This window comes from Mauremys mutica, chromosome 26, assembly GCF_020497125.1.
Source record: "Mauremys mutica isolate MM-2020 ecotype Southern chromosome 26, ASM2049712v1, whole genome shotgun sequence".
NCBI lineage: Eukaryota > Metazoa > Chordata > Testudines > Geoemydidae > Mauremys > Mauremys mutica.
In genome coordinates this window covers 12684950-12808061 of record NC_059097.1, presented here as the reverse complement: position 1 = coordinate 12808061, position 123112 = coordinate 12684950, and the positions used below count along the sequence as shown (strand labels likewise).

The 123112-nt window shown below is 66.6% G+C and overlaps 5 protein-coding genes across 7 annotated transcripts; 3 read left to right on the top strand and 2 right to left on the bottom strand.

Moving 5' to 3' along the window:
• The first annotated feature begins 13516 nt into the window (after positions 1–13516).
• Positions 13517–36022, top strand: ARHGEF15 (Rho guanine nucleotide exchange factor 15). Its single transcript, XM_044999985.1, has 17 exons — positions 13517–13643; positions 22759–23026; positions 23113–23500; positions 23714–23796; positions 24210–24255; positions 24788–24837; positions 25199–25422; positions 26123–26283; positions 28217–28369; positions 29323–29452; positions 30433–30507; positions 30592–30684; positions 31502–31656; positions 33987–34151; positions 34728–34813; positions 35418–35522; positions 35796–36022. The coding sequence occupies exons 2-17, from the start codon at positions 22765–22767 to the stop codon at positions 35975–35977; spliced, it is 2358 nt and encodes a 785-aa protein (XP_044855920.1). The 5' UTR covers positions 13517–13643; positions 22759–22764; the 3' UTR covers positions 35978–36022.
• Positions 36023–38739: 2717 nt separating this feature from the next.
• On the bottom strand, positions 38740–64432 carry PLOD3 (procollagen-lysine,2-oxoglutarate 5-dioxygenase 3). 2 transcript variants are annotated; one of them, XM_045000011.1, is made up of 19 exons: positions 64273–64432; positions 58977–59068; positions 57990–58126; positions 57138–57301; positions 56613–56725; positions 52704–52767; positions 52229–52326; positions 50943–51044; positions 49851–49982; positions 49136–49257; positions 48710–48814; positions 47212–47337; positions 46259–46400; positions 44276–44449; positions 43231–43296; positions 42793–42897; positions 42534–42680; positions 40837–40962; positions 38740–39151 (listed from the first exon to the last, which is right to left on the bottom strand). In XM_045000011.1, exons 1-19 carry the CDS (start codon positions 64364–64366, stop codon positions 38996–38998), a joined length of 2265 nt encoding a protein of 754 aa, XP_044855946.1. In that variant the 5' UTR covers positions 64367–64432; the 3' UTR covers positions 38740–38995. The 2 variants fall into 2 exon arrangements, with proteins under 2 accessions (XP_044855946.1, XP_044855947.1); XM_045000012.1 differs by having other exon boundaries at positions 44336–44449; positions 64273–64430.
• A 2279-nt stretch (positions 64433–66711) lies between these two features.
• On the top strand, positions 66712–70972 carry ZNHIT1 (zinc finger HIT-type containing 1). Its single transcript, XM_045000093.1, has 5 exons — positions 66712–66820; positions 67669–67839; positions 68473–68552; positions 69305–69474; positions 70847–70972. Exons 1-5 carry the CDS (start codon positions 66799–66801, stop codon positions 70866–70868), a joined length of 465 nt encoding a protein of 154 aa, XP_044856028.1. The 5' UTR covers positions 66712–66798; the 3' UTR covers positions 70869–70972.
• A 10559-nt stretch (positions 70973–81531) lies between these two features.
• Positions 81532–91201, bottom strand: LOC123356674 (alpha-2,8-sialyltransferase 8F-like). Its single transcript, XM_045000072.1, has 7 exons — positions 91069–91201; positions 89227–89304; positions 87724–87810; positions 87200–87344; positions 85677–85789; positions 85378–85464; positions 81532–82027 (listed from the first exon to the last, which is right to left on the bottom strand). The coding sequence occupies exons 1-7, from the start codon at positions 91152–91154 to the stop codon at positions 81532–81534; spliced, it is 1092 nt and encodes a 363-aa protein (XP_044856007.1). The 5' UTR covers positions 91155–91201.
• Positions 91202–110276: 19075 nt separating this feature from the next.
• Positions 110277–117349, top strand: LOC123356671 (alpha-2,8-sialyltransferase 8E-like). 2 transcript variants are annotated; one of them, XM_045000065.1, is made up of 9 exons: positions 110277–110315; positions 111032–111140; positions 111519–111617; positions 111835–111912; positions 112139–112225; positions 112321–112465; positions 115025–115137; positions 115348–115434; positions 116244–117349. In XM_045000065.1, exons 2-9 carry the CDS (start codon positions 111055–111057, stop codon positions 116737–116739), a joined length of 1191 nt encoding a protein of 396 aa, XP_044856000.1. In that variant the 5' UTR covers positions 110277–110315; positions 111032–111054; the 3' UTR covers positions 116740–117349. The 2 variants fall into 2 exon arrangements, with proteins under 2 accessions (XP_044856000.1, XP_044856002.1); XM_045000067.1 differs by lacking the exons at positions 110277–110315; positions 112139–112225 and having other exon boundaries at positions 110972–111140.
• Positions 117350–123112: the final 5763 nt, after the last annotated feature.

Here is a 123112-nt window from a genome sequence, read left to right as displayed (position 1 = left end):
TAAGGAACCCAAAGCAGATCGGAGATGAAGCAGGATCGTGTCCCAGGTTCTCATACGTTTCCAGCAGCCTCTCCCCCGGCTTAACTCCTTCTCCCAAACAGCCTGGCCATTAGCACAGGGGAATTTAGCCATTCAACAGTTCAGATCCAGGTGACCCCAACCTTCCGAGAGACACAGAGACAATAATACTATTGCACTCAGGTATCATTAGAAATGTTAATGTTCCTTTTTCCATCTTTGAATCAGAGCTCTAGCAACAGCCAAGCCTTGTTTGCTGCCATCCCAAGCCCTGAGCAAACGTCCCCCCTTCCACCTCTACCAATGCGGCTGCATTTCACAGCTCTTCATTTACAGATCTTCCTAACCAGCCCTTAAGGTTCACCCCGGCAGTCGGTGAGGTGATTAACTTTCTGGCCCCGTCTCTCACACTCAGCACGGCACAGAGGGGGAGTCCTGACAGCGGAGCCTGGGCGCCAGCCGGGGCTCAGAGCCGAAGGCTTCTCCCCGGGCCGGCACCGGCACCTGCTTGTATCCCGTGTCGCGGGGGGGAGCACGGGACCTCGCGCGCACCGGGCAGGTGAGGTCACGCTAGTCGGGGAGTCAGGGGCCTGCACCCCCCTTCCTGGGATTCACGGCTCGTTTCCATGGGGCGCCATGGGCCCGGCTCCCTGGCCTCGCTCTGCGCCCGTCCCCAGCGCACGGACCAAGGCCGAGGGGCAGACGGGCGAGAAGCAGGGCCAGAGCCGCCGGGAAAGTGCCTCCTGCGGGGCCGCGGCAGCAGAGCCTCTGGCGGTGCCGGCTGGGGCACCGGGAGCGGCCCCCAGCCGAGCACCCGGGGACCTCACCAAGGACACTCAGCCCAGGGGAGAGGGTCGCTTGCCATAGAAATAAAAAGAAACCCCGCAAGGAAGCTGCGGGATTTGCGAACCCCTCGCGGGGCTGCCCACTTAGCCCTTTTGTCTCCAGATTTCGGGGCGTTTTGGTTTCCCTGGCAAAGAAATGTCAGAGGGACGTGTGTAAATGGGGCTCGGCTCCGGTTCCTTGGGGCCGGGGAGGGGGTGAAAATCCAGCTCCAGGGGGCGGGGCGGAGACGCTCTGATCTGCTTGGTAATAACCAGCCGGCCCCACTCCCTGGCTGGGGGCGGTGCAGGGAAAACCGTTTCTCACTGGATCCCGGAGGCGGCGGCCACGGCCCTGGTACCTGTCAGAACCCCCCTCCCCGTGTACATATCCTGGCCCCCCCCCCCAGCCCGGGTGCCGAAGAGCAGGGGGGAGAACGGCTGCAACCCGCCACATGGGGGCGGCTGGGAACTGTCCCAGTGGTTCCAGGCACGGGGCTGGCCGGGCGTCCCTGCCACGGGGTGGGGGGCTGCAGCCCATGGGGCGCTGGCGGTGGGGGGGGCAGTGCTTGGAGGGGGAGCAGGGTCGGGAGCTCCTTCCCCCTGGTGCGTTGGGCCGGGAAATTCCCGGTGCTCAGAGCAATGGGGGCCCTGGGGCCTATCCCTGCCCCCCAGTGACACGGGCCGGAGTGGGCACAGCCGGGGCACGGGAAGGGCTGGGCGCCAACCCAGGGTAGCTGCTGCCCCTGGCACAGGGTGGCACCGTCCCCGGGTGTGGGGGGAGATCCCCTGGGAGTGCTGCTCTCCCTGGCCAGAGTCTTTCCAAGCGGGGGGGACACGCGCCGCCTGCGACAGTGGCCGTTTGTCCTCAGTTCGGCGAGATTCTTGCGCTTCCCCGCCCCCGCGTGCGGCTGACGAGTCAGGGTGCTCGGAGACGGACCCCACCCCAGAGCTGGGTGCAGGATCTGAATGAAGGCAGAAAAGGAGGCTGCTGGGAGGGGAGGGTCGCGCTGCCGGAGTTGGACGTTTCTAAATCAGCTCCGTTACCGTGTCTGGGATTGATGTCAGACTGACCGGCCGCTGCCTACCTAGGGCCTCCTGTTTATCCTTTGTAAAAACTGGCACGACACCCGCGTTGTCCCGGGACCCCCCCCCCCCCCGCGAGCTGATGACAGGCAGCGTTAACCCCCCGCCGGCGCCTCGGCCAGCTCTTTGAAACTCCTGGCTGCACGTTGTGGGGGGGCTGCCGGTTTGAAAACGGCTCCGTGGTAACGTTTAGCCTGCAGAGATCCCAGCGGGATGGAAAGTGCGCTGAGACTCCATCAGCTGGTTGTAACCCCTTGCCCCTGAAATGCTGCTGATTCTGGGGAGTCGCGCGGCCTGCCAAGGGAGAGCCCCCCCTGCTGCCTGCAGAACAGGCCCCCTCCCTCTCCCGCTGATCCCCAGGACACACCGTGGGCCGATCTCTGGGCTTGAAATGTCATTTCTGTCCCAGAATTGGTACGTGAGGTCGCTGCTCCAAGCCCAAGGAGTTTTACTCTCTCTCCGGGGTTGCGCCGTGTGACCGGCGAATAGCGAACGTCCTTCCTGTGTTCAATGGCGGTTAAAGTTCAGCGCTTCGGAGGCCGGAGGGGGCCACTGTCCATGTCCTGTGTCACGCAGGGCGGAGAATGGCCCGTTGGCCCCAACCCCTTCCCAGAGCAGAGCTGTCAGAACCGCATCCAATCTCGCTTGGAAAAGGGGCCAGTGCCGGAGAACCCACCCCGACGGCCGGGAAATTGTTCCCACTCCCCCTGTTCTTCCCGGTCTGAATTTGTCCAGCCGCAACTGCCAGCCGTTGGGTGGTGCCAGACCCTTCCCTGCGAGACTGACAAGCCCGTTATTAAATCTCTCTTCCCCGGTGTGCCGGAGTGCGGATTTCCCGTAATATTTTGTATGAATAGCGTGTGTGCCTCAGTTTCCCCTGTGTGGTGCATGGCTGGCAAGGGGGCGGGGAACGGTGGTTTACTCTCTGCCGAGACACGGGGGTAACAGGCGACTGGCCCTGTGGGGTCTGGGCCCCATGGCCACGGGAGTCCGAGAAGACCAGGGTCACTGTGCCGGGATGCTCGATCCCTAACAGCTACCCCCAGGGCTGGCCCACCCCTGGGCAGGATGCCGGCCGGATTTGAGCAGCGGGGGCTGGAGGCTCGGAGGTTTGGTCCAGGAGGCGGTGAAGCCAAGGGGCTTCCCCTGGTGCCAGCGAGCGACCCTAGGGGGGCAGCTGGCACCCGGAAGGGGTCCCCCGGGACTGGCCCAGAGCACCAGACCCCTGCACCCATGTAGGTACTTAGGGACGGCGATCGGCTCACTCCTGGGGACTCTCTCTCAGGCAGGGTTTCGGATCCTTTCGTCGTTCCCGGGGCTCTCCGACCCCTCTGCCACTTGCCAACGCCCGTGTGGGGTGGCCCCAGGACGGCCCGGGGGATCCCAGCAGCGGTCGCACCAGGGCCAGACGCGGAGGCAAAATCACCCCTCACGCACCTTACAGAAACCTCCTGCTATTGCCTTTAGCAACGCTGTAGACGTGCAGAGTCGCCCCTGCGGTGCGTCCTGCGGGTGACTCCTGGGAATTAGCTCGTTCCGGCTCCGGAGCGCTCACCGGCTCCGGTGATCCGCCCGTCCTCTGGCCCCCGTGTCCCTCCCTGGACCCGGTGCCCTGGTTCCTGGGGTGCTGCCCCCTGGCAGTAACCCCTCAGGCTTAGGGTCTCCCCTCCCCGGGGAACCCCCCACCCGCTATCCCCACCTCGCCTCAGTGTACGGCTACTGCCAGGCAGGGCCGGCTTGAGGAAGTGCGGGGCCCCGGCAGGGATGACTTAAAAAAAGGAACAAAATCTTTTCATTTCTTCGCAACCGGTTCCCTATAAAAAGTTCTGCTTTAAGGGATGTGCCACAGTCTGTCTGTTTTGTACCAATAGCATCACCATACGGCCGTATTTTCCTCCTGGATGGCGATTTAAGACCCCAAAAGCCGGACGTGTCTGGGAAAATACAGCTGTATGTTAACCCCCCCTGAAGTTCTGTTTGTAACAGATGGGCCTGAACTAGAACCGAGCTCCGCTTCACACGTGTGGGTCCCTGCCACTCTCCGGGGGTGTTTGCACATGTGTGGGTCCCTGCCCCCCTCATTGAAGGTGTGGGAACTGCAGGGCACCAGTGGACATGGGGCTGGCTGGAGGCAGGGCAGGGGGTGCGGGGCTGGCTGCAGACGGGCTGATGCGGGGCTGGAGGCAGGGCAGGGGGTGCGGGGCTGGCTGCAGACGGGCTGATGCGGGGCTGGAGGCAGGGCAGGGGGTGCGGGGCTGGCTGCAGACGGGGGCTGATGTGGGGCTGGAGGCAGGGCAGGGGGTGTGGGGCTGGCTGCAGACGGGCTGATGTGGGGCTGGAGGCAGGGCAGGGGGTGCAGGGCTGGCTGCAGACGGGCTGGGTGCAGGGAGGGCAGGGGGTGCTGCCCACCCTGTATGGTGAGTGCCCCCCCTCCTGCCTCCCCCACCCACTCCCCAGTACCAGGCTACTGCCAGTCATTGTCCAGCCCCGCGCCCTGGGGCAGGCTGCAGTATCAGCCACTCATCACTGGCAAGGAGGGTTTGGACCTGCTGCCTCGGCCGACCCCTGGGCTGCCCCCAGTACCTGTTAGCCCAATGCTAGGCCGCAGCCTGGGGCTTTCCAGGCTGGAGCTCCCCAGCTCCTCTGCCTTTCCCCAGCCCTGCTCCACTCAGGTACCCTGTGTCCAGCTCCCTGCAGCCAGGCCCGTCTCCCTGTACAGCCAGAGGGAGACTCCCAGGGCTCCTGGCTCCCCGCCTCGCATACAGGCCAGCTGTGGCCTGGTTGGGGTGTCTCCCAGCTGCAGCCACTTCCCCATCAGCCCGGGCTCAGCAGCCCCCAGCCACAACCTGCCCCCAGGGCTGTTTGAAGCCCGTCAGGGCAGGAGCGGGGACTGCTGCCGACCACGTTTGCCATCTCAGAACAGCTACCAAGTTCGATTGACGGAGCCATTTGCCATAAACCCACGTGGATTGGCATTAATTACAGTGACCTCCTTTCGGTCTTTATCAGCCGCTCCCTTACCTTCCCCGGGGTCGGTCGATGTCAGGCTGAGAGGCCTAGAATTACCCCAGTCATCCCATTTACCCTTTGGAAATTGACACGTTCGCTTTCTTCCAGACGTCTGGAACTTCCCCAGTGCGCCAAGACGTATTGAAAATGGTCCAGCGAGCCCCTCAGCCGGCTCTTCTCAAACTCCTGGAGGCAAGTTAGCTGGACCTGCTGATTTTAAAATGTCTTAACTTCAGTAAATTATTTTTAATGTCCTCCAGAGATGCTATTAGAAGGGAAACGGTGTTATCACCGTATGATGAAACTGGCTCATCTCTCCACCCCCCCACCCGCCCACAGATATGGAACAGGAATATTTATTGAACATTTCTGCATTATCGATAAATCTACCAGTCCCATCTAGTAATGGACCAATACCATTGTCAGGATTCTTTCCCCCCTAATATGTTTTGTCCTTACTGTCCTTAACTCTGCTAGCCACAGATTGCTCCTTGTGTCCCTTAGCTTCCCTTATCAGTTTTCTACAATTCCTAACTTCTGATTGATATTCATTGCTATCAACTTCCCCTTTTTTATATATATTTTTACCACTGCCTTCACTTTTCTAAACCAGAGTGGTGTTGAGTGTGTTTTGTTTTTTTACCAGCACAGCCTTCCCCCTCTGTTGTAGGATTGTGGTTTGTGGGGCATCCGGTAAGCTGTTCTTAAATGAGTCCCAATTACTGCTCACATTTTTCTGATTAAATTCTTCCTTCCAGCTGATTTGGCTCATAATTGTTTTCAGCTTTGTGAAATTGGCCCAATTAAAACACCAAGTAGATATTATTGCTGGTCTGGACTGTAGCGTGCTTGCATATTATCGTCCCAGACTAAACTGATTTCCTTCTTTGAGGAAATAACTGGTTTTTCAGCTCTGGGGCGTGCAGTAGAGCTAATCTACTGGGGCTTCAGGGAAGCGTTAGTCACGGCGCCACCCGGGACGCGATTCGTTAAGGATGGAAATCCTGGAACGCTGAACTGTATCACACGGGTCAGCCAGGCGGTGGCATTGGCTGTACAATTTATTCACCGTATCTCCTGGCTGCTCCTTGCTCACATGCTCAGGGTCTAGCTGATCACCCTACGTGGGGTGGGGAAGCAGCTTCCCCCCAGGTTAGATTGGCAGGAACGTGGGGGGTTCCCCTTCCGCAGTGTGGGGTGCAGCTGGCCCGTCAGTCATGTCAGGGGCGCAGTGAGGGTTTAAAAGCAGGCGGGCCGGGCAGTGGCAGGGTAGCTCTGGGGCAGGGCTGGGCTGGAGCGCTCCAGGGGAATCACCCCCGTGACGTGCAAGGAACCAGCAGCGCCGGTGACCCAGTGTCCCACCCCGATGGCCCAAGGGGTCCCCGTGGGGAAGGCCGATCAGCACTGGGTATGGCTGACGCTGGTGCAAGCCTCGCAGGGCGTTTTGGGACGGGTCAAAGGTGTGAGTGCGGAACGGAGGATTCCTTCGCCGGTCGCGAGCGGCCAGAGGGGGAAGAGAGCAGAGAGCGGGTTAACGCCGCGCTCCTGCTAGGCCCAAAGGTCAGTCGCTGAGCCCGGCCCGCTCAAGGCCACAACACACACCTGCCTCTCGGCAGGCGAGGAGCCCCGGAAATCACCGGCTGGCCGGGAGCAAGGGAGCTGCAGCTGAGCAGCCCGGCGGAGGCAGCCCATGAGGAGCGCGAGCTGTGAAGGCCGCCCGGAGGGGAACGACGACGTCTGGCCGGTGTGTTTTGGGAAAGTCGAGGCGGCCACGGCGAGGCGGTTTGGACTGGTACAAAGAACATGTGGAACAAACCCCCCAAAGGACCCTGGACTTAAAAACCCTCCTGAGAGCCGGAGCAATTTGGCGATCGCAGCGGCGCCCGGATGACCTGGGCCCAGGACAGAACTCCCGTCCCCCCCCCTTAAGTTACCCCCCCGGCCTGGCCAGCCTCGGGTCGGGCGAGTGTGAGTATGACAGTGAGTTAGGGCTCGGGGCACGAACTCCCCCGGCCTCTGCGTGACATGGGACGCACCCGTCACTCTCCGCTGTCATTTTATTATTTTATTAATAAAGCTTTAAACGTCGACCCTTGGTGTGTTTCGTTATCTCCTCCCCAAACGATCCTGCGGCTTCAGCCCGATCACCTGACGCCTCGGGCAGACTGGTAACCGAAATCTGCCACCCCACTTGTGCAGGGTCGGGTCGGCACCCCAAGGTGAGCCATGGAGGGGCTGGCTCCCGCGATCCTGGATGCGGGGAGAGGGAGCCAGGCCCCCCCAGAAAACATGGCCAGGCCAGTCGGCTCCATTTCGGGTCACTCCGACTCCTGGTTTTGCGGCGCGGGGGGGGAGAACCCACTGGGATTTTGCAGCATCCGACCAGCAGGGGGCGCCCAACGGTGACCCGAGCACTGTGACTCTTGCCCTGACCGTGACCTCCCCAGCAGCGCCCCCTGCAGGCAGCTCCCTGCATGTTCCCATGGCTGCAGCTTCCCTCCTGGCTCCCCAATGCCCAGCCCCGGGGGTGACCCAGGCAGCTCCCGGCCCTTCAGAGGGTCAGGCCACCAGCGGGCAAGGGGCACCGGCAGTGCTGGGGGGCAGGGGCTGCGGGTCGGGAGTGAGGGGCACCGGCAGCGCTGGGGGGAGCCTGGGGGGATGTGGGTCGGGAGTGAGGGGCACCGGCAGAGCTGGGGGGGCAGGGCTGGGCTGGCAGGGGCTGCGGGTCAGGAGTGAGGGGCACCGGCAGAGCTGGGGAGGGCAGGGGCTGTGGGTCGGGAGTGAGGGGCACCGGCAGAGCTGGGGGGGCAGGGCTGGGCTGGCAGGGGCTGCGGGTCGGGAGTGAGGGGCACCGGCAGAGCTGGGGGGCAGGGGCTGCGGGTCGGGAGTGAGGGGCACCGGCAGCGCAGGGGGGCGCCCGGGGGGATGTGGGTCGGGAGTGAGGGGCACCGGCAGAGCTGGGGGGGCAGGGCTGGGCTGGCAGGGGCTGCGGGTCGGGAGTGAGGGGCACCGGCAGCGCTGGGGGGAGCCCAGGGGGATGTGGGTCGGGAGTGAGGGGCACCGGCAGAGCTGGGGGGGCAGGGCTGGGCTGGCAGGGGCTGCGGGTCGGGACTGAGGGGCACCGGCAGCGCTGGGGGGCAGGGCTGGGCTGGCAGGGGCTGCGGGTCAGGAGTGAGGGGCACCAGCAGAGCTGGGGAGGGAGGGGCTGTGGGTCGGGAGTGAGGGGCACTGGTAGAGCTGGGGGCAGGGCTGGGCTGGCAGGGGCTGTGGGTCGGGAGTGAGGGGCACCGGCAGCGCTGGGGGGGGCAGGGGCTGCGGGTTGGGAGTGAGGGGCACCGGCAGAGCTGGGGGGGCAGGGCTGGGCTGGCAGGGGCTGCGGGTCGGGAGTGAGGGGCACCGGCAGCGCTGGGGGGAGCCAGCGGGGCTGCGGGTAGGTAGGGAGGGGCACCGGCAGAGCTGGGGGGAAAGGGCTGGGCCAGCAGGGGCTGCGGGTCGGGAGTGAGGGGCACCGGCAGAGCTGGGGGAGCAGGGCTGGGCTGGCAGGGGCTGCGGGTCGGGAGTGAGGGGCATCGGCAGGGCTGGGCTGGCAGGGGCTGTGGGTCGGGAGTGAGGGGCACCAGCAGAGCTGGGGAGGGCAGGGGCTGCGGGTCGGGAGTGAGGGGCACCGGCAGCGCTGGGGGGCAGGGCTGGGCTGGCAGGGGCTGCGGGTCAGGAGTGAGGGGCACCGGCAGCGCTGGGGGGGGCAGGGGCTGCGGGTTGGGAGTGAGGGGCACCGGCAGAGCTGGGGGGGCAGGGCTGGGCTGGCAGGGGCTGCGGGTCGGGAGTGAGGGGCACCGGACGCGCTGGGGGGAGCCCAGGGGGCTGCGGGTTGGGAGTGAGGGGCACCGGCAGTGCTGGGGGGAAAGGGCTGGGCCAGCAGGGGCTGCGGGTCGGGAGTGAGGGGCACCGGCAGAGCTGGGGGGCAGGGCTGGGCTGGCAGGGGCTGCGGGTCAGGAGTGAGGGGCACCGGCAGCGCTGGGGGGGGCCGGGGCTGCGGGTGGGGAGTGAGGGGCACCGGCAGAGCGGTGGGGGGAGGGCTGGGCTGGCAGGGGCTGCGGGTCGGGAGTGAGGGGCACCGGCAGCGCTGGGGGGAGCCCAGGGGGCTGCGGGTTGGGAGTGAGGGGCACCGGCAGAGCTGGGGGGAAAGGGCTGGGCCTGCAGGGGCTGCGGGTCGGGAGTGAGGGGCACCGGCAGAGCTGGGGGAGCAGGGCAGGGCAGGCAGGGGCTGCGGGTCGGGAGTGAGGGGCACCGGCAGGGCGGGGGGGGCAGGGGCTGCGGGTCGGGAGTGAGGGGCACCGGCAGAGCTGGGGGAGCAGGGCTGGGCTGGCAGGGGCTGCGGGTCGGGAGTGAGGGGCATCGGCAGAGCTGGGCTGGCAGGGGCTGTGGGTCGGGAGTGAGGGGCACCGGCAGAGCTGGGGGGAAAGGGCTGGGCTGGCAGGGGCTGCGGGTCGGGAGTGAGGGGCATCGGCAGAGCTGGGCTGGCAGGGGCTGTGGGTCGGGAGTGAGGGGCACCAGCAGAGCTGGGGAGGGCAGGGGCTGCGGGTCGGGAGTGAGGGGCACCGGCAGCGCTGGGGGGGGCAGGGGCTGCGGGTCGGGAGTGAGGGGCACCGGCAGCGCTGGGGGGGGCAGGGGCTGCGGGTCGGGAGTGAGGGGCACCGGTAGAGCGGGGGGGAGCCCAGGGGGCAGGATAGGGGGCAGCAGCGGGCGCTGTGTCCCAGGGGGTGGGTTGGGGGGCAGGATAGGGGGCTGCAGGGGGCGCTGTACCCTAGGGAGGAGGTTGAATGAGCCCTGTACTGACAGCGAGATGCCCGGTCCCAGGCCTATCTGGGGCCCGTGGGAAGCAGTGACGGGGGGCGGGGGGTCTGGGCAGCGGCTCACGGACACGGCTTTGCAACCCCCAAGCTGGGGGGCAGGGGGCTGCTGGGCCATAGACGAGCCAGAGGGGGCGGGCAGCTCGGTCACGTAACGCCCTGGCCCCACCCCAGAGGCGGCTGCATCTCAGCACCGGGTGAGGGATCAGCCCCCGGCCCACCCCCGAGGCAGCCGTGTTTGGGTCTGGGAGCCGGGGCCGCCCCATGGAGAGCGTGGGGTGATGGGCCAGGCCGGGGGAGGCGCTGAGCCGGGGGGGGTGCCTCTGGCCTGGGGCGTTAGGCGGACAAGGAAGGAAATGGGGCGCAAGTGGAACTGGCTGCCTGAGTCTGCAGAGAGCCGGAGCCCGTCGCTCCCTGGGGCGTGACCCCCCCCGCCCCTTGCGGGTGCCCACGATGCCCTCGCCATCGACCGGGCGCTTGTCCAGACCCTGCCGCCCAGAGAGGGGCGGGGTGGGAACGTCCTTCTTGGTTTGTGTGAATACCGGGTGCGTGCCTCAGTTTCCCCTCGCTCGTCCCTGGCACAAGGCTCCCCCGGAGCTGCTGTGCCCGACCCCTCCCCTCTCAGATAGGGGGGTTGGGGGGCGGCTCCCCCCGGCCGGTGGGCAAAGGAGAGGACGGAGCGATCGTCACACCACGTAGTCTGCACCGGAGGGCGGGGGAGTAAACCCGTCCTGACCCCTGCAGCGGGCGGCCCTGAAGCATGAGAGTGGCGCCGAGCCGGGCGGCGCTGGGCGGGCGTCTGAGCACCCGCTGCCCGGCCGGCCTGGCGAAGACGCCGAATCAAAAGTGCTCGGGGGGGTGGAACCGATTTGGGGGGGCCTCAAAATGGCCGGAGAAGGTTCGGGTCGGGTCCAGTGCAGTGGGGTGAAGGGCAGCGAAGGGCTCGCGTCACACACCGGCCAGGGCCGGGGCAAGTGCCCAGCTTGGGCAGCAGAATCCCCACCCCGGGGCAGACCCGGGTCTGACCCTTCCCAGCTAAGCACTGCCGCCGTGGGGGTCCGGGTTATTCTTGGGGTGGGGGGGGTCCCGCCAGCTCTCCTCTTGTGCCAGGACGCCTGGGTTCTGCCCTTGGCTCTGTCACTCAGTGTGGGCCCACGGCCGTGTCCTGTGCCTCGGTTTCCCCCGGGTAGAAGGGAGGGAGGCTGCCAGCCCCGCTTCCAGGGCAGGGGGTGCAGCTCAGGGGGTGCCCGGGCTGAGCGCCGCATCCCCTGTGCCCCCCCAGCGGGGCGCCCATGCCCGGGACCCCCTGGGCTTTCAGCCTGGTGCCGCGGTGCCGGAAGGGGCCAGCCGCCGTCCTGGTGCGCACGGGAGCCCGCTCGGTCCCCCCGGGCCTGTTCCCACAATGCACTGGGAGGTTACCCAGCAGCCTTTGCTCCCTGGGGCGCCCCTGCACCTGGGGGTGTAACCCCGAGGCTCTTTCTCCGTGGGGTGTGTTGGGGGTCGGAGTCACGTGGGGGTGGCCCCGGGTAGGGGGGAGGGGCATTTCCTGCGGCTCCGTCCGGCTCTGCCACCCAGCGAGGATGCCATGGGCATCACTTAGCCCCCCCCGCCCCCCAGAGCCAGGAGAGAACCCAGGCGTCCTGGCTCCCGGCCCCCCCTGCTCTAACCCACCAGCCCCCACTCCCCTCCCAGCGCCGGGGAGAGAACCCAGGAGTCCTGGCTCCCAGCCCCCCCTGCTCTGACCCCCCAGCCCCCACTCCCCTCCCAGAGCCGGGGAGAGAACCCAGGAGTCCTGGCTCCCAGCCCCCCCCGCTCTAACCCACCAGCCCCCACTCCCCCCCCAGAGCCAGGAGAGAACCCAGGAGTCCTGGCTCCCAGCCCCCCTGCTCTAACCCACCAGCCCCCACTCCCCTCCCAGAGCCAGGGAGAGAACCCAGGAGTCCTGGCTCCCAGCCCCCCTGCTCTAACCACCTCATACCACAGCGCCCCCTGCTGCCCCCCCTCGTACCACAGCGCCCCCTGCTGCCCCCTGCCTGCCACGTACCACAGTGCCCCCTGCTGCCCCCCCTCGTACCACAGCGCCCTCTGCTGCCCCCACCTCGTACCACAGCGCCCCCTGCTGCCCCCACCTGGTACCACAGCGCCCCCTGCTGCCCCCCCTCGTACCACAGCGCCCCCTGCTGCCCCCACCTGGTACCACAGCGCCCCCTGCTGCCCCCCCTCGTACCACAGCGCCCCCTGCTGCCCCCGGCCTGCCACGTACCACAGTGCCCTCTGCTGCCCCCACCTCGTACCACAGCGCCCCCTGCTGCCCCCACCTGGTACCACAGCGCCCCCTGCTGCCCCCCCTCGTACCACAGCGCCCGCTGCTGCCCCCACCTCGTACCACAGCTCCCCCTGCTTCCCCCACCTTGTACCTCCGCGCCCGCTGCTGCCCCCCCTCGTACCACAGCGCCCCCTGCCTGCCACGTACCACAGCGCCCTCTGCTGCCCCCACCTCGTACCCCAGCGCCCCCTGTTGCCCCCTGCCTCGTACCACAGCGCCCCCTGCTGCCCCCCGCCTGCCTCGTACCACAGCGCCCCCTGCTGTCCCCCCCCTGCCTCGGCCCTCAGCGCCCCCTGCTGCCCCCCGCCCGCCTCGTACCACAGCGCCCCCTGCTGTCCCCCCCTGCCTCGTACCACAGCGCCCCCTGCTGCCCCCCGCCCGCCTCGTACCACAGCGCCCCCTGCTGCCCCCCCGCCCGCCTCGTACCACAGCGCCCCCTGCTGCCCCCCGCTGCGCTCCCAGCAGCCCGGCGCCCCCCGCTGCCCCCCATCAGGCAGGGAATGGAGCTGGGCAGCCCTTGAGACGGAGGGGAATCGCTGGTCTGGTGCAGTGTGGGGCCAGGACACATGGGCGAGCGGCTCAGCGGCAGGGAGACCCGCAGCCACACGCCGTCCCCGGGCCGCCTTCCCTGCCAGCTGCACCCGGGGATAAAGGGGGCCAAGGCCGGCCTGGAGCACAGGGCCCGGGGTGTCGCTGGCGGCTCACCGGAAATCACAGGCTGCGGGCAGAGCGCCAGGTGGGGGGGGGGGTGCCAGGTGGGGGGGCGCTGTGCCAGGCTGGGGGCAGTGGGGGGGGCGGTGCCCCGATGGAGGGCGCTGGGGGGGGGGCGGTGCCGGGCAGGGGGAGCGGTGCCAGGGCGGGAGCCGGGACTCCAGTCCCGCCCCCCTCCCGCCCCATCCCGGCTCCGCCCCCCATCCCGGGCCGGTCACATGGAGGCGGCGGCGCCCGGAGCAGCCCGGCGGCGTGTGCGGGACAAAGGGCGGCGCAGCCCGGATCGGCGGGCGGGATCCTGAGCCCCGGGACGTCCGTGCGCCCCGGATCCTGCATCCCCAGGAGGGACCGTGAGCCCCGGATCCTGCATCCCCTGGAGGGACCGTGCGCCCCGGATCCTGCATCCCCAGGAGGGACCGTGAGCCCCGGATCCTGCATCCCCTGGAGGGACCGTGAGCCCCGGATCCTGCATCCCCAGGAGGGACCGTGAGCCCCGGATCCTGCATCCCCTGGAGGGACCGTGCGCCCCGGATCCTGCATCCCCAGGAGGGACCGAGAGTCCCGGATCCTGCGTCCCGGATCCTGCGCCCCCAGGAGGGACCGTGCGCCCCGGATCCTGCGCCCCGGATCCTGCATCCCCAGTGGGGTCCGTGAGCCCCGGATCCTGCGCCCCGGGAGGGACCGTGCGCCCCGGATCCTGCATCCCCAGGGGGGTCCGTGCGCCCCGGATCCTGCGCCCCGGATCCTGCGCCCCCAGTGGGGTCCGTGCGCCCCGGATCCTTCGTCCCGGGGGGGTCCCGGCGCCCCTGGAGGCGGCCGCAGGTGGGTCCCGCCGCAGAGCCCGTCCGCAGCCGCAGCCCGCGCCCCGGGGGACATGGGGGGAGCGGGGGGGGGGGCGTCCGCAGTGCGCTGCTGGGCGGGGGCTGTTTCCGGCCCAGCCCCCCGGCCCCCAGCGCTGCTCCCCGCCCCCGCCCCACGGATCCCTGCGGGGCCGCCCCGAGGATTCAGGGGGCCCCGGGACAAAGCGATTTCGGGGGCCGCTTCCATAAAAAATAAGTCGCAATACTACAGAATGGTCCATTCTCGTGGGGGGGCCCTGCGGCGCCCGGAAAAATGGCCCCACTTGCCCCCCCCCCCCGCAGCCCTGATCCCGTGGGGCCTGCGGGCTGAGGGGTCCCTGGGCTCCCCCCACAGCTGGGCTCTCCCGGGCAGCCGGGGGGGCGGCAGGGGGCGCTGGGCTGGGGGGGCTCAGCAGGGGGAGCTGTGGGGAGCGGGGCGGGGGCAGCAGGGGGCGCTGGGCTGCGGGGGGCTCAGCAGGGGGCGCTGTGGGGAGCGGGGCGGGGCAGCAGGGGGCGCTGGGCGGGGGGGAGAGGGGGGCTCAGCAGGGGGCGCTGTGGGGAGCGGGGCGGGGCAGCAGGGGGCGCTGGGCTGGGGGGAGAGGGGGGCTCAGCAGGGGGCGCAGTGGGGAGCAGGGTCGGGGCAGCAGTGGGCGCTGGGCTGCGGGGGGCTCAGCAGGGGGCGCTGGGGGGCAGGGTGGGGGCACCAGGGGGCTCTGGGCTGCGGGGGGCTCACACGGGGGCGCTGGGCTGCGGGGGCTCAGCAGGGGGCGCGGGGGTGCGGGGTGGGGGCAGCAGGGGGCGCGGGGCTGCGGGGGGCTCAGCGGTGGGCACTGGGGGGAGGGTGGGGCCAGCAGGGGGAGCTGGGCTGCGGGGGCTCAGCAGGGGGCGCTGGGCCGTGGGGAGCGGGGGGGGGGCAGCAGGGGGCGCTGGGCTGCGGGGGGCTCAGCAGGGGGCGCAGGGCTGCGGGGGCTCAGCAGGGGGCGCTGGGGAGCGGGGTGGGGGCAGCAGGGGGCGCTGGGCTGCGGGGGGCTCAGCAGGGGGCGCTGTGGGGAGCGGGGTGGGGGCAGCAGGGGGCGCTGGGCTGCGGGGGGCTCAGCAGGGGGCGCTGGGCTGCGGGGGCTCAGCAGGGGGCGCTGGGGAGCGGGGTGGGGGCAGCAGGGGGCGCTGGGCTGCGGGGGGCTCAGCAGGGGGCGCTCTCCGGCCGGCAGTCCTGCCCCAACACCCCGGCACTAGGGGGCGCTGGGCTGCCAGCATTGGGGATCCCCGGCCCGTCTCTCTGCGCCCCCTGGGGGAGCACCCAGGCCTGCGGGCTCCTAACGGGAGGGGGCTCGTCAGATCCAGCCCCACAGCGTCAGTGGGGGGGGGGCAGCAACTGGGGTGACCAGAGCAGGTGAACGAGGAAGTGGGAGACAGGAAGTGAGTCAGGGTGTCGGGTTCAGGGAATGGGGAAGGAGCCTTGTCTGCGGGCAGGTACCTCTGCACCATGTGGGGCGGGGCGCCCGGACGCCTGGGTTCTCTCCTGGCTCTGGGAGGGGAGTGGGGGCTGGAGGGTTAGAGCAGGGGGGGCTGGGAGCCAGGACTCCTGGGTTCTCTCCTGGCTCTGGGAGGGGAGTGGGGGCTGGTGGGTTAGAGCAGGGGGGCTGGGAGCCAGGACTCCTGGGTTCTCTCCTGGCTCTGGGAGGGGAGTGGGGGCTGGTGGTTAGAGCAGGGGGGCTGGGAGCCAGGACACCTGGGTTATCTCCCCAGCACGGGGAGGGGAGGGGAGTGGGGGCTGGTGGGTAAGAGCAGGGGGGGCTGGGAGCCAGGACGCCTGGGTTCTCTCCCTGGCTCTGGGCGGGGAGTGGGGGCTGGCGGGTTAGAGCAGGGGTGGCTGGGAGCCAGGACTCCTGGGTTCTCTCCCCCGGCTCTGGGAGGGGAGTGGGGGCTGGTGGTTAGAGCGGGGGGGGCTGGGAGCCAGGACTCCTGGGTTCTCTCCTGGCTCTGGGAGGGGAGTGGGGGCTGGTGGTTAGAGCAGGGGGGCTGGGAGCCAGGACTCCTGGGTTCTCTCCTCTCCCACTCACCCCAGGGAGGCAAACCCCACACCGCCTCCCTGGCAGTAGGGGAAGGGAGGCCTGTGCCAAGCCGGGGGGGTGGGGACAAGGCAGGGGGGGGGCTCTCGGGCCGGCACACCTGGCGCTGACGCTGGTGACTTCCGGGAACAGAAGGTGTCTCAGGACCGCGGGTGTCGACACAGGCAGGAAAGTTTCTTCCTGCGTGTCAGGGCTGGTTGGGGGCACTGGCCTGCGGGGGGCGCAGGCTCCACCCCCAGTGTTGCTGGCAGCTGTCCCAGCTGAGCTCTGCTCCACCCCAGAGGTGGCTGCGTTTCGGGAGCGGGTCTGGGCCGGGTGGGGCAGACGGGCCCTGCCAGCTGTGAGTGAGAGGACTGAAGGCTGGAGGGGTGTATTTCTGCCCCCCATCCCATGCACCCCCCTTATTACACCCAGCCCTAACCACCAGCCGCCACTCCCCTCCCAGAGCCGGGAGAGAACCCAGGAGTCCTGGCTCCCAGCCCCCCCTGCACTAACCCACCAGCCCCCACTCCCCTCCCAGAGCCGGGGAGAGAACCCAGGCGTCCTGGCTCCCGGCCCCCCCTGCTCTAACCACCAGCCCCCACTCTCCTCCCAGAGCTGGGGAGAGAACCCAGGAGTCCTGGCTCCCAGCCCCCCCTGCTCTAACCCACCAGCCCCCACTCCTCTCCCAGAGCCGGGGAGAGAACCCAGGAGTCCTGGCTCCCAGCCCCCCCTGCTCTAACCACCAGCCCCCACTCTCCTCCCAGAGCTGGGGAGAGAACCCAGGAGTCCTGGCTCCCAGCCCCCCCTGCACTAACCCACCAGCCCCCACTCCCCTCCCAGAGCCGGGAGAGAACCCAGGAGTCCTGGCTCCCAGCCCCCCCTGCACTAACCCACCAGCCCCCACTCCCCTCCCAGAGCCGGGGAGAGAACCCAGGCGTCCTGGCTCCCAGCCCCGCCCTGCTCTAACCACCAGCCCCCACTCTCCTCCCAGAGCTGGGGAGAGAACCCAGGAGTCCTGGCTCCCAGCCCCCCCTGCTCTAACCCACCAGCCCCCACTCCTCTCCCAGAGCCGGGGAGAGAACCCAGGAGTCCTGGCTCCCAGCCCCCCCTGCTCTAACCACCAGCCCCCACTCTCCTCCCAGAGCTGGGGAGAGAACCCAGGAGTCCTGGCTCCTGGCCCCCCCTGCTCTCACCCCCCAGCCCCCACTCCCCTCCCAGAGCTGGGGAGAGAACCCAGGCGTCCTGGCTCCCAGCCCCCCCCTGCTCTAACCACCAGCCCCCACTCTCCTCCCAGAGCCGGGGGGAGAACCCAGGAGTCCTGGCTCCCAGCCCCCCCCCCCCACGCGAGGGGCAGGGGCAGGAAATAGGGGCGGAGGAAGCAGAGTATGGGGGCCGGGGGGGGGGCAGAGCCGGAGCTGCAGCATCAGTCGGGGAAGGGCTGGAGGAGCTGCTGGCTGGGGGTGAGCTGTGGGGCTGGGTGGTGGAGATGGGGGGCGGTAAAGGTGGGAGCTGGCCCCTCGTCTGCCCCACATCCCCCTGCCAGGGCCCTGCGAGGGAGGCACACAGGGCAGGGGAGGGGACCTGGGGCAGGAGGGGGCAGGCGGGCGGGGGGTCGTTCCCGGGAGAAGGGGGAATCCTGGTGCTGGGGGGCATCTGACAGGGGAACGTTTGTAGGGGATCGGCAGGGGCACCAGTTGTGTTGTGGATTAGATGAGCTGGGAGCCAGGACGCCTGGGTTCTCCCCCCGGCTCTGGGAGGGGAGTGGGGGCTGGTGGGTCAGAGCAGGGGGGGCTGGGAGCCAGGACTCCTGGGTTCTCTCCAGGCTCTGGGTGGGGGGGGGGGGCTGGTGGGTCAGAGCTGGGGGGGCTGGGAGCCAGGACTCCTGGGTTCTCTCCCTGGCCCTGGGAGGGGAGTGGGGGCTGGCACGTTGTCTCCTGACTCCCAGCCCCCTCCCCTCTGCTCTAACCCACCAGCCCCCCACTCCCCTCCCAGAGCCGGGGAGAGAACCCAGGAGTCCTGGCTCCCAGCCCCCCCTGCTCTGACCCCCCAGCCCCACTCCCCTCCCAGAGCCGGGGAGAGAACCCAGGCGTCCTGGCTTCCAGCCCCCCCCTGCTCTGACCCCCCAGCCCCCACTCCCCTCCCAGAGCCGGGGAGAGACCCCTGGCGTCCTGGCTCCCAGCCCCCCCTGCTCTGACCCCCCAGCCCCCACTCCCCTCCCAGAGCCGGGGAGAGAACCCAGGAGTCCTGGCTCCCAGCACCCCCTGCTCTGACCCCCCAGCCCCCACTCCCCTCCCAGAGCCGGGGAGAGAACCCAGGCGTCCTGGCTCCCAGCCCCCCCTGCTCTGACCCCCCAGCCCCCACTCCCCTCCCAGAGCCGGGGAGAGAACCCAGGAGTCCTGGCTCCCAGCACCCCCTGCTCTGACCCCCCAGCCCCCACTCCCCTCCCAGAGCCGGGGAGAGAACCCAGGCGTCCTGGCTCCCAGCCTGCCCTCCCCCACTGCTCTAACCACTCGACCCCCACTGCCGCCCATTGGATGCCCCCCTGGCTTATCGATCCCCCGGGCAGCCTGGTGCCAGTGCAGCGTCCCTGCCTCAGGGCGCCCCACGCTGGTCTGGAGGCAGGAGGGGACTGACAGCCCCAACGTAGCCCCCACAGAGCCGGCGGGGAATCCCCCTCAGGCATTATAGGGTCTAAGATACACACCGTGCAGCACCGAACATGGCCAGCAGGGGGGGAAGCACCGAGCACGGAGGGCTCCATAGGAGCTGGGGGACCCAGAGCTGCGTGTGTGGCAGGTGTGGGGGGGGAGAGGACGTGTGTGTGGGGGGGCCAGGGAGCTAAATCGGTCCTGCCAGGAAGCTCAGTCAGACAACACAGGCGGGCCCCTGGGGTCAGAGAACGAGCGAGGTCTAGTGGTTAGAGCCGGGGGGGCGGGGAGCCAGGACTCCTGGGTTCTCTCCCCGGCTCTGGGAGGGGAGTGAGGGCTGGTGGGTTAGAGCAGGGGGGGCTGGGAGCCAGGACTCCTGGGTTCTCTCCCCGGCTCTGGGAGGGGAGTGGGGGCTGGTGGGTTGGAGCAGGGGGGGCCGGGAGCCAGGACTCCTGGGTTCTCACCCGGGCTCTGGGAGGGGAGTGGGGGCTGGTGGGTTAGAGCAGGGGGGCTGGGAGCCAGGACGCCGGGGTTCTCTCCCCGGCTCTGGGAGTTGTGTGGGGGCTGGTGGGTTAGAGCAGGGGGGGCTGGGAGCCAGGACTCCTGGGTTCTCTCCCCGGCCCTGGGAGGGGAGTGGGGGCTGGTGGGTTAGAGCAGGCGGGGCTGGGAGCCAGGACTCCTGGGTTCTCTCCCCGGCTCTGGGAGGGGAGTGGGGGCTGGTGGGTTGGAGCAGGGGGGGCCGGGAGCCAGGACTCCTGGGTTCTCTCCCTGGCTCTGGGAGGGGAGTGGGGGCTGGTGGGTTAGAGCAGGGGGGCTGGGAGCCAGGACTCCTGGGTTCTCTCCCCAGCCCTGGGAGGGGAGTGGGGGCTGGTGGGTTAGAGCAGGGGGGGCTGGGAGCCAGGACTCCTGGGTTCTCTCCCCGGCCCTGGGAGGGGAGTGGGGGCTGGTGGGTTAGAGCAGGGGGGCTGGGAGCCAGGACTCCTGGGTTCTCTCCCTGGCTCTGGGAGGGGAATGGGGGCTGGTGGGTTAGAGCAGGGGGGCTGGGAGCCAGGACTCCTGGGTTCTCTCCCCGGCTCTGGGAGGGGAGTGGGGACTGGTGGTTAGAGCAGGGGGGCTGGGAGCCAGGACTCCTGGGTTCTCTCCCCGGCTCTGGGAGGGGAGCGGGGGCTGGTGGGTTAGGGCAGGGAGCCAGGACTCCTGGGTTCTCTCCCCGGCTCTCGGAGGGGAGTGGGGGCTAGTGATTAGAGCGGGGGGAGGGGGCTGGCGTAATATTCCCCCCTACCAATCGGGGCTGCCAGTCCGGCCGCCCACCTCTCCTGTGGGGCAGGGCCCCAGGGGGTGGTTTCACTTACTGCCGGGGGGGGGGAGCCGTGCTTGGGGGCTCAGCGGGGAGGCCTGGCCCTTGGGGCAGAGACCCAGGAACTGACTAGGATACCATGGCTGGAAGGGGAATGTGTGGGGAGAGAACCCGGGCGTCCTGGCTCCCAGCCCCCCCACTGTAACCACTCGACCCCACTCCCCTCCCAGGCCAAGGGATGGAACCCAGGCATCCGGGCTCCAACCCTTCCCCCGCAAAGCTCTCCAGACACTCAGAGCAGGTCTGTGCTTGGGGACAGGGTGACGTTCCCCCCTCCAGCCCGGGGCCGGCACAGTGCCCCTCCCTCGGGGCGCCCCACAACCGGTCCGGAGATAGCAGGGCCCAGAGAGCCGGCGGGGAATCCCCCTCAGGCATTACGGGGTCTAAGATACACACCGTGCAGCCCCGAGCGCGGAGGGTCTCTGTAGGAGCCGGGGACCCAAAGCTGCGTGTGTGTTGTGTGTGTGGGGGGGGGGTGAGAGAGGATGTGGCTGGGGGGGGGCGGGGGGCTCTGCAGACACCGAGCCGGCCAGGGAGCTAAATGAGTCCCACCAGGAAGCTCAGGCAGCCACCGCAGCCCCTGGGGTCGGAGAACCAGCGAGGGCTAGTGGTTAGAGCGGGGGGTGGGGAGAGCCAGGACTCCTGGGTTCTCTCCCCGGCTCTGGGAGGGGAGTGGGGGCTGGTGGTTAGAGCGGGGGGAGGGGAGAGCCAGGACGCCTGGGTTCTCTCCCCAGCTCTGGGAGGGGAGTGGGGGCTGGTGGTTAGAGCCGGGGGAGGGGAGAGCCAGGACGCCTGGGTTCTCTCCCCAGCTCTGGGAGGGGAGTGGGGGCTGGGGGGTTAGAGCAGGGGGACCTGGGAGCCAGGACTCCTGGGTTCTCTCCCCGGCTCTGGGAGAAGAGGGGGGCTGGTGGGTTAGAGCAGGGGGGGCTGGGAGCCAGGACTCCTGGGTTCTCTCCCCAGCTCTGGGAGGGGAGCGGGGGCTGGTGGTTAGAGCAGGGGGGCTGAAAGCCAGGACACCTGGGTTCTCTCCCCGGCTCTGGGAGGAGAGTGGGGCCTGGTGGTTAGAGCCGGGGGGGCTGGAGCCAGGACTCCTGGGTTCTCTCCCCGGCTCCGGGAGGGGAGTGGGGGCTGGTGGGTTAGAGCAGGGGGGGCTGGGAGCCAGGACTCCTGGGTTCTATTCCTGACTCTGGGAGGAGAGTGGGGGCTGGTGGGTTAGAGCAGGGGGGGCTGGGAGCCAGGACTCCTGGGTTCTATTCCTGACTCTGGGAGGGGAGTGGGGGCTGGGGGGTTAGAGTGGGGGGGCTTGGAGCCAGGACTTCTGGGTTCTATCCTCTGTGTACTTAGTTCCGTCCCATCCGCTCCCCCTTGCCTCAGTTTCCCTGACTGGGTTCCTTAGTGCTGGTATAATGAGGAGCCGGGAGAGGCCAGGACAACTCTTCCCCCCACCCGCTCGGAAATTCCTGCCCTTCCTCTGGATTTTCCATTTCCTGCCATGGGAAAGACGCACTTCCCCTCCCCGCTGGGCCAGGGCGTGGGGGGGTGTCCCTGCACCCCCCCCCGGGGCTCCCTCTCCTCACCGCCCGCCTCCTGGGCGGGGCTTTGCTTTGGCAGGCTTCAGGGGAGAGAACCCAGGAGTCCTGGCTCCCCTCGGCCCCGCCGGCGTGTGGGACCTTGGCACCGTACTGCCCCAGGCTGAGGGCGATTCCCCGCCCACTCGGCTGCTGGGGGCGGCTCTCCCGGTACAAAGGGGCCCTGTGTGAGCGCGGCCGTGAGTCACCGGGGCCGGGGGGGAGCCGGTGGCTTGGCTGGAGCTCCCCCCTCCCGCCCGCACAAAGGGCCTTTGAGAGAGGGGCCAGGAGCGGGTTGGGGGGACCACGGGGGGCCTGGCTCTGTGCTGTGGGGAACTGGGCGGGGGGGGGGGCACCAGCCCTTTCCAACCACTAGCCTGGTTCACTGCCCCCTCTATGTATAGCATGGGGGGGGAAGCCCCCTCAGCATGGCAGACTAGCCATTCCTAACCCCCTACTTCCCACAGAGTCGCGCGCCCTGCTGTGTGTCATGGGCCCCGCGCTGTGAGTCCCCGGGGGTGATTCTCCCTGATGTGGGGAGTGATATCTGGGAAACTGAGGCACTGACAGATGGACAGATGTCCCCAGCTAATGGAACAGGGAGAGAACCCAGGCGTCCTGGCTCTCAGCGCCCCCTGCTCCAACCAGCAGCCCCCACTCCCCTCCCAGAGCCGGGGAGAGAACCCAGGAGTCCTGGCTCCCAGCCCCCCTGCTCCAACCAGCAGCCCCCACTCCTCTCCCAGAGCCAGGGAGAGAACCCAGGAGTCCTGGCTTCCAGCCCTCCCCCGTTCCAGCCACAGGACCCCACTGCCCCTCCCCACCTATATTATCCAGCTCAGCCCCACAACCCCCCACTCATGTGGTTGGCCAGAAATATCCCAACAGCTGCAACTGCCCTGAGATCCCCCCCCACCCCCTCGCACCTCTCCCAGGTGTATGTGGGAGCCAGGACGCCTGGGTTCTCTCCCCGGCTCTGGGAGGGGAGTGGGGGCTGGTGGTTAGAGCCAGGGGGGGCTGGGAGTCAGGACTCCTGGGTTCTCTCCCCGGCTCTGGGAGGGGAGTGTGGGTGTGGGGTAGATTGGGGCTGGGCTGGGTGCCAGGACTCTGGCTTTTTCTGGAAACAGCTGGGTGTGACCCCTGGCCCTACCCAGGGCTTCTCTCCGCCCCCTGCAGCTGCCTCGGTGCTTCCCCTGCGTTTCTTCTTCCAAATTTGTTTGCTGACTTGTGCGCCCCGCCCCAGAGGTGGCCGCATCTCAGCGCCGGGCGAGGGGTCCCTGGGTAACCAGCCCCCACACCCCACCCCAGAGGTGGCCGCATCTCAGCGCTGGGCGAGGGGTCCCTGGGTAACCGGCTGCCCCGCCCCAGAGGTGGCTGCATCTTGGCGCTGGGCGAGGGGTCCCCGGGTAACCAGCCCCCACACCCCACCCCAGAGGTGGCTGCCTCACCTCCTGACCGTGTCTCTCCCCCCCCGCAGGTGACCATGTCGTCGATGGACCCCCTGCCCCCCGCCCTGCCCCCCGCCCAGAAGCCCACCCGCATCACGAAGCCACGGCCCCCCTCCTGGTCGCGGCCCAGCCGGGCCCCCCAGCTGGAGCCGCCCCCCGGCAAGGAGCAGCCCCCGGGGAACGTGCGCCAGATGGTGGGTCGCTTTGAGCCCCGGGCGGGCGGGGGCCCCGCGCCCAGCCCCCCCTCGGAGAACGGGGCCCAGCGCCCCCCGCAGGTGCCCCCGGGGACGGAGCTCGGTGAGTCTGGTGTGGGGGGGGGCCAGGCGGCCCTGGGGTGTCGCTGGAGCCCCCCCCTCACCCCGTCTCTCTCTCTCCCCCTGCAGGTCCGGGGCCGGACGCCGGGGGGGAGCCCCCCAGCCCGGGCGCCTGCCCCCCGCGCTGCCCCTGCGCCTGCCACCGGCCCCGGCCCGGCCTGGTGCTGCTGTGGGTGCCGGCGCCGCGGGGGGGGGAGCCCGGCTCGGACGGCTCCGCCTCCACCGACGAGGAGGGGCCCCTCTTCCGGCGCCGGCTGGAGGTCCCCCCCGCCCCCCCGTCCCGCTGGTCCCCCCGCCAGCCCCCCGCCCCGCCCCCCGAGGACGGCAGCGTGGTCCTGACCGGCTACCGCTCCACCGCCCACCGCAACGGGGGCCCGGCCCTGGCCAAGCCCCCCCGCCGGGCCAAGGGGGACCGGCCCCCCCCGGCCGTGCCCCCCAAGGCCCCCGGGAAGCCCCGGCGCGGATCGCTGCAGCCCGAGGGGGGGGACAACTGCCCCCCGTCCTCTGCCCCCTCCCAGGACCCCCCACCCCCTGCCCAGCCCCCTCCAGTCCCTGCCAAACCCTGCGCCCCACCCCCGCCTGCCCAGCCCCCCCCCACACCCCCAGTCCCTGCCAAGACCTGCCCCCTCCCGCCACCCCCCGCCCAGCCCCCTCCCTGCCCCCCCACCCAGGAGCCCCCACCCCCCTTGTCCCAGCCGCCCCCTCCCCCGCAGAAGGAGAGCGCCCCCGCGCGGGGGGACGGACCCTGCCAAGGTACGGGGACCCTGCCAGTCCTGGGGGGGGGGGGTCGCGGGCGCCCTGTGGGAGGGGGGTGCAGACTGGAGAGGGGGGTGCTGGGATCGGGGTTCCCCGGGTGGGGCCGGCTGGGGGGGGAGGGGCTCAGGGTTCTCTGGGGAGGGGGGGTTGGGAGTCGGGGGTGCCGGCTGGGGGTGCTCAGGGGTCCCTGGGGGGGGATTGGGAGTTGGGGGGGCGGCTGGGGGGGGCTCAGGGTCCCCTGGGGGGGTTGGGAATCGTGTGGGGGCGGCTGGGAGGGATCAGGGTTCTCTGGGGAGGGGGGGTTGGGGGCTGGGGGGGGTCAGGGTTCCCCAGGGGGGGGTTGGGAGTTGGGGGGGTGGCTCAGCGGGGTCAAGCCCCCAACCCCCCGACACCAGGTTCTGTATCCCCAGGAGACTCTGATGGCCACAGTCCGGAGCCCGAGCCGCCGAGGGACAGGTCCGTCCCCCAGCCCCCAGCCCCCCGACTGTCCCCCCAGCCCCCCCGTCTGTCCCCCCAGCCCCCGCATCTGTCTGTCTGTCCGTCCCCCCAGCCCCCGTCTGCCCGTCTGTCCCCCCAGCCCCCATCTGTCTGTCTGTCCGTCCCCCCAGCCCCCGTCTGCCCGTCTGTCCCCCCAGCCCCCATCTGTCTGTCTGTCCGTCCCCCCAGCCCCCGTCTGCCCGTCTGTCCCCCCAGCCCCCGTCTGCCCATCTATCCGTTCCCCCAGCCCCCCGACTGTGCCCCCAGTCACCATCTGTCCGTCTGTCCGTCCCCTCAGCCACTGTCCGTCCCCCCAGCCCCCGTCTGCCCGTCTGTCCCCCCAGCCCCCATCTGTCTGTCTGTCCGTCCCCTCAGCCCCCGTCTGTCCCCCCAGCCCCCCCTTTGTCTGTCTGCTCCCCCCCACTGCCTCTCCATCCGTTTGCCCCCTGCCCCCCCCCGCAGCCCCCCCGTCTGTCCGGCCGCTCTGACCTCGCTCCCCCTCCCCCCACAGGTGCTGCCCGTCCCCGAAGGGCCCCGGCTGGGGGCTGACACTGCAGGACGGTAGGGGGGGGTCGTGCCTGGGGGGGCGCCGGGGGAGGGGCTGCGGGGTGGGGGGGGTGGAGAGGCCCTGCCAGGGGGGGATCGGGGCAGGGAGGGCCCTGCGGCCGGGGCAGGGGATTGGGGCCCCAGGGTGGGGGAGGTGGGGGGCAGGGGGGTGTAGGGGCCTGGGGGGGCGCCGGGGGAGGGGCTGCGGGGTGGGGGGGATGGAGAGGCCCTGCCGGGGGGGGGGATCGGGGCAGGGAGGGCCCTGGGGCCGGGGCAGGGAATTGGGGCCCCAGGGTGGGGGAGGTGGGGGGCAGGGGGGCGTAGGGGCCTGGGGGGCGAACGGGGGGCAGCCCCCCCTGACCCCGTCTCCCCCCAGAGCCCCTGTACCAGACGTACCGCCAGGCCGTGATCCGCAAGGAGCTGCACCGCCAGACGCTGCCCCGCACCCCCAGCCTCAGCAGCTGGGACGGGGACCCGGCGCCCCCCCCGGCCCCCCCCGGCGCCCCGGCCCCCCGCAGCTCCCTCTGGCAGGACCTGCCGGCCGTGCGGGACAGCGGCCTGCTCCGGCGCATCAGCCCCCAGGAGCGCAAGATGCAGGAGGTGGGTGGGGCCCCGCCGAGCCCCCCGGTTCCCCTGCCCCCTGGTTCCCCTGCCCCCCGCTTCCTCCTGCCCCCTGATTCCCCTGCCCCCTGCTTCCTCCTGCCCCCCAGCGTTGTGCCCCCCAGTTCCCCTGCCCCCCCAGTGCCGTGTCCCCCGATTCCCCTGCCCCACCAGCGCTGTGCCCTCCGGTTCCTCCTGCCCCCCGCTTCCTCCTGCCCCCCGATTCCCCTGCCCCCTGGTTCTCCTGCCCCCCAGCTTTGTGCCCCCCAGTTCCCCTGCCCCCCCAGTGCCGTGTCCCCCGATTCCCCTGCCCCACCAGCGCTGTGCCCCCCGTTTCCCCTGCCCCCCGATTCCCCTGCCCCCTGGTTCTCCTGCCCCCCAGCATTGTGCCCCCCAGTTCCCCTGCCCCCCCAGTGCCGTGTCCACCTATTCCCCTGCCCCACCTTGGCTGTGCCCTCCGGTTCCTCCTGCCCCCCGATTCCCCTGCCCCCCGATTCCCCTGCCCCCTGCTTCCTCCTGCCCCCCGATTCCCCTGCCCCACCAGCGTTGTGCCCCCCGGTTCCTCCTGCCCCCCGGTTCCCCTGCCCCCCCAGTGCTGTGCCCCCCGGTTCCCCCTGCCCCCCGAGCCCCCTGCCCCGGCCCCCGGGCTGCGGGGGGAGCGGAGGGGCCGGGGATGGGCCTGACCCCCGTGTCCCGGCAGAGCCTGTTCGAGGTGCTGACGTCGGAGGCCTCGTACCAGCGCTCGCTGCGCCTGCTGGCCGAGCACTTCGTGGAGTCGCGGGAGCTGGGCCAGACGCTGCTGCCCCGCGAGCGCCAGGCCCTGTTCTCCAGCGTCCTGCGGGTCCGGGAGATCAGCGCCAGGTCAGCCCCCCCTGTGCACCCCTGTGCCCCCCCGTACCCCTCCGTACCCCCCTGTGCCCCCCTGTGCCCCCCCGTACCCCCCTGTGCCCCGCGAGCGGCTGGCCCTGTTCTCCCGCGTCCTGCGGGTCCGGGACACCAGCGCCCGGTCAGCCCCCCCCGTGCCCCCCTGTGCCCCCCCTGTGCCCCCCTGAAACCCCCCTGTGCCCCGCGAGCGCCAGGCCCTGTTCTCCAGCGTCCTGCGGGTCCGGGAGATCAGCGCCAGGTCCGCCCCCCCGGTCCCCCCGTGTGGCCCCCCTGAAACCCCCCTGTGCCCCCCCGTCCCCCGCCGTACCCCCCTGTGCCCCGCGAGCGCCAGGCCCTGTTCTCCAGGGTCCTGCGGGTCCGGGAGATCAGCGCCAGGTCAGCCCCCCCGTGCCCCCCTGTGTGCCCCCTGTGCCCCCCATACCCCTCCGTACCCCTCTGTGCCCCGCGAGCGCCAGGCCCTGTTCTCCAGCGTCCTGCGGGTCCGGGAGATCAGCGCCAGGTCAGCCCCCCCCCGTGCCCCCCGTGTGCCCCCCCTGAACCCCCCCTGTGCCCCCCCGTACCCCTCCGTACCCCCCTGTGCCCCGCGAGCGCCAGGCCCTGTTCTCCAGCGTCCTGCGGGTCCGGGAGATCAGCGCCAGGTCAGCCCCCCCTGTGCCCCCCTGTGCCCCCCGTGTGCCCCCCCGTACCCCTCCGTACCCCTCTGTGCCCCGCGAGCGCCAGGCCCTGTTCTCCAGCGTCCTGCGGGTCCGGGAGATCAGCGCCAGGTCAGCCCCCCCTGTGCCCCCCTGTGCCCCCCGTGTGCCCCCCGTACCCCTCCGTACCCCTCTGTGCCCCGCGAGCGCCAGGCCCTGTTCTCCAGCGTCCTGCGGGTCCGGGAGATCAGCGCCAGGTCAGCCCCCCCTGTGCCCCCCTGTGCCCCCCCGTGCCCCCCCGTACCCCTCCGTACCCCTCTGTGCCCCGCGAGCGCCAGGCCCTGTTCTCCAGCGTCCTGCGGGTCCGGGAGATCAGCACCAGGTCAGCCCCCCCGTGCCCCCCTGTGCCCCCCCGTACCCCCCTGTGCCCCCCTGTACCCCTCCGTACCCCCCTGTGCCCCGCGAGCGCCAGGCCCTGTTCTCCAGCGTCCTGCGGGTCCGGGAGATCAGCGCCAGGTCTGCCCCCCCCTGCGCCCCCCTGTGCCCCCCCGTACCCCTCCGTACCCCCCTGTGCCCCCCTGTGCCCCTCCGTACCCCCCTGTGCCCCGCGAGCGCCAGGCCCTGTTCTCCAGCGTCCTGCGGGTCCGGGAGATCAGTGCCAGGTCAGCCCCCCCCCTGTGCCCCCCTGTGCCCCCCCGTACCCCCCTGTGCCCCGCGAGCGCCAGGCCCTGTTCTCCAGCGTCCTGCGGGTCCGGGAGATCAGCGCCAGGTCAGCCCCCCCTGTGCCCCCCTGTGCCCCCCTGAAACCCCACGTGCCCTCCTGTGCCCCCTTGCATGTCCCCCCCCCCGTGTGCTGCCAGCATGACCCCCAACCTTCCCCCCATATGCCTCCGGGGTGCCCCACGGCCTTCCCCTGGCCCAGCCTGCCCCCCATGTGCCCCCGGCATGTCCCCGCATAGCCCCGGTTTTGCCCCGGTCCCCCTGGCATATCCATCCTGGGCCTCCCAGCATGTCTCCCCTAGAGCTCCAGACCCCCCGCCCCAGCGTGCCCCATGGCATATACCCCCAGCATGTGCCCCCGTGTACCCCCGGCCTGCCCCACGGCATGTCCCCCCTGGTCCCCCTGTGCACCCCCAGCATGTCCCGCCCGGAGCCCCTCATAGTCCATCCACGGCCCCCCCCGAGCCGCCCAGCGGACCCCCTGACCCCCGGCTCCATGCCCCCAGCCCGCCCCACACCGAGCCCCCCGGCCCTGACGCCCCCGGGTGCCGCGGCAGGTTCCTGGAGGCGCTGGAGCGGCGCGTGGCCGAGAACCTGCAGATCCGCGACCTGAGCGACGTGGTGGCCGCCCACGCCCGGCGCGACTTCCCCGCCTACGTGGATTACGTCCGCAACCAGCCCTACCAGGAGCGGGAGTACAGCGCCCTCATGTGCGCGGGGCGGGGCTAGGGGCCGTGGGGCGGGGTCATGGGGGGCGGGACTGCAGGGCTAGGGGCCGTGGGGCGGGGTCATGGGGGGCAGGACTGCAGGGCTAGGGGCTGCGGGGCGGGGCTAGGGGCCATGGGGCGGGGCTAGGGGCCCCAGGGGTGGGGCCATGGGGCGGGGCTTGGGGCCGTGGGGCGTGGCCAGAGGGGGCGGGACTGCAGGGCAGGGGTAGGGGCTGTGGGGTGGAGCCACGGGGCAGGACTAAGGGCAACAGGGTGGGGCCACAGGGCAGGGCTAGGGGGCCACAGGGGCGGGGCCATGGGGGCTGAGGGCGGAGCCATGGGGACTATGGGCCACAAGGGGCAGGGCTATGGGCCAGGAGGCGGGGCTAGAGGACACCGGGGCGGGGCTATGGGGATGGGGCTATGGGCCACAGGGGGCGTGGCTATTAGGATGGGGCGGGGCCATGGACCACAGGGGCAGGGCCATGGGGGGCTGGTGGCCACAGGGGGTGGAGGGTTATGGGGGGCCATGGGAGAGGGTTTGGGGGGAACACGGGGGCAGGGCCATGGGGGGCTGGTGGCCACAGGGGGTGGAGGGTTATGGGGGGCCATGGGAGAGGGTTTGGGGGGGACATAGGGGCAGGGCCATGGGGGGCTGGTGGCCACAGGGGGTGGAGGGTTATGGGGGGCCATGGGAGAGGGTTTGGGGGGGCCATGGGGGCAGGGCCATGGGGGGCTGGTGCCCACAAGGGGTGGAGGGTTATGGGGGGCCATGGGAGAGGGTTTGGGGGGGACATGGGGGCAGGGCCATGGGGGGCTGGTGGCCACAGGGGGTGGAGGGTTATGGGGGGCCATGGGGGAAGGAGGGAGGGGCTGGGGGGCAGGGCGAGGCCCAGCTGCCCCGGGTGGGGTTTGGGGGGCTCAGGCCCCGTCTCACCCCCTCTCCCCCCACGCAGGGAGCGAAACGGCCCCTTTGCGGCGGTGCTGAGCCGGCTGCAGGCGCATCCCCTGTGCCAGCGCCTGCCCCTCCTCTCCTTCCTGCTGCTGCCCTTCCAGCGCATCACCCGCCTCAGGATGCTGCTCCAGGTGGGACCCCGGCGTCCGGGGAGCCGGGCTGGGGCCAGGACGCCTGGGGTCTGCCCCCGGCTCTGGGAGGGGAGCGGGGGCTGGGGGCCAGGACTCCTGGGTTCTCTCCCTGGCTCTGGGAGGGGAGTGGGGGCCGGTGGGTGAGAGCAGGGGGGGCTGGGAGCCAGGACTCCTGGGTTCTCTCCCCGGCTCTGGGAGGGGAGGGGGGCTGGGGGGTTGGAGCAGGGGGGGCTGGGAGCCAGGACTCCTGGGTTCTCTCCCCGGCTATGGGAGGGGAGTGGGGGCTGGTGGGTCAGAGCACGGGGGGGCTGGGAGCCAGGACTCCTGGGTTCTCTCCTCAGCTCTGGGAGGGGAGTGGGGGCTGGGGGGTTGGAGCAGGGGGGGCTGGGAGCCAGGACTCCTGGGTTCTCTGCCAGCTATGGGAGGGGAGTGGGGCCTGGTAGTTAGAGCGGGGGGGGGCGCTGGGGGCCAGGACTCCTGGGTTCTCTCCCAGGCTCTGGGAGGGGAGGGGGGCTGGGGGGTTGGAGCAGGGGGGGCTGGGAGCCAGGACTCCTGGGTTCTCTCCCCGGCTATGGGAGGGGAGTGGGGGCTGGTGGGTCAGAGCAAGGGGGGGCTGGGAGCCAGGACTCCTGGGTTCTCTCCTCAGCTCTGGGAGGGGAGTGGGGGCTGGGGGGTTGGAGCAGGGGGGGCTGGGAGCCAGGACTCCTGGGTTCTCTGCCAGCTATGGGAGGGGAGTGGGGCCTGGTATTTAGAGCGGGGGGGGGGGCGCTGGGGGCCAGGACTCCTGGGTTCTCTCCCTGGCTCTGGGAGGGGAGTGGGGGCTGGTGGTGAGAGCAGGGGGGGCTGGGAGCCAGGACTCCTGGGTTCTATTCCTGGCTCTGGAAGGGGAGTGGGGGCTGGTGGGTTGGAGCAGGCGGGGCTGGGAGCCAGGACTCCTGGGTTCTCTCCCCATCTCACCCGGGTCCCCCCCTGTGCCCCAGAACATCCTGGGCCGGGCGGAGGAGGGCTCGGAGCGGGAGCGAAACGCGCTGGACGCCCTGGCCTGCGTCTCTCAGGTGAGTCGGGGGGCGGTGGCTGTGGGGGGGTGGTGGGGGGCTGTGGGCGCTGCCCCCCATCACTCGCCCCCCTCTGCCCCCCAGATCATCGAGGAGTGTAACTCGGAGGTGGGGCGCATGCGGGAGACGGAGGAGCTGATCGAGATCGCCAGGCGCATCGACTTCGACCGGCTCAAGGTGCCCCCCCTGCCCGTCGGCCTCCTGCCCCCCAAGCCCCGCCCCCCGTGGCTCTGCCCCCCAAGCCCCGCCCCCCGTGGCTCTGCCCCCCAAGCCCCGCCCCCCGGGGGCCTGGCATGGCCCAGGCACCTCGTGCCCCTCCCGGCTGGGCATGGAGCGGGCGTCCCGCACTCGCCCCCATCCCAAAGGGGGGTGGGAGCCCCCGTGTCCAGGGGGTCCTGCCCCCCATGGGGCTGGTGCTGCATAGGCCCTGTGCTGGGGTCCTGCCCCCCCCGTCTCGCTGCCCCCCCCCGGCCCTGTGCTGGGGTCCCGCCCCTCCCCCCCTGTCGCTGCCCCCCCGGCCCTGTGCTGGGGTCCCGCCCCCCCGTGTCTGTGACCCCCCCGGCCCTGTGCTGGGGTCCTGCCCCTCCCCCCGTGTCGCTGCCTCCCCCCGGCCCTGTGCTGGGGTCCTGCCCCTCCCCCCGTGTCTCTGACCCCCCCCTAGGGCCCTGTGCTGGGGTCCCGCCCCCCCGTGTCTGTGACCCCCCCTGGCCCTGTGCTGGGGTCCCGCCCCCCCGTGTCTGTGACCCCCCCGGGCCCTGTGCTGGGGTCCCGCCCCCCCGTGTCTGTGACCCCCCCCGGCCCTGTGCTGGGGTCCCGCCCCTCCCCCCGTGTCTGTGACCCCCCCCGGCCCTGTGCTGGGGTCCCGCCCCCCCGTCTCTCTGACCCCCCCCGGCCCTGTGCTGGGGTCCTGCCCCTCCCCCCGTGTCTGTGACCCCCCCCGGCCCCGTGCTGGGGTCCCGCCCGCCGTCTCTCTGACCCCCCCCCCCGCCCCCAGGCGGTGCCCATCGTCTCGCCGCGCCGGCGGCTGGAGAAGCAGGGGGCTCTGGCCGAGGTGCTGCCCCGGGGGTCCCTGTTCGGCACCCGGCCCCGGACGGTTCCCATCCACCTGCTGCTCTTCAGCGACCTGCTGCTCGTCACCCAGCGCAAGAGGTGGGGCCGGGGGGGCTCCCTGGGGGGGGGCTGGGGGGGGCTGAAGACAAGGAGGTGTTGGGGTGGGAATACGGGGTCCCTGGGATGGATATTGGGGGGCTGGGGGCTCCCCGGGGGGGCACTGGAGGAGCTCCGGGGGGGTCGGTGGGAATGGGGGGGACGCTGGGATGGATATTGGGGGCTGGGGGCTCCCCGGGGGGGCACTGGAGGAGCTCCGCGGGTCTCGGAGTGAATGGGGGGTCTCTGGGATGGATATTGGGGGGCTGGGGGCTCCCCGGGGGGGGCTGGAGGAGCTCTGGGGGGGTCGGTGGGAATCGGGGTCCCTGGGATGGATATTGGGGGGCTGGGGGCTCCCCGGGGGGGCACTGGAGGAGCTCCGGGGGTGTCGGTGGGAATGGGGGGTCTCTGGGATGGATATTGGGGGGCTGGGGGTTCCCTGGGGGGGCTGGAGGAGCTCCGGGGGGGTCGGTGGGAATCGGGGTCCCTGGGATGGATATTGGGGGGCTGGGGGCTCCCCGGGGGGGCTGGAGGAGCTCTGGGGGGGGTCGGTGGGAAATGGGGGGGTCTCTGGGATGGATATTAGGGGCTGGGGGCTCCCCGGGGGGGCTGGAGGAGCTCTGGGGGGGTCGGTGGGAAATGGGGGGGTCTCTGGGATGCATATTGGGGGTCTGGGGGTTCCCTGGGGGGGCTGGAGGAGCTCCGGGGGGGTCGGTGGGAATGGAGGGTCACGGGTATGGATATTGGGGGCTGGGGGCTCCCCGGGGGGCACTGGAGGAGCTCTGGGGGGGTCGGTGGGAATCAGTGTCACTGGGAAACATATTGGGGGGCTGGGGGCACCCCGGGGGGGCTGGAGGAGCTCCGGGGGGGTCGGTGGGAAATGGGGGGTCTCTGGGAAGGACATTGGGGGGCTGGGGGTTCCCCAGGGGGGCTGGAGGAGCTCCGGGGGAGTCGGTGGGAATCGGGGGTCTCTGGGATGGATATTGGGGGGCTGGGGGTTCCCCGGGGGGGGCTGGAGGAGCTCCGGGGGGGTCGGTGGGAAATGGGGGTCCCTGGGATGGAGATTGGGGGGCTGAGGGCTCCCCGGGGCGGCTGGAGGAGCTCCGGGGGTGTCGGTGGGAATAGGGGGTCTCTGGGATGGATATTGGGGGGCTGGGGGCTCCCCGGGGGGGCTGGAGGAGCTCCGGGGGGGTCGGTGGGAATCCGGGTCTCTGGGATGGATATTGGGGGGCTGGGGGCTCCCCGGGGGGGGTTGGAGGAGCTCCGGGGGGGTCGGTGGGAATGGGGGGTCTCGGGGATGGATATTGGGGGGGTGGGGGCTCCCCGGGGGGGCACTGGAGGAGCTCTGGGGGGGTCGGTGGGAATCAGGGTCACTGGGATGGATATTGGGGGGCTGGGGGCTCCCCGGGGGGGGCGCTGGAGGAGCTCCAGGGGGGTCGGTGGGAATGGGGGGGTCTCTGGGATGGATATTGGGGGGTGGGGGCTCCCCGGGGGCGGCTGGAGGAGCTCCGGGGGGGTCGCTGGGAATCGGGGTCCCTGGGATGGATATTGGGGGGCTGGGGGGCTCCCCGGGGGGGCTGGAGGAGCTCCGGGGGGGTCGGTGGGAAATGGGGGGTCTCTGGGAAGGATATTGGGGGGCTGGGGGTTCCCCAGGGGGGCTGGAGGAGCACCGGGGGAGTCGGTGGGAATCGGGGGTATCTGGGATGGATATTTGGGGGCTGGGGGTTCCCCGGGGGGGGGGCTGGAGGAGCTCCGGGGGGGTCGGTGGGAAATGGGGGTCCCTGGGATGGATATTGGGGGGCTGGGGGCTCCCCGGGGCGGCTGGAGGAGCTCCGGGGGTGTCGGTGGGAATAGGGGGTCTCTGGGATGGATATTGGGGGGCTGGGGGCTCCCCGGGGGGGCTGGAGGAGCTCCGGGGGGGTCGGTGGGAAATGGGGGTCTCACGGATGGATATTGGGGGGCTGAGGGATCCCCGGGGCGGCTGGAGGAGCTCCGGGGGTGTCGGTGGGAATCGGGGGTCTCTGGGATGGATATTGGGGGGCTGGGGGTTCCCCGGGGGGGGCTGGAGGAGCTCCGGGGGTGTCGGGGGGAATGGGGGGGTCCCTGGGATGGATATTGGGGGGCTGGGGGGCTCCCCGGGGCGGCTGGAGGAGCTCCGGGGGTGTCGGTGGGAATAGGGGGTCTCTGGGATGGATATTGGGGGGCTGGGGGCTCCCCGGGGGGGCTGGAGGAGCTCCGGGGGGGTCGGGGCGGGAATGGGGGTCCCTGGGCCGGGCACTGCGGGGTCGGGGGGGGGGGCCAGCCGCCCCTGACGCCCGTGTCCCCCCCCCCAGCGCGGGGCGCTTCGTGGTGCTGGACTACGGGCACCGGTCGCTGGTGTCGGTGCAGGGGGTGGGGCAGCCCCCCCCGGCCCCCGGCCTGGGCCAGGCCTTTTACCTCACCCTGCTGGAGAACCACCGGGGCCAGGCCTGCGAGCGCCTCTGCCGGGCCCCCAGCCAGTGAGTGGGGCCCTGGGGGGGTCACGGGGGAGCCTGGGGGGATGGAGGGGCCGTGGGGGGAGCCTGGGGGGCTGGGGGGTCACGGGGGGGCAGGGGGGGAGCCATGGGAAGCTGGGGGGGTCACGGGGGAGCCTGGGGGGCTGGAGGGGGCCGTGGGGGGAGCCTGGGGGGCTGGGGGGGCCATGGGGGGGGCAGGGGGGGAGCCATGGGAAGCTGGGGGGGCTGGGGGGGTCACGGGGGAGCTTGGGGGGCTGGGGGAGCCGTGGTGGCAGCCTGGGGGGGCCATGGGGGGAGCCATGGGGGGCCTGGGGGGGGTCACGGGGGAGCCTGGGGGGAGCCCATGGGGGGCCCCGGGGACCAGGGTTCGGGGGAGGAGGCCAAGGGGGTCCCCGGGGAGGGGTCCCCGGGGGGAGGTGGGAAAACGGGGGCAGGACAGAGGGACACTCCCGGTGGGGGGGCAGGGGTCCCCCCCTGTCCCTGAGGGGCCCTGGAGCTGCCTGGGGGAGGGGAGGTGGGGGGGAGGCTGGGGGAGGGGCGATGGAGGCCCCCCCTCACAGTCTCTGCCCCCCCCCGCAGGTCGGACATGCACCGGTGGATGGAGGCTTTTCCCCAGCCCGGCGCCCCCCCCAGCCAGCCCCAGGAGACCGTCTACGAGGACTGGGGTGAGCATGCGCCGCCCGGACACCTGGGTCCCCCCGGCTCTGGGAGGGGAGTGGGGGCTGGTGGGTTAGAGCAGGGGGGGCTGGGAGCCAGGACTCCTGGGTTCTCTCCCCGGCTCTGGGAGGGGAGTGGGGTCTAGTGGTTAGAGCAGGGGGGGCTGGGAGCCAGGACTCCTGGGTTCTCTCCCCGGCTCTGGGAGGGGAGTGGGGGCTGGTGGGTGAGAGCAGGGGGGCTGGGAGCCAGGACTCCTGGGTTCTCTCCCCGGCTCTGGGAGGGGAGTGGGGTCTAGTGGTTAGAGCAGGGGGGGCTGGGAGCCAGGACTCCTGGGTTCTCTCCCCGGCTCTGGGAGGGGAGTGGGGGCTGGTGGGTTAGAGCAGGGGGGGCTGGGAGCCAGGACTCCTGGGTTCTCCCCGGCTCTGGGAGGGGAGTGGGGGCTGGTGGGTGAGAGCAGGGGGGCTGGGAGCCAGGACTCCTGGGTTCTCTCCCCGGCTCTGGGAGGGGAGTGGGGGCTGGTGGGTCAGAGCAGGTGGGGGCTGGGAGCCGGGACTCCTGGGTTCTCTCCTGGCTGGGGGGGGCAGGGCTCTCACTGCCCCCCCGCGCCCCCAGACTGCCCCCAGGCGCACTGCGTGGAGCCCTACGTGGCCAGACAGGCCGACGAGCTGAGCCTGGAGCCGGCCGACGTGGTCAACGTGCTGCGCAAGACGAGCGAGGGTGAGTGCGGGGGGGGATGGGGGTGCAGCCCCCCCGGAGCCCAGGCAGGGAGCCCCAGTGCTGCCCCCTGGTGGGTGAGTGGGATCAGCCCCAGGCACCTGCTCCCTGCATTGCCCCCCTGAACCTCCCCCCGCATGGGGGGCCCCCCAGTCTCCCTGCCCCAGGGCCCCAAATCCCTGGGCCCTCGCCCCCCCTGTGCAGCCCCTGCCCCGGGCGCTGGCCTGGGTCCCCCCCCCCCGTGCCGGCCGCGCTGACCCTCCGTCTCCCCGGCAGGCTGGTGCCAGGGCCTGCGACTGGCCGACGGGCGCAAGGGCTGGTTCCCGGCCGCCCACGTGCGGGAGATCACCAGCGAGCACGTCCGCCGGCGCAACCTGCGCGAGAGGCACCGGCTGCTCCAGGCCGCCCGGCAGCTGCAGCTCAGCCGCCTTGCCACCGCCAAGGCCGGCTCCGCCTGAGCGGGCACGGGACACGCCTGAGCCGGGCACGGGAACACGGCCTGAGCCGCCGAGCCAGGCAAGGGACATGGCCTGAACCACCGAGCCGGGCACGGGAACACGCCCTGATCCACCCGAGCCAGGGATGGGACGCGCCGGGCACGGGAACACGGCCTGAGCCGCCGAGCCGGGCACGGGAACACGGCCTGAGCCGCCGAGCCGGGCACGGGAACACGGCCTGAGCCGCCGAGCCGGGCACGGGAACACGGCCTGAGCCGCCGAGCCGGGCACGGGACACGGCCTGAGCCGCCGAGCCGGGCACGGGAACACGCCAGGCACGGGAACACGCCCTGAACCACCGAGCCGGGCACGGGACGCTCCGGGCACGGGACACGGCCTGAGCTGCCGAGCCGGGCACGGGACACGGCCTGAGCCGCCGAGCCGGGCACGGGACACGCCTGAGCCGGGCACGGGAACACGCCCTGATCCACCGAGCCGGGCGCGGGACACGCCTGAGCCGCTGAGCCGGGCGCGGGACACACCTGAGCCGGGCACGGGAACACGCCCTGATCCACCGAGCCGGGCACGGGACGCTCCGGGCACGGGACACGGCCTGAGCTGCCGAGCCGGGCACGGGACACGGCCTGAGCCGCCGAGCCGGGCACGGGACACACCTGAGCCGGGCACGGGAACACGCCCTGATCCACCGAGCCGGGCGCGGGACACGCCTGAGCCGCTGAGCCGGGCGCGGGACACACCTGAGCCGGGCACGGGAACACGCCCTGATCCACCGAGCCGGGCGCGGGACACGCCTGAGCCGCTGAGCCGGGCGCGGGACACACCTGAGCCGGGCACGGGAACACGCCCTGATCCACCGAGCCGGGCGCGGGACACGCCTGAGCCGCTGAGCCGGGCGCGGGACACGCCTGAGCCGCCGAGCCAGGCAAGGGACACGGCCTGAGCCGCCGAGCCGGGCACGGGACATGGCCCGAGCCGCCGAGCTGGGCACGGGAACACGGCCTGAACCGCCGAGCCGGGCACGGGAACATGCCCTGATCCACCCGAGCCAGGCATGGGACGCGCCGGGCACGGGACACGGCCTGAGCCGCCGAGCCAGGCAAGGGACATGCCCTGAGCCGCCGAGCCGGGCACGGGATGCGCCGGGCACGGGACACGCCCTGATCCACCGGAGCTGGGCACGGGACACGCCGGGCATGGGAACACGCCGGGCACAGGAACACGCCCTGATCCACCGAGCCGGGCACAGGAACACGCCTGAGCCGGGCACGGGAACATGCCAGGCACGGGACACGCCCTGATCCACTGAGCCGGGCACGGGACACGCTGGGTATGGGAACACGCCGGGCACGGGACACGCCCTGAGCCGCCCCCCGGGATTGTGCGACGGGCACCAGGCCGGGGGTGGCCCAGCTGCCTTGGGCTACGTCGGGGCAGCCAAGCCCCATCCGAACCCCCCCTGAGCCGGGGGAGGTGCAGGGCAGGGCCCCCCCCAGCCAGCTGCCCCCGGCACAGCAGGCACCGCCCGGGGGGGGGGGGGGCTGCTCCGGGACAAGCTACCTCAGCTTGGCCCCCCCTTGGGGCCAGGCGGAAACACTGTCCCCCCCCGGAACCAGCCCCCCCCCGAGCACGGCCCTGGAGCTGTGACCCCCCCCGTCTCCTCCCCCCCCCCCGCAGCTCCTGCTTCGAAGCTCCCAGCAGGGATGGGGGGGGGCGGCGGGTTCAGCTGCTGTGTCTTGGCCTGGCTGGTGCCCCCCCCCATTAATTTATTAAGGCGGGGGGGGGTCATGCCATGGCTGGTTTTATAAAGAGAGAGAAACGAAGACCTGGCGCAGTGCCTGACACGGGGGGGGGGGCGTGTTGGGGGGGAGGCGTTCTCCCATGGGGGGGGCTGCGGCACACATTTCCCCCCCCCCCAGCTGCTGTGAAGGGAGTTACGCGCCGGCTGCCACCTGCCCCCGATGCCCCCTGGCCTGGGGGGGCCCCTGGTCAGTCCTGGCAGCGAGGGCGCCCCCCCCCAAAGCACTTTCCACAACTGGCTGCACAGGCTGAGAGCTGGGTATTAGCCCTGGGGTGAACCCCCCCCCAGAGCCGGGGAGAGAACCCAGGAGTCCTGGCTCCCAGCCCCCCCTGCTCTAACCCACCAGCCCCCACTCCTCTCCCAGAGCCGGGGAGAGAACCCAGGAGTCCTGGCTCCCAGCCCCCCCTGCTCTAACCCACCAGCCCCCACTCCTCTCCCAGAGCCGGGGAGAGAACCCAGGAGTCCTGGCTCCCAGCCCCTCCTGCTCTGACCCACCAGCCCCCACTCCTCTTCTAGAGCCGGGGAGAGAACCCATGAGTCCTGGCTCCCAGCCCCCCCTGCTCTGACCCACCAGCCCCCACTCCTCTTCTAGAGCCGGGGAGAGAACCCAGGAGTTCTGGCTCCCAGCCCCCCCTGCTCTGACCCAGCAGCCCCCACTGCCCTCCCAGAGCCGGGGAGAGAACCCAGGAGTCCTGGCTCCCGGCCCCCTCTACTCCAACCCACCAGCCCCCACTGCCCTCCCAGAGTCGCGGAAAGAACCCAGGAGTCCTGGCTCCCGGCCCCCCCTGCTCTAACCACCAGCCCCCACTCCCCTCCCAGAGCCGGGGAGAGAACCCAGGAGTCCTGGCTCCCAGCCCCCCCTGCTCTAACCCACCAGCCCCCACTCCCCTCCCAGAGCCGGGGAGAGAACCCAGGAGTCCCTCCCCCCGCCCCCCATGACACAGAGACACCTCGGAGGCCGTGGTTAAAAATATACATTTATGGGGGGGGAGGAACCCCAATAATTTAACATGTTTTATACACAGCAGCCACGTCCCCCCCCAGCACCACCAGCCCCCAGATCCTCCTGGCCCCCCTCCGAGCCCCCCAGGCGCAGCCCCCGCCCCACGGGGGGGCCGTCCCCCCTCTGCCCCCCGCCCGGGCAGGTGGGGGAGCCCGAAGCCGGGCCCCCGGGGGGAGGGGCGCCCCAGGGCCCAGCGGGGGGGGGGGCGCGGCCGGGGCTAGGGGTCGACGAAGGACACCAGGATGTAGCGGGTGCCGCGGGTGGTGGGGAGCCCCTCGTGGAAGTGGGTCAGGCGCCCCGGGTGCATCAGGCTCCAGCCCTTCCGTGGGGCCGTGACGGAGCAGGAGTAGCGCAGGAACCGGCAGCCGCCGCCCTGGGGGGAGACGGGCGTGAGGGGCAGCCCCCCCGGTGCCCCTCACTCCCGACCCACAGCCCCCCTGGTGCCCCTCACTCCCGACCCGCAGCCCCCCGCTGCCCCTCACTCCCGACCCGCAGCCCCCCCGGTGCCCCTCACTCCCGACCCGCAGCCCCCCGGTGCCCCTCACTCCCGACCCGCAGCCTCCCGTTACCCAGCCCTCTGGTGCCCCTCACTCCCGACCCGCAGCCCCCCTGGTGCCCCTCACTCCCGACCCGCAGCCCCCCGCTGCCCCTCACTCCCGACCCGCAGCCCCCCGCTGCCCCTCACTCCCGACCCGCAGCCTCCCGTTACCCAGCCCTCTGGTGCCCCTCACTCCCGTCCCCCAGCGCCCCGGTGCCCCTCACTCCCGACCCGCAGCCCCCCTGGTGCCCCTCACTCCCGACCCGCAGCCCCCCGCTGCCCCTCACTCCCGACCCGCAGCCCCCCCGGTGCCCCACACTCCCGACCCCCAGCCCCCGGGGTGCCCCTCACTCCCGACCCGCAGCCCCCCGGTGCCCCTCCCTCCCGACCCGCAGCCCCCCCGGTGCCCCTCACTCCCGACCCGCAGCCCCCCGCTGCCCCTCACTCCCGACCCGCAGCCCCCCATTACCCAGCCCCCCTGTTGCCCCTCACTCCCGACCCGCAGCCCCCTTGGGGCTCCTCACTCCTGACCTACAGCCCCCTTGGTGCCCCTCACTCCCGACCTGCAGCCCCCCGCTGCCCCTCACTCCCGACCGGCAGCCCCCCTGGGGCCCCTCACTCCCGACCTACAGCCCCCTTGGTGCCCCTCACTCCCGACCCGCAGCCCCCCCGGTGCCCCTCACTCCCGACCCGCAGCCCCCCCGGTGCCCCTCACTCCCGACCCGCCGCCACCTGTTACCCGGCCCCCCAGTGCCCCTCACTCCCGACCCGAAGCCCCCCCGGTGCCCCTCACTCCCGACCCGCAGCCACCTGTTACCCGGCCCCCCAGTGCCCCTCACTCCCGACCTGCAGCCCCCCGTTACCCAGCCCTCTGGTGCCCCTCACTCCCGACCCGCAGCCCCCCGTTACCCAGCCCCCTGGTGCCCCTCACTCCCGACCCGCTGCCCCCCGGTGCCCCTCACTCCCGACCCGCAGCCCCCTCGGTGCCCCTCACTCCTGACCCGCAGCCCCCTTGGTGCCCCTCACTCCCGACCCGCAGCCCCCTTGGGGCTCCTCACTCCTGACCTACAGCCCCCTTGGTGCCCCTCACTCCCGACCTGCAGCCCCCCGCTGCCCCTCACTCCCGACCCGCAGCCCCCCGGTGCCCCTCACTCCCGACCCGCAGCCCCCTGGTGCCCCTCACTCCCGACCCGCAGCCTCCCGTTACCCAGCCCTCTGGTGCCCCTCACTCCCGACCCGCAGCCCCCCCGGTGCTCCTCACTCCCGACCCGCAGCCCCCTGGTGCCCCTCACTCCCGACCCGCAGCCCCCCCGGTGCTCCTCACTCCCGACCCGCAGCCCCCCGGTGCCCCTCACTCCCGACCCGCAGCCCCGTTACCCAGCCCCCTGGTGCCCCTCACTCCCGACCCGCAGCCCCCCCGGTGCCCCTCACTCCCGACCCGCAGCCCCGTTACCCAGCCCCCCAGTGCCCCTCACTCCCGACGCGCAGCCCCTGCTCTGCCCGGGGGGTGGGGGTCTCACCTCGTAGTCGGTGCCCTTGCTGTTGAGCGCGATGTTGATGGTGAAGGTGGACGAGTCGTGGTGGGGTCTCAGCGCCGGCTGCCGCTCCGGCCGGTACCGAACCACGAAGTTCAGCAGGGCCCGGGCCTGGGGGGAGGGGCACTCAGAGCGGGTGGGGGCAGGGGGAGGCGCGACCCACGGCCGGGTAATGGCCCAGCAGCCGCTGCCCGAGCCGGGCGGAGGAGCGTTTCCCAGGCTGGAGGGGCCTGGGCTGCGGGGAGGGGTCGGGGGGGGCTCCGAGCGGCAGGGGGGGGCCCGGCCCCCAGCGGTACCTGGGTGTAGTAGCCGGGGTACAGCGTCTCGGCGGGGGGCAGCGGGGGAGGGGTGGGGGGGCTGCGGGGGGTACCTGGGTGTAGTAGCCGGGGTACAGCGTCTCGGCGATGGGCTGCGGGGGATGGGCGGGGGGCAGCGGGGGAGGGGTCGGGGGTACCTGGGTGTAGTAGCCGGGGTACAGCGTCTCGGCGACGGGCTGCGGGGGTGGGAGGCAGCGGGGGAGGGGTCGGGGGGCAGGGGGAGGGGCGGGGGGCAGCGGGGGAGGGGCGGGGGGCCGGCGGGGGGGCAGCGGGGTACCTGGGTGTAGTAGCCGGGGTACAGCGTCTCGGCGACGGGCTGCGGGGGCGGGGCGGGGAGCAGCGGGGGAGGGGTGGGGGGGCAGCGGGGGAGGGGATCGGGGGGGCTGCGGGGGAGGGGTTCGGGGGGGGTACCTGGGTGTAGTAGCCGGGGTACAGCGTCGCAGCGGGGGGCAGCAGGGGGGCAGCGGGGTACCTGGGTGTCGTAGCCGGGGTACAGCGTCTCGGCGACGGGCTGCGGGGGAGGGGCGGGGGGCAGCGGGGGAGGGGATCGGGGGGGTACCTGGGTGTAGTAGCCGGGGTACAGCGTCTCGGCGACGGGCTGCGGGGGCGGGGGGCAGCAGGGGGGCAGCGGGGGCGGGCGGGGGGGGCAGCGGGGTACCTGGGTGTAGTAGCCGGGGTACAGCGTCTCGGCAAAGGGCTGCGGGGGCTGGGGGCTGTGGGGGGCAGCGGGGGGCGGCGGGGGGTACCTGGGTGTAGTAGCCGGGGTACAGCGCCTCGGCGACGGGCTGCGGGGGCGGGGGGCAGCAGGGGGGCAGCGGGGGGGTACCTGGGTGTAGTAGCCGGGGTACAGCGTCCCGGCGACGGGCTGCGGGGGCGGGGGGCAGCGGGGGGGGGGCGGGGGCAGTAGGGGGCAGCAGGGGGGCAGCAGGGGGGCAGCGGGGTACCTGGGTGTAGTAGCCGGGGTACAGCGGGGGAGGGGCGGGGGGCTGCGGGGGAGGGGATCGGGGTGGCTGCGGGGGGGCAGCGGGGGGGTACCTGGGTGTAGTAGCCGGGGTACAGCGTCTCGGCGGCGGGGGCGGGGGGCTGTAGGGGGGCAGCGGGGGATCAGCGGGGTACCTGGGTGTAGTAGCCGGGGTACAGCGTCTCGGCGGCGGGGGCGGGGGGCTGTGGGGGGGCAGCAGGGGGGCTGCGGGGGCGGGGGGCAGCGGGGGGGCAGCGGGGGATCAGGGGGGTACCTGGGTGTAGTAGCCGGGGTACAGCGTCTCGGCGACGGGCTGCGGGGGCGGGGGGCAGCGGGGGAGGGGCGGGGGGCAGCGGGGGGGCAGCGGGGGGCAGCAGGGGGGCAGCAGGGGGGCAGCGGGGTACCTGGGTGTAGTAGCCGGGGTACAGCGTCTCGGCGACGGGCGCGACGAATTCCCGCAGGACCCGCAGCCAGGCGCCCTCCAGCCCGAGCTGGCTCAGGTGAACGTCGTCGGTCGGGACGTTCTCGTAGCCCCCGGCCAGGCGGGCGTCCTGGGGGCGACGACAGCTCAGCGGGGGCTGGGGGCAGCGGGGGGGGGCAGCGGGGGGAGGCTCCGCGAGAGGGTTGGGGGGCTCAGGTTGGGGGGGGTCGCACCCCACTCACCTCATGCTGCCCTCCGGACCAGATCCCATAATGCTCCACCTCTGCCACCAGCTCGTCGCAGGCCGCCTCCGACAGGACCGGGAACCAGTAGACGTCGGGGCAGGGCTGGGGCGGGGGGGGGGGACAGTCAGGGCTGCCCCACGGGGGGCTGGGGGGGTTACTGGGGGGGGCGCCGGGGGGCAGGCGGGGGGACAGGAAGTTGGGGGGGTACAGGGGCAGCATCCCAAGGGGGGGGGGTTATCTGACGGGGCAGGTGGGGGGAGGACGCCCAAGGGGGGGGGTAGCTGGGGGGGATTCCCGGGGGGATTTGGTGGGAGTTTCGGGGGCAGGCTGGGGGGTGGGGGTGGGGGAGTGATGTGGGGCTGGGGGATGTTGGGGCGGAGGGACAGGGGGATGACGGGGGGCTGGGGGGGGGTGATGGGGGGGTGGGGGGGTTACCTGCTCCACCAGCTCCCCGTCCAGCACCCGGGAGTAGTTCTCGTGGATGTATTTCTCCTGCCAGTCCTAGGGGGGGGGCAAAGATGGTGTGAGACCCCCCCCTGCCCCCCGTCTCCCCGCCCCCAGCCAGCCCCTGCCCCCCGTCTCCCCTCCCCCAGCCCGCGGGATGAGATGTCCCCTCACACCCGGACCCCAGGGTCCCTGCCCCATCAGCCCTCCGAGCCGGCGCTGGGGACAGACCCCCCCCAAACCCCTGGACCCCATGGGCCAGCCCAGCCGCCGCAGCAGTGTAGGGGCCAGGACACACAGCAGAGGGCCGGGGGCGGGACATGCTGTGGGAGGGGAAAGGGGTGGGGCCAGGCTGTCACTCACCAGGGGGTTCTCCGACAGCTGCCCGAGGTCGGGGGGCGGGGCAGGGGGCGGGGTCACATGCAGGGGGCGGGGCAGGGGACGGGGTCAAACGCCAGGGGGCGGGGTCACTCACCAGGGGATTCTCCGAGAGCTGCCCGAGGTCGGGGTGCGGGGGGCGGGGCAGGGGGCGGGGTCACATGCCGGGGTGCGGGCAGGGGGCGGGGTCACTCACCAGGGGGTTCTCCGAGAGCTGCCCGAGGTCGGGGTGCGGGGCAGGGGGCGGGGTCACACGCCAGGGGGCGGGGCAGGGGGCGGGGTCACTCACCAGGGGGTTCTCCGAGAGCTGCCCAAGCTCGGGGTGCGGGGCAGGGGGCGGGGACACACGCCGGGGGGCGGGGCAGGGGGCGGGGTCACTCACCAGGGGGTTCTCCGAGAGCTGCCCGAGGTCGGGGTGCAGATGGGGGGCGGGGTCACGCGCCGGGGGGCGGGGCAGGGGGCGGGGTCACTCACCAGGGGGTTCTCCGAGAGCTGCCCGAGGTCGGGGTGCAGATGGGGGGCGGGGTCACACGCCGGGGGGCGGGGCAGGGGGCGGGGTCACTCACCAGGGGGTTCTCCGAGAGCTGCCCGAGGTCGGGGTGCAGATGGGGGGCGGGGTCACACGCCGGGGGGCGGGGCAGGGGGCGGGGTCACTCACCAGGGGGTTCTCCGAGAGCTGCCCGAGGTCGGGGTGCAGGCGGGGGGTGGGGTCACTCACCAGGGGGTTCTCCGAGAGCTGCCCGAGGTCGGGGTGCAGGCGGGACGTGTTGTAATTGGCCGTGGAGAGCAGGTGCCCGAACTCCTCCAGGTTCGTGATGTGCAGAAAAATCCCCTGCGGGAGACAGGCCCATCAGGGACCCACCAGGAATCACCCCCCGCCCCCCAAGACGGCCCGGGCGGGGAGGGGCCGAGCAAGGGGTTTGGGGGGCCGCTGTTGGGGACGGGGTGAAGCTCCTCAGCCTCTGCTGCAGAAGGCCGTGTCGGGGTGGGTGGGGGATTTTGGGGGACAGTGGGGGGCTGTGGGGGGCAGTGGGGGTTCAGGAGGGCGGGGCCCCCCGTACCCTCTCGCGCACGTTCTTGCAGAAGTCCGTGTCGGGGTGGGTGGGGGATTTTGGGGGACAGTGGGGGGCAGTGGGGGTTCAGGAGGGCGGGGCCCCCCGTACCCTCTCGCGCACGTTCTTGCAGAAGTCCGTGTCGGGGTGGGTGGGGGATTTTGCCGGGCTGGGGAGGGTTCAGGGGGATTGCGGGGGGTTGGGGGGTGTGGGGGTTCAGGGGGACTGTGGGAGTTTTGGGGGGGCCGTGGGGACCCAGGGGGACTGTGGGAGTTTTGGGGGGGCTGTGAGGGGCTGGGGGGGGCCCCCCGTACCCAATCGCGCACATTCTTGCAGAAGGCCGTGTCGGGGTGGATGGGGAATTTTGCCGGGCTGGGGGGGTTCAGGGGGACTGCGGGGGGTTGGGGGGCCGTGGGGACCCAGGGGGAGCTCCGGAGGTTTGGGGGGGCAGTGAGGGGCTGGGGGGGGCCCCCCGTACCCTCTCGCGCACGTGCTTGCAGAAGGCCGTGTCGGGGGGATGGGGGATTTTGCCGGGCTGGGGGGTTTCAGGGGGACTGCGGGGGTTTGGGGGGGCGTGGGGACCCAGGGGGACTGTGGGAGTTTTGGGGGGGCAGTGAGGGGCTAAGGGGGGGGCCCCGTACCCTCTCGCGCACGTTCTTGCAGAAGGCCGTGTCGGGGGGATGGGGGATTTTGCCGGGCTGGGAGGGGGTTCGGGGGGACTGCGGGGGTTGGGGGGGGGGGGGGGCTGCTGGGGGATTGTGGGAGTTTTGGGGGGGCAGTGAGGGGCTAAGGGGGGGGCCCCGTACCCTCTCGCGCACGTACATGCAGAAGGCAGGGTCGGGGAGGCTGGGGGAGTTTGCCGGGCTGGGGGGTTCAGGGGGACTGCGGGGGGTTTGGGAGGTGTGGGGGTTCAGGGGGACTGCGGGGGTTTGGGGGGGCCGTGGGGACCCAGGGGGACTGTGGGAGTTTTGGGGGGGGCGGTGAGGGGCGGGGGGGGTAAAGGGGGACTGCGGGGGTTTGGGGGGCCGTGGGGACCCAGGGGGACTGTGGGAGGTTTGGGGGGGCAGTGAGGGGCTGGGGGGTTTCAGGGGGACTGCGGGGGTTTGGGGGGGCCGTGGGGACCCAGGGGGACTGTGGGAGTTTTGGGGGGGCTGTGAGGGGCTGGGGGGGTTCAGGGGGACTGCGGGGGTTTGGGGGGCCGTGGGGACCCAGGGGGACTGAGGGAGTTTTGGGGGGGGCTGTGAGGGGCTGGGGGGGCCCCGTACCCTCTCGCGCACGTTCTTGCAGAAGGCCGTGTCGGGGTGGATGGGGGATTTTGCCGGGCTGGGGGGGGTTCAGGGGGACTGCGGGGGTTTGGGGGGGCGTGGGGACCCAGGGGGACTGAGGGAGTTTTGGGGGGGCTGTGAGGGGCTGGGGGGGCCCCGTACCCTCTCGCGCACGTTCTTGCAGAAGGCCGTGTCGGGGTGGATGGGGGATTTTGCCGGGCTGGGGGGGGTTCAGGGGGACTGCGGGGGTTTGGGGGGGCGTGGGGACCCAGGGGGACTGAGGGAGTTTTGGGGGGGCTGTGAGGGGCTGGGGGGGGGCCGTACCCTCTCGCGCACGTGCTTGCAGAAGGCCATGTCGGGGTCGGTCTCCTCCAGGGTGAAGACGCTCCGGTCGTGCAGCTCCGAGCGCAGCGTCTCCCCGCGCACCAGGTAGGCCTGGCTGATGTAGGGCACGTTCCACACCCCACTGCGGGACGGACACACGGACACCGGGTCAGCGGGGCAAGGTGCAGGCCCCGCCCCTCGGAAAGGGCAGAGCTCCGGTGGGGGCTTTGTCTAGGCCCCTCCCCCGGGAAGGGGGCGGAGCTCCAGTGGGGGCAGGTCTGGGCCCCTCCCCCAGGAAGGGGGTGGAGCTCCGGTGGGGGCTTTGTCTAGGCCCCTCCCCCGGGAAGGGGGCGGAGCTCCAGTGGGGGCAGGTCTGGGCCCCTCCCCCAGGAAGGGGGCGGAGCTCCGGTGGGGGCTTTGTCTAGGCCCCTCCCCCAGGAAGGGGGCGGAGCTCCGGTGGGGGCGGGTCTAGGCCCCTCCCCCAGGAAGGGGGCGGAGCTCTGGTGGGGGCGGGTCCGGGCCCCTCCCCAGGAAGGGGGCGGAGCTCCAGTGGGGGTGGGTCCGGGCCCCTCCCCAGGAAGGGGGCGGAGCTCCAGTGGGGGTGGGTCCAGGCCCCTCCCCAGGAAGGGGGCGGAGCTCCAGTGGGGGCGGGTCCAGGCCCCTTCCCAGGAAGGGGGCGGAGCTCCAGTGGGGGCGGGTCCAGGCCCCTTCCCAGGAAGGGGGCGGAGCTCCAGTGGGGGTGGGTCCAGGCCCCTCCCCAGGAAGGGGGCGGAGCTCCAGTGGGGGCGGGTCCAGGCCCCTCCCCAGGGAGGGGGCGGAGCTCCGGTGGGGGCGGGTCCAGGTCCCTCCCCCCGGGAAGGGGGCGGAGCTCCGGTGGGGGGCGGGTCCGGGCCCCTCCCCCAGGAAGGGGGCGGAGCTCCGGTGGGGGGGGGCGGGTCCCTGGGGTGACTCACGCCCGCTTGCCCTGCACCAGCTCCACGTAGTCCTCGGCCCGGGCGTAGTAGCCCTCGGGGCTCAGCGCCCCCCAGAAGTTCGACCAGAGCTTGCCCGGGCGAGACACCATGGGGGCCACCACCTTCCTGCGGGGACACAAGGGGCGGAGCTCAGCGAGGGGGCGGGGACACAAGGGGCGGAGCTAAGCGAGGGGGCGGGGACACAGGGGGCGGAGCTAAGCGAGGGGGCGGGGACACAAGGGGCGGAGCGAGAGGGCGGGGAGACGATGAAATGGGGCCCGTGCAGGGGCAGGACGGGGTTCAGGGGGGTCTTACAGGTGCTGGCGGATCAGGGCGCGCAGGGTCCCCGGGTTGGGGGTCAGTGGGGAGCAGGGGGAGCAGGGCAGGTTTCGGGGGGCAGGGCAGGTTTCGGGGGGCAGGGGGGTTTCGGGGGGCAGTCCCGGTTCCGGCGGATCAGGGCGAGCAGGGTCCCCGGGTTGGGGGTCAGTGGGGAGCAGGGGGAGCAGGGCAGGTTTTGGGGGGCAGGGCAGGTTTCGGGGGGCAGGGGATTTCGGGGGGCTGTACCGGTTCCGGCGGATCAGGGCGCGCAGGGTCCCCGGGTTGGGGGTCAGTGGGGAGCAGGGCAGGTTTCGGGGGGCAGGGCAGGTTTCGGGGGGCAGGGCAGGGGGTTTCGGGGGGCTGTACCGGTTCCGGCGGATCAGGGCGCGCAGGGTCCCCGGGTTGGGGGGCAGTGGGGAGCAGGGCAGGTTTCGGGGGGCAGGGCAGGTTTCGGGGGGCAGGTTTTGGGGGGCTGTACCGGTTCCGGCGGATCAGGGTGCGCAGGTTCCCCGGGTTGGGGGGCAGTGGGGAGCGGGGGGAGCAGGGCAGGTTTCGGGGGGCAGGGGGTTTCGGGGGGCTGTACCGGTTCTGGCGGATCAGGGCGCGCAGGGTCCCCGGGTTGGGGGGCAGTGGGGAGCGGGGGGAGCAGGGCAGGTTTCGGGGGGCTGTACCGGTTCTGGCGGATCAGGGCGCGCCGGGTCCCCGGGTTGGGGGTCAGTGGGGAGCAGGGCAGGTTTCGGGGGGCAGGGCAGGTTTCGGGGGGCAGGGGGTTTCGGGGGGCTGTACCGGTTCCGGCGGATCAGGGCGCGCAGGGTCCCCGGGTTGGGGGTCAGTGGGGAGCGGGGAGGGGCAGCGGGGGGCAGGGCAGGTTTCGGGGAGCAGGGCAGGTTTCGGGGGGCAGGGCAGGTTTTGGGGGGCAGGGCAGGGGGTTTCGGGGGGCTGTACCGGTTCCGGCGGATCAGGGCGCGCAGGGTCCCCGGGTTGGGGGGCAGTGGGGAGCGGGGGGAGCAGGGCAGGTTTCGGGGGGCAGGGCAGGTTTGGGGGGGGCAGGGGGTTTCGGGGGGCTGTACCGGTTCTGGCGGATCAGGGCGCGCAGGGTCCCCGGGTTGGGGGGCAGTGGGGAGCGGGGGGAGCAGGGTAGGTTTCGGGGGGCAGGGCAGGGGGTTTCGGGGGGCTGTACCGGTTCCGGCGGATCAGGGCGCGCAGGGTCCCCGGGTTGGTCAGGGCGACGTCGGCGTCGAGGCTGAAGTAATAGTCGCAGTCGGGGTCCTGCCGGCAGAGGTCCCTGGGGGGCACACGGCGGGGGCGGGGGGGGGTCAGACAAACGTTACCCCCCAGCCCCACCCCGTGACCCCCCCAGCCCCCCTGCCCCTCCTCTGTGCCCATCGCCAACCCCCCTGACCCCCTTCTCCAGGCCCCCTGCTTTGTGACCCCCATGTGCCCCCTACGCCCCTCAGCCCCGCCCCCTCCCCCACGGCCCCGCCCCCATCCCCCCTAATCCCTCTCCTGTAGCCCTGCCCCCTTCCCATAGGCCTGCCCACTGTTCCACTGCCCCGCCCCCTTCCCTGGCATGGCCCCGCCCCTCCCCCAAGCCCCGCCCACTCACATGGCCATGTCCCGGGCCTCGCCCTGGCTCAGCGCCTCCTCCGGCCCTACCAGCCGGACGCTGGCGAAGGCCCCACGGAGCCGCTCCCAGGCCCCCTGCACGTGGGGCTCGTGAAACACCTCCTGGGGGGGGAGGGGCAGGGGTCAGCCGGGGGCGCTGGGAACCCCCCCCGCGCGGGACAGGGGGGGACTCTAGGGATCCCCGAGGGGTTGGTGCTGGGGGATGGGGGGGGATCTGGGGGTCCCCAGGGGCGAGTGCTGGTGATGGGGGGATCTGGGAGGGCCTGGGGGTCATGGGGGGCAGCTGGGGGTCACGGGAGGGGGCAGAGGGGGGCAGCCATGGGTCGCGCGGGGGGGCAGCCGTGGGCACCGTGGGTCGCAGGGGGTGGCGGGGTGGTGGGGGGCAGAGGGGGTCGCGGGGGGACTCACGCGGTTGTGCAGGAAGAGGCAGAGAGAGATAGTCCCAGCCCAGCAGGCGATGCAGGAACTGGGGCAGGAAGGGGGTCGCAGGGGGTGGTGGGGGCACTGTGGGTCGCGGGGGGTCGCGGGGGGACTCACGCGGTTGTGCAGGAAGAGGCAGAGAGAGATAGTCCCAGCCCAGCAGGCGATGCAGGAACTGGGGCAGGAAGGGGGTCGCAGGGGGTGGGGGGGGCACCGTGGGTCGCGGGGGGTTGGTGGGGGCACCGTGGGTCGCGGGGGGTGGCGGGGAGACTCACGCGGTTGTGCAGGAAGAGGCGCAGCCGGGCGTAGGGATAGTCCCAGCCCAGCAGGCGTTGCAGGAACTGGGGCAGGAAGGGGGTCGGCTGCTCGATGAACACCCCCACCAGGACCTGGGGCAGCGCCTCCTCCTGCGGAGAGACGGGGTCAGGCACCCCCGAACCCAGCCCCTGTACCCCGAAACCCAGGCCCTGCCGCCCCCGAACCCAGCCACACCCTGGACCCCCAAACCCAGCCACTCCCTGTACCCCGAAACCCAGGCCCTGCCGCCCCCGAACCCAGCCACACCCTGGACCCCCAAACCCAGCCACTCCCTGTACCCCAAAACCCAGGCCCTGCCCCCCGAACCCAGCCACTACCACCCCCGAAGCCATCCGCACCCTGTCCCAAACCCAGCCCCCTGAACCCAGCCCGACCCCCCAAAACCCAGCCACACCCTGTACCCTGCAACCCAGGCCCTGCCGCCCCCGAACCCAGCCCCTGACCCCCGAAGCCAGCCACACCCTGTCCCAAACCCAGCCCCCCGAACCCAGCCCCTGACCCCCCAAAACCCAGCCACTCCCTGTACCCCGAAACCCAGGCCCTGCCCCCCAAACCCAGCCACTGCCACCCCTGAACCCAGTCACACCCTGCCCCAAACCCAGCCCGGGCCCCCCAAACAGCCACACCCTGTACCCCGAAACCCAGGCCCTGTTGCCCCCGAACCCAGCCCCTGACCCCCGAAGCCAGCCGCACCCTGTCCCAAACCCAGCCCCCCGAACCCAGTCCCTGTACCCCGAAACCCAGGCCCTGCCCCCCGAACCCAGCCACTGCCACCCCTGAACCCAGTCACACCCTGCCCCAAACCCAGCCCGACCCCCCCAAACAGCCACTCCCTGTACCCCGAAACCCAGGCCCTGCCCCCCAAACCCAGCCACTGCCACCCCTGAACCCAGTCACACCCTGCCCCAAACCCAGCCCGACCCCCCCAAACAGCCACACCCTGTACCCCGAAACCCAGGCCCTGTTGCCCCCAAACCCAGCCACACCCTGCCCCAAAACCAGGCCCCCCAGTCCCCCCCCACCTCAGCGCCCCTCTGGCCCCCACTCACCGGGGTCCCCGAGAGGTCGAGCAGCCCCTGGTCGCAGCCCCCGCAGCCCCCCTCGTAGGTCCAGCGGTTCGGGATGTAATTCCCCAGGTAGTTCAGCTGCAGCTGGGGGGGGGAAGGGGTGAGGTACGGGGCCCCCAGCCTCGGCCCCCCAGCCCCGTCCCGCCACAGCCGCCCCCCCCTCCCGCAGCCCCCCCTCCCCACAGCAGTGAGGGCGGAGGGGGGTTTCTGGGTGCCAGGGGAGCCCCCGGCTATGGGGACCCTGAGAGACGGGGACAAAATCACACGGGGGGCTCCCGGGGCAGGAGGGGGTCCCAAGGGGGATCTTGGGGGTACCTGGGGCAGGAGGGAGGCTGTAGGGGGTCCTGGGGGGAATCTCAGGGGAGGAGTGGGTGTTGGGGGGCTGTGGGGGGATCTCGGGGGCACCTGGTGGAGGAGGGGGCTGTGGGGGTCCCAGGGGGGATCTCGGGGGAGGAGTGGGTGTCGGGGGCTGTGGGGGTCCTGGGGAGATCTCGGGGGAGGAGTGGGTGTCGGGGGGCTGGGGGGGTCCCAGGGGGATCTCGGGGGAGGAGTGGGTGTCGGGGGCCTGTGGGGGTCCCGGGGGGATCTCGGGGGAGGAGTGGGTGTCGGGGGACTGTGGGGGTCCTGGGGGGATCTCAGGGGAGGAGTGGGTGTCAGCGGGTGTGGGGGTCCCAGGGGGGATCTCGGGGGAGTGGGTGATGGGGGGCTGTGGGGGCCCCAGGGGGGTGTTGGGGGGCTGTGGGGGACCCAGGGGGGATCTCGGGGGAGGAGTGGGTGTTGGGGGGCTGTGGGGGTCCCAGGGGGGTGTCAGGGGAGGAGTGGGTGTCGGGGGGCTGTGGGGGACCCAGGGGGGATCTCGGGGGAGGAGTGGGTGTCGGGGGGCTGGGGGGGTCCCGGGGGGATCGGGGGGGGGGAGTGGGGGTCGGGGCCTGGGGGGTCCCAGGGGGGATCTCGGGGGAGGAGTGGGTGTCGGGGGAGGAGGGGGTGTCGGGGGGCTGTGGGGGTCCCGGGGGGGATCTCGGGGGAGGAGGGGGTCCCGGGGGGCTGTGGGGGTCCCGGGGGGATCTCGGGGGAGGAGTGGGTGTCGGGGGAGGAGGGGGTGTCGGGGGCTGTGGGGGTCCCGGGGGCGATCTCGGGGGAGGAGGGGGTGTCGGGGGGCTGTGGGGGTCCCGGGGGGATCTCAGGGGAGGAGTGGGTGTCGGGGGCTGGGGGGGCCCCAGGGGGGTGTCGGGGGGCTGTGGGGGACCCAGGGGGGATCTCGGGGGTACCTTGGTGGGCCCGTTGCCGTGGATAACCACAGGGAGGGTGTCATAGGCCACGTTCCGGGCACGGACCCGGCTCCTCTCGAACTTCAGCACCACCTCGTCTGCGCGAGAGACATGGGGATAGAGGGTCCCAGCCCCCCTTCCTGGAGCCGGGGGGAGAACCCAGGAGTCCTGGGCCCCCAGCCTCCCTGCTCTAACCACCAGCTCCCACTCCCCTCCCAGCGCCGGGGAGAGAACCCAGGAGTCCTGGCTCCCAGCCCCCCCTGCTCTAACCCACCAGCCCCCACTCCCCTCCCAGAGCCGGGGAGAGAACCCAGGAGTCCTGGCTCCCAGCCCCCCCTGCTCTAACCCACCAGCCCCCACTCCCCTCCCAGAGCCGGGGAGAGAACCCAGGAGTCCTGCCCCCTCCCCCCGGAGCTGGGATAGAACCCAGGAGTCCTGACCCCCCAGGTTATGGGGTGCCCCCCCCATCTCTCACCAATGGCCCCATTGAGGTTCTGGAAGATTTTCGACTTGTGGTCGAGCGCGAGCCCAAACTTCTCCTGCGGGGGAGGGGAAGGGGGGGTCAGAGCGGGGAGGGTCCTGCCCCCATCACCCCACACCCTCCGAGATCCCGTCCCTCCACTGCTCCCCCCAGCACCCAACCCCCTTCCCTGCCTCCGATCCCCCCAACCCCCCGCCTGCCCCCCGCAGTGCCCCCCATGGAGGCAGGGCCTGGGGCCGAGACCCCCGACTGGAGGGGGGGTTCACTGGGGACAGGCTCCCCTTTGGGGGGAACATCTCCCTCAAATGTCCCCCCGGCCCTGAACCCCCCACCCGACCGCCCCGCAATGGGACCCAGGGTCCGCTGCAAAGAGCCGGTGGAGATTGTGTCGCGGATGGGGGGGGGGCTCCCTGCTGAACACCCCCAAACCCGCAATGAGCAGGGGGCCGATTCCCCTTCGGTCTTCAACATTGGGGTTCTGGAGCTCGGCCGCCCCTCCCCAGAGTCAGCCGCATCCCAGAGCCAATCCCCAGCCCTCATCAGAGAACCCAGGAGTCCTGGCTCCCAGCCCCCCGCTGCTCTAACCACCAGCCCCCACTCCCCTCCTAGAGCCAGGACAGAACCCAGGAGTCCTGACTCCCGGCCCCCCCTGCTCTAACCCACTAGCCCCCCCTTCCCTCCCAGAGCCAGGCAGAGAACCCAGGAGTCCTGGCTCCCTGCCCCCCCCCCCGCTCTAACCCACCAGCCCCCACTCCCCTCCCAGATCCGGGACAGAACCCAGGAGTCCTGGCTCCCAGCGCCCCCTGCTCTAACCCACCAGCCCCCACTCCCCTCCCAGAGCCAGGGAGAGAACCCAGGAGTCCTGGCTCCCAGCCCCCCTGCTCTAAACCACCAGTCCCCACTCCCCTCCCAGAGCCGGGACAGAACCCAGGAGTCCTGGCTCCCAGCCCCCACCCCCCCGCTGCAACCCACCAGCCCCCACTCCCCTCCCAGAGCCGGGGAGAGAACCCAGGAGTCCTGGCTCCCAGCCCCCACTCCCCTCCCCTCCCCTCCCAGAGCCGGGGAGAGAACCCAGGAGTCCTGGCTCCCAGCCCCCCCTGCTCTAACCCACCAGCCCCCACTCCCCTCCCAGAGCCGGGGGGAGAACCCAGGAGTCCTGGCTCCCGGCCCCCCCTGCTCTAACCACCGACCCCCCTGCTCTAACCACCAGCCCCCACTCCCCTCCCAGAGCCAGGAGAGAACCCAGGAGTCCTGGCTCCCAGCCCCCCTGCTCGTGGCCCGTCATCCAGCTCCGGCTCCGGCGCCGCGGCACGAGGAAAAGCCCCGTCGGGTTTCTCGGCGGCGCCGCGTCTTTCCGTGGGGTGTTTCTACGTCCCCGCACAGCCAATCCCTGGCGACCTGAGCGCGGTGCCCCCCGACCCTGCGCCAACCGGGTCCCTGCGCCCCGACGTGCCCCCAAAGCCCGGAGTCACCAGCCGCGCCGGCGCCGGCCCCCGCTTCCCCCAGCCGAGCCGCTCGGCGATGCCGGGCCCCCGCCGGTAAGATACGGGTGGGGAGCGGCTGGGACGGGCTCTCTCCCCGGGCCCCAGGCTTCGACGGTGGGGGGGTTAGGGGGTCCCAGCCCAGGCGGTAACAATGGGGATCCCCCCCCAAGGGGGCTGGGCTGAATCCCGACAACACCCCCGGGCCGGTGTAAACGCAGCCAGACCCCCCCGCCCACCCCCCCGGGACTAGTCGCCCGCCGCAGTAGAGACCAAGGATGTCGAAATGCTTCGGAAAGGAAACCCGAGACCCCGAGCGCTCCGGTGCCGCGGCGCCGCCTCTCTGCCGGGCGACGTCTGGCAAATCCGGCTCCCGTCCCTCCGCCGGGAGGGGGCGCCGACGCCGAGGGCTCCGGGGCTCCCGAGAGGGCGCGTGGCAAGATCCAGCACCCGTGTCTGCCGGCTCTCCCTGCTCCGCCGGCTCTCCCTGCTCCGCCGGCTCTCCCTTCCCTTCTCCCCGACTCTCCCTTCCCTTCTCCCCCGACTCTCCCTTCTTCGCCGGCTCTCCCTTCCCTTCTCCCCGACACTCCCTGCTCCGCCGGCTCTCCCTTCTTTGCCGGCTCTCCCTTCCCTTCTCCCCGACTCTCCCTTCTCCCCGACTCTCCCTTCCCTTCTCCCCCGACTCTCCCTGCTCCGCCGGCTCTCCCTTCTCCGCCGACTCTCCCTTCCCTTCTCCCCGACTCTCCCTTCCCTTCTCCCCCGACTCTCCCTTCTCCCCCGACTCTCCCTTCCCTTCTCCCCGACTCTCCCTGCTCCGCCGGCTCTCCCTTCCCTTCTCCCCGGCTCTCCCTTCCCTTCTCCCCGACTCTCCCTTCTCCCCCGACTCTCCCTTCCCTTCTCCCCCGACTCTCCCTGCTCCGCCGGCTCTCCCTTCTCCGCCGACTCTCCCTTCCCTTCTCCCCCAACTCTCCCTGCTCCGCCGGCTCTCCCTTCCCTTCTCCGCCAACTCTCCCTTCTCCCCCGACTCTCCCTTCCCTTCTCCCCGACTCTCCCTTCTCCCCGACTCTCCCTTCCCTTCTCCCCGACTCTCCCTTCTCCCCCGACTCTCCCTTCCCTTCTCCCCGACTCTCCCTTCCCTTCTCCCCGACTCTCCCTTCCCTTCTCCCCGGCTCTCCCTTCTCCCCGACTCTCCCTTCCCTTCTCCCCGACTCTCCCTTCCCTTCTCCCCGACTCTCCCTGCTCCGCCGGCTCTCCCTTCCCTTCTCCCTGACTCTCCCTTCTCCCCGACTCTCCCTTCCCTTCTCCCCGGCTCTCCCTTCCCTTCTCCCCCGACTCTCCCCGACTCTCCCTTCCCTTCTCCCCGACTCTCCCTTCTCCCCGACTCTCCCTTCCCTTCTCCACCGACTCTCCCTTCCCTTCTCCGCCGACTCTCCCTTCCCTTCTCCCCGACTCTCCCTTCTCCGCTGACTTCTGACCCATGTCGGGGGGTTTCTCGGCGGCCCAGCTCCCTTACACCCCCCCTCCTAAGACCCTTTATTGTGCTGCCAGCTCTGGCTGAGGTTCGCACGACTCCGGGCTTTGCACGTTGTGCGCCGGAGCCGGGCACCAGAGCTCGGCCTCCCCGTGCAAAACGTTCCCCAACGTGTCCCCCGGGTCCGGTCACGGGATTCGGGAGGGTTTAGAGACTCGTTTCCCATAACCCCCCCCCCCGCGACAGCCCAGTTTGCAACCAGGCGTTTGCCCGATTCCCACTGGCTGTGAGCCCAGAGGTGTGGGGCGTGTCCGGCCCACGTGGGGCCTGTTTCCAGGGGCGGGTGGCCGGACAAGTCCCTGCCCCCCACCCCCCCAGAAAGGTTTGATGGCAAAGGAGGCACCGGGGTCCCCCAGGGCTGGGGGGGGCTGCTGACGGGAGGGGGAGGGCAGCGGGGGGGCCGACGGGAGTGGGGGGCAGCGGGGGGGCAGCGGGAGGTGGGGGGCAGCGGGGGGGCCGACGGGAGGTGGGGAGCAGCGGGGGGGCGACGGGAGGTGGGGGGCAGCGGGGGGCTGACGGGCGGTGGGGGGCCGCGGGCGGGGGGGGGCAGAGGGGGGGGCGACGGCAGGTGGGGGGCAGCGGGGGTCCGACGGGAGGTGGGGGGCAGCGGGGGTCCGACGGGAGGTGGGGGGCAGCGGGGGGGCCGACGGGAGGTGGGGAGCAGCGGGGGGGCGACGGGAGGTGGGGGGCAGTGGGGGGCTGCCGACGGGAGGTGGGGGGCAGCGGGGGGCAGCGGGAGGTGGGGGGCAGCGGGGGGCCGACGGGAGGGGGGGGGCAGCGGGGGGCTGACGGGAGGGGGAGGGCAGTGGGGGGGCCGACGGGAGGTGGGGGGCAGCGGGGGGGCAGCGGGCCGTGGGGGCCCGTGGGGGGCAGCGGGGGGGCCCCACCCACCCGCAGGCCGGGGTCCAGGTAGAGGCGGGTGTAGAACAGCTGGTCGTCGTCGTCGTCCTGGTACTTCCAGAGCTGGGTCAGGCCGTGCACGGCCGGGGCGAAGCCGACGAAACCTGCGGGGGGGGGGGGGGAGAGCTCAGGTACCCGCCCCCCGGCCGGGCCCCCGCCTCCTGGGGGGCTGCCCCCCTGGACTCTACGCCCCCCCCTCCCCCCACCAGGGACCCGTGGCCTCCCCCCGCCCCCCTGTGACACCCTGCCCCGGGCACCCCCACCCGTACCACCGGGGACCCGCAGCGCCCCCCCCACTCCGCCCGGCCCCCCCCCAACCACTTCACTCCTCCCCCTCCCCCTCCCCCGCCCCTCTGCCCCGTCCCCCCAACCCCTCCGCCCCCCACATCTCCTCCTGCCCCAGCCCCTCTGCCCCCCAACCCCCTCCCACCCCTCTGCCCTGGCCCCCCACCCCTCTGCCCCCTACATCCCCTCCTGACCTCCAGCCCCCCCAGCCCCCCGCCCCCTGGCACTCACCGCCGGAGTTGAGGAAGCGCTTGCCGGCGCCGACGGGGGGGTAGCGCTCGGCCAGCCCCCACTCGGGCCAGCAGAAACCCTCGGCCGAGAACACGACCCGGCTGCCGAACGCCAGGAACTTGCGCAGCAGCTCCAGGGGGCCCCCGGCCAGCAGCACGTCGTAACTGGGGGGGGCAGACAGGTCACAGCCACCCCCCCGGCCCCCTCGCTCTGCCCTCCCGCCCCACGGGGCTATGGGGCTGGGCGGGGCGTTCGGGGGGGCGGTACGGGGGGGGCGAGGCAGGGCCCAGCACCCCAAGGTGGGTTTCCTCCAGCCCGGAGCTGTGACCCCCAGAGGGACCCCCCACCCCCGCCCAGCAAGTCGGGGCGAGGGACGACGACAGGGGGTGCCCCACACGTCCCAGAGACAGGTAAGTGGGGGGCAGGGTGGGTTTGGGGGGCTGCACCGGTTCTGGTACAGGTAAGTGGGGGGAAGGACACATTTGGGGGGGCAGGGCGGGTTTGGGGGGGCTGCACCGGTTCTGGCACAGGTAAGTGGGGGGCAGGACACGTTTGGGGGGGCAGGGCGGGTTTGGGGGGGCTGCACCGGTTCTGGCACAGGTAAGTGGGGGGAAGGACACGTTTGGGGGGGCAGGGTGGGTTTGGGGGGGCTGCACCGGTTCTGGCACAGGTAAGTCGGGGGGGGGTCCCCCTCCGTCAGGAGGAGCTGGGCTGGGCACTGCAGTGCACCCCAAAGCCCCCTCCCTGCCCAGCCCGGCCCCCCCGAACGCTGCTTGCGGCACTGGGGGGCTGGGAGTGGGGCGGGGGGACCCCCAGACGTGGGGGCGAGCAGGGCCCCCGCCCCCGCCGTACCTGTCGACGAACATGACGACGAGCTCCTCCCGCTCCGCGTGTTTCGCCATCTCCTCCTTCAGCCAGCGAACCTTCTGCCCGCCCCCCACCGTGCGGGCCACGTCGCCCCCACGCCACGGCTCGCCCAGCCCCAGGGTCTGCGGGGACGGGGGGGGGGGCGTGAGAGAGAGACCCCAGCCCCCCGGCGGGCCAGCGCTGCGGCTGGTTCGACGGGGACCCCGGCCCGGGGCCGAGACGCGCCCAGCTCTGGGGTGGGGCGGCCGGTTACCCAGGGACCCCTCGCCCGGCGCCGAGACGCGCCCAGCTCTGGGGCGGGGCGGCCGGTGACCCGGGGACCCCTCGCCCGGCGCCGAGACGCGCCCAGCTCTGGGGCGGGGCGGCTGGTGACCCGGGGACCCCTCGCCCGGCGCCGAGACGCGCCCAGCTCTGGGGCGGGGCGGCCGGTGACCCGGGGACCCCTCGCCCGGCGCTGAGATGCAGCCACCTCTGGGGCGGGGCGGCTGGTGACCCAAGGACCCCTCGCCCGGCGCCGAGATGCAGCCAGCTCTGGGGCGGGGCGGCCGGTTACCCGGGGACCCCTCGCCCGGCGCTGAGATGCAGCCAGCTCTGGGGTGGGGCGGCCGGTGACCCAGGGACCCCTCGCCCGGCGCCGAGACGCGCCCACCTCTGGGGCGGGGCGGCCGGTTACCCGGGGACCCCTCGCCCGGCGCTGAGATGCAGCCAGCTCTGGGGCGGGGCGGCCGGTGACCCAGGGACCCCTCGCCCGGCGCCGAGACGCGCCCAGCTCTGGGGCGGGGCGGCCGGTGACCCGGGGACCCCTCGCCCGGCGCCGAGATGCGCCCAGCTCTGGGGCGGGGCGGCCGGTGACCCGGGGACCCCTCGCCCGGCGCCGAGACGCGCCCGGCTCTGGGGCGGGGCGGCCGGTGACCTGGGGACCCCTCGCCCGGCGCTGAGATGCGCCCAGCTCTGGGGCGGGCTCCGTCTCACCTTGACGGTGTAGTTGAAGTGACGGGCCGTGCGCAGGAAGCGCGCGTATCCCTCCGTCTGCTCCGTGGCCGCTGTGATGAGCAGCAGGTTTTCTGTGGGGCAGGAAGGTGCCGGGTTCCGGTTAGTTCCCCCCATAGACCCAGTGTGGCTCCACCCCCCATCCCACCAGCACACAAGTGGAAGAACCCAGGAGTCCTGGGGGGCTGCGGCCAATGGCGGGTGCTGGCAGCACCGGCCCCTCCCTGATCCTGGAGGATGGAGAATCCCCCTCCAGGGGCAGCCGTGCGGGGGCTCGGACACACATCACCCACTGAGATTTTCACTCCCAGCACTGGGCCCTGAAATTCCAGCTGCCCCCTTCCCTCCGCCCCTCTCCCCCTACCTCGGCCCTGCGCCCCACAACCAACTTCAGGCCCCCAATACGCCCGGTGCGGCGCGGCCCGGGAATGGGATGGTCCCCGCCCGAGCAGCCAAAGGGGGGGAGGGGAAACTGAGGCACCATGGGGGGAGGGGCTGTCCGGAGGGCTGGACCTTAAGGAAGCGGACGGCTCAGGGGGTCGGGCCCCGGACCGGGCCCCTGGTTCCAGTCCCGGCTCAGCCGCTGCCCTGGGGGGGGCGTCGCACAAGGCCCGTTCTCGCACGCTGCCTCAGTTTCCCCCCGGTCTGGCTGTGAGCTCCGCGGGCAGGGCCTGGCGCCCGGCGTGTGTGCAGCGCCCGGCGCAACGGGGCCCCGATCTCGGTCGGGGGGGGAGGAGTCCACGTGGCCCCTGGCACGCCGGGCCCCCCCCTCCCTCCCTCCCCCAGGCAGGGCGTCCTGCCGCTACTGTGCTACGCGTGAACAACCGGGACAAATTCCCGGCCCCGGCCCTCGCCAGCAGCTAATTGGAAGCAGAGGGCGGCGCCCGGGCCAGGGCTGGTGACGGCTTGAGACGGTGACGGGGCCCCCGTTCCCCCCTCGATCCCGGCATGGGGCCCCCCAGCCCCCAGAGAAGGGCTGGACCCCCACGGGACAGAGCAGGGGGCTGGGAGCCAGGACTCCTGGGTTCTCCCCCAGGCTCTGGGAGGGGAGTGGGGGCTGGTGAGTTAGAGCAGGGGGGGCTGGGAGCCAGGACTCCTGGGTTCTCTCCCCGGCTCTGGGAGGGGAGTGGGGGCTGGTGGGTGAGAGCAGGGGGGGTGGGAGCAAGGACTCCTGGGTTCTCTCCCCGGCTCTGGGAGGGGAGTGGGGACTGGTGGGTTAGAGCAGGGGGGGTGGGAGCCAGGACTCCTGGGTTCTCCCCCCGGCTCTGGAAGGGGAGTGGGGGCTGGTGGGTTAGAGCAGGGGGGGTGGGAGCCAGGACTCCTGGGTTCTCTCCCCGGCTCTGGGAGGGGAGTGGGGACTGGTGGCATAGAGAAGTGGGGGTGGGAGCCAGGACTCCTGGGTTCTCTCCCCGGCTCTGGGAGGGGAGTGGGGACTGGTGGGTTAGAGCAGGGGGGGTGGGAGCCAGGACTCCTGGGTTCTCTCCCCGGCTCTGGGAGGGGAGTGGGGGCTGGGAGCCAGGACTCCTGGGTTCTCTCCCCAGCTCTGGGAGGGGAGTGGGGGCTGGTGGGTTAGAGCAGGGGGGGCTGGGAGCCAGGATGCCTGGGTTCTCTACCCGGCTCTGGGAGGGGAGTGGGGACTGGTGGGTTAGAGCAAGGGGGGCTGGGAGCCAGGACTCCTGGGTTCTCCCCCCGGCTCTGGGAGGGGAGTGGGGGCTGGTGGGTTAGAGCAGGGGGGCCGGGAGTCAGGACTCCTGGGTTCTCCCCCCGGCTCTGGGAGGGGAGTGGGGGCTGGTGGGTTAGAGCAGGGGGGGCTGGGAACCAGGACTCCTGGGTTCTCCCCCAGGCTCTGGGAGGGGAGTGGGGGCTGGGAGCCAGGACTCCTGGGTTCTCTCCCCGGCTCTGGGAGGGGAGTGGGGGCTGGTGGGTTACAGCAGGGGGGGCTGGGAGCCAGGATGCCTGGGTTCTCTCCCCGGCTCTGGGAGGGGAGTGGGGACTGGTGGGTTAGAGCAAGGGGGGCTGGGAGCCAGGACTCCTGGGTTCTCTCCCCGGCTCTGGGAGGGGAGTGGGGACTGGTGGGTTACAGCAGGGGGGGCCGGGAGCCAGGACTCCTGGGTTCTCCCCCAGGCTCTGGGAGGGGAGTGGGGGCTGGGAGCCAGGACTCCTGGGTTCTCTCCCCGGCTCTGGGAGGGGAGTGGGGGCTGGTGGGTTAGAGCAGGGGGGGCTGGGGGCCAGGACTCCTGGGTTCTCTCCCCGGCTCTGGGAGGGGAGTGGGGACTGGTGGGTTAGAGCAAGGGGGGCTGGGAGCCAGGACTCCTGGGTTCTCTCCCCGGCTCTGGGAGGGGAGTGGGGGCTGGTGGGTTAGAGCAGGGGGGGCTGGGGGCCAGGACTCCTGGGTTCTCTCCCCGGCTCTGGGAAGGGGGTGGAGGCTGGTGGTTAGAGCAGGGGGGCTGGGAGCCAGGACTCCTGGGTTCTCTCCCCGGCTCTGGGAGGGGAGTGGGGGCTGCGGGGTTAGAGCAAGGGGGGGCTGGGAGCCAGGACTCCTGGGTTCTCTCCCCGGCTCTGGGAGGAGAGTGGGGGCTGGGGGGTTAGAGCAAGGGGGGGGCTGGGAGCCAGGACGCCTGGGTTCTCTCCCCGGCTCTGGGAAGGGGGTGGAGGCTGGTAGTGAGCACGGGGAGGGAGGTAGGGAGGCAGGATTCCCTTTGCGACCTTGGCCAGGCCTTGTGCCTCGGTTGCCCTGAGAAGAGCAGGGCTGCACTCCCCTCCCTGCCCATGGGCACTCGCTTGGCATGTGCTGCCAGGGCCTCTCAGACGCGCCCTGAGGGCGCCCTACGCCCAGCCCCTGCTCAGAAAGCCAGGGGTTCTTGGGGAGACTCGCCCGGGCAGTATGGGGTCTACAGCACACAGCTTAAAACTCCGGGTTTCACCCAGCAGAGGGCAGCGGTGCCAGCGGGCTGCGGTTCAGGCCAGGCGTCCGGAGCATCAGGGGCCACCCAGCCACTGTCTAGGCAGAGCCAGACCATGAGGTGTAATTACCGCGTCTCGAACCCGCCACTGCGGCTGTGGTGAGCGCCGGGGGCAGGGAGCCAGGACGCCTGGGTTCTCTCCCCGGCTCTGGGAGGGGACGGGGGGCTGATGGGTTAGAGCAGGGGGGGCGGGAGCCCGGACACCTGGGTTCTCTCCCCGTCTCTGGGAGGGCAGTGGGGGCTGGTGGTTAGAGCAGGGGGGGCTGGGAGCCAGGACGCCTGGGTTCTCCCCCCAGCTCTGGGAGGGGAGTGGGGGCTGGTGGTTAGAGCAGGGGGGGCTGGGAGCCAGGACGCCTGGGTTCTCTCCCCGGCTCTGGGAGGGCAGTGGGGGCTGGTGGGTTAGAGCAGGGGGGGCTGGGAGCCAGGACTCCTGGGTTCTCTCCCTGGCTCTGGGAGCCAGGAACACCCCACATACCCCAGTGCCTGTGGTGGGGTCTCTGTTCAGAATAGCTGAGAACTCAGGGGTCCCAATGCATGGGGCAATGACCCCCCCCCACCTGCGAGGCCCCTCAGCCAGTGGGGGAGAGCGGGGGGGGGAGTCCCGGTGCATCTGCCCTGGGGTCCCCTCTGCCCCCCAGTTCTCTGTGTGCCTCAACTCCTGCTTCTCCCTGAGCGCCCCCCCCGGGAACCTCCGCTGGCGGCCCCCCAACTCCCTGCACCCCCATTCCCTGCCCCCTCTGACACGTGAGCCTCCCAATCCCGCCTGCCCTGCACCCCCCATTGGCCCCCCACCCCATCTCCCCTGTCCTGTGGGCCCCCATCTCCCCCGTGCGCCCCTCCCCGTGTCCCCCACCCCCTGATCTCCCCCTGTGCCCGTCCCCGTGTCCCCCGCCCCCCGATCTCCCCCTGTGCCCGTCCCCGTGTCCCCCGCCCCCCAATATCCCCACATGCTCCTCCCCGTGTCCCCTGCCCTGATCTCCCCCTGCACCCCTCCCCGTGTCCCCCACCCCTGATCTCCCCCTGCGCCCCTCCCCGTGTCGCCCACCCCTGATCTCCCCCTGCGCCCCTCCCCGTGTCCCCCGCCCCCTGATCTCCTCCTGTGCCCGTCCCCGTGTCCCCCACCCCCTGATCTCCCCCTGTGCCCGTCCCCGTGTCCCCCGCCCCCCGATCTCCCCCTGTGCCCGTCCCCGTGTCCCCCGCCCCCCAATATCCCCACATGCTCCTCCCCGTGTCCCCTGCCCTGATCTCCCCCTGCTCCCCTCCCCGTGTCGCCTACCCCCGGATCTCCCCCTGCGCCCCTCCCCGTGTCCCCCACCCCCTGATCTCCCCCTGCGCCCCTCCCCGTGTCCCCCACCCCCCGATCTCCCCCTGCGCCCGTCCCCGTGTCCCCCACCCCCCGATCTCCCCCTGTGCCCGTCCCCGTGTCCCCCACCCCCCGATCTCCCCCTGTGCCCGTCCCCGTGTCCCCCGCCCCCCGATCTCCCCCTGTGCCCGTCCCTGTGTCCCCCGCCCCCAATATCCCCACATGCTCCTCCCCGTGTCCCCTGCCCTGATCTCCCCCTGCTCCCCTCCCCGTGTCCCCCACCCCCCGATCTCCCCCTGCTCCCCCCCGTGTCCCCCCCCACCCGATCTCCCCCTGCGCCCCTCCCCGTGTCCCCCGCCCCCCGATCTCCCCCTGCGCCCCTCCCCGTGTCCCCCGCCCCCCGATCTCCCCCTGCGCCCCTCCCCGTGTCCCCCGCCCCCCGATCTCCCCCTGTGCCCGTCCCCGTGTCCCCCACCCCCTGATCTCCCCCTGCGCCCCCCCGTGTCCCCCACCTCCGATCTCCCCCTACGCCCCCCTCCCTGTGCCCCCGATCTCCCCCCGCCCCTTCCCTGCGCCCTCCACCTCCGATCTCCCCCTGCGCCCCCTGCCTGTGCCCCCGATCTCCCCCCCGCCCCTCCCCGTGTCCCCCACCCCCTGATCTCCCCCTGCACCCCTCCCCGTGTCCCCCACCCCCTGATCTCCCCCTGTGCCCGTCCCCGTGTCCCCCACCTCCGATCTCCCCCTACGCCCCCCTCCCTGTGCCCCCGATCTCCCCCCGCCCCTTCCCCGTGCCCCCCACCTCCGATCGCCCCCCCCGCCCCTCCCCGTGTCCCCCACCCCCGATCTCCCCCCGCCCCTCCCCGTGCCCGCGCCCCCCGATCCCCCCCCGCCCCTTCCCGCGCCCCCCACCTCCGATCCCCCCCCGTCCCTTCCCTGCGCCCCCCACCCCTGATCTCCCCCTGCGCCCCCCTCCCTGTGCCCCCGATCTCCCCCCCCGTGTCCCGGGGCTCACCCGGGTTGAGCGCCGGCCGGGCGGGGGTCCCCGTCCCGCGGACCCCCAGCAGCAGCGCGGCCAGGGGCAGCAGCGCGGCCGGGCTCGGCTCCATGGCGGGAGGCTCTGAGCGGGGCCGGGCTCGCAGCTCTCGCGATCCGAGCCCGGCTCCTCCCAGCCCCCCCGGCTGCGGGGGGGTGTGTGTGGGGGGGAGGCTCCTCCCGCCCCCCCCCCGCGGGGCTCTGCGCCCCCCTCCCTGACTGGGGGCCCCCGGAGCCTCCCCCCCCCATGGGGGACACCCCACAACCAGGGGCCCCGCCCCCGCGCCCCCCACCCCGCCGGCCAATCCCCGGCGGGGAAAGTTCCCGAGCGAGAAAACGCTGGAAAAGTTGGGGCGGCGAAAAGGGAAATTTCTGGTTTCCTGCTGCCACGTTGCCAAAAAAGGGGGGGCGGGGCGGAGGAGGGGTCTCGGGGGGGAGGGGAAGTGAGGGGGGGACCCCTTGGGGGGCTGGGCAGGGAGCTGGGAGGGAGGGGGACGGGGGGGAAGGGAGAGCGTGGGAAAAGGGGGCAGTGGGGAGGTGGATGGGGAGAAGATGGAGGGGCGGGGGCTGGGAGCCAGGACTCCTGGGTTCTCTCCCCGGCTCTGGGAGGGGAGTGGGGGCTGGTGGTTAGAGCAGGGGGGGGCTGGGAGCCAGGACTCCTGGGTTCTCTCCCCGGCTCTGGGAGGGGAGTGGGGTCTGGTGGTTAGAGCAGGGGGGGCTGGGAGCCAGGACTCCTGGGTTCTCTCCCCGGCTCTGGGAGGGGAGTGGGGGCTGGGGGGTCAGAGCAGGGGGGCTGGGAGCCAGGACTCCTGGGTTCTCTCCCCCGCTCTGGGAGGGGAGTGGGGGCTGGTGGGTTGGAGCAGGGGGGGCCAGGAGCCAGGACTCCTGGGTTCTCCTCCTGGGCCTGGGGAAGGAGTGGGCTCTCCTGGGGGTGTAGAATCCATCCAGCGCCCCGGCGGCCCGGGCAGAGAGCGCTGGCGGCTGCCCCCTGGGGCTAGTGGGGTCACTGCGCCGATTGGGGGGGCGTCATCGCCAGAGACTCGTCTACACCAGGCTCCTGACAGTGGCGTCGGCGGCTGATTTCTCTCCCCCGGCCGAGCGCGGAAACACCCCCCGAGGCCGGGCGCCGGGTGACCTCCCTGCCATCGCCCCGGGGTGGGGCGGCTCATTCAGGGCACCCCAGTGTCCTGTGCTGTGTGGACGCGCCCCGAAGCGCCCCGGGTTCCCCCCTGCGAGCTACGGGGCAGGGGAGACGTGTCAGAGTCCTTAGGGTGCGGCCTGGGCACGGATCGCGGGGGGGCAGCCCGGCTCCTCTCAGGGTGTGGGGCACAGCAAGACACCCCACAGCTGGAGGGGCTGGATCGCATCCCGCAGCCCCAGGGCCAGAGCTCTGTGCCCCCGCTGACTGGGGGGGGGCCCTGCTCGTCCCCCGCTGGGCGTCCCCAATCCCTGCCCGTGGGGGGGTGTCATGGCGGGCGCTGGACCCGTGTGGATAGTCGGGGCTCGGTGAAGGTCACGTCCAGGCCCCAGGGATAATAATAATCCAACCACCCCAGTGATGGCGGTGGGAAGATTCGGGGGCCGCCCCCAAGTGCTGGGGGGGCAGATCTAGCCACCCCCACCCAGCGGGTGGCTGGAACAAGCCGGGATGCCTGCATGGGGCGGGTTTCTTGGGCGGGGAGGGAGATGGGGGGTGCCAGGGGGCTGTCGGGGGAGGGAGATCGGGGGGTGTCCAGGGGCTGTCGAGGGAGGGAGATGGGGGGTGCCTGGGGGCTGTCGGGGGAGGGAGATCGGGGGGTGTCCAGGGGCTGTCGAGGGAGGGAGATGGGGGGTGCCTGGGGGCTGTCGGGGGAGGGAGATCGGGGGGTGTCCAGGGGCTGTCGAGGGAGGGAGATCGGGGGGTGCTTGGGGGCTGTCGGGGGGGGCAGAGGAGATGGGGGGGTGCCCGGGGGTGTCCAGGGGGAGGGAAGTGGGGGCGCCAGGGGGCTGTGGGGCGGGACCCCCGTGGATGGAGTGGGGGGGGGGCGGTGAGAACGGGGGGGGGGGGGAGTCCTGCAAGGGGGGGGGACTCGGGTGCTGTGGGGGGAGGAGCACGGGGGGGGGCCGGCCCAGGCGCCCCCCCCCCGCTGCTGACCTAGACCCGCCCCCTCCCCTCGGGAGCTGGAGAAGGGGAACCAGGAACAGACCCCCCTCCCGCTCCCGCTCCCGCTCCCGCTCCCCAGCACCGAGGGGGCGGGGCCTAGCGGGGGAGGCGGAAGCGGGGCTGCCCCGGGTAAGATGGCGGCGGGGGCGGGGCCTAGCGGGGGAGGCGGAAGCGGGGCTGCCCCGGGTAAGATGGCGGCGGGGGCGGGGCCTAGCGGGGGAGGCGGAAGCGGGGCTGCCCCGGGTAAGATGGCGGCGGGGGCGGGGCCTAGCGGGGGAGGCGGAAGCGGGGCTGCCCCGACTTAGATGGCGGCGGGGGGCGGCTCCCGGAAGTGACGTTGGCTCCCCCCAGCCCGGCCGCAGCATGGTGGAGAAGAAGGTGTCAGGTAGCGGGGCCGGGAGCGGAGCGGGGGGGGACGCGTGGCGGGTTGGGGGCTGGGCAGGGGGACGGGAGCAGCGGGGGGGCTCACAGGGGGGCGGGGCAGTGGGGTTCCGGGCGGGGCACTGGGGGGCTGGGCAGGGGGACGGGAGCAGCGGGGGGGCTCACAGGGGGGCGGGGCAGTGGGGGCTGGGCAGGGGGACGGGAGCAGCGGGGGGCTCACAGGGGGGCGGGAGCAGCGGGGCTGGGCTCACAGGGGGCCGGGGGCCGGGGCACTGGGGGGCTGGGCAGGGGGACGGGAGCAGCGGGGGGCTCACAGGGGGGCGGGGCAGTGGGGGGCTGGACGGGGCACTGGGGGCTGGGCAGGGGGACGGGAGCAGCGGGGGGCTCACAGGGGGGCGGGGCACTGGGGGCTGGGCAGGGGGACGGGAGCAGCGGGGGGCTCACAGGGGGGCGGGAGCAGCGGGGCTGGGCTCAGAGGGGGCCGGGGGGCGGGGCAGTGGGGGTCCGGGCGGGGCACTGGGGGGCTGGGCAGGGGGACGGGAGCAGGGGGGGGCTCACAGGGGGGCGGGGCAGTGGGGGGCTGGGCAGGGGGACGGGAGCAGCGGGGGGCTCACAGGGGGGCGGGAGCAGCGGGGCTGGGCTCAGAGGGGGCCGGGGGGCGGGGCAGTGGGGGTCCGGGCGGGGCACTGGGGGGCTGGGCAGGGGGACGGGAGCAGCGGGGGGCTCACAGGGGGGCGGGGCAGTGGGGGTGTGGGTGGGGCACTGGGGGGCAGGCTGGTGGGAGCAGCGGGGGGGCTCACAGGGGGCCGGGGGGCGCTGGCCGTGCCCCACGGCTCCCCCCCGCCCCCGCAGTGCGGTCCCAGGACCCCGGGCAGCGGCGCATCCTGGACCGGGCGACCCGGCAGCGCCGCCTGAACCGCCAGCTGGAGGCGCTGGAGAACGACAACTTCCAGGACGACCCCCACGCCAACCTGCCCCAGCTGGTCAAGCGCCTGCCCCAGTTCGACGACGACGCCGAGACGGGTGCGCCCGGACGCCTGGCTTCTGCCCCGGCTCGCGGGGGGGGTGCTGGGAGCCGGGACGCCTGGGTTCTCCCCTGGCTCGCGGCGGGGGCTGGGAGCCGGGACGCCTGGGTTCTCCCCCGGCTCTGGGAGGGGAGTGGGGGCTGGTGGGTTAGAGCAAGGGGGGGCTGGGAGCCAGGACTCCTGGGTTCTCCCCCTAGCTCGGGGAGGGGAGTGGGGGCTGGTGGATGAGAGCAGGGGGGGCTGGGAGCCAGGACTCCTGGGTTCTCTCCCCGGCTCTGGGAGGGGAGTGGGGGCTGGTGGGTTAGAGCAGGGGGGGCTGGTAGCCAGGACTCCTGGGTTCTCTCCCCGGCTCTGGGAGGGGAGTGGAGGCTGGGGGATTAGAGCAGGGGGGGCTGGGAGCCAGGACTCCTGGGTTCTCTCCCCGGCTCTGGGAGGGGAGTGGGGGCTGGGGGGTCAGAGCAGGGGTGGGGGTGCTGGGGGGGATAGATTGGAGGGCTTGCGACCTGGGGATGGGGGCCGCACCATGGAGAGTGGGGGGCACTCTCGGGCCAGGGGGTCTCTGCCCAGCGCCCCCCCCCCCCCCCCGGGGCGGCGGGTTCGAACGGCGGCTCTGCCCCCCCCCCCCCCCCAGGGAAGAAGAAGAAGAAGACCCGGGGGGATCACTTCAAACTGCGCTTCCGGAAAAACTTCCAGGCGCTGCTGGAGGAGCAGGTACGGCCCGGCCGGGGGGGTGGGGGGGGAGGGTGTGTGTGTGGGGGGGGGGTCTGGCCCAGCCCTGGAGTGTGTGTGTGTGCGGGGGGGGGTGGCGTGTCTGGCCCAGCCCAGCCCTGGAGTGTGTGTGTGTGTGTGTGTTGGGGGGGGTCTGGCCCAGCCCTGGAGTGTGTGTGTGTGTGTGTTTGGCGGGGAGGGGGGTCTGGCCTGCAGCATGAGGCGGAGCAGGGAGGGTGAGCTGGGGACAGGGAGAAGGTGGGGGGACCATTGTGTAGGTGGGGCCAGCGTGGCAGAGGTGTGAGGGGCCAGCGGGGGCTGTGGGGTGGCAGGAGCAGTGGGGCTGGGGCGGGGGGGGCGTCGGCGTAGGCGAGGGGGGCCAGCGGGGGCTGTGGGGTGGCAGGAGCAGTGGGGCTGGGGCGGGGGGGGCGTCGGCGGAGGTGAGGGGGGCCAGCGGGGGCTGTGGGGTGGCAGGAGCAGTGGGGCGGGAGCTGTGGGGCTGGGGCGGGGGGGCGTCGGCGGAGGTGAGGGGGGCCAGCGGGGGCTGTGGGGTGGCAGGAGCAGTGGGGCAGGGGCTGGGGCGGGGGGGGCGTCGGCGGAGGTGAGGGGGGCCAGCGGGGGCTGTGGGGTGGCAGGAGCAGTGGGGCGGGGGCTGGGGCGGGGGGGCGTCGGCGGAGGTGAGGGGGGCCGGCGGGGGCTGTGGGGCAGAGGCGGGGGGGGGGCCGTCTGGGGCTCACGCTCTCCCTGCCCCCCAGAACCTGAGCACCAGCGAGGGCCCCAACTACCTGACGGCCTGCGCGGCCCCCTCCAGCCTCCCCCAGCGCCACTTCTGCGCCGTCTGCGGCCTCCCGTCCCACTACACCTGCGTGAGCTGCGGGGCGCGCTACTGCTGCGTGCGCTGCCTGGGCACCCACCAGGAGACCCGGTGAGCCCCCCGCCGCCCCCGGGAGCCCCCCAACACCCCCCGGCAATTCCCAGCCCCCCCAGCGCCACCTCTGCGCAGTCTGCGGCCTCCCGTCCCACTACACCTGCGTGAGCTGCGGGGCGCGCTACTGCTGCGTGCGCTGCCTGGGCACCCACCAGGAGACCCGGTGAGCCCCCCGCCGCCCCCGGGAGCCCCCCAACACCCCCCGGCAATTCCCAGCCCCCCCAGCGCCACCTCTGCGCAGTCTGCGGCCTCCCGTCCCACTACACCTGCGTGAGCTGCGGGGCGCGCTACTGCTGCGTGCGCTGCCTGGGCACCCACCAGGAGACCCGGTGAGCCCCCCGCCGCCCCCGGGAGCCCCCCAACACCCCCCGGCAATTCCCAGCCCCCCCAGCGCCACCTCTGTGCTGGCTGCGGCCTCCCCTCCCACTACACCTGCGTGAGCTGCGGGGCGCGCTACTGCTGCGTGCGCTGCCTGGGCACCCACCAGGAGACCCGGTGAGCCTCCCAAACCGCCCGGGAGCCACCCGCCGCCCCCGGGAGCCCCCCAACACCCCCCGGCAATTCCCAGCCCCCCCAGCGCCACCTCTGCGTCGGCTGCGGCCTCCCCTCCCACTACACCTGCGTGAGCTGCGGGGCCCGCTACTGCTGCGTGCGCTGCCTGGGCACCCACCAGGAGACCCGGTGAGCCCCCCGCCGACCCCCCGGGAGCCCCCCGGGAACTCCCAGCCACCCCCATGGACCCCCGGGAACTCTCAACCCCCCCAGGGGAGCCCCCTGCCGCCCCAGGTACCCCTGGAAACTCCCAACCAGCCCCCGGGAGCCTCCGCTGCCTCAGGGGCCGCTGGGAGCCCCTCACTGCCCCCCAGGAACTCCCAGCTGTGACCGGGGACCCCCCAGATCCCCCAGCAAGTCCCAGGGAACCCCCTCAGTGCCCCCAGAGCCCTGGGGAGCCCCCTTCTGCCCCGAAGGACACCCCAGGGAGCCTCCAGGAGACGAGGGGAGATCTGGTACCCCCAGGGGAGCTCCCCACGCTCCCAGGGACCCAGGGGAGACCCCCGCCGTTCCCAGGTCCCTCCCAGGACGCCAGGTGATACCCCTTGTGCCTCCCAGGGGAGAGCCCTGTTGCCCCCCCAGGAACTCCCCCCCCCCCAGACCAGGTGAGTTCTCAGGGAGGCACCTGGGCTGGGGAGGGGGTTGCGGGGTCCCTGGGAGAGTTTTTGGGGGGCTCTCTGTTAACGCTACTTCTCGCCCCAGCCCCTCTGGTCTCTCTGCTGCCAGGGGGCTGGGGGGCAGTGCCCCCCCCCGGGGGGTGCCTCGGCCGACGCCCCCATCTCACATACACCCCCCCCATCTCTGTCTCCCCTCGCAGGTGCCTGAAGTGGACGGTTTAGCTCTGCCCGGGATCCTGGATCTTCCCCCCAAGCCTGGGGGCCCCCGATCCTGCTGTTTTGGGGAGCGCTGGAGCTGCCTGTCAATAAACACTCCTTCCCCGAGACCCCCTGTGTTCCCTCTGTGCCCTCCGGCGTGTGTGTGTGTGGGGGAGCTCCAGCCCCATGGGGCATTCAGAGGGGGGGCCTTGATACATCGTCCCCTCTAGAGCTGAGAGTTCACTCTGGGAAACTGAGGCACACAGCAAGGGGCTGGGCAGGGATCCCCCACAGCAAGGAGAGGCCCTGCCAGGACGCCTGGGTTCTTCTCCTCGCTGGGTATTCCCGACCCCCCCCGGCCCAGTTGTACCCGCAGGAGCTGGGTGAGGGTGGATGGAAGGGAGTGCGGCCCGGCCCTACCGGGTCAGACCAAAGGTCCATCCAGCCCAGTATCTGTCTGCCGACAGTGGCCAATGCCAGGTGCCCCAGAGGGAGTGAACCTAACAGGCAATGATCAAGTGATCTCTCTCCTGCCATCCATCTCCACCCTCTGACAAACAGAGGCTAGGGACACCATTCTTACCCATCCTGGTTAATAGCCATTTATGGACTTAGCCACCATGAATTTATCCAGTCCCCTTTTAAACATTGTTATAGTCCAGCCTTCACAACCTCCTCAGGTAAGGAGTTCCACAAGTTGACTGTGCGCTGCGTGAAGAAGAACTTCCTTTTATTTGTTTTAAACCTGCTGCCTATTAATTTCATTTGGTGACCCCTAGTTCTTGTATTATGGGAATAAGTAAATAACTTTTCCTTATCCACTTTCTCAACATCACTCATGATTTTATAGACCTCTATCATGTCCCCCCTTAGTCTCCTCTTTTCCAAGCTGAAGAGTCCTAGCCTCTTTAATCTTTCCTCGTATGGGACCCTCTCTAAACCCCTAATCATTTTAGTTGCCCTTTTCTGAACCTTTTCTAGTGCTAGAATATCTTTTTGGAGGTGAGGAGACCACATCTGTACACAGTATTCGAGATGTGGGCGTACCATGGATTTATATAAGGGCAATAAGATATTCTCAGTCTTATTCTCTATCCCCTTTTTAATGATTCCTAACATCCTGTTTGCTTTTTTGACCGCCTCTGCACACTGCGTGGACATCTTCAGAGAACTATCCACCATAACTCCAAGATCTTTTTCCTGACTCATTGTAGCTAAATTAGCCCCCATCATGTTGTGTGTATAGTTGGGGTTATTTTTTCCAATGTGCATTACTTTACATTTATCCACATTAAATTTCATTTGCCATTTTGTTGCCCAATCACTTAGTTTTGTGAGATCTTTTTGAAGTTCTTCACAGTCTGCTTTGGTCTTAACTATCTTGAGCAGTTTAGTATCATCTGCAAACTTTGCCACCTCACTGTTTATCCCTTTCTCCAGATCATTTATGAATCAGTTGAATAGGATTGGTTCTAGGACTGACCCTTGGGGAACACCACTAGTTACCCCTCTCCATTCTGAGAATTTACCATTAATTCCTACCCTTTGTTCCCTGTCCTTTAACCAGTTCTCAATCCATGAAAGGACCTTCCCTTTTATCCCATGACAGCTTAATTTATGTAGGAGCCTTTGGTGAGGGACCTTGTCAAAGGCTTTCTGGAAATCCAAGTACACTATGTCCACCGGATCCCCTTTGTCCACCTAGGGGTTAGAGCACATGGGGGGGCTCGTAGTTACCCTCCACCATCACCCCTGCTCTAACCCCCCAGCCCCCGCTCCCCTCCCAGAGCCGGGGAGAGAACCCAGGAGTCCTGGCTCCCAGACCCCCCTGCTCTAACCCACTAACCCCAAACCCCCTGATTATGGGTGGGCGGGAAAGCGGGTTTCGTCCCCCCCCAAAGGTCTCGGTGACTGTTCAGGTGTCCGGGACCCTTTGGGGGGGTGTTTGCCAAGGGAAATCCCGGGACCTCCCGCCCCGCAGGGCCAACCTTCGCCCGGGGCCCCAGCGGCCGGAGCCGGGTTCTTTCCTCCAGCCAGAGCCGGGCCCCCCAGTTCCGCTGAGCCACCCCGGGGTGGGGGGGCCCCACCGGCCTCTTTGTGGTGACTGAAATATGGGCCGGAAATAACTCACTTGGTGCCGTTCACACGCGGAGAAACAAACCCCAGAGACACACGGAGCAGGGCCTGTGTCTCCCCCGACACACACACGGAGCAGGGCCTGCCCCCCCCCAGCAGGACACACACAGAGCCCGTTCCCCCCAGCAGGGGACACACACACACACACACACAGAGCAGGGCCTGTGTCTCCCCCGACACACACACGGAGCAGGGCCTGCCCCCCCCCAGCAGGACACACACAGAGCCCGTTCCCCCCAGCAGGGGACACACACACACACACAGAGCAGGGCCCATCCCCTCCAGTGGGACACACACACGGACACACACAGAGAGACAGCAGGGCCTGTCCCCCCCAGCAGGGGACACACACACACACACACACAGAGCAGGGCCCATCCCCTCCAGTGGGACACACACACGGACACACACACAGACACACACAGAGCAGGACACACACAGAGACAGCAGGGCCTGTCCCCCCCAGCAGGGACACACACACACACACACACACACACACACGGAGCAGGGCCCGTCCCCTCCAGCAGGGGGACACACACGGACACACACACACAGACACACACAGAGCAGGACACACACAGAGACAGCAGGGCCTGTCCCCCCCAGCAGGACACACACACACACACACACACACACACACACACACAGAGCAGGGCCCATCCCCTCCAGCAGGGACACACACACGGACACACACACAGAGACAGCAGGGCCTGTCCCCCCAGCAGGGACACACACACACACACGGAGCAGGGCCCGTCCCCTCCAGCAGGGGGCAGCAGGGACACACACACAGAGCAGGGCCCCCCTCCATCAGGGGGCAGCAGGGACACAGACACACACACACACACACACACACACACACACACAGAGCAGGGCCCATCCCCTCCAGCAGGGGGCAGCAGGGACACACACACACAGAGCAGGGCCCATCCCCTCCAGCAGGGGGCAGCAGGGACACACACACACACCCACACACACACACACACGGAGCAGGGCCCGTCCCCCCCAGCAGGGGGCAGCAGAGACACACACACACACACACACACACACACACACAGAGCAGGGACGTCCCCCGCAGCAGGGGGCAGCAGGGACACACACACACACACACGGAGCAGGGCCCGTCCCCTCCAGCAGGGACACACACACGGACACACACACACAGACACACACAGAGCAGGACACACACAGAGACAGCAGGGCCTGTCCCACCCCAGCAGGACACACACACACACACGGACACACACACACACACAGACACACACACCCCCTCACCCCCATGGGATCCCGACCCCCCCGGCCGGGGACCGGCTCACTGCAGGCGCGTGGCCGGCAGCAGGGCAGGGACCCAGCACCGGGGCAGGGGTTCAAGTCTTGCTCCGGGATTTGATGGGTCGGGGCTGGGTGTGGGGGGGCCATTCGGGGGTTGGGGGGGCTCCGAGTCCCCTGCCGGGGGGCTGCTCACAGCACACGTCCCAGCCCCCGACGGGCGTGAGCGCGGCTGCGCCGTTGCCTGGCTGAGGAGGTTAATGAGGGTCATTTGGGCCGTACGGGGTTGGGGCTCCCCGGTCTCTTTGACCCGGAGCTACGGTTCTAGCCGGTTTTCAATCCTCACCGTTACCGCATCGCCGTTACGCCGTCCCTGATTGGTCTGGTCTGAGGACCAAGCCCAGCTTTCAAACTCCCCTGTCAGTCAAAGCCGGACCTGATTGAAGGTCAACCGACCCCGTCCCTTCGGGGTTCGGGGTGACCCTTCCCTCGCCTCACCCCCTATCTGCCATTGGCCCAGTGGCTCCAAGACCATCGTTTTCGTTTCCCTGCCGCCGCCACCTTGTTATCCCCGGCTGAAAACAGCTGTTCTGAAGGGGTCAACGGCAGACGATTATTTCTGCCTCTGAACGTTACGATTCCCCGGCGCCGCTCCCGCGTTTATTCCTTTAGACAAGTTTAATCCCGATTTCCTGCTTGGGAGCTAGACCACCGGAGGAGGCACATTGCCATCATAGTTGTGGACATTATCTTCAAAGTGACCTACGAAGTGGAGCTTCCAAGTGACCGAACACGTCTGGATTGGACCCCGCCCAGGAGGTACCATCTTAGCTCAATCAGAGTCTTAACTCGGGTGCAGCGTCCCAGAGCCCGTATCCGAGCTGCCCTCCGTAGAGAGCAGGGGCAGGCTCTGTTTTATAGTTAAAAACAACTCTGATACCACGACTTGGCCCCTAGATGTTTTTCAACCCATGATTGTGCTGGGTGTGTGTGTGCTGTACGCAGCTCGTGATAGATGACATGTGCTATTCATGATACCTTTGATATAGACTCATAGACTTTAAGGTCAGAAGGGAGCATTATGACCATCTAGTCTGACCCCCTGCACAACGCAGGCCACAGAATCCCACCCATCCACTTCTATAACAAACCCCTAGCCTACGTCTGAGCTATTGAAGTCCCCAAATTGTGGTTTAAAGAGCCCAAGCTGCAGAGAATCCTCCAGCAAGTGACCCGTGCCCCACGCTGCAGAGGAAGGCGAAAAACCTCCAGGGCCTCTGCCAATCTGCCCTGGAGGAAAATTCCTTCCCAACCCCAAATATGGCGATCGGCTAAACCCTGAGCACGTGGGCAAGACTCACCAGCCAGCACCCAGGAAAGAATTCTCTATAGTAACTCAGATCCCATCCCATCTAACATCCCATCACAGACCACTGGGCATACTTACCTGCTGATAATCAAAGATCAGTTGCCAAATTAATTGCCAAAATGAGTCTATCCCATCATACCATCCCCTCCATAAACTTATCAAGCTCAGTCTTGAAGCCAGATGTGTCTTTTGCCCCCACTACTCCCCTTGGAAGGCTGTTCCAGAACTTCACTCCTCTAATGGTTAGAAACCTTTGTCTGATTTCAAGTCTAAACTTCCTAGTGTCCAGTTTATACCCATTTGTTCTTGTGTCCACATTGGTACTAAGCTTAAATAATTCCTCTCCCTCCCTGATATTAATCCCTCTGATATATTTATAAAGAGCAATCATATCCCCCCTCAGCCTTCTTTTGGTTAGGCTAAACAAGCCAAGCTCTTTCAGTCTCCTTTCATAAGACAGGTTTTCCATTCCTCGGATCATCCTAGTAGCCCTTCTCTGAACCTGTTCCAGTTTGAATTCATCCTTCTTAAACATGGGAGACCAGAACTGCACACAGTATCCAGATGAGGTCTCACCAGTGCCTTATATAACGGTACTAACGCCTCCTTATCTTTGCTGGAAATTCCTCGCCTGATGCATCCTAAAACTGCATTAGCTTTTTTAACGGCCATATCACATTGGCAGCTCATAGTCATCCTGTGATCAACCAATACTCCGAGGTCCTTCTCCTCCTCTGTTACTTCCAACTGATATGTCTCCAATTTATAACTAAAATTCTTGTTATTAATCCCTAAATGCATGACCGTGCACTTTTCACTATTAAATTTCATTCTATTACTATTACTCCAGTTTACAAGGTCATCTAGATCTTCCTGTATGATATCCCGGTCCTTCTCTGCGTTAGCAATACCTCCCAGCTTTGTGTCATCCGCAAACTTTATTAGCACATTCCCACTTTTTGTGCCAAGGTCAGTAATAAAAAGGTTAAATAAAATTGGTCCCAAAACTGATCCCTGAGGAACTCCACTAGTAACCTCTCTCCAGCCTCACAGTTCACCTTTCAGTATGACCCCGTTCTAGTCTCCCCTTTAACCAGTTCCTTATCCACCTTTCAATTTTCATATTGATCCCCATCTTTTCCCATTTAACTAATAATTCCCCATGTGGAACCGTGTCAAATGCCTTACTGAAATCGAGGTAAATTAGATCCACTGCGTTTCCTTTGTCTAAAAAATCTGTTACCTTCTCAAAGAAGGAGATCCGCTTGGTTTGGCACGATCTACCTTTTGTGAAACCATGTTGTATTTTGTCCCAATTACCATTGACCTCAATGTCCTTAACTACTTTCTCCTTCAAAAATTTTTCCAAGACCTTACATACTACAGATGTCAAACTAACAGGCCTATAGTTACTCGGATCACTTTTCTTTCCTTTCTTAAAAATAGGAACTATGTTAGCCATTCCCCAGTCGTACGGTACAACCCCGGAGTTTACCGATTCATTAAAAATTCTTGCTAATGGGCTTGCAATTTCATGTGCCAGGTCCTTTAATATTCTTGGTTGAAGATTATCTGGGCCTCCGATTTAGTCCCATTAAGCTGTTCAAGTTTGGCTTCTACCTCGGATGTGGTAATATCTACCTTCATATCCTCATTCCCAATTGTCATCCTTCCATTATCCCTAAGCTCCTCATTAGCCTTATTAAAGACCGAGGCAAAGTATTTATTTAGATATTGGGCCATGGCTAGATTATCCTTAACCTCCACTCCATCCTCAGTGTTTAGCGGTCCCACTTCTTCTTTCTTTGTTTTCTTCTTATTTATATGGCTATAGAACCTTTTGCTATTGGTTTTAATTCCCTTTGCAAGGTCCAACTCTACATGGCTTTTGGCCTTTCTCACTTCATCCCTACATGTTCTGACCTCAATAAGGTAGCTTTCCTTGCTAATCCTGCCCATCCTCTACTCCTTGTAGGCTTTCTGCTTTTTCTTAATCACCTCTCTGAGATGCTGGCTCATCCAGCTTGGTCTACAACTCCTGTCTGTGATTTTTTTCCCCTTTCTTGGGATGCAGGCATCTGCAACTTTGACTTGAAGTAATTCCAGGCGTCCTCTGCCTTTAGATCCACAAGTTCTTCAGTCCAATCTACTTGCCTAACTAATTTCCTTAATTCTTTAAAGTTAGCCCTTTTGAAATCAAACACCCTAGTCCCAGATCTATGTTTGTTTATCCTTCCATCTAGTTTGAACTGAATTAGCTCATGATCACTCAAACCAAGGTTGTCCCCTACAACCATTTCTTCTATGAGGTCCTCACTACTCACCAAAACCAAATCTAAAATGGCATCCCCCCTTGTTGGCTCTTCAACTACTTGGTGAAGAAATCCATCAGCTATCACAAGTGCAGTACCCTGGAGGTACTGACGAGAGGAGGGGTCTTTTTCCAGGTTACTACAGGTGTGTAGCAGGGGGGATCCCTGCTCCTGCCCTGACGGGTTAAAAACAGCCCAGGAGAGGGCTGGGGCTGGGGCAAGACGCCTGGGCTGATTGTGGGAAGCAGGATCAGCTGTGGCCATGTCCCAATCAGGCCCAGCTGGCCCCTATCAGATGCACCGAGCCAGAAGCCCTGGGAGTCTCTCCCTGCCCGCAGCCGGAACGAGCTAATTCCCAGGAGTCACCCGCAGGAGGCGCCGCAGGGGTGAGTCCGCCCGTCTACACGGGGACACGGCTCCATTTGTTCGCGGCGGGTTACACCTCTCCCTGGTATCGCCTTTTACCACACGCTCGGTTTTCACACACCGTCTGTCCCAGTACGTGTGTACACACATGGCTAGCGTTCGTTCCGGCAATACACTTCCTCCTGCTTGTTCTGATTCAGAATTTCCCCCGAGTCTGGTAGACTGGGGGCGAGATCATCTGGCACCAAAGAGTGTCCGTCTATCCTTCAGCCCACGGGTACGTCAGCAGTAAGGGCTCATCCTTTGGAGGTTTACTGCAAAGTCTATTTCCTTTGCTTCCTTCACATAGTGGGAGCCGATGTCATCGCATTTACCAACTCTGAAGTTAGCAGTTTAGTTTCTTTTGCTATTTCTAAACAAAACACCGAAACATTTTACAAGGGTAAATCCGCAACTGGCTAAATCCTTACTTTTCCTCGACCCGTGCACGCCCCTTGGTGGGGTGATAACCCTGGCGGTTATTTTCATACCAGCTTACGTTTGCTGGCGTATGAGAACCAAGCGAAACAGATGACGTTATAGAGCACTATAGCTATTTAAAAACAACCCTAACGCCACTGCTTTGCACCTAGATGTTTTTCAACCCATAATTATGCTCGCTGCCCCCTAAGCTTATTCCTTCCAGCTTAGGTTAAAACCTGGTACGCTGCCACCACCAAGTGATTTAACCAGAAACAGGGAAAGGACCACTTGGAGTTCCTCTTCACCCCAAAATATCCCCCCGAGCCCTTACACCCCCTTTCCGGGAGAGGCTTGAGAAATATCCTCCCCAGCTGGTTACAAAGCAATGAAGGACCCAAACCCCTGGGTCTTGGGACAATGGAAAGATCAGTCCGGTTCTTAAAAGAAGGATTTTATTAGAAAGAAAAGGTAAAAATCCTCTCTGTAAACTCAGGATGGAAAATAACTTTACGGGATAATCAGATTCAGCGAGCCCAGAGGAACCCCCGCTAGCCTTGGGTTCACAGTTACAGCAAAACATGGATCAACCTCCCTCTAGCAAAGCAACATTCACAAGTTCGAAAACAAAGATAAACTAATACACGTTGCCTGGCTGTTACTTACAAGTCTGAAATATGAGAGACTGGTTCAGAAAGATTTGGAGAGTCTGGATTGGTGTCAGGTCCCCCTTAGTCCCAAGACACGCTCCCCACGCACGGGAACACCCGGAAACGCCTGCGGAGCAGAGACCGAACCGGGGGAAGCGCCGGTCCCGGGCGAAAGGGATTTCGAGCCTGCGTCTGGACAGCTTGCAGCGGGGTGAGACATCGCCGATTCAAACCCGATGTAGCTCGGTAGGCTCCGTTTGCACGTTTTGTTTAACTTTCCAGCTGACCTGCGTGGGTCTCTGTGCTGTCCCGGACACTCTCTTGTCGAGCTGAGTTTGCTGGGTTGGTGGTTCTGACTCGCCCCCGATCGAATCCGACCAGCAGATTGACGGGTTCCCGTTTGATTCACACTACAGGCTGCGAGACCCCAGAGCGCTCCGTAGCGGGAGGGACTCGCGGGGGGGCACTTGGAAACACACTGACGCCGAGGACAGGAGCAAATGGAGGAAAACTTTATTGCGATGAACCGAAGAGAAAGAACCTGCTGGGAACCGTCCCCGGGCCGGGGAACAGAGGAGAACAAAGGGAAGGACGAGCTCCTGGAAAAACCGCTCCAAGAAACCAGCTCCAGCCGCTGGAGGAGCCGCCGGACTCTCCCTGACAAGGGATGTGATGGGCTCCTGACGCTCTGTCATTCAGGCCCAGCCCCCTGGACCCAAATCTTACGTCCGAACCCTAAGAACGTGTGGGGACCCGTCTCCTCTGGGTTAGGGGATTCTGACCCTTACTCTCTATGGCTATTGATAAGGATGATCTCTCTCCAAACCTGCCACCCCAGGCTCCCCTGGCGACTTCCCAGATGTGGGGGACCCTGCGGTTCCCAGCGGGGTGCGGACGCCGGAGAAACCTGTGATGTGGTGTGTCGGGTTCCTCTCTTCGGTTCCCCAGCGTCCAGGGACCAGTCGCTGCTTTTCTGCTGCCCGGCTCTGCACCGATGAGACTTTGAGCGCTAGGGCGGGTCTGAGCGGATCCCACAGGCCGGCAGCTTTCCTGCATTTCAGCAAAACTTGTTCCGAGGAAACAGAGGCCTCCACCCACCCTGAATTCAAAGGCTAAACGCGGAGACTGGCCTGGATGAATTCAGAGCGAGAAGCCCGTTCTCTGACCCGGCTGGTGGGGCTAGTGCGACATCATAGCTACACAATCACCCCCCGGGCGCCACTCGCTGGGGTTGAACAATCTTGTTGTATGGCTGGTCCCGACGCGGGAGTGTCTGAGAGGGGAACTGGCAGCTCAGCTCGCCCCGGGCGGCTGCAGGGCTCCCCCGCAGCGACGGACGAACCAGCTCGCCCCGGCCAGACCCCTGGGCAGTGCAAGGGGGGAGAGCTCAGGGTTTGTCTCCCGGGGGGGGGCACGGCGGGGGGGTGGGGATTGGCCGGGGCTGATAGGGTCGAGGTACCAGTGGCTTCGGTAGAGCACTCAGGTCGCCGAGGTGGGTGTGCGGCGCCCCCTGCTGCCGCGTGGCTGAGTGACCGGCAGAGCAGCGCGAGTGTTGGGGGTGCAGCGACCGGGGGGGCAGCAACCCCTCCCCCCCAATGAAGCGCAATCACCGAAGAGCCTTCATGAGTGACAAACAGCCGGTGAAGGACTAATTGCCAGGACTCGCTAGCCAGCCACAGCTGTCCATGAAGGGTGGTTGCCTAACGAACTGCGATAATTAAATCGCAATTAACAGTTATTAACGACAATTAACAAACCGCAATCATTAAAGAGCGATGAACAGGCCAGCCGACAACCCATAGCGAAGGAACTGTGATAATTAAATCACAATTAACAGTTATTAACGACAATTAACAAACCGCAATCATTAAAGAGTGATGAACAGGCCAGCCGACAACCCATAGCGAAGGAACTGTGATAATTGAATGGTAATTAAAGGAGGCCGGCGAACACCTTGCCATTAATGAACTTTGGTCATCAAATAGCACTGAAGAGAAGCCAATTAACGAAGGGCAATTAATGAAGGGCAATTAACGAATGCCTCATGAATTGACACCACTGGCTATTCTCCTCCTTTCGTGCCCGGGGAGGGAGTAAGGTGGAGCTGAGGGGCCGGGGGCCTCATTTCAGACCCCGCTCTGAGCCCCGTTGTGCGCGGCCGCCTGGCACCGCCCCAGATGCAGCCGCAGCGCGCCCTGCCGGTGCATGCCCAGGTAGCGGATGAACTCCTCGGGCATGGCGTGAAAGCCCGGCTTGGGGGGCTGGTCGTCGTAGTAGTGGTGGGGCAGGGGCCGCCCCTGGGGGTCGCTGGGGAAGGGCCAGAAGCCGTAGAGGGTGAGGTGCCGGCACATCTCCAGGGCGGCGCTCACCAGCATGAAGCCGGAGGAGAGGCGCTTGGGGCGCAGGCCGCGGCGACGCCAGTGCCCGTCCAGCCGTGCCAGGTACTCGGGGTTCATGAAGAGGGCGCGGGCCGGGGAGCCGAAGTCCTCCAGGGTGTAGAGGGCCTGGAACGAGATCGCGGTGTAGGCGGCGAAGCTGAAGGCCGGGACGAGGAGCAGCGCGGACCCGTGGGCACCCACCGCCTCCGCGAACGGCCGGCGCCGGCGGCTCAGACCCCTGAACCTGCAGGCAGGGAGAGACGCCCCCATCAGCCGCGGTCCCGGCACGGCCCGTCCCCCAGAGCCAGTCCCGGTCCCTCCCACGGCCCCCCCATCGCTCAGTCGCCTCTGCCCTGATCCCCTGGGGACAGTGATTTCCCTACACACACCCCCCTGAATTTTCCCAACACCCCCCCCAGTTTTGTGAGCTAGTTACATACCAATTTAGTGACTGTTTGGAAATCTGAATTTAAACTGAAACATTAATACACACTTTAAAAGCTTATACAGTGTGTGATAAAATATGTGTATCTGAAAAAGTATCATAGATTTGAAAAGTATGAACATAGACTAGCTTCCTTGCTTCCTTACACAGCTGTTGTGTTTTATGACAATGTCAGTGCATTCATTTCGGTGATGTTGGCCAACCTAATAATTTCAAATGATGATTTGTAAGCAAAGTCTAAATGAGCTCTCCCTGACAGCTAGTGATGAGCTGGGGGCTAAGGCTTCAGGGCTAGATTGTATTTACATTCACACCTAATCTACCTAGGTATCCAGCACACAGAGCTGTGCTGTCCAAGTGACAGATTTTGGCTGGGGCTGGGTTACAAACCACTTGAATGTGGGGGAAGGGGGATGAAATGTTGTTCTTATTGTATGAGTAAAGGGCAGTAGAACTGTGCTTAGCCTGTGATGATTTGAAGGCATCAAGAGAGAGGGTGGGGACCTGTCCCTCTCCGCTGTTTAAAGACAGAGCTGATTAGGCTCCATAGACAGTCTTTTGTTCTGTTAAGTGACCACTGCAGCTGAAATCACTGACAATCAGGTCTAAGTGCTTAGTCCTGTTGTGGGGACAGTGTTCCTGTGGGTACAGTGTTTTTGTGTAAGAGACAGCCCAGACTGCACTAGCAGCGAGGTTCCCCCACTGAGAGCTCAGCTGAAATCACTGACAATCAGGTCTAAGTGCTTAGTCCTGTTGTGGGGACAGTGTTCCTGTGGGGACAGTGTTTTTGTGTAAGAGACAGCCCAGACTGCACTAGCAGCGAGGTTCCCCCACTGAGAGCTCAGCTGAAATCACTGACAATCAGGTCTAAGTGCTTAGTCCTGTTGTGGGGACAGTGTTCCTGTGGGGACAGCGTTTTTGTGTAAGAGACAGCCCAGCCTGCACTAGCAGCAAGGTTCCCGCACTGAGAGCTCAGCTGAAATCACTGAGAGCTGGTGGAACCTCAAAAGAACAACTCGCAGAGGTCACAGTGGTAGGTGACAGCAGAAGGTGACTCTGCAGGGCCATTGGCAACAGAGCGGTGGAGTGAACAGTGGCACAACGAACAGCCGTGGCCAGAGCGAACTGTGCCATCTTGACCCCCACCTGGGAGGTGAACTCACGTGAAAGCACCTCTGAACTCTGAGTCTCCACTGACCAAGGACAACACCGGTGAGAGGGGTGCGGTGGAGGGAAAAGTGAGGGGCACGTTAAATAAACATTTGTTTGTTGGACTATATTTTAGTCACTTTGCTCCAGAATGCTAGATTTGTGACTGGGAATGGAAACTTATATAAATATGTTTCCCAGTAGGCCAAGATTTTTAAAATGCAGTATTTGCCAAGGTTATCATCTCACATTGTTGCTATCTTGGGAGGTCATTATGTTGGGGAGTTTCTGTACTAAACATTTTTATTATAATTAATTTTTACATAAGAATGGCCATACTGGGTCAGACCCATGGTCCATCTAGCCCAGTACCCTGTCTTACAACAGTGGCCAGTGCCAGGTGCCCCAGAGGGAATGAACAGAACAGGGAATCATCAAGTGATCCATCCCCTGTTGCCCATTCCCAGCTTCTGGCAAACAGGCTAGGGACACTCAGAGCATGGCGTTGCATCCCTCTCATCCTGGCTAATAGCCACAGATGGACCTGTTCTCCAGGAATTTATCTAGTTCTTTGTAAAATCCTGTTATAGTTTTGGTCTTCACACCATCCCCTGGCAAAGAGTTCCCTGGGTTGACTTTATATTGTGTGAAGAAATACTTCCTTTTGTTTTTTTAAAACCTGCTGCCTATTAATTTCATTGGGTGACTGCTAGTTCTTGTGTTATGTGAAGGATTAAATAAAATTTCCTTATTCACTTTCTTCGCACCAGTCAAGATTTTGTAGACCTCTATCATATCCCATTAGTCATCTCTTTTCTAAGCTGAAAATTCCCAGTCACTTTAATCTCTCCTCCTGTTTCATACCCCTCATCATTTAGTTGCCCATCTCTGTATCTTTTCCAATTCCAATATATATTTTTTAGGATGGGTGACCAGATCTACACACACTATTCAAGGTGTGCACGTACCATGGATTTATATAGAGGCAATATGGTGTTTTCTGTCTTATTATCTATCCCTTTCTTAATGACTCCCAACATTGTTTGCTTTTGTGACTGCTGCTGCACATGGAGTGGATGTTTTCAGAGATCTATCCACAATGACTCCAAGATCTCTTCCTTGAGTGTTAACAGCTAATTCAGATGCCATCATTTTGTATGTATAGTTGAGATTGCTTTCCGATGTGCATCACTTTGCATTTATCAACACTGAATTTAATTTGCCATTTTGTTGCCCAGTCACCCAGTTTTGTGAGATCCCTTTGTAGCTCTTCGCCGGCTGCCTGGGACTTAACTATCTTGAATAGTTTTGTATCATCTGCAAATTTTGCCACCTCACTGTTTACCCATTTTTCCAGATGAATATGATGAATAGGACTGGTCCCAGTACTGACCCCTCAAGGATACCACTATTTCTCTCTCTCCATTCTGACGACTGATCATTTATTCCTACCCTTTGTTTCCCATCTTTTAAGCAGTTACTGATCCATGAGAGGATCTTCCCTCTTACCCCATGATGGCTTACTTTTCAAAAGTCAATTTAAATTAAATACATTTGTTTTAAATTATATATTTTTTTAGAAATCTAGACCTGTTATGTGTTTTGGTGTAACTTGCATTATTCTTATGTTAAATTTGCATAATCCTAACAAAACATTTACTTTATTCATCTCTCTTTTATATATCTCATTGGTCCTGACACCCCCCCTGTAAATTCCAACACCCCCCCTAATTTAAATTCCTGGGGAAACCACTGCCCGGGGACCCTATGGCCGACCGGAGAGCTGGGGGCTGGGCCTGCTCTGACCCCCCCCCCCGGGGACCCCACGGCCGACCGGAGAGCTGGGGGCTGGGCCTGCTCTGACCCCCCCCCCCCGGGGACCCCACGGCCGACCGGAGAGCTGGGGGGCATCGAATCTCCCCCTCCCTCCCCCGGGGGCTCAGTCCCGACCCCCCACAGGTCCCGATCCCTCCCCCCCTCGGGGCTCCCCCCCCCGGTACCGGACGTGCAGGATGCTGGGGTTCATGGTGACGACACTCGATTTGGTGCCCACGTCGGCGGCGAAGCCCGGGGGGGGCAGGTTGAACCTGGGGGCGGGGGAGGAGCGTGAGCCTGGGGGACCAGGGGGGTCTCCCCACTTCCTGGGGGTCCCCAGGGCCCCACAGTTCCTTCCTCACGGTGCCCGGCTCAGCGACACCCCCCTGCCCTGCCCCCACCCTGAGCCCCCTCCTTCCGCACCCCCCACCCTGCCGAGCCCCCTCCCCCACTCGGCCCCCTCTGCCCACCCGGCCGGCGTTACCTGACGACGAACTGGGCGCGGTCGATCTCGGGGCCGCAGCTGCTGTTACGAAGGATCCCCCCGTTCCCCACCACGGCGCAGCACTCGTAGGGGGCGTCCTGAAACGGGGAGCCCTGCGGGGGAGAGGGGCTGGGTCAGCACCCACCGACCGTGCACAGGCCTCCCCCCCAACGCTGAGATGCAGCCAGCTCTGGGGTGGGGCATGGGGGGGGCTGTTTATAGAGGGACCCATCACCCGGTGCTGAGATGCAGCCACCTCTGGGGTGGGGCGTGGGGGGGCTGTTTATAGAGGGACCCATCGCCCGGTGCTGAGATGCAGCCACCTCTGGGGTGGGGCATGGGGGGGCTGTTTATACAGGGACCCATCGCCCGGTGCTGAGATGCAGCTAGCTCTGGGGTGGGGCGTGGGGGGCGCTGTTTATAGAGGGACCCATCGCCCGGTGCTGAGATGCAGCCAGCTCTGGGGTGTGGCGTGGGGGGGGCTGTTTATACAGGGACCCATCACCCGGTGCTGAGATGCAGCCAGCTCTGGGGCGGGGCGTGGGGGGGGCTGTTTATACAGGGACCCATCGCCCAGCACTGAGATGCAGCCAGCTCTGGGGTGGGGCGTGGGGGGGCTGTTTATACAGGGACCCATCGCCCAGCACTGAGATGCAGCCAGCTCTGGGGTGGGGCATGGGGGGGACTGTTTATAGAGGGACCCATCCCCCGGTGCTGAGATGCAGCCAGCTCTGGGGTGGGGCGTGGGGGGGGCTGTTTATAGAGGGACCCATTGCCCGGGGCTGAGATGCAGCCACCTCTGGGGTGGGGCGTGGGGGCTGTTTATAGAGAGACCCGTCGCCCGGTGCTGAGATGCAGCCACCTCTGGGGTGGGGCATGGGGGCTGTTTATAGAGGGACCCGTCGCCCGGTGCTGAGATGCAGCCAGCTCTGGGGTGGGGAGTGAGGGGCTGTTTATACAGGGACCCATCGCCCAGGGCTGAGATGCAGCCAGCTCTGGGGTGCGGCGTGGGGGGGGCTGTTTATAGAGGGACCCATCGCCCGGCACTGAGATGCAGCCAGCTCTGGGGTGGGGCGCGGGGGGGCTGTTTATAGAGGGACCCATCGCCCAGGGCTGAGATGCAGCCAGCTCTGGGGTGCGGCGTGGGGGGCTGTTTATACAGGGACCCATCACGTGGTGCTGAGATGCAGCCAGCTCTGGGGTGGATTGTGAGGGGCTGTTTATATAGGGACCCATCGCCCGGCACTGAGATGCAGCCACCTCTGGGGTGGGGCGTGGGGGGGCTGTTTATAGAGGGACCCATCGCCCGGCACTGAGATGCAGCCAGCTCTGGGGTGGGGCGGGGGGGGGGGCTGTTTATACAGGGACCCATCGCCCGGTGCTGAGATGCAGCCAGCTCTGGGGTGGGGCACGGGGGGGGGCTGTTTATACAGGGACCCATCGCCCGGAGCTGAGATGCAGCCAGCTCTGGGGTGGGGCGCCTGGCGTGAGCCCCCGGCACCCCCCAGCCCAGCGCCCCCTACCTGCGGCAGCACCTCCAGCAGCTCCTCCTTCACCGGGTGCTTCTTGCCCTGCTGCGCGTCGTAGAGGATCTGGGAGCCCAGCCGGGTGTTGTTGTGGGTCAGCACCAGGTCGGCTGAGGCGTTACAGCAGCGCCCCAGCTGCTCCCTGTGCGGGGCAAGGGGGGAGGGGCAGCTGGGGGGTACTCGGAGGCGGCAGGGGGCAGAGGGGTGGGGGGCTGGGGGCGGGGAGAAGGAGGTATTTGGGGCAGCAGCGGGGCAGGGAGGGGGCAGCGGGGTGGGGGAAGGGGTGGGGGAGAGGAAGGGGGGCAGGGCAGTGGGGTGGGGGTGGGGGAGGGGAAGCAGGGGGCAGGACAGTGGGGTGGGGGTGGGGGAGAGGAAAGGGGGCAGGGCACTGGGGGTGGGGGAGAGGAAGGGGGGCAGGGCATTAGGGGTGGGGGTGGGGGAGAGGAGGGGGGCAGGGCATTAGGGGTGGGGGTGGGGGAGAGGAAGGGGGGCAGGGCATTAGGGGTGGGGGAGGGGGTTACCTGTACTGCCCCAGGGCGCTGGCGTTATGCACCCAGGGGCAGCTCTGCACCAGCTTCAGCTGCCTCAGGATCCAGCCCTGCTCCCGCCTGGGACGGAGACACAGAGAGTCACGGCTCTGCCCCCCCCTTCACTGCGCCACCCCCCACCGCCCGCCCCCCTCCGCCGGCTCCGGCCCCGGCTGCCCGCGCTGGCCGAGACCCGACACACGCGGCGCCGGAGCTGGCCCAGCCCCCCGGCCCGTCGGGCTGGCTCAGGGCAGGGGTGGGTCTGCCCCGGACGCTAACGTTTCGCCCTTAGCCTCTGCGAGCGGCTGCCGGCAGGATTCGCACTCGCGGCGGCTCTGGCCCAGGCTAGGGGGAGCGACGGGAGTTTGGCTTCACAACGGGGCCAACGTTTGCTGGGGACTCACCCCCCGGCCGACGCTGACGACTAACGAAACGAGCTGGGCCGGGCGGGATCATCGCACACGCAGGGCTGGTCCGTGGCCCGGTCGCCCCTGGGAAACGCCACGTGGCACGAGGCTCGGCCTGTGGGCTTGGACACTGAACAAACCACTGGAAATTTCCCGTCTTTTTGGCTGTTTGAACTCGGAGGGGCCAGAGACTCCGAACGGCCTCCGCAGACCCCCGGGGCCGCTCTGGAGACACTTTGACCCGACAGATCACGGCAGCGCGGTCACGCGTCGCATTTCGCTGGCGTGTGGATGTTCGCTGGCTTTCACCTGCAACTAACTCGCTGATTTCTTTGTCCCGGTGCCAGTCTTCAACTCCCTAGATTCACCGTCTTTTTAAGGTATCATTTGAAAATCCATAATTTGCTGATCATCATTGTCCTGATGAGTTTTGGACAGAGAATGGCTTGTGAGGTCTCATTTGAAAACCCATAATTTGCTGATCATTATTGTCCTGATGAGTTTTGTACAGAGAAAGGCTTGTGAGGTCTCATTTGAAAACTCGTTAGTTGGGTGCGACTTTCACTTTCTGGAATCCGATCCTGACGTTTATGGCTCATTCCAGTCCCTGCGAGTCAATCTCCTGCAGCTAATACATGTGTCTGGGGGAAGCCGGCGTGTCTGGAGGGACCCGGGTGGGGAGCTCTGGGTGAGTTAAGCAGATGGGCACCTCGGTTTCTGTTCGTCCGCGACAGGCCGCAGCTGAGCGCCTGTTCCCCCGCAGAGGGCTGGGCCGGCCAAGGCGCGTTTCCGGGGGCACGTCTGGGACGGGGAGTTTGCTGGGGCGACTCCGGAGCGGCGGGGCTCCCGGCAAAGCAGTGGGGACGGCACCCCGGGGCCGGGACTCCGGGGGTGAAGCTTGACCCCGGGGACGCCGGGCTCGGCTGCGGGGGTGGGGGGCGGTGTCGGCTCGGGGGGGGGGCCGTGCCCGGGGTCCTGGGGCTGGACGCGGGGCGAGGGCCCGGTGTCCGGCTGTGGGGGGTCTCGGGGGGTCCGGGGGGGGGTTGGAGGGGCTGCCCCGAGGCCGCGGGACGCGCCCGGCCCCACTCACCTGGCGGGGAGGCTCCCCGTGCTCCAGTTCTGCTCCGGCGCCCGGCACTGCTCCGCCCCCATCACCGGGGCCTCGGGGCTGCAAAGGGGAAGGGGGGTTACACACGGCCCCCCCCAGCACCCCCTCCCCCACCGCCTCCTCCCCATCTCACAGAGCCCCCGCCCCTCCCCTCCCCCTCCTCCCCCTCCCCACACCCCACCAAGCCCCCAGACCCTCCCCTCCCCCACCGCCTCCTCCCCATCTCACAGAGCCCCCGCTCCTCCCCTCCCCCTCCTCCCCCTCCCCACACCCCACCAAGCCCCCAGACCCTCCCCTCCCCCACCGCCTCCTCCCCATCTCACAGAGCCCCCGCCCCGCCCCTCCCCCTCCGCCCCCGCCCCACACCCCACCCAGCCCCCAGACCCCCCCCACGTCCCTTCCCCCACCTCCGGCAGGGATGTTGGGGGTCCCGCCCCGCTCCTCTGCCAGCCGCCGACGCTATCTTGGGCTGGGACGCCCGGCTAGGGGGCAGAGAGAGGGGGGTTAGTGCCGCTGGTCCCGCTCCCCGGGGACCCGGGTGCCTCCCCACTCCCTGCCCCACACAGATTCGCTCCAGGCATGACCCCCCCCCCCGGCAGCCCCCCGGGGCGCCCAGCCCTGGCACCGGCTTTGCGGCGCCGGGTCGAACCCCACGAGCGCGGCCGGGGTCTAGTAATGAAACCCTGCGTCAGGCCGGGCAGCAGGATCCCGCGAACCCCCCGAGCGAGGACGGGAGACGGTTCTGCCGGGTCCCGGCGTGCCTCAGTTTCCCCTGTCTGTCGCTGGGCTGCCCGGGGGGCAGTGGGGCAGGTTTCCGTTTCCCACTGTGAGCCGGTGGGTCTGTGGGGCACTTGGGGGGGGGTTGAAGGCGGGAAGAGGGGGTTCGGGCTGGGATTGTTTGATGATACCCCAGGTGGGTTGGGGGGGAGGCGACAGCGAGAGGGGTGGGGTGTGGGGGGTTATTTCCCCACTGAAGCAGGCGAAGGCGGGGTTCAGGGGTACGTCCTGCAGGGCCTGTCCTGGGGGCTCTGAGCGCCCGGCTGTCGGGCACAGATTTCTGGGGGGCCAGGGACGTGCCAGGGACCCCCGGGGACCAGCGCCCCACACAGACCAGCTCACAGCTCTGACTTCCACGGGGCTTCCCCGGCCTGTCTGCGGGCTCCCCATTTCGGGGCGTCTTTGCCAATGGGGCTTCAGACCGTAACTCACCTGATGCCCCCCCAAACACACGAGTCCTGGCTCCCAGCCACACCCCCACTCTAACCACTAGCCCCCACTCCCCTCCCAGAGCCAGGAGAGAACCCAGGAGTCCTGGCTCCCAGCCCCCCTGCCCCCACTCCCCTCCCAGAGCCGGGGAGAGAACCCAGGAGTCCTGGCTCCCAGCAAAACCTGCTCTAACCCACCAGCCCCCACTCCCCTCCCAGAGCCTGGAGAGAACCCAGCAGTCCTGGCTCCCAGCCTCCCTGCCCCCACTCCCCTCCCAGAGCTGGGGAGAGAACCCAGGAGTCCTGGCTCCCAGCCCCCCTGACCCCACTCCCCTACCAGAGCCGGGGAGAGAACCCAGGAGTCCTGGCTCCCAGCCCCCCCTGCTCTGACCCACCAGCCCCCACTCCCCTCCCAGAGCTGGGGAGAGAACCCAGGAGTCCTGGCTCCCAGCCCTCCCTGCTCTAACCCACCAGCCCCCACTCCCCTTCCAGAGCCGAGGAGAGAACCCAGGAGTCCTGGCTCCCAGCCCCCCCTGCTCCAACCCACCAGGCCCCACTCCCCTCCCAGAGCCAGGGGGAGAACCCAGGAGTCCTGGCTCCCAGCCCCCCACTCACTCACCTCTGAATCCTCCACAGGACGGAGAGGCCGAAGCTGAGGGTGATGCTCACACCCAGCGCCAGCGCCCAGCTCCATCTCCGCAGCATCCTGGGGGGGCCCCCGGCGCTCGCTGTGGGGAGACACGTTCACCCACCATGGGGGAATCCACCGGGCACGGCCCCCCTGGGTGCCCCCAGGGCCGTCCTTAGGGTTTATGGTGCCCTAGGCAGGGTTATTAAACTGGGGCCCTTGTGCCTGTCTTGCTCTTAGCAACACAAACCTGAGCTGACAGTCCTGGAAAGCTTGCCCCACGCCCCTTGGGAAAGCCAGTGTCAGTGAGTGAAGCCCACGGCAGTGCTGATGGACTAGCACTGAGAAGTAGCACCAGAGACAACATTCTGATTTGACAGAATGGTGCAAATAATATCATTGTTTAAAGTTGTCAACATTTTACTGGAAATGTCTCTGAAGAGGTATTGGAACAAGGATTCGTTCGGAATTCAAAGCATCTGCCTGGCTTTTTTGGCTGCAAAATCCGCAATAATGGCATGGTATGAGAAAGGCAAAGTGATGGCTTGTTCGGTTGCAAGAATAGCAAGACCAGTCCAGTGTTCCTGACTCCTTGTAGAGCAGCGAGAGTTTTTAATTTGCTTTAGTTTGGAGAAACTCTGTTCTCTTGATGCTCCTGTTACAGGAATTGTCAGGAGAATACGAGTGGCAACGTGCACATTAGGATATATGTCAACAAGTTTGCTGGTATAAATGAACTGTACAATGTCCATCATCGATTTTGCATGTGGCAATAACTCAATTCTTCGTACAGTTCAAGTCCATTTCAATCAAAACGATCACCAGGCTGCAGGAGGCTCCCTAGCTCAGGGGTCCCCAATGTGGTGCCCGCGGGCGCCATGGCGCCCACAGGGGCCTCTCAGTGCAGCCGCGTACTGGCCAGAGGACGAGCATCTGCCAAAATGCCGCCCAAATTCGGCGGCATTTCGGCGCCGACGCCTCTGGATGACGCCGCTTGCCGCCGACAAGCAGCGTCATCCAGAGGCGTCGCTGCCGAAATGCCGCTGAATTTCAGCGGATGCTTTTCCGCCATCACGGTCCTTCGTCTGGCACCCGCCAGACGGAAAAGGTTGGGGACCACTGCCCTAGGGTCCTGCACTTTGTCATTAGTTGCTCTTGTTTTCCTATTTCGTTGAATTTAGTCCCGCTCAGCCCACTGCCAGCTAGTGACTGGAACCCCAGGCCGACAGCGGGTTGAGTGGCTCAGCCGGGGTCTCAGCTGCCGGCCTGCTCAGCCCGCTGCCAGCTTGGGGTTCCTTGGGGGTCGCCAGGCCAGCAGCGGGTGCTGAGTGGGGCCGGCGGCCGGGACCCTGGGTGGCAATGGGGCAGCAGCCGGAACCCCAGAGGAGCGGCGGGCTGAGCCGCTCAGCCCACCGCCGCGTGCCATCAAAACTCAGCTCGCGGGCCACCTTGCCGACTCCTGCTCCATACACCAGTAAGGAGAGGAGCGTATTACCGTTGCTGGAGGGCTCTATTTAGCAGTAACAGGCCTATAGGAAAGTCAGTTGACATTTTTAGTTTCTCTGATGAAAACTGGCCCACTCCCTTTCTCATACCAGACTTGTCACAAATAATTGTCAGCAACTTAATTTTCTGTTTTGGGCTAAGAGACTGATATAAAAATATGGAAATTGGATTCAGGATTGTTCGCAAGCATTTTTGGTGAACAAATGTGCTCAGTGACAATCTAAATGGCAACGCAGCCCTGCTTTCCTGCTCGGCTCACCCCCCAGCCGGCTGGTCCGACAGCTGCAGGACCCCCAAATCCACCTCTTGGGGTGCAGAGCGGCAACAGCAGCAGCAAACCCTGAGCTCCGATCCCACGCCAACGGGCACCACCGCCAGCCCAACGACCAGGGTGAAGTGACCCCAGGGACGGGACACCCATGGAGCCACAGCACCTCATCCTGCCGCGTGCAGCTCCCCCCGGATGGGATGGATCCCTGCCAGCCCGGGGGAGAGACGCGCTCCCCCGCCGGGGGGACCAGCTCCAGATGGCCTGATTCCTCAGCAGGTAGCCAGCCAGCCTCCCCCCGCCCCCAGCACCGCCCCCAGCCCAGCCCTGACGGCCTCACGCCGGGGGAAGAGACCCACTCACAGGTGAGCTCCTCCCCAGAGACCCCCGCAGCCCATCCCCTCCCTCCGCCGGTGCTGGCACCCAGCAGCCCGGCTCTTACCTCTGGCAGAGCGGTGCCCCCAGAGCCAGCGCTGCCCCAGGCGGCTGCCTGTCCTGCCTGTGCCCTGCGTGCCCCTCCTCCGCCCTGGCCTCCTGGGTCCTCAACCTGGCTCAGGGAGGGGAGTGGGGGCTGGTGGGTTGGAGCAGGGGGGCTGGGAGCCAGGACTCCTGGGTTCTCTCCCCAGCTCTGGGAGGGGAGTGGGGGCTGGTGGTTAGAGCAGGAGGGCTTAGGAGCGAGGACCCCTAGACACCACTCCCCTCCCCGAGACGGGGAGAGAACCCAGGAGTCCTGGCTCCCAGCCCCCCCTGCTCTAACCACCAGCCCTCACTCCCCTCCCAGAGCCGGGGAGAGAACCCAGGAGTCCTGGCTCCCAGCCCCCCCTGCTCTCACCCACCAGCCCCCACTCCCCTCCCAGAGCCGGGGAGAGAACCCAGGAGTCCTGGCTCCCAGCCCCCCCTGCTCTAACCACCAGCCCCCACTCCCCTCCCAGAGCCAGGGAGAGAACCCAGGAGTCCTGGCTCCCAGCCCCCCCTGCTCTAACCACCAGCCCCCACTCCCCTCCCAGAGCCAGGGAGAGAACCCAGGAGTCCTGGCTCCCAGCCCCCCCTGCTCTAACCCCCCAGCCCCCACTCCGCTCCCAGAGCCAGGGAGAGAACCCAGGAGTCCTGGCTCCCAGCCGCCCCTGCTCTAACCACCAGCCCCCCCACCCCACCCCGAGCCAGGGAGAGAACCCAGGAGTCCTGGCTCCCAGCCCCCCTGCTCTGACCCACCAGCCCCCACTCCCCTCCCAGAGCCAGGGAGAGAACCCAGGAGTCCTGGCTCCCAGCCCCCCCTGCTCTAACCCGCTAGACCCCCCCTCCCCTCTGAGCACTGGGCTTTCACCTCTGGCACCAGTCCCTTGCTATCGGCCTCCGGGGCTGCGGGGAGCCACAGCCTGAGTGTCTCCCGGGTGGGTCGAACTCCTTCACTTTTGTTTCTTCAGAGTCAAAGGAAACAGACACCTGCATGAGCCGAGCCAGGATCAAGGCAGGGCCCTGCTTATCTCTCAGGGCAGCCAGCCAGACGCTTCCCGCCTCGCTTCCCCGCCTCGCCCCCGTCCCGCTGACACCTCGCCGGCCGCAGCAGAGAACGGGCTGAGTTAAGGGGATTTCCTTCCCCGGCGTCTCCCGGCACCGCCTCCCCAGGCACCAGCCAGCCGCTGCCGACCCTTGGCCCAGGGGAACCCCTGAAGCACCAGCTCCGTGGGGCTGGAGGCGTTTTGAGACATTTTGGGTGGAGCCGTTTCGGTTTTGACCAGAAGCTTTCGGGAGCGTTTTTCCCGTGTAGGTTTTAGAGTCATTTTTCCTTGCACTTTTGAAGCCGATTGCCCCCCTACACACACTCCCCTGGTTTTTTGGCAGGGATGTGTCCAGTTTTGGGGGGCCACCGTTGCAACGTTTGGCCATTTTCTTTTCCTCCGTTCGTCCGTGCGACGGCGGAGTTTAGGGCACACGCCGCGTTCTGCCGCACGGGGCGGAGTTTGCAGGGCACCGTCTTGCGGCCGTGGGTCGAGTGGAAAAGTGCGTGGGCTTCTCCCCGTCCATTTCGGGAACCTTCCCTGTAACGACCAGAGAGTGCCGACGCAAGGGGAAACCGAGAGCTTTGAGAGAAATGAAGCCAGATATAAATATATCAAACTATTCTGCGTACTCAGCAAGCAAGTTATTTCAAACTCTGTGATTGGGAGGCCAGTCGACATTGATTATAATTCCTTGACTATGGGCTAGTTTTTCTCACTTTCTCAGTGCCTGGCTGGAGATCACCAGTCTGGTTTCTGCTACACGCTCTCGCTTTCCCACCCGTAGCTTCTCGTCGCTCGGTCGAGCTTCATCCCGGGGGGGACGGAGGATAAAGACGGGGCCGGGACGAGGGACGGCTGCGAGAAAAGCTCTCTGCCCGAAGGGTTCTGCGCCTCGGCAGCCACCGGCCCCGGAGCGGCTCCTTCGAGGGCATCGTCAACCACTTTGCGCTCCAAAAACCGCGCGAGAAAAACGTTTCCAATCCCGGCGTTCGAACGAACGGGATGTGCAAGCAGCCGGAGCCGCGGCTTGTCCCGCTTCCAGTCAGGCAGCCGGCTCGCGCAACTGGAACTGCGTTTGCGTTGCTGTAGACGAGACCGGTTTCTTATCGACAGATGGAAACATGCAAAGATAATGCCGACAGGATGCGGTTTATTGACGTTATTATTCTATATTTAACAGCTTGGCCTTGGTGCATGTGCAAATACAAAGCTTGTGTGTTTATCCAGCCCACGTCCTTTCCGGGGAAATAATGAATTGATGGTGTAACGCTGCTGGCTCTGGCGGGACCCAACGCAAGGCACCAATTCAGGACAAATCGCTTAGAACAGGTCATCAGTCCTTTGTGCAGAGCTTCAGCTTGTAGCAAAGTCCCTCCAGAGGTAGAAGCAGGATTGAAGACAAGATGGAGATGAGGCATTAGCCGTATATAGGCTTTTCCAGGTGCAAGAACCTCTTTGTCCTTACTGTGGAAAATTACAGCAAAATGGAGTCTGGAGTCACATGGGCCAGTCCCTGCATACTTTGCTCAGTTACAAGGCATATCTGCCTTCTCTCCATGGGTCGATTGTGTAGCTGATGGTCCTTAATGGGCCATCCAGCAGGCTAGGAAGAGCTAACACCAGCTTGTCTGGGATGTCTCCCAGAAGCACAGCACCAGCTTGAAATACAGACAGGATAGAGCCAATACTCATAACTTCAACTACAAAATGGTACAGACATACAGACAGCATCATCCTAACCAGCAACCCAGAACCTGGTCTTGGACACCTCATCTGACCCCCTTTACCTAAGATTTGGTGCCACTACAGGACCTTGGTTGCAACCATGTTCTCCACGGTCCCAGATTATGTCAATAACGTCACACAAAGGTTAGGGCCTCCGAAGGGCCCAACCCGGCCCTGATCGGGTGGTTCTGTACAATAACATTGGCCTGACCAATGGCCCCCCCCGGGGATCCCTGGCGTGGGGGAACGTCCGTCTCTCCCCAGCGGGGCTGACGCCCTCCGCGCCAGCGGAACACTGATCTCAGGCGGGCCGGGAGCCGGAGAGCGCTGGGTGATGCCTACAGACGGGCGCCGGGACAGGCTGACGCGGGGGACAAAGGGGGCGGGTTGGGTTGGGTTTTCATTCGGCTCCACACCCCCGTCTCCGCCCGCTGCTCCTGAACGGACGCTTGGTTTATGGCAGAACTGGTCCCGGGGCCTGCGCAGGGCGAAAGCGCCAGGCTTCTGGGTGCTTCCTCGTCGGACGCGGCAAACTCAGGACCTGGCGCGAGGGCCGGGGGAGAGGGGCCACCCACTGCAGGGAGACGGCGCTGGGGAACCCTGAGACCCTCCAGTCTGTCTCGCCAGCCAGACACTTAGCGATCAATGGTCCCTTACACCAAAAACCAAATCACGGTCAGGGTACGTCCACTCTCGAGAGACCAGCCCTTGCCCCCAGATCTGGTCCCCCAGGCTTCACACCACAGTCAACAACTGTAGCCGATCCTGGAATAAACAAAGTAAAAGTTCATGAACATCCAGGGAATCCGGTTGGTGGCTGCCTCTCAGACTTGGGATCTGTCGCCGTAATGCTGCACTGAGGAATCCTGTAGCTTTACATGCAATGTTGCCACCTATCTTTTACCAGGACAATGATGATCAGCAAATTATGAGTTTTCAAATGATACCTCACAAGGCCTTCTTTGTACAAGACTTATCCTAGTGCTGAGAAAGGGGGTGAATATAGGGGGCACAAGACTGGCGTATGGACAAAGGACTCAGAGAGTTTGTCGCAGGTGACAGCCAGCGAACATCCACACGCCGGCTACACTGGAAGTGTGACTGAGTCATAGTGATCTCTCGGTTCAAAGTGTCTTTCAGGGCGGGCCCGGGAGGCGGCTCCTGAGGATCTCTGGCAGCAGTTCAAAGTCTCTGCCCCCTCTGAGTTCAAAGAGCCGAAAAGATGGAAAAGTTCCAGTGGTTTTGTTCCGTTTCCAAGGCCACAGCACGAGCCTCCTGCCACGTAGCGTTTCCCAGAGGCGACCGGGCCACTGACCAGTCCTGTGTGTGCGATGATCCCGCACGGCCCAGCGGATTTTGTTAGTCTTCTGGGAGGGCTGGGGGATGATTCCCGTTCCCCGGTTCCCAAGTTCACAGCAAATGTTTGCACAGTTATAAAGCAAAATTCACATTTTTTCCTTCTACCCTGGGCCAGAGCTGCTGCAAACGTGATTCCTGCCGGCAGCAGCTCCCAGCCGCTCGCAGAGGCTAACGGCGAAACTTTCGCGTCCGGGGCAGACCCACACCTGCCCTGAGCCAGCCGGACGCGCCGGGGGGCTGGGCCGGCTCCGGTGAGGAGCGTGTCGGGTCTCAGCTGACACCGGCAGCCGGGGCCGGAGCTGGCAGCTGGCCTGTCCGCATGAGTTCCCCGCAGGGTCTGGGCCGGCAGAGTCTGGAGATGTTTGCTAAGAGGGCAGGCCTGGCGATCTTGCCCCCGCTGAGGAAGGCGGTAACCCGGGAGGGGTGGGGATCACAGGTCTGGGTGCCCTGGGCGAGGCCTCCCGTGATGGCGACGCTCGCGCCGGCCGCCAATCTGTCTCCACCACGGTCGTGAGCTCCCCTCCCACCTTTCAAGGCACGGTATAAAGATTTCAAATTGTTTCCCTCCAGTGCTGCAAGAGACGACGCCACCGGGGCCTCGGGCACAGGGCAGAGAGCTTGGAAAGCCGCCTTCCTAGCTTGTGCACGTACGCAAGAGGAGGCTAAGGGGGTGTGTGTGTGTGTGTAGACTCGACCCTTAAATAGATAGGAGCCTTCCCAAAAACCAAGCCAGATTTGAGCCAACGTTTGCGGGTTCTGCAGCAGAGGGTCCCAAATTGAAACCTCGCTGGCGAAACCCACAGCCCTTCGCCGTCCCGGTAGCCGGCGAGGGTTCGGGTTTTGAAAGACAGGTTTGCGCCGCCAGGAGCCGTCGAGGAGAAAAAGATGCAACTCGCCATCCGGAGAGTGAACAACACTCCACAACTAACAGCGCAGCGTCTGCCCAGCCACGGATTCCCTTGGCACCGGTGGCAAATCCCCTCGGTGCTAAGGTAAGTCGAATATGTTTCATTTACTGGGGGCCAAGATTTTCCGTGCTCCGTGCAGTTTTCAGCGTGTCCTGATGTGGGGTAAATATTCATTCATTAATTTAGCTGAGGCCTGTGGCTGAGGCAACGGGATTATGACAACGCAGTGCACGCCGCAAACTTGCAATCCTTATATCACGTAAAAAAAAAATCCACTTGCTATTTGCTTCGTACCGTTAACCTACGTGCTTGTGAAAATCTGGAGATACGGTTTGAATGGCCTTTCATTGTCAATTCATTTCTAAATTGGCTGTTACCACTCAAGAGGGAGAGCTTGGAATCACTGTGGATAGTTCTCCGAAAACATCGGCTCAATGCGGCAGTCAAAGAGTGAACGGAACGTTAGGAACCGCTGGGAAAGAGATAGAGAATAGGACAGAAAATATCATGTTGCCTCTGTATAAATCCATGGGACGGCCACACCTTGAATACTGCGTGCAGATGCGGTCGCCCCGTCTCCACAAAGATCTGCTGGAATTGGAAAAGGTTCAGAAAAGGGCAACAAAAATGAGGAGGGGTCTGGAACGGCTGCCGTATGAGGAGAGATTAATAAAACTGGGACTTTTCAGTCTGGAAAAGAGACGACTAAGGGGAGATATGACAGAGGTCTGTAAAATCATGACTGGTGTGGAGAAAGTCAATAAGGAAAAGTTATTTACTCCTCACAACACAAGAACGAAGGGGTCACCCAGTGAAATGAACAGGCAGCAGGTTTAAAACAAACCAAAAGAAGTATTTCTTCACCCAACACACAGTCAACCTGGGGAACTCCTCGCCAGAGGATGTTGTGAAGGCCAAGACCATAATTGGGTTCGAAAAAGATCTAGAGAAGTTCCTGGAGGACAGGTCCATCAATGGCTAAAGCCAGGCTGGGCAGGGATGGGTCCCTCTGTTTGCCAGAAGCTGGGAATGGGCGACAGGGGATGGATCCCTTGCTGATTCCCTGTTCTGTTCATTCCCTCTGGGGCACCTGGCATTGGCCACAGTCGGCAGACAGGATCCTGGGCTACATGGACCTTTGGTCTGACCCAGAGTGGCCGTTCTGATGTTATTTTGATATTTACCTTTGAAAAACGATCCCGGTTTTGTGTAGCAATATTACGCCGCGTTTCTGTACAAAATGGGGTTTTTTGCCCCCACAGGTGACGTGAAAGTCACACCTCTGTTTGCAACGGCACCACCCTGCAGACCGCCCGAGGCCCCATTGAAAGAGCCCTTCCCGACAGCCACGTGGCCCGACTTTCTCCAGCTGCAAGGACCATGGCAGCCCATCTGCTCCACGGGGCGGCCTGCTCCCTCTTCCCAAGCGCGGCTTGGGACGCCGAGGGAGACCGGCGCCTCTTCTCTTTCTGTCGGCGGCTCTGGTGAGGCCGGCTTAGAAACCCCCCCAAATCCCCTGATTTTTGCTGCCCAGCGAGCTCTGGTGCCCACACTGGTACTCGCCCCCCGCCTCGCTCCGCCGCCGCAGAACAAACCTGCTCCAAACGTCAGGCGAGAACAACGCCGCGGGAGACGCAAGGGGCTAACGGGGCTGGGGTTGCCGCAGACAATGCCGGTGTAAAGCGGGGTAAGAACATTTCAATTCAGACACGGGTTCAAAGGCAGAATGGGCGCGGGTGTCGTTCCTGGGATCATGTGCCACGGGGGCTGGGACGGGTTGGATCACGGGAACCTCCCTGGGAGCTGCCACCCAATGCGCCAAGACTACCTCTGCCCCCTGCTTTCCCTGCCAGCTCGGGATGCCAGCACCCTGTCCTGCTGAGCCAGACACTCCCGTCTGCTCCAGCACAGACCCAGGGGCTGAATTACCTGCCCCAACGCTGCAGGTTTGCCTGAAAGCAGCTCACAGGAGTGTGCTTGTCTCTAACACTCAGATGCCCAACTCCCAATGGGGTCTAAACCCAAATCAATCCCTTTTACCCTCTATAAAGCGTATGCAGGGTGAACTCCTCAATTGTCCGCCCTCTGTAACGCTGCTAGAGAGACGTGCACGGCTGTTTGCTCCCCAGGTAGTAACACACTCTGGGTAATTCATAAGGCAAATGTGATTTTATGAAATACAGAAAGTCGGCTCGAAGTGGTTCCCAGTAGTGACAGACAGAACAAAGCGAATTACCCATGAAAATAAAACAAACCCGCAAATCTAACCCTAAGGCCGTAACAAACTGAAGACAGGTAAGATCCCACCCTCAGAGACGTTTCAATAAGTTTCTTTTCCCAGACTGGAGCCCTGGCAGGCCTGGGCACAATCCTTTCCCCTGGTACGGCCCTTGTTCCAGCTCAGGTGGGAGCTGGGGGATTCCCCCTGACGGCTCCTCCCTGGTCTGTCCCCCCCCTTTATCTATCTCTCGCACAAGGGGGGAATCCTTTGTCCCTTTGGGTTCCCACCCCCCCCTCACTGGAAAAGCACCGGGTTAAAGATGGATCCAGTTCAGGCGACATGATCACATGTTCTGTGAGACCCCACAAGCCTTCATTCCTCCTGCCCGCAAGCGCAGCCATCCCGTCAATCTCCCCGGCTAATGGGAGCAGGGTGGCCAGACAGCAAGTGTGAAAAATCGGGACGGGGGGTGCAGGGTAACAGGAGCCTAGATAAGAAAAAGACCCAAAAATCAGGCCTGTCCCTATAAAATCGGGACATCTGGTCCCCCTAGGTGGGGGCTATTAAGATTCCAAAGCAGCATTAATGGCCCCCACTTTGCATAATGAGAACAGGCCCCCGCGTTACATTTCACGTTCCTAGTTGCAGCTACAAGAGCGGGACATTTACACCGACAGGACGCCCACCCGCCGTAGGCGATAAGCTTTGCAATGATACTTCCAAGGGGCCTTGTGCCCGTTCCGTTCCGTTCCCCCATTCGCACGGTTGGATAACATCAGATCGGCTGCGCCGTCACAGGCGCGTCACGGGGGGGTTTCTGCCGCGTCGGGATTTGCCGTCGCCGACGGCCGGCGCGCGGGCGCCTCCTGCGTTGAGCGAAGCAGAGAACGGGCCTCACTCCTCTCGTTCCGGACGGATTCTGACGCGTGGTCCCACGTGGCTCGGCCTGCACGTAGCTAGGGACAGGTTGGCGCAGCTGGAGCCTGGGCGGCGGGTGAACGCCCTGGTCCCGGCCTGTCCCCCTCTGCCCTGCCCCCCTGAGCCTGGAGCACACAGACCCCCCACCCCGTGAGTTTGCCAGGAGTCTCAGGAGGATTGTTTTCCATCAAGCCCCAGCTCCTGGAGTCAGGTGAAGACGTGGTGATTGCAGCCTGCGCTCTTAAAGACACAGTACGTTTCCAGCCCTCGCAGCAAAGCTTCGAAATGGGACCCCCGGGTGCCCTCACAGCTCAGCGAGCAGAAGGCAAATGGAAAGATCCCCCAAATCTCGTCCTGTTACGGAATCGCATGGCTGGAAAGCCGAGCTCAGGCTCTCCGGCGAGGCTGACTCGGGATCGTTGAACATTTGGCGTTGGCCGTACTGCAGCCAGAGGTGGATTAAGGTCTCCTGGGGTCCGAGACTGGAGCAAGTGGGGGGCACCGTGGCCCGACCCCCCCGCCGGCTGCGGTGCCACCCCCATTTCGCCCCTGCCCCGCAGCCCCTGTTCCACCCACGGCCCCGCCCCATCCCCTGTGGCCGCGCCCCATCCTGCTCCCGCCCCTCCAGCTCCGCCCCTGTTCCACCCACGGCCCCGCCCCATCCTGCTCCCACCCCTCCAGCTCCGCCCCTGTTCCACCCACGGCCCCACCCCATCCCCTGTGGCCCCGTCCCATCCTACTCCCGCCCCTGCAGCTCCGCCCCTGTTCCACCCACGGCCCCGCCCCATCCTGCTCCCGCCCCTCCCGCCCCGCCCCTGTTCCACCCACGGCCCCGCCCCTGTGGCCCCGCCCCATCCTGCTCCCGCCCCTGCAGCTCCGCCCCTGTTCCACCCACGGCCCCGCCCCATCCTGCTCCCGCCCCTCCAGCTCCACCCCGTTCCACCCACGGCCCCGCCCCTTCCCCTGTGGCCCCGCCCCACTGCACCCTTCCCCCATGGCCTGGACCCTGCTTGCTCCTTTCCGGCTCCCCCCGCTGTGGGCCAGCTCCTCTAACCCTGGGGCCAACGCGGGGGGGGGAGGATTTTTCCGTGGGCCCCCAAATTGGCTGCGATCAGCTTCCAGGGCCGGGTCCGTTGGTGGCGTCTTCGCAGGGTTACGGCCGCTGAGTGCTGCACGCTGCTGCTAGCCCAGGCGCCGGCCCCTGCCCGTCACATGGAGAGGGAAACTGAGGCACGCATGGTCGGACTCTCCCACCAACCCCACAGCACAAGGCCGCGGAGGCAGAATATCACACACGCTCGTCCCCTGCCCCGCAACCAGCCCCATGAGCCGTGCCCTGGTTCGCCATTGGCGCTATGGCCGCGCCCCGACCCGCGCTGGGAGCAGGGGCTGACAGAGGCTCACCCCGACGGGCAGGACAGCGGGAGCAAACTCCGCTGGTGGCTTGGCACAGCGCCTGGCACAGACCGACCTCCCCCAGTCCTGACCGTACCCAGCCGAGCGCTGGCGAGGCAGGAAACGCCCCATTTCGCAGCTCCACCCTGCCGCCTCGGCGTAATGCGGGCGCACAAGGTGACCAGACTCAGGGCACGTGGGTGGCAGGACCCTTCGCCGCGCGTAAAGGAGTTTTTGGCCTGGAATTTCCCCGGTTTTTCTCAACGTCCCATGGGCTAAATGACGGTCCCGTCCGGGGCTCTCCGGCGAGCCCCCTCGGTCTGCGGACAGGTCACGATGGCGCGTCCAGGCCAATCAAAACGCCCCACGGTGGCTCTAAGCACCACCCTTCACTGCCCCCTGCCCCAGAGGAGGAATTAACCCCTTCATGCCCTGTACGAAGCCAGTGGGGAAACTGAGGCAGGCCCATTGGGCACCCAAACGTGGCAACAACTCCCACCTTCACCGGCGGGTGGAAAAGAGGCGGCCAAGCCAGGGGTACAAGCAGCCACACCAGGGGTCAGATCCTGCTGGCAGATGCTGACCCTTGGCAGCCGTAACAAAGTTTGTTGTATGGCATTTCCTAGTGTGACAGCTCCCCCCCAGCGCACGCTCAGCGGGAGGGGAACCCTGTCCCTTTCCAGGGCCGGCCCCTGCCACTGGGGATACGGGACAATCTGCACTAGCCAGCAGCGGTGGAAGGCTGGTATCGTAGATCCATAACGACCGGAAGGGACTGTCAGGGCTTCGTAGGCCCCTGGTCATTACGCTGACCATCCGCCAAAGCCAAATGGAGTTTCAAGGCACAAAGAAAAGGCACCTCCAGGGGCCTAGGGCTGCTGTGGTGGCAACAGGGCGCCAGGGACCAAACTTGTCTGGTGAGCGGCCACTACCAGACCCCACCCTAGCCCAGTGCTGGCACATGATTAAATCAAGAAGCAATCAAGGCCGGGGAACGAATTAACGGGTCACCGCGGCACGGGAGCAGCACGGGACAAAGGGCGACTCGTAATTAATGCCTGAGCAGGACGACGGTGTCACGGAGGACGAGGAGCCGTTAACGAGGCGCCCCTTGTCACATGCATCACATTGGAAGAGTGATGGCGGGATCATGACGCGTTTTGCACCATCCGTGTCACGGGAGGCGTCTGCGGGAAAGCCGTGACTGGCTGAAGGCGATGAGCCTGGCTGTGCGCCTGGCTCTGGAGTTACGCCTGTCGGCGACGTGTCTGTATTTCGAATGTGGTCACACCCGGGTGACACCCACTCGGCAGGGTGCTGCCAGCTGGCGGTGATGGGTCATAAGGGGGAACCAGAGGCCTCACCCCCGCCCTGGCGAGCCTTCCTGGGACCGCGTCAGCCGGCCTGTGGCTAACGGCTGCTGGGACTCGCAGGGGCCGGGACCAGATCACATGACACCCGACTCCATTTTGTTAGCTGTATTTTTCCACCAACTGGGCTGCGACCTGAGCTTAGGACAGAAAGACGGGGGGCGACGTCGCCTCTGGGCCGCGCTCCCCACACACGGGAACACCCGGAAACGCCTGCGGAGCAGAGACCGAACCGGGGGAAGCGCCGGTCCCGGGCGAAAGGGATTTCGAGCCTGCGTCTGGACAGCTTGCAGCGGGGTGAGACATCGCCGATTCAAACCCGATGTAGCTCGGTAGGCTCCGTTTGCACGTTTTGTTTAACTTTCCAGCTGACCTGCGTGGGGCTCTGTGCTGTCCCGGACACTCTCTTGTCGAGCTGAGTTTGCTGGGTTGGTGGTTCTGACTCGCCCCTGATCGAATCCGACCAGCAGATTGACGGGTTCCCGTTCGATTCACACTACAGGCTGCGAGACCCCAGAGCGCTCCGTAGCGGGAGGGACTCGCGGGGGGCTGTGACGGCGCTGCCCGTGGGAGCCAGCTGAGGTCACTCAATCAGGGTGAACTGCAAACCAAACGGGGCAGACAAACCCCAAACGCTGGTGGTTATTCCAATACTTAGATTTACCAACCAGCACAAAACAGCTTCTGTAGCACCTCACTGGTCACTCAGAATCCAAACCATGCAGTTCCCTTCAAGTGCCCAGCCTCAGGCCTCCGGCCAGACACACCTGTCAGATATGATGATGATTCCTGAAAATCTGATCTCATCATATAAAAGAAAAGGTTCTTCCAACCCCAGAGGATCAGCCACACACCCAGGTCCAATTATAACTTAGATCTGACCCAGAATACACGTTACAGCCAATTCTTAGTAACTAAGCTAAAATTTATGAAAAAAGAAAAGCGAGAGAGTGGTGGTTAAAAGATCAATCTACAGCCAGACTTGAATTCAATTCTTGAGGTTCAGACACAGCAGGGATGAGCTTGTAGTTGCCAAAAGTCCTTTTAGAAATAGTCCAGAGGTTACAGTCCAATGTCCATATTCAGGGTGACTCCAGTCGGTGACTGGGGATCTCAATCCTTGTGGCTTAAGGTTTCCCCTGTTGAAACCCAAAGCAGATCTGAGATGAAGCAGGATCATGTCCCAGGTTCTTATACGTCTCCAGCAGCCTTTCGGCCTGAGAAAACAATAGGCTTAACTCCTTCTCCCAAACATCCTGGCAATTAGCACAGGGTAATTTATCCATTAAACAGTTCAGATACAGGTTAGCACAACCTTCCCAGAGACACACAGACAATAACACTATTTCACTCAAGTATCATCATAAATGTTAATATTCCTTTTTTGATCTTTGAATTAAAACTCTAGCAATAGACAAGACTTGTTTGCTGACATCCCAAGACCTGAGCAAACATCCCCCCTTCTACCTCTAACAATGCCGGCTGCATTTCAAAGCTCTGTTCATTTACAGATCTTCCTAACCCGTCCTCAAGGTTCACCCACGGGTCGGGTCAGTCGGTGAGTTAATTAATTCTTTCTGGCCCTGTCACCTTTCAATGAGATATTATATCACAGTCATAACGTCACAGGGGCACTTGGCAAAACACTGACACCGAGGACAGGAGCAAATTGAGGAAAACTTTATTGAGATGAACAGAACATAAGAACATAAGAACATAAGAACGGCCATACCAGGTCAGACCAAAGGTCCATCTAGCCCGGTATCTGTCTACCAACAGTGGCCAATGCCAGGTGCCCCAGAGGGAGTGAACCTAACAGGCAATGATCAAGTGATCTCTCTCCTGCTATACATCTCCATCCTCTGACGAACAGAAGCTAGGGACACCATTCCTTACCCATCCTGGCTAATAGCCATTTATGGACTTAGCCACCATGAATTTATCCAGTCCCCTTTTAAACATTGTTATAGTCCTAGCCTTCACAACCTCCTCAGGTAAGGAGTTCCACAAGTTGACTGTGCGCTGCGTGAAGAACTTCCTTTTATTTGTTTTAAACCTGCTGCCTATTAATTTCATTTGGTGACCCCTAGTTCTTGTATTATGGGAATAAGTAAATAACTTTTCCTTATCCACTTTCTCAACATCACTCATGATTTTATATACCTCTATCATGTCCCCCCTTAGTCTTCTCTTTTCCAAACTGAAGAGTCCTAGCCTCTTTAATCTTTCCTTGTATGGGACCCTCTCTAAACCCCTAATCATTTTAGTTGCTCTTTTCTGAACCTTTTCTAGTGCTAGAATATCTTTTTTGAGGTGAGGAGACCACATCTGTACACAGTATTCGAGATGTGGGCGTACCATGGATTTATATAAGGGCAATAATATATTCTCAGTCTTATTCTCTATCCCCTTTTTAATGATTCCTAACATCCTGTTTGCTTTTTTGACCGCCTCTGCACACTGCGTGGACATCTTCAGAGAACTATCCACGATAACTCCAAGATCTTTTTCCTGACTCGTTGTAGCTAAATTAGCCCCCATCATGTTGTATGTATAGTTGGGGTTATTTTTTCCAATGTGCATTACTTTACATTTATCCACATTAAATTTCATTTGCCATTTTGTTGCCCAATCACTTAGTTTTGTGAGATCTTTTTGAAGTTCTTCACAATCTGCTTTGGTCTTAACTATCTTGAGTAGTTTAGTATCTGTTATATCCTTGTGGGGAGCCGGTTTAAGAAGAAATCAGTTGAGGCCAGAGAGCTGACAGCTAACAAAACCACCATTTTATTTACAGAGAGAGAGAGCTCACTCAGCCGGCTGAAGCTGGCTGAGCTAACCCATAATAATCTAACTCAGTTGCCATAGCAACAAAAACCATGACAACCAAATACACAACAGTATCATCTGCAAACTTTGCCACCTCACTGTTTACCCCTTTCTCCAGATCATTTATGAATAAATTGAATAGGATTGGTCCTAGGACTGACCCTTGGGGAACACCACTAGTTACCCCTCTCCATTCTGAGAATTTACCATTAATTCCTACCCTTTGTTCCCTGTCCTTTAACCAGTTCTCAATCCATGAAAGGACCTTCCCTTTTATCCCATGACAGCTCAATTTACATAAGAGCCTTTGGTGAGGGACCTTGTCAAAGGCTTTCTGGAAATCCAAGTACACTATGTCCACCGGATCCCCCTTGCCCACATGTTTGTTGACCCCTTCAAAGAACTCTAATAGATTAGTAAGACACGATTTCCCTTTACAGAAACCATGTTGACTATTGCTCAAGAGTTTATGTTTTTCTATGTGTCTGACAATTTTATTCTTTACTATTGTTTCAACTAATTTGCCCGGTACCGACGTTAGACTTACCGGTCTGTAATTGCTGGGATCACCCCTAGAGCCCTTTTTAAATATTGCCGTTCCATTAGCTAACTTCCAGTCATTGGGTACCGAAGCCGATTTAAAGGACAGGTTACAAACCTTAGTTAATAGTTCCGCAACTTCACATTTGAGTTCTTTCAGAACTCTTGGGTGAATGCCATCTGGTCCCGGTGACTTGTTAATGTTGAGTTTATCAATTAATTCCAAAACCTCCTCTAGTGATACTTCAATCTGTGACAGTTCCTCAGATTTGTCACCTACAAAAGCCGGCTCAGGTTTGGGAATCTCCCTAACATCCTCAGCCGTGAAGACTGAAGCAAGGAATCCATTTAGTTTCTCCGCAATGACTTTATCATCTTTAAGCGCTCCTTTTGTATTTTGATCATCAAGGGGCCCCACTGGTTGTTTAGCAGGCTTCCTGCTTCTGATGTACTTAAAAAACATTTTGTTATTACCTTTGGAGTTTTTGGCTAGCCATTCTTCAAACTCCTCTTTGGCTTTTCTTATTACACTCTTGCACTTAAGTTGGCAGTGTTTGTGCTCCTTTCTACTTGCCTCACTAGGATCTGACTTCCACTTTTTAAAGGAAGTCTTTTTATCTCTCACTGCTTCTTTTACATGGTTGTTAAGCCACGGTGGCTCTTTTTTAGTTCTTTTACTGTGTTTCTTAATTTGGGGTATACATTGAAGTTGGGCCTCTATTATGGTGTCTTTAAAAAGGGCCCACGCGACTTGCAGGGATTTCACTTTAGTCACTGTACCTTTTAACTTTTGTCTAACTAACCCCCTCATTTTTGTATAGTTCCCCCTTTTGAAATTAAAGGCCACAGTGTTGGGCAGTTGAGATGTTCTTCCCACCACAGGGATGTTGAATGCTATTGTATTATGGTCACTATTTCCAAGCGGTCCTGCTATAGTTACCTCTTGGACCAGCTCCTGCGCTCCACTCAGGATTAAATCTAGAGTCGCCTCTCGCCTTGTGGGTTCCCGTACCAGCTGCTCCATGAAGCAGTCATTTAAAGTATCGAGAAATTTTATCTCTGCATTTCTTTGATACTTTAAAGAGAGAAAGAAGAGAAAGAACCTGCTGGGACCCGTCCCCGGGCTGGGGAACAGAGGAGAACAAAGGGAAGGACGAGCTCCTGGGAAAACCGCTCCAAGAAACCAGCTCCAGCCGCTGGAGGAGCCGCCGGACTCTCCCTGACAAGGGATGTGATGGGCTCCTGACGCTCTGTCATTCAGGCCCAGCCCCCTGGACCCAAATCTTACGTCCGAACCCTAAGAACGTGTGGGGACCCGTCTCCTCTGGGTTAGGGGATTCTGACCCTTACTCTCCATGGCTGTTGATAAGGACGATCTCTCTCCAAACCTGCCACCCCAGGCTCCCCTGGCAACCTCCCAGGTGTGGGGGACCCTGCGGTTCCCAGCGGGTTGCGGACGCCGGAGAAACCTGTGATGTGGTGTGTTGGGTTCCTCTCTTCGGTTCCCCAGCGTCCAGGGACCAGTCGCACTTTTCTGCTCCCCGGCTCTGCACCGATGAGACTTTGAGCGCTAGGGCGGGTCTGAGCGGATCCCACAGGCCGGCAGCTTTCTTGCATTTCAGCAAAACTTGTTCCTAGGAAACAGCTGCCTCCACCCCCCCTGAATTCAAAGGCTAAACGCGGAGACTGGCCTGGATGAATTCAGAGCGAGGAGCCCGTTCTCTGACCCGGCTGGCGGGGCTAGTGCGACATCATAGCTACACAATCACCCCCCGGGCGCCACTCGCTGGGGTTGAACAATCTTGTTGTATGGTTGGTCCCGACGCGGGAGTGTCTGAGAGGGGAACTGGCAGCTCAGCTCGCCAAGGCTGGCGCAGACCTGCCCCACACCGAGGGGGCGAGCGAATGGATTCCTGAGCTTGCACCGGGCGGGGACCGATGTTGGGGTGTGCACCCCTCCCTGTCTGCCGTGTCCCGGGCTGGCAGAGCCCCCCTTGGCCCACCCTGCGGGGCTGCCCCCAACGGTGCCAACCGGGAACGGAGGCAGGGCCGGGCTGGCAGAGCCCCCCTCGGCCCCCCTGCCACGCTGCCCCGAACGGTGCCAACCGGGAACGGAGGCAGGGCCGGGCTGGCAGAGCCCCCCTCGGCCCCCCTGCCACGCTGCCCCGAACGGTGCCAACCGGGAACAGAGGCAGGGCTGGGCTGGCAGAGCCCCCCTCGGCCCACCCTGCGGGGCTGCCCCCCAACGGTGCCAACCGGGAACGGAGGCAGGGCCGGGCTGGCAGAGGGAGTCTGTGGCGGCAGGGCACCAGGTGCGGCCCGGCAGCCGGGACCCCGGACAAGGCCCTGGGCCTGGGGGAGCCCAGCGACGTCACCCCAGCTTGGCCGTCGGCCGGTGGCGGCCGGTGGGAGGATACGGGCGCGGGGCAGGGGACCCCGACCCGTTCCCTGGGGACGGAGGACACGGGACGCTGTTGGGGGAGATGATATGGGGGCTCTGGTGTGGGGGGCAGAGAGGGCTCGAACCCCCCCGGGATGTGGGGAGCAGGCAGGAGCCCGGGGGGGGGTCGGCACATCCCGTCCCAGCCCCGCCCAGCCCGGGAGACGCCGCCGGCAGGGTCCCACCCGGGCTGCAGGGGGAGCCAGAGGGAGGCGCCACAGGAAGGAGCCGGCCCTGCCCGTGTGCCGCGCCCCAGGGTGAGCGCCCAGACTCCTGGGTTCTTCTCCGGCCCTGGGAGGGGAGTGGGGGCTGGTGGTTAGAGCAGGGGGGGCTGGGAGCCAGGACTCCTGGGTTCTCTCCCCGACTCTGGGAGGGGAGTGGGGGCTGGTGGGTTAGAGCAGGGGGGAGGGCTGGGAGCCAGGACTCCTGGGTTCTTCTCCGGCCCTGGGAGGGGAGTGGGGGCTGGTGGTTAGAGCAGGGGGGGCTGGGAGCCAGGACTCCTGGGTTCTGTCCCGGCTCTGGGAGGGGAGTGGGGGCTGGTGGGTGAGAGCAGGGGGAGCTGGGAGCCAGGACTCCTGGGTTCTCTTCCTGGCTCTGGGAGGGGATGGGGGCTGGTGGGTTAGAGCAGGGGGGGCTGGGAGCCAGGACTCCTGGGTTCTCTCCCCCGCAGCAGCTCCGTACCAGAGCGCCTCCTGGAGCCCACAGCTCACAGGGCCCGGAGCAGGGAGGGGGCCCGGCCCACCCCGTGGGGCAGGACCCGCCACGCAGCCCCTTGCCACATCCTGGCGCCCCTGGTGGTGGGTCCTGCTCTAACCCACCAGCCCCCTCTCCCCTCCCAGAGCTGGGGAGAGAACCCAGGAGTCCTGGCTCCCAGCCCCCCTGCTCCAACCCACCAGCCCCCACTCCCCTCCCAGAGCCGGGGGGGCCGTGCCCGGTGGTTTCCCCCATGGTGGGTGAAGGTGTCTCCCCACAGCGAGCGCCGGGGGCCCCCCCAGGATGCTGCGGAGATGGAGCTGGGCGCTGGCGCTGGGTGTGAGCATCACCCTCAGCTTCGGCCTCTCCGTCCTGTGGAGGCTTCAGAGGTGAGTGAGTGGGGGGTGGGGAGCCAGGACTCCTGGGTTCTCTCCCCGGCTCTGGGAGGGGAGTGGGGGCTGGTGGGTTGGAGCAGGGTGGGCTGGAGCCAGGACTCCTGGGTTCTCTCCCCGGCTCTGGGAGGGGAGTGGGGGCTGGTGGGTTAGAGCAGGGGGGCTGGGAGCCAGGACTCCTGGGTTCTCTCCCCGGCTCTGGGAGGGGAGTGGGGGCTGGTGGGTTAGAGCAGGCGGGCTGGGAGCCAGGACTCCTGGGTTCTCTCCCCGGCTCTGGGAGGGGAGTGGGGGCTGGTGAGTTAGAGCAGGGGGGCTGGGAGCCAGGACTCCTGGGTTCTCTCCCCGGCTGATGTCAATGTCTCTGTGCGCCCCCAGCCGTGTCTCCCTGCCGATGGAAACAGCCTCGTTTGCTGGTCCTACAGCAGCGTCCGAGCCAGGGATCGGCTGGCCCCCAACCTGCACCCCGACGCCCAGGTGTGTGGGGGGTGGGAGATGGGGCGGGCCAGGGGGGTGTGGGACTCAGTGGAGAAACGCTGACATGGGCTTTGGGGGGGATGGATGGGGGAGCTGGGGGGGGATGGATGGGGGAGCTCGGGGGGGGTGGATGGGGGAGCTCTAAGGGGGGGTGTGGATGGAAGCCCCCCCAGGGGGTGTCTCCTTTCCTTAGTTAACGCCTCCGCTTCCTTTCCAGCCCGGAGGCCATGGTGATGGACGCACAGCAGTGCCGGGAGCTGGGGCAGGAACTGAGCCGGCGCGTCCTCCCGGTGAGGCGAGTGTGGCCGGGGGCAGGCCGGTTCCTGGGGGAGGGGGTTTCACGGACCCATGGGATGGGGGCTACGGACCCCCCCCTCGGAGCGCCCCACTGAGCGCCCCCACCTCCCGGGGCCTGGCTTTCCTCGTGAACGGCGCCCTGCCCCCGCTGGGCGGCCATGCAGAACGCAGGGGAAACTGAGGCACCCACGGCCGGCCAGTGACTCTCTGTCTCTCCGCCCCAGGCTGGACGAGGCCTGGATCTGGAGGCGGCTGAAGCTGGTGCAGAGCTGCCCCTGGGTGCATAACGCCAGCGCCCTGGGCCGGTACAGGTACCCCCCACCCCCACCGTCCCCTCCCCAACTCCCCCATTCCGCCGTGCCCCGAACCCCTGTGCCCCCCATGTCACCCGTCTCCCCGCCCGCAGGGAGCAGCTGGGGCGCTGCTGTAACGCGTCGGCCAACCTGGTGCTGAGCCGGGAGAACACCCCGCTGGGCTCCCGGATCGTCTGCGATGGGCAGCCGGCCAAGAGGCTGCTGGTGCGAGAGGAGCTGCTCGAGATCCTGCCGCAGGTAGGGGGCGCTGGGCTGGGGGTGGGGAACAGAGGCTCAGCGCTGGGCGCTCCACCCCAGAGGTGGCTGCATCTCTGCACCGGGTGAGGGGAACTTTATAAACAGCCCCCCACGCCGCACCCCAGAGGTGGCTGCATCTCTGCACCGGGTGAGGGGAACTTTATAAACAGCCCCCCACGCCGCACCCCAGAGGTGGCTGCATCTCTGCACCGGGTGAGGGGAACTTTATAAACAGTCCCCCACGCCGCACCCCAGAGGTGGCTGCATCTCTGCACCGGGTGAGGGGAACTTTATAAACAGCCCCCCACGCCGCACCCCAGAGGTGGCTGCATCTCTGCACCGGGTGAGGGGAACTTTATAAACAGCCCCCCACGCCGCACCCCAGAGGGGGCTGCATCTCTGCACCGGGTGAGGGGAACTTTATAAACAGCCCCCCACGCCGCACCCCAGAGGTGGCTGCATCTCCGCACTGGGAGGGGGCCCCTGTGTGTGTTGGGGGGTCCTGTGCATGGAGGTTTTTAAGGTCAGGCTTGACAAAGCCCTGGCTGGGATGATTGAGCTGGGGATTGGTCCTGCTTTGAGCAGGGGGTTGGACTAGATACCTCCTGAGGTCCCTTCCAACCCTGAGATTCTATGATTCATAGACTCATAGACTTTAAGGTCAGAAGGAACCATCTAGTCCGACCCCCTGCACAACGCAGGCCACAGAATCTCACCCACCCACTCCTGTAACAAACCCCTAACCTACGTCTGAGCTATTGAACTCCTCAAATCGTGGTTTGAAGACCTCAAGGTGCAGAGAATCCTCCAGCCAGTGACCCGTGCCCCATGCTGCAGAGGAAGGCGAAAAACTTGCAGGGCCTCTGCCAATCTGCCCCGGAGGAAAATTCCTTCCCGACCCCAAATATGGTGATCAGCTGAACCCTGAGCACGTGGGCAAGACTCACCCGCCAGCACCCAGGAAAGAATTCTCTGTAGGAACTCAGATCCCAACCCATCTAACATCCCATCACAGACCACTGGGCATACTTACCTGCTAATAATCAAAGATCAATTAATTGCCAAAATGAGTCTATCCCATCATACCATCCCTTCCATAAACTTATCAAGCTCAGTCTTGAAGCCAGATATGCCTTTTGCCCCCACTACTCCCCTTGGGAGGCTGTTCCAGAACTTCGCTCCTCTGATGGTTAGAAACCTTCGTCTGATTTCAAGTCTAAACTTCTTAGTGTCCAGTTTATATCCATTTGTTCTTGTGTCCACATTGGTGCTGAGCTTAAATAATTCCTCTCCCTCCCTGGGATTTAGCCCTCTGATGTCTGTATAGAGAGCGATCAGATCCCCCCTCTGCCTTCGCTTCGTTAGGCTAAACGAGCCGAGCTCTTTGAGTCTCCTTTCATAAGCCAGGTTTTCCATTCCCCGGATCATCCTAGCAGCCCTTCTCTGTACCTGTTCCAGTTTCAATTCATCCTCCTCAGACATGGGAGACCAGAGCTGCAGACGGTATCCAGATGAGGTCTCACCAGTGCCGTGTATAACGGTACTAACGCCTCCTTATCTCTGCTGGAAATACCTCGCCTGATGCATCCCAAGGCCGCATTCGCTTTTTTCACAGTGTCAGGGAGTCCCCGGGGGGGTTACATTGGGGATGGGGGACTTCCCCTGAAGGAAGCTACCTGAGCTAGTCGGCAGGAGACGGGGTGTCGGCCATTCTCTGTGCAGACACCATCACACCAGCCCTCTCGGGCTCCGCAACAATCACCCCCCCTCTCCCCCCACCTAGATACTTAAGAAACACACGGGGGAAACTGAGGCACCCACACAGTATTCAGTGAAACCCCATTAAGACCGTTCCCACTGCGTCACACACGGCCATAGCACATTGGCAGCTCATAGTCATCCTGTGCTCAACCGATACTCCGAGGCCCTTCTCCTCCTCTGTTACTTCCAGCTGATGCGTCCCCAGTTTATAACCAACATTCTTGTTATCAATCCCTAAATGCAGTGCAGGACCTTGCACTTTTCACGATTACATTTCATCCTATTACTATTACTCCACTTTACAAGGTCATCCAGATCTTCCTGTAGGATATCCCGGTCCTTCTCTGTGTTAGGAACACCTCCCAGCTTTGTGTCAGCCACGCCCCACCCCAGAGCTCGCTGCATCTCAGCTCCGGGCAGGGGGCCCTGTATAAACAGCCCCTCCACACTGCACCCCAGAGCTGGCTGCATCTCAGCACCGGGCGATGGGTCCCTCTATAAACAGTCCCCCGTGCCCCACCCCAGAGCTGGCTGCATCTCAGCTCCGGGCGGGGGGCCCTGTATAAACAGCCCCCCACGCCCCACCCCAGAGCTGGCTGCATCTCAGCACCGGGCGATGGGTCCCTGTATAAACAGCCCCCCGTGCCCCACCCCAGAGCTGGCTGCATCTCAGCCCCGGGCGATGGGTCCCTGTATAAACAGCCCCCCCCATGCCCCACCCCAGAGCTGGCTGCATCTCAGCGTTGGGGGGGCCTGTGCACGGTCGGTGGGTGCTGACCCAGCCCCTCTCCCCCGCAGGGCTCCCCGTTTCAGGGCGCCCCCTACGAGTGCTGCGCCGTGGTGGGGAACGGGGGGATCCTTCGTCACAGCAGCTGCGGCCCCGAGATCGACCGCGCCCAGTTCGTCGTCAGGTAACGCCGGCCGGGTGGGCAGGGGGGGCGAGTGGGGGAGGGGGCTCGGCAGGGTGGGGGGTGCGGAAGGAGGGGGCTCAGGGTGGGGGCAGGGCAGGGGGGTGTCGCTGAGCCGGGCACCGTGAGGAAGGAACTGTGGGGCCCTGGGGACCCCCAGGAAGTGGGGAGACCCCCCGGTCCCCAAGGCTCACGCTGCTCCCCCGCCCCCAGGTTCAACCTGCCCCCCCCGGGCTTCGCCGCCGACGTGGGCACCAAATCGAGTGTCGTCACCATGAACCCCAGCATCCTGCATGTCCGGTACCGGGGGGGGGAGCCCCGAGGGGGGAGGGATCGGGACCTGTGGGGGGTCGGGACTGAGCCCCCGGGGGAGGGGGGGGAGATTCGATGCCCCCCAGCTCTCCGGTCGGCCGTGGGGTCGCCGGGGGGGTCAGAGGAGGCCCAGCCCCCAGCTCTCCGGTCGGCCATGGGGTCCCCAGGGGGGGGGGTCAGAGCAGGCCCAGCCCCCAGCTCTCCGGTCGGCCGTAGGGTCCCCGGGGGGGGGGGTCAGAGGAGGCCCAGCCCCCAGCTCTCCGGTCGGCCGTAGGGTCCCCGGGGGGGGGGGTCAGAGGAGGCCCAGCCCCCAGCTCTCCGGTCGGCCGTAGGGTCACCGGGGGGGGTCAGAGGAGGCCCAGCCCCCAGCTCTCCGGTCGGGTGTAGGGTCCCCGGGGTGGGGGGGTCAGAGCAGGCCCAGCCCCCAGCTCTCCGGTCGGCCGTAGGGTCCCCGGGGGGGGGGGTGAGATGAGACCCAGCCCCCAGCTCTCCGGTCGGCCGGAGGGTCCCCGGGGGGGGGGGGTCAGAGGAGGCCCAGCCCCCAGCTCTCCGGTCGGCCGTGGGGTCCCCGGGGGGGTCAGAGGAGGCCCAGCCCCCAGCTCTCCGGTCGGCCGTGGGGTCCCCGGGGGGGTCAGAGGAGGCCCAGCCCCCAGCTCTCCGGTCGGCCGTAGGGTCCCCGGGGGATCGGGGCAGAGGCGACTGAGCGATGGGGCGGCCGTGGGAGGGACCGGGACTGGCTCTGGGGGACGGGCCGTGCCGGGACCGCGGCTGATGGGGGCGTCTCTCCCTGCCCGCAGGTTCAGGGGTCTGAGCCGCCGGCGCCGGCCGTTCGCGGAGGCGGTGGGTGCCCACGGGGCCGCGCTGCTCCTCGTCCCGGCCTTCAGCTTCGCCGCCTACACCGCGATCTCGTTCCAGGCCCTCTACACCCTGGAGGACTTCGGCTCCCCGGCCCGCGCCCTCTTCATGAACCCCGAGTACCTGGCACGACTGGACGGGCACTGGCGTCGCCGCGGCCTGCGCGCCAAGCGCCTCTCCTCCGGCTTCATGCTGGTGAGCGCCGCCCTGGAGATGTGCCGGCACCTCATCCTCTACGGCTTCTGGCCCTTCCCCAGCGACCCCCAGGGGCGGCCTCTGCCCCACCACTACTACGACGACCAGCCCCCCAAGCCGGGCGTTCACGCCATGCCCGAGGAGTTCACCCGGTACCTGGGCATGCACCGGCAGGGCGCGCTGCGGCTGCATCTGGGGCGGTGCCAGGCGGCCGCGCACAACGGGGCTCAGAGCGGGGTCTGAAATGAGGCCCCCGGCCCCTCAACTCCACCTTACTCCCTCCCCGGGCACGAAAGGAGGAGAATAGCCAGTGGCGTCAATTCATGAGGCATTCGTTAATTGCCCTTCGTTAATTGCCATTCGTTAATTGGCTTCTCTTCAGTGCTAGTTGATGACCAAAGTTCATTAATGGCAAGGTGTTCGCCGGCCTCCTTTAATTACCATTTAATTATCACAGTTCCTTCGCTATGGGTTGTCCGCTGGCCTGTTCATCGCTGTTTAGTGATTGCAGTTAGTTAATAACTCTTAATTGCGATTTAATTATCGCAGTTCGTTAGGCAACCACCCTTCATGGACAGCTGTGGCTGGCTAGTGAGTCCTGGCGGACGGCTCCTGGCAGTTAGTCCTTCACCGGCTGTTTGTCACTCATGAAGGCTCTTCGGTGATTGCGCTTCATTGGGGGGGAGGGGTCGCCCCCCCTGGGTGCAGTCTGCGCCCCCAACACTCGCGCTGCTCTGCCGGTCACTCAGCCACGCGGCAGCAGGGGGCGCCGCACACCCACCTCGGCGACCTGAGTGCTTTACCGAAGCCACTCGCAGCTCGACCCTATCAGCCCCGGCCAATCCCCAGCCCCCCCGCCGTGCTCCCCCCCCCGGGAGTACAAACCCTGAGCTCTCCCCCCTTGCACTGCCCAGGGGTCTGGCCGGGGCGAGCTGGTTCATCCGTCGCTGCGGGGGACCCTGCAGCCGCCCGGGGCGAGCTGAGCTGCCAGTTCCCCTCTCAGACACTCCCGCGTCGGGACCAACCATACAACAAGATTGTTCAACCCCAGCGAGTGTCGCCCGGGGGGTGATTGTGTAGCTATGATGTCGCACTAGCCCCGCCAGCCGGGTCAGAGAACGGGCTCCTCGCTCTGAATTCATCCAGGCCAGTCTCCGCGTTTAGCCTTTGAATTCAGGGGGGGTGGAGGCCTCTGTTTCCTAGGAACAAGTTTTGCTGAAATGCAAGAAAGCTGCCGGCCTGTGGGATCCGCTCAGACCCGCCCTAGCACTCAAAGTCTCATCGGTGCAGAGCCGGGCAGCAGAAAATCGGCGACTGGTCCCTGGATGCTGGGGAACCGAAGAGAGGAACCCAACACACCACATCACAGGTTTCTCCGGCGTCCGCACCCCGCTGGGAACCGCAGGGTCCCCCACACCTGGGAGGTCGCCAGGGGAGCCTGGGGTGGCAGGTTTGGAGAGAGATCGTCCTTATCAACAGCCATAGAGAGTAAGGGTCAGAAGCCCCTAACCCAGAGGAGACGGGGCCCCACACGTCCTTAGGGTTCGGACGTAAGATTTGGGTCCAGGCGGCTGGGCCTGAATGACAGAGCGTCAGGAGCCCATCACATCCCTTGTCAGGGAGAGTCCGGCGGCTCCTCCAGCGGCTGGAGCTGGTTTCTTGGAGCGGTTTTTCCAGGAGCTCGTCCTTCCCTTTGTTCTCCTCTGTTCCCCAGCCCGGGGACGGGTCCCAGCAGGTTCTTTCTCTTCGGTTCATCTCAATAAAGTTTTCCTCCATTTGCTCCTGTCCTCGGCGTCAGTGTGTTTCCAAGTGCCCCCTGCGAGTCCCTCCCGCTACGGAGCGCTCTGGGGTCTCGCAGCCTGTAGTGTGAATCGAACGGGAACCCGTCAATCTGCTGGCCGGATTCGACCAGGGGCGAGTCAGAACCACCAACCCAGCAAACTCAGCTCGACAAGAGAGTGTCCGGGACAGCACAGAGACCCACGCAGGTCAGCTGGAAAGTTAAACAAAACGTGCAAACGGAGCCTAACGAGCTACATCGGGTTTGAATCGGCGATGTCTCACCCCGCTGCAAGCTGTCCAGCCGCAGGCTCGAAATCCCTTTCGCCCGGGACCGGCGCTTCCCCCGGTTCGGTCTCTGCTCCGCAGGCGTTTCCGGGTGTTCCCGTGCGTGGGGAGCGCGGCCCAGAGGCGACGTCGCCCCCCGTCTTTCTGTCCTAAGCTCAGGTCGCAGCCCAGTTGGTGGAAAAATACAGCTAACAAAATGGAGTCGGGTGTCATGTGATCTGGTCCCTGCCCCCGCGAGTCCCAGCAGCCGTTAGCCACAGGCCGGCTGACGCGTTCCCAGGAAGGCTCGCCAGGGCGGGGGTGAGGCCTCTGGTTCCCCCTCATGACCCATCACCGCCAGCTGGCAGCACCCTGCCGAGTGGGTGTCACCCGGGTGTGACCACATTCGAAATACAGACACGTCGCCGACAGGCGTAACTCCAGAGCCAGGCGCACACCCAGGCTCATCGCCTTCAGCCAGTCACGGCGTTCCCGCAGACGCCTCCCGTGACACGGACGGTGCAAAACGCGTCATGATCCCGCCATCACTCTGCCAATGTGATGCATGTGACAAGGGGCGCCTCGTTAACGGCTCCTCGTCATCCGTGACACCGTCGTCCTGCTCAGGCATTAATTACGAGTCGCCCTTTGTCCCGTGCTGCTCCCGTGCCGCGGTGACCCGTTAATTCGTTCCCCGGCCTTGGTGACTTGTTTATTTAATCACGTGCCGGCACCGGGCTAGGGTGGGGTCTGGTAGTGGCCGCTCACCAGACAGGTTTGGTCCCTGGCGCCCTGTTCCCACCACAGCAGCCCTAGGCCCCCGGAGGTGCCTTTTCTTTGTGCCTTGAAACTCCATTTGGCTTTGGCGGATGGTCAGCGTAATGACCAGGGGCCTACGAAGCCCTGACAGTCCCTTCCGGTCATTATGGATCTACGATACCAGCCTTCCACCGCTGCTGGCTAGTGCAGATTGTCCCGTATCCCCAGTGGCAGGGGCCGGCCCTGGAAAGGGACAGGGTTCCTCTCCCGCTGAGCGTGCGCGGGGGGGGAGCTGTCACACTAGGAAATGCCATACAACAGACTTCGTTACGTTTGCCACGCGAAATCCGACCCGGCTGCCTCTTTTCCGCCCGCGGGTGCAGGTGGGAGTTGTTGTCACGTTTGGGTGCCCAATGGGCCTGCCTCAGTTTCCCCACTGGCTTCGTACAGGGCATGAAGGGGTTAATTCCTCCTCTGGGGCAGGGGTCAGTGAAGGGTGGTGGCTAGAGCCACCGTGGGGCGTTTTGATTGGCCTGGACGCGCCATCGTGACCTGTCCGCAGACCGAGGGGGCTCGCCGGAGAGCCCCGGACGGGACCGTCATTTAGCCCATAGGACGTTGAGAAAAACCGGGGAAATTCCAGGCAAAAAACTCCGTTACGCGCGGCGAAGGGTCCTGCCACCCACGTGCCCTGAGTCTGGTCACCTTGTGCGCCCGCGTTACGCCGAGGCGGCAGGGTGGAGCTGCGAAATGGGGCGTTTCCTGCCTCGCCAGCGCTCGGCTGGGTACGGTCAGGACTGGGGGAGGTCGGTCTGTGCCAGGCGCTGTGCCAAGCCACCAGCGGAGTTTGCTCCCGCTGTCCTGCCCGTCGGGGTGAGCCTCTGGCAGCCCCTGCTCCCAGCGCGGGTCGGGGCGCGGCCATAGCGCCAATGGCGAACCAGGGCACGGCTCATGGGGCTGGTTGCGGGGCAGGGGACGAGCGTGTGTGATATTCTGCCTCCGCGGCCTTGTGCTGTGGGGTTGGTGGGAGAGTCCGACCATGCGTGCCTCAGTTTCCCCTTCCTTGTGATGGGCAGGGGCCGGCGCCTGGGCTAGCAGCGGCGTGCAGCACTCAGGGGCCGTAACCCTGCGAAGACGCCACCAACAGACCCGGCTCTGGAAGCAGGTCGCAGCCAATGTGGGGGCCCACGGAAAAATCCCCCTCCCCTGCCGTGGCCCCAGGGTTAGAGGAGCTGACCCACAGCGGGGGGAGCCGGAAAGGAGCAAGCAGGGTCCAGGCCATGGGGGAAGGGTGCAGTGGGGCGGGGCCGTGGGTGGAACAGGGGCGGAGCTGCAGGGGCGGGAGCAGGATGGGGCGGGGCCACAGGGGAAGGGGCGGGGCCGTGGGTGGAACGGGGCGGGGCTGGAGGGGCGAGAGTAGGATGGGGCGGGGCCGTGGGTGGAATAGGGCGGGGCCACTGGGGCAGGATTAGAATGGGGCGGGGCCCTGGGTGGAACAGGGGCGGAGCTGCAGGGGCGGGAGCAGGATGGGGCGGGGCCACGGGGGAAGGGGCGGGGCCGTGGGTGGAACAGGGGCGGGGCCACAGGTTAAGGGCGGTATGGGGCGGGGCCCTGGGTGGAACAGGGGCGGAGCTGCAGGGGCGGGAGTAGGATGGGGCGGGGCCACTGGGGAAGGGGCGGTATGGGGCAGGGACGTGGGTGGAACAGGGGCGGAGCTGCAGGGGCGGGAGCAGGATGGGGCGGGCCGTGGGTGGAACAGGGGCGGAGCTGCAGGGGCGGGAGTAGGATGGGGCGGGGCCGTGGGTGGAATAGGGCGGGGCCACAGGGGCAGGATCAGAATGGGGCGGGGCCCTGGGTGGAACAGGGGCGGAGCTGCAGGGGCGGGAGCAGGATGGGGCGGGGCCACGGGGGGAGGGGCGGGGCCGTGGGTGGAACAGGGGCGGGGCCACAGGTTAAGGGCGGTATGGGGCAGGGCCGTGGGTGGAACAGGGGCGGAGCTGCAGGGGCGGGGCATGATGGGGCGGGGCCACAGGGAAGGGGCGGGGCCGTGGGTGGACCAGGGGCGGGGCCACAGAGGAAGGGGCGGAATGGGGCGGGGCTGTGGGTGGAACAGGGGCGGGGCCACAGGGGCAGGATGGGGTGGGGCCATGGGTGGAACAGGGGCGGAGGTGCAGGGGCGGGAGCAGGATGGGGCGGGGCCACAGGGGATGGGGCGGGGCCATGGGTGGGACAGGGGCGGAGCTGCAGGGGCGGGAGCAGGATGGGGCGGGGCCACAGGGGATGGGGCGGGGCCATGGGTGGAACAGGGGCGGAGCTGGAGGGGCGGGAGCAGGATGGGGCGGGGCCACAGGGGATGGGGCGGGGCCGTGGGTGGAACAGGGGCTGCGGGGCAGGGGCGAAATGGGGGTGGCACCGCAGCCGGCGGGGGGGTCGGGCCACGGTGCCCCCCTCTTGCTCCAGTCTCGGACCCCAGGAGACCTTAATCCACCTCTGGCTGCAGTCCGGCCAACGCCAAATGTTCAACGATCCCGAGTCAGCCCCGCCGGAGAGCCTGAGCTCGGCTTTCCAGCCATGCGATTCCGTAACAGGAAGAGATTTGGGGGATCTTTCCATTTGCCTTCTGCTCGCTGAGCCGTGAGGGCACCCGGGGGTCCCATTTCGAAGCTTTGCCGCGAGGGCTGGAAACGTACTGTGTCTTTAAGAGCGCAGGCTGCAATCACCACGTCTTCACCTGACTCCAGGAGCTGGGGCTTGACAGAAAACAATCCTCCTGAGACTCCTGGAAAACTCACGGGGTGGGGGGTCTGTGTGCTCCAGGCTCACGGGGGCAGGGCCTCGGGCAGAGGGGGACAGGCCGGGACCAGGGGGTTCACCCGCCGCCCAGGCTCCAGCTGCGCCAACCTGTCCCTAGCTACGTGCAGGCCGAGCCACGTGGGACCACGCGTCAGAATCCGTCCGGAACGAGAGGAGTGAGGCCCGTTCTCTGCTTCGCTCAACGCAGGAGGCGCCCGGGCGCCGGCCGTCGGCGACGGCAAATCCCGACGCGGCAGAAACCCCCCCGTGACGCGCCTGTGACGGCGCAGCCGATCTGATGTTATCCAACCGTGCGAATGGGGGAACGGAACGGAACGGGCACAAGGCCCCTTGGAAGTATCGTTGCAAAGCTTATCGCCTACGGCGTGTGGGCGTCCTGTCGGTGTAAATGTTCCGCTCTTGTAGCTGCAACTAGGAACGTGAAATGTAACGCGGGGGCCTGTTCTCATTATGCAAAGTGGGGGCCATTAATGCTGCTTTGGAATCTTAATAGCTCCCACCTAGGGGGACCAGATGTCCCGATTTTATAGGGACAGGCCTGATTTTTGGGTCTTTTTCTTATCTAGGCTCCTGTTACCCTGCACCCCCCGTCCCGATTTTTCACACTTGCTGTCTGGCCACCCTGCTCCCGTTAGCCGGGGAGATTGACGGGATGGCTGCGCTTGCGGGCAGGAGGAATGAAGGCTTGGGGGGTCTCACAGTGACATGTGATCATGTCGCCTGAACTGGATCCATCTTTCACCCGGTGCTTTTCCAGTGAGGGGGGGGTGGGAACCCAAAGGGACAAAGGATTCCCCCCTTGTGCAAGAGATAGATAAAGGGGGGAACAGAACAGGGAGGAGCCGTCAGGGGGAATCCCCCAGCTCCCACCTGAGCTGGAACAAGGGCCGTACCAGGGGGAAGGATTGTGCCCAGGCCTGGAAGGTCTCCAGTCTGGGAAAAGAAACGTATTGAAACGTCTCTGAGGGTGGGATCTTACCTGTCGTCAGTTTGTTAC

Coding starts and splice junctions, on each gene's coding strand:
- ARHGEF15 (XM_044999985.1), top strand. CDS start 22,765: ATGTCGTCGATGGACCCCCTGCCCCCCGCCCTGCCCCCCGCCCAGAAG. Junction 25,423..26,122: donor AGGAGCGCAAGATGCAGGAG/GTGGGTGGGGCC, acceptor GTGTCCCGGCAG/AGCCTGTTCGAGGTGCTGAC. Junction 35,523..35,795: donor GCTGCGCAAGACGAGCGAGG/GTGAGTGCGGGG, acceptor TCTCCCCGGCAG/GCTGGTGCCAGGGCCTGCGA.
- PLOD3 (XM_045000011.1), bottom strand. CDS start 64,366: ATGGAGCCGAGCCCGGCCGCGCTGCTGCCCCTGGCCGCGCTGCTGCTG. Junction 59,069..64,272: donor CCGGCCGGCGCTCAACCCGG/GTGAGCCCCGGG, acceptor CCTGCCCCACAG/AAAACCTGCTGCTCATCACA. Junction 43,297..44,275: donor AGCTCTCGGAGAACCCCCTG/GTGAGTGACCCC, acceptor CCCCCCCCCTAG/GACTGGCAGGAGAAATACAT.
- ZNHIT1 (XM_045000093.1), top strand. CDS start 66,799: ATGGTGGAGAAGAAGGTGTCAG. Junction 66,821..67,668: donor GGTGGAGAAGAAGGTGTCAG/GTAGCGGGGCCG, acceptor CCGCCCCCGCAG/TGCGGTCCCAGGACCCCGGG. Junction 69,475..70,846: donor GGCACCCACCAGGAGACCCG/GTGAGCCCCCCG, acceptor CTCCCCTCGCAG/GTGCCTGAAGTGGACGGTTT.
- LOC123356674 (XM_045000072.1), bottom strand. CDS start 91,154: ATGCTGCGGAGATGGAGCTGGGCGCTGGCGCTGGGTGTGAGCATCACC. Junction 85,465..85,676: donor CGCGCCCAGTTCGTCGTCAG/GTAACGCCGGCC, acceptor CCCCGCCCCCAG/GTTCAACCTGCCCCCCCCGG. Junction 82,028..85,377: donor CCCAGCATCCTGCACGTCCG/GTACCGGGGGGG, acceptor CCCTGCCTGCAG/GTTCAGGGGTCTGAGCCGCC.
- LOC123356671 (XM_045000065.1), top strand. CDS start 111,055: ATGCTGCGGAGATGGAGCTGGGCGCTGGCGCTGGGTGTGAGCATCACC. Junction 112,226..112,320: donor AGCGCCCTGGGCCGGTACAG/GTACCCCCCACC, acceptor CCCCGCCCGCAG/GGAGCAGCTGGGGCGCTGCT. Junction 115,138..115,347: donor CGCGCCCAGTTCGTCGTCAG/GTAACGCCGGCC, acceptor CCCCGCCCCCAG/GTTCAACCTGCCCCCCCCGG.